Here is a 127,763-nt window from a genome sequence, read left to right as displayed (position 1 = left end):
AAGTCTGCTTCTCCCTCTCCCTCTGCCTGCCGCTCTGCCTACTTGTGCTCTGTCAGATGAATACAAAATCTTTAAAAAAGCACCTTTCTATTAATACAATTGGCACTTCGATAGAGTAATTAAAAAAAAAAAACGTTTTCAGACCCTATTTGGAGTGTCCTCAGAGTGGACTGGGAATTAAGTCTCCCTTTACAGTCCCCCGTGTTAGATACACACATGCACGTACACCCATTACCCACCGTATGTACCTGCCCGGCTCCAGATGATGCCTTTGGCCATTTCCAAAAGTGTAATTCATCGAAGAACGAGCATTCACTCCCACAGAGGACAACCTGAAGAATGTGCCAGAGGGATGTCGCCAAAACCAGCTTCCCCTTACAGACTTCTATTTTATTGTGAGGAAAGATACATTCTGCACAGATTCCCTCTCAGTTAAAACTGTGGGAGAAACACTCCAATCAGAGGCCTACTTTGCCAATAAAATATTGCAACTTTATTTAAAATAAAACACAAGTTGGCAAGCCTTGTGAGACAACAGGCAGACAGCATTCCCCTTTCAAGGGCCTCATTTATTTACATCAAGTTTAACACTGTTAGCAGTTCACAGTCAGACAACAGGGTGAGAGAATTAAATTAGAAAAACAAAACACCTGAAAATATATTACAAGAACAAATACCTGACAACACTGGTAGTGTGACCCATGCCTGATGTGTTTCCAGTGAAATCCCGTACTGTCTCCCTGTGTCCCCTCAGCGGTGCACAGTGCCAGGCCCTCCAGGCCTCACGCCCGTGCATCCACCACGCATACACCTGCGGAGCGTGACCTTTGGTATAAACGTTAAACGAGTTTTAAAGACTGAATCATAGGCTGTAGGACAAAGTTCTATCAACCACCATGAAACGTTCAAACTTCTTTTTGACAAGCGAGCATAAAACTGGGTTTCTCCACTGATAGTCATTTCAGAATCAGATTGCAAGAAGTAAAAGTGTGGGGTCTACCCAGGAGATGGGGGGTTCTGAGGATGCATACACAGCTCAGTCAGCCTGCTCGTGGCCAACACACCAAACCAGGGCACAGCTTCTCTTCACCACAGGGAAAGATCTGAGTAAGTGAGAAAGATCCTCTTTCACTGACTCCCCTCCTTTCTCAGCACAATGGTGTAGGTACAGAATGTGGACAGAACACAGACCCTCCATATAGATCTGAGAGATGAGGGTTTTCAAACATATGCCCTAAAGAACTCTAAGATGAGTACCTCATTGTCCTTTCTAGTTTCTGAATACTAATTTCTCTGAAGGACAATCACCCTAATCAAGGTGATTTCTCAAGATCTCAGAAAATTTCTCTCATAACGGAATCCCAAGAACAGTGGCCACAGTGAAAAACAGCTTGTCCAAATGGAGGCAGGCTGGCTTACCTGGCCTTCACCTACCAGAAACATCTCGGTCTCTTGGCAGGCCTGCCAACTCTCAACACATGGTATGGTACTTCTGAATTGTGCAGAACAGTATTTGGGATTCACCAGTGAGGATACTAAAGCCCTACAGGATCCTGCAATATCTTCTGAATCACGAATAAATTTATTAGGCATACCTGTGTTACTGTTGTGTTACAACCGATGAAAACTACCCTACATGTGAAAATTTTATTAACTAGAAGTCCCATTCTCCAATTGAAGTTTATGGTGCTTAATTACATGATTTGAAACTTCTATCCTGAGGCTCAGAAGCAAACCTAATAAGCAAGCTTCAATGAGACGAACTATTTCCTTTCTTTCTTGAAGCCCACTAGCATTGGACCACTCACCTCCACCATGTCTTAAAGAATTGACTAGAATGCTCCCAGACCTCAAGCCCTGCATGTAGAGCTCAGTAGCTTGGAGTGACACGCAGGACCCAGAAACTTGCTTCTCTGAGTAAAATGATGAACAAAGGATTTCACAGAACAGACACAGAGGGCACGAATTGGGTGTGGTCTAAGGACAAAGTGGAGCCTAAGCTTTCGACTTAAAGGAGACACCCTTTCCTTCAGATGGTCTGCAGGTTAGATCTGTTCACACGCCATCTGTGACCCCGGGCTGTTACCAGGGCCTTGCTACTGTGCTCACTATGTATACTTAACAGTGGGAAAGTTAAAGGATGTCATTTTTCTAAGAGACGTAAACAGTTTCAAATTCATAATTGAAAACAAGAGCAAAGAAGTGCAGCTGGAGGGAGGGAAGGGTCCAGTTAGAGCAGCCTTCCCCCAGCTCCCCAGGCGGGCTGGAAAAAAGTGCAGTCTGTCACATCAGCGTCCTGTATGGGGGGGAACATCTCAAGCAGGGACTCTCCCTGACTGGGGCACTGAGCCCCCACCACCCACCTAACCAGTTCTAGCTCACTAAGTGTGCACCACCAACCCAGCTTACAAGTCTCTCCTCCGCAAGTCGCACAAAGCCCATCTTTGAAGGCACAATCCTCAGAGTGTCTTCTACCACTCCAAGTCATCCTAGAATCAAGATGACCTGCCTAGGCCTCCTCACCCAGGGAGAAGCATGCACTCTTCCTACCCTGTCCTGCTCTTGGGATCTAGGATACGGAGTCGGAAATGGAGGAAATAGCGCCTTACACATGTGTTATCTTCAAGATGAACCCTTTCACCTCTGCTATGGCATGGGAAAGCAGCCCCAGAGCAGGAAAACCCCTCCTATTGGGACGCTGCAGTAAACGTCAAGCCAGACAGACTTGGAGGCTGTCTTAGTCACCTGCGTAGACACTCTGCACAGCCCGGAAATCCAGCCACACTTCCCGGCGATACAGGAGGGCAGGGAATGGCACTAAAGTTCTGGCGGTAACAGGGCAGGTAACAACAATCATCGTTACTCCAGGCGCTTGCCCAGAAAAGCAAGCCTTGCATTTGAATTTTTAAATTCTGAGAGTTGGAAAACTGGAACTCTATCCAAAAGAATTAACTATCCTGACTGTTGTTATGAGTGGGACAAGCTTTAGAACCAGCCCAGGCCTCTCCTCTCTGCCTGGCGAGGCTAATGGCCAGCAGTAATTTCCTGGGTTGTCGCACGGATGGGGCAGGCATCTGTGGGGCTGCCTTGGCCTGCCTCTGTCACGAGGGTAGAGGCTCCCTCCAGGCTGCCTTTCCCTCTCTCTTTCCTGCTCCCACACCCCCCAAACCAAAGCAGACATTTACAGAAGAACTGAGCTACTGGCTTGACAGAGATACAGACAGCTGGGGGTCTATTAATTCATAAGAAGAAACTTACATCCAGAGACCCATCTACATAAGAAAACTGGTCATAACAAATGCTTAGGGCACAGAGATGGACCCAAATCCAGATAGAACAAATTAATGCCAAGCAAGATGACGAAACCCCAAAGTTGTGATGAACGAAAACGTTGACAACCCTGTCAGCCCAATGTGAACTCCTGTGGAAGCATAGCCTGATAGTAACAATGACATCAACAACAAAAATTGGAAGGGAGAGGGCAGAATGCAGTGAAGCTAGAACTCAAAAGTGGCCACCAATGCAATTTACTCTGGGGTATTTTATAATCTAATAGGCAAATTGTGTTTAGCTATTCATTTTAGAAACACACACACGTGCGCGCGCAATGAACGTCAAGATCATTTCTAACTGGCAGGAAATCCTAGAAAACTAATTCCCAAAGTGCACTGGTTCTATGGCCATCTGATCCCACCCCTCCCCTCCCCTCCAAGAAATCCCAACAACACCACGCTGGACATCGGTTAAAAAAAGACACTGCCAACATCAACAGGTACGAGTCTGCACCCACCGTGTCAGGATGCTAACTGGCTGAACACGTAGCCTAAAAGGGGAACACGGAGGATAAAGGGCCTCAATTCTTCCTGAGTCAAGTTGCCCGGAAGAGCCTCTTTATTCTGGAGTACACATTACTACTTTTTAATGATTATAATTAAACCAGAAAGTTGGTCCGTAGTTTTCTGAAGTTATTCGGCTGAGCTACAATTTTAGCAAAACACTTACTATGCCTGCACATATTCATTTAGCGGTTTCATATTTACAAATGTGATAAGTCACAGGGGTGATTATTTATATATTTGCATTTTCCGGTCTCCCACAGGTAAAAGCGTATTAAGTCAATCAGCATCTAACCGACTGTTTGATCTTCTAAACAGACAGTAATAACACAACCTTATAGTTAAATTATATTTGATACTTTTCTCAAAGTGCTTTCATATACATTACCTCATAGTCATTAAAATGATATGGATAAAGTTGTTTTGTTTTTAAGAAAAAGGAATGTAGGACTAGGTTTTTTAAAACTCGAGTTAGTATTTCTTTATTACAAAGTGCAGACTACTGCTGTGTTGCTGGGGTCTGTCCAAAAGAATGCCCCCCCCGCCCCACTTTTCTAAGTTACTGAGCTCTACTGCATGCCTGCTCCACCGTGTTGCCATTACTCAGCATGCAAGCCCCTTACGGCCAGAGCATGCCAGGAGCGTGTGCTTTAGAAAGCGTGCAGCACTGTGCAGACTGATTGTCTATCCGAGCCACCTGTTTTTTTTTTTGCAGTGTCTCACAAGGCAGCAGGAAAGGTGGAAAGACCCCACAACCAGAAAGTCATGAGACCTGAACCCTATAGCCTTGGCTCTGCCACCAATTAACCGAGATAATGGGCAAGTAACTTCACCATCCTCTCCTCCAACTTCTGAAGCTATGAAGGAAAGGGATGGGGTCCTGATAGTGTTCAGACAGTGCTGGGTATCTAAAACACCTGGAGGGATTCTCGGCTGAGACCTCACCCCACTGGGAAGTCTAAGCTGGGGTGAGCCAATGCATCAGACTGTTTTTTTTAAATTCCAGGGATTTTGTTGCCCATCCCCGGCAAAGACCCACTAGACTAAGTGGTAGTAACAGCAGGAGCAGTGACCATTTATGGAGTGCTCATCATGTGCCAGGCACTCAAGCTAAGTAGCTTACATACGTTATCTCATTTAATCCTTACAACAACCCTGAGGTAGTTACTATTATTATCCCTGTTTTCCAACGTGGAAACTAAGGCTCAGGAAGGTTAAATGACTTGCCTTCTGGACTGGCTTCAGAGTCTCAACTCTTAATCACTATCTATACTGTATCCTTTAAAACTCAAAAGCTCCAGGACTTTAAATAAACACAGGCTGCACCTTAGCTAAGTCAGCATGTTTTATTAACTGGGTACGATTTTACTAGCCAATTTTCAACTGAATTGTAAGAAAATTCTAACTTAAACCCCAAAAATGCAACTGGCGAAGGATCTCTACTCTAATGATATCAATGAATAGGGGTTCATCTGGAAAAACACTGAATGAATTTCTTAGGGCCAATCTTTTTTAAGGCTATATCTCTGAAAATCACAATGGAAGGCTGTAGGAAAATATACACACTTTAATTTTACACAAAGCCTTTTAAGAAAATACTTCATGTGGAACACAATCAAGATGTATTCCACACAAAACACTGCGTTTTAAGGTAAGAAATCTAAGCTGAAATCATACTGTCTGTACGTGAAAGGACTCAAGCGGTACCAGCCCCAAGGTATGCATATATATCAACCACTTTAGAGAGTTGTCAACACCTTGTAGAAGGCCTCTTGCTCCTGGCTTTGCTTTTAAACTAGACTATGTTTTTAGTTTTGAGAAGCAGTTTTCTCTACTTTGAGTTCAAACTTCTGAATTTACATAAGGTTATTTTAAAAATCTGGTCCTTTTCAATTAGAAAAAGGAGCAGTCAAGTGATACTTTTCTAGTAAGTTGACAGTGCTTCTTTCACCTGACCCCTGGAGTCCCACGCAGTTCAAGCATCACGTGGATGGGCTGTGCTACAATCGTTCATGCTGCTCTTGACAGTGTTGAGAAAAAGCAATTCATTTCATGAACTTCTTGAGCACCTACTGTAGGCAAGACAGAGCCAGGTGCTGCCCCTGAGTAAGACACAGTCCCCGCCCTCAAGACTGTTCCGCGATGAGAAAACCAGGGAGCTTACACACACTCAGTAGTGTTCCTCCAAGGCTTATTTTCAGAGCTCTCAAGGAAAGATCCCCTGCTTAAAAAAAAAAAAACAAATCCCCTAAAAAACACAATTATAATTAACCCCTCAACTTGCATCCCACAATGACAGATAAACTTAAAAAGCAGCATAATATTCTAAAGTTTTAGCTTTCCCTGTCCCACCCTTAAAAGGCTAATGGCTAAAACGATTTCAAGTTCATGGAAATGACTGCTGAAGGGGAGTGGCAGAGAGGAAGGTGGGAGGACCGTGGGCCTCCATCCATGTTGAAGGGAACTCTGCCTTCTCGTCCAACCACCACAGGAAGCCCGGCCGGATCGCTAGCCACCTGTGCTGCACCTGACCGTGACCTACGGACGCGGCTCACCCGTGCCCTGTCAGCGAGGCCCGGGACTTTCTCTCCCTTCTCCCCCTGGCTCCTGGCCTGGGCCTCCTTTGGTGCAGTCACAGTAAGATTTTCTTTCTAATGAAAAGTAAATTTCCTCCTTGGTCAAAGATGACACACTGTACAAAACATAGTTTTTCCTCCTTCGTATTCTAGCCCTGTTAGCATCATCTCAGCAGTTCAACATTTCCATTATCTGCTACTGAGCGGAGAATGGAAATCTCTCAACGTAACGACACTGCACTGAAGTGGCTCTCAAAGGGACAGCTATACACTTATCTGCAAAAGACCCCTGAGAAGATGTAGCGTTACCTTCATTTAACAGATTAAGAGATGGGGCTGTGGCTTGACAGGGGATCGATGACAGAGCCAGGAAGAAAACTCACAGGCCATCAGTGTTCACTTCCTAGCTTCCTAAGTTAATATTCCTTTGGGAGGAAAAAAGTAGTGTATTTATTCTTTTGTATCAGGTTCTCCTTGGGTAGGGTGGGGGGTGGTGGTCGTAAAGCTTTAAAAAGAGAATGAAGTATTAATTAAAATTAGACCTGATATCAAGAATATGAGTAGTATCTAACCGATTAGGTTCAGTTCCATATGATCCTAATTAGTTTCCATAATAATAACTGAATAGGAAAGGAAAAGGCCCATTTTTCAAAGGCAAAACATATTTGGGGGTTAAGTCATTAGGTTTCTAGGATTTAATCAGTGTTTCCTGGAAATGACCTGCCCCTTCAATTATGCATTCTTCTAAGAGAGGTGAAATGACAAAATAAATATCAAAGAGTATTCCCAATAGGATATTTACAGACAAACCCAACAATGAGGGGGAGGGGGATATGCGAAAGGAGAAAAGCATATGAGAGTAATTTGGGGTGATTCATTTGAAATCCACAGAGACTAAGAGAATGTTTCTCCTTGCTCTCTAACTAGCCTGGGTCTAAGGTGATAAGGGAGGAGAAAGGTACAGAGAAATGGCCACTGGGACCGAGTCAGCTTCTCGAAAACTCTCAGTCACAGACCTCTGGACCTGACCACTGGATTCCAAGAAACCTCCCTCCCTGGTAGTTTAGCTGATAAAGAAATACAGAGCTGCTCAATTCCTTGGCCAGTATGTCGGTATGCAGGGGCACCGTATCAGAAAAGGATTCCTGAGAGAACCTGTACATGACCACTATTTTCGAAACCAACGCTGGTCAATGCCCTGAATACTGCCAGAGATAGAGGAGGACAGCTTGCCCAGCAAAGAGCAGAGAGGAACCACTAAGGAAACCCCTATGCCTATGATTTCTAGACGGGCACCAGCAAGCAGAAAGCCAATCCTGGTCCACTAGGAAATAATCTACGAGACTGGGAGAAATGACTTTTGCTCATCAGTGGAGAAGATGTGAGGAGGAGGTTTCAATCTCCCTGACGACTTCCTGCACCAATTAGCACACCCATGGGAAAGAGGACAGGAGCCCACCCTAGCAATCTGATCTGCAGTTCTTACTGCAGCGGGGAGCCCTGTGGAAATAGCTGCGTTCAACAGCCTCAAAGGAAAGGTCCCTCGGTACATTCCCAGCTTTCCCCTCTTCTGTCCCACCTGATTCATTCGGCGAGGGGGCGCGTCATCACCGATCGTAACCCCTGGAGCCCCAAGCCAACCCTGCAGTGTGTGGTGCGGAATGAGCGCCACTGCCAGTTCCCGGGCGGGTGCAGGCCTGCGGCCTTGCCGAGAGCAGCCCCGTGTCCCCAGCGCACAGCATTCCGGGTAGGCGCGGGCTGGACTGGGTTCTTCGTGGCCTGACATACACACGCTCCCTGATGTTCCGGTGCGCCTTCCAATCCTGTCCGCGACTGCTCCGCCCCCATCTCATTTCCCTGTCCTACGTGTTTTTGCTTTTTGTTGTTTTTGAGATGAACCTGTAAACGTGAGAGCTCAGAGATCTGAGGTACTTCACATAAACACACTCAAGTATCAGTCTTTCATTTTTTGAAAACAGCAACACAGGAAAACAAGCCCCTCTCCCTCTCCCCTCAGAGCTGTGGGCGTCTGCCCACGAGGCTCACAGTGGCTACCTCTGCACCACGTCGCTGATCTCCTGTACACATGACAGTAAGTTATTAAGGACAGGGTTGGCCCCGGGCCCCCCGGCCGCCGCTGAAGACACCTGCAGCTCCTGCAGGCTGAGCTCCAGTTTGCTCACAGCCTCTCGGAAGGCAAATTTGTTGCGCGTCTGAGGGATGCAGTCCACGTAGCCTGAGCAGTAGTCGAGGAGCTGGTGGCCAGTGTCCACCAGCTGGCTGTTGGGCACAGGCTCCGTGATGGCACTGGACAGTAGGTCAGCACATTCCAGCAGGGCCTCTTTGCTGATTTTGTCTGCTGAGATTTTCTCAGCCGCCTGTCTGGTTTTTCTCAGAGCCACTTTAGTACCTGCTGTGCCGTTAGCCATTTTGGCTGGCGAGATGGAAGATGTGGGGAGAGGCACTTGAGGGGGAGGCATCACTGGCCTCCCGGCTTTCCCACCACCAGGCACTGCCCCCGGAACAGCCTTTTTCCCTCCTTCCTGTGTTTCTGGCATGGGCTGTCCTGCAGTTGGGGCGGTCGGCTCTTCCGTGGGGTCTGCGCACATGGACGGATGCTGCAGTAGTCTCATCACTGGGGGGGGGGGTGGGGCACACTTTGGTTTTACCCGTCGGGGTCGGTCCTTGTCTCCAGAGGATGTGACCTGATGCTCAGATAAGAGTTTGAATTTATTGCCCTGAGAGTCTGTGCCAATGAGCTGCACGTCAGCTGGAGTGTGCTTCAGAGTGGGTGAGATAAGGACTGGCACTTTGTGGTTGTGAGTGGTTGGGAGGGCTGCTGCAGCCTTGGCCGGAGAAGACCAGCCCGTCTGCTCGCCGTCCTCTGGGACTCCAGCCATGCCGAGTCGCGCCCCACCATTCCTCTCCTTGCTCTTTGGGGCGGCTGCCACTCCAGCCACCCCCGCCCCTGGAGAGTCCTTCTCTGTAATGGCTGGATCCCCAGAGGGGGTTCTGAGAGGAAGAGCCGTGGCTCCTCTGGGCAAAAGTTTGGCTTTTGGTCTCTCCCTACTTGGAGCAGCACCTTCCTCTGATTTTTTTGGAAGCATGTCATTGGCCCTGTCCACATTCTCTTCTGGCTGAGAAGAGGTGGACACTGTCCTTTCCAGCTGGAGTTTGGACCTCTGGCAGTTCCTGGGAAGGGTCATTGCCATCCTATCCTGCTCTGGAAGCCCTGAGGACATGGAAGATGTAGAGTTTGACCTTGGAAAAGGCTTGGAAGTGTCATCACTGGCTGTGGGTTTCCCCGCTCGTAAGCCCAGTGTCTTTTTGATTAAGCGTGGTGTAAAGAAGCCTGTGATGCCAGACCACCCGCCCCCAGCAGTGCCGCTGCCCCCGCCCCCACCGCCATCGTCATTACAGAGGTTCCTCTGTGCAAAGCTCCCCCCAAAGCACTTGGGTGGCACCAGATTCGCCTCTTGCTGGGCAGGAGTGAAAGAGAACCCATCAGCATGCTGTAGAGAAGCAACAGATGAGAAGTTACCCGTGAGTTCGTATTTCTTGTGGGGCTGATTCTCCATTTCTCGGAAGGAGCTGCTGCGTTTGGGGGGTGTGGGAGCATTTCTCTTTTTCATGAAGGAGCTGAAGAAGCCTCCCTTCCTATCCCTGGTGAAGCATGTCTCTTTGGCATCTTCCAAGAGGCTGCTGGGTGACTTGTCTCTTTGTTTTCGAGGCAATGCTGGGGACCCACTCGGGGCCTGTGCACCTCTAAGGAACCCTGATGAGAAACGGCCAATCAGTAATGTGAAAGACAAACAGTGACTCCGTTACACTTGAGTAACTAAGGCTTCACTGTAAGAGTTTTGTCAGGATCTCTTAAATGTCAGGTATCAGCAGGACTCAGAGAAAACTAATAAATGCGTTATCATTTCCCACCGATGAGTTCCAAATACAACATGGGATATAAATGCGAAGAAACCACCCGCTGGTTTTCACCTCGGCATCTGTCTTTTCTCTAAAAACCACAGCGCACCCTGGCCTCCTCTATCAGGCTCAATGAAGCAGTTTCTGCCAGAACTGTAAAGACGCTAAGCGTCTGGGATTCGGGAGTTGAGGAAAGAGCGCGGGAGGCCGAGCCATGGGCCGGGCGGGGAGATCGGGCCTACCGCCGGCACCGCGGGCCGGCCACAAGAGCCGGAGCTGTTGCAAGGCCAGCCGGCCCCTCCTCAGGGAAGACGGAGAGCAGAGTGGAGATCGAGCATCGTACCCCAAGGTTCTTGGAATGAGACGGTTGCATTCTACCCGCCTAGCGACCCATACCTGGTGCTGAACTAGAAGCAGAATTTTCTGTGGCGTCCTGTGCCCCTTCGATATTCTCCTTGTTGTCCCCCTGCTTCTTGAGCGTCCGCGTCTTGGAAGGAAGTACAGGCAGTCGGGGCAGGTAGGAGACAACAGATGAGGCGGCGGCAGCTCGCCCAAGCTCCTCAGCTACCTCTGTGAGGAAGAGAGGGGGCTGATCAAACCAGCGTCACGACATAGAAAAGGTTTTCTTTTCAGAAAAGATACAAAACTGAGAAAAAAAACTGGAGAAAAGAGCACCAAAATATGTAATGGAATCAGAGTACGGACTCTTTTATGTCTGGCTTCTTTGGCTCAACACCGTGACTGCAGACCCATCCGCGCTGTTGCACGCGGCAGGGGCTTTCATGCGTACTGTTCAAACGTGTGAATCTCCCAAAATCAGGCCGTTCCTCTTTTGATGGATATTTACGTCATTTCTGGTTTGGGGCTACTGTGAATATGCCGCTAGGAACACCCGGCTACGTGTCCTTTGCTTCAGAATCGTACATATGTCTGCGGGTACATACCAAGAAGCAGGACCGGTGGGTTACAGGGTGCACATAATTCAGCTTCGCTGAGTCCTGCCAAACTGTCTCCCAAAACGGCTGTATCAATCTATACTCCCACTAGCACTGTATACAAGTTCTGGTTACTCTGCATGCTTGCCAGAGTTTGATATTCTGAGGTTTTGGGGTTCGATTTTAATTTTAGCCATTCTGGTGCTAGGATATAGTGACACCTCATTGTTCTATTCTGGACTTCTCTGATGAGGAGTAATGTTAAGAAGCATGGTTTCATAGGCTTTCATATCATTTGGCTAGCCTTGTTTACTGAGGGCTTGTTCAGAGGCTGAACAAAGCCGACAGATTTCTGGAGTTACTTTTATTTTTAGGTTGCACCTTACACCAAGAAGGAGGATGGATACACTTCATTTCATTTCATGCAAATGAAGCAAATGAGGCTTCTGAAAAAGTGTTCACCCTTTTGAACATGGCTATGTGTTTTGTGGCTTCTACTGGGGCAAAGGCATGCTTTGCTATTCATTCCTGAACAAAAATGAAGCAAGTGAGATCAATTAAATTGTGATATATTGTGATTTTTTTATATTTTTGGGCAACTATTTTAAAAATTGACTCCCGCACAAGAATGGGTACATGGCATATAACCCAAGCCAGGCAGCGAGACTCCTTTCCTTCGCTGCTATATACAGCAGCTGGGAGACAGACGTCAGCTATGAAGATACGACCTCAAGGATGCTAGCAACTGTGCCCCATGTCTCTTTGAAGATTCCGAGGATGAGATCAACGTAGAGGCAAAAGTAAAGTGATACTGGGTGGAAGTGGCTGTGGAAGGAGGAAGTCCCGAAGCTACGTGAGTCTGTGGCTTCTACTGACTCTGAACCACACCAGGGTCTGGTTATGAGCCAATAAATCCTCCTTCTATTGCTTTAGAAAGCTTGAGTTAGGTTTCTTCCACTCACAACTAACCAATAAATACATCTTTTTAAGGTAGGAACTGTGTCTTATCTCTGTGTCTTCAGTAAAGTGCTTGCCACAGATTAAATGCTTAATAAAATATGGGTTAAATAATCTTAAATTTCTTGTTTAGCAATTTTAAATTGCAATTACCTTTGAAAATTGGTAATGGTTGATTTTCTAAAAGGATAGAACATTTTCAAGAGAAAGAGAAAATTTAACTAAGGATTCAACAGAAGTTAAAAGTTGACACAGAAGCACCAAAGAAATGGAGCCTGTGACTCCTACCACTTGAACGCCACATGAAGTAAAGCACAATGAGGAAAGAAGAGGGCCGTGAGGGGCAGCTGCTCAATCTGGCCCAAAGGGTGATGTGCACAAGTTTCAGCAAAGGACTAAGAAGAAAACACTTTTCATTCAACTTCAGTGTTGTACTTTTCCCTTTCTTCTTATCAGAAATGATAAATCGCTAACGGAAGACAACAAAATTCAACTTGCCTGATTTCCTCTTCTTATATTTTAAAACCTGAACTTAAGGCGTAAGCTCTATGTTCAATTATGAAGGAAAGAAAAAATTTGAAAAATATGTGCGAAACTCTGGAGCTGTACTGAAGAATCCAATCAGCACACATAACTAAGAATTCTGTTTTCAGCTCTCTAGGAACAGGCTGTCTATATAACAAGCGTACTGACTTGAGCATGTAACTGCAGAGGCGCTGTGTACTGACGTCAGAAGCTGCTGCAGGCACCCATACGCCGATTTTTCAGATACGAAAAGGGCTCTCACTGTTCAAAGCTTAACATGCTCATTTTTAAACTATTTCCATGTGAATATATTTTAGAATATCATTTTAAATATTCAATTGTGTGAATGTAATAATTAGCATCCCACTGGATTTTTAAATTGTTCATTTTTCAATATTAAAAACTACATGCTGATGTAACATCCTTGTAGCTAAATCTTTATTCATAGCCTTAATTATTTCCTTAAGATCTATTTCCAGAAATGAAATTTCTGGATATTGCTTTTATGATTTGAGTTTGCTACTGTCTTTGTAGATATGGTTGAGGGGGGTGGAATATTCTTCATACTCATTTTTTCTTCCCTTCCATATATGGTTAAGTGTTGGTGCTTTAAGAACTACTAAACTTCTTCTCTTTATGAAGAGACTGAATTCCTACTTAAAATACAATTTCAATGTTAGAAATAAGCTTGAGACATAGAGACACATTTAAAAATAGCAAAAGAAAAAAAAAAAAAAAAAAAAGGCAAAACAAGAATAATAAAGGCCAAGAATTAATTCAGTCCCCTGAAATGGAGTCCCAAACTAGAGGAGCCTATCATTTTCGAAATGTTATTACCACCCCTACCATCACCCAGACCCGGCCACCACCAGTAAACTGCCAGATTCCCACCTTCAGAAATGCTGGAGTCATGGAACATGGTTTCAAAAGCCTGATGTGTTTCAGCAAAAGAAGGCCTGTCGGCAGGGCTCCACTTCCAGCCTATGTAACAAAGAAGGAAATACTGAAAACTCCTTTCAGAAATTAAATATCCAGTGGCACACCTGTGAGTGAGGCTACTGAGGCAGAGGTCCAGCATGTTCACAATGAGAGTGAGGCGGCTGCTTCTCAGTTCCAGACTCAGGTGTAATAAACCCACTTCCTAGGGCTGGTCCTTCTATTCTTTCTACTACAGGGATAAAGACGGGTAGGGAGATGGTTTATAAAATGGAAAGTTGTTTTCTACTGGAAAAATGAAAGAAGTGAGACCTATCTTCAAACTCATTCTAACCTTATAATCAGCTGTCCATGTTCAGAAATATAACGGGATATCAGAAAGGAGGAACTTAAGAGTTCACTTTGACAAAAACAGGAGAATAGGGAAAATAAAAAGACATATGCGTAAACACAATGCAATTTAATAATTCCCTACTCACCTTCCAGCTTTCTCATCTGTAAGAAGTCAGATGCTTATGTTTATTCATGAGAGGTTACTTTCAGGTATTCTCCAGTCTTTGGCAATCATTTTTATCTGGTTGAAAGCAGCCTTCCCCTACCCAAACTCTAAACCCATTTTTTTTTTTTTTAAGATTTTATTTATTTGACAGCGAGAGAGGGAACACAAGCAGGGTGAGTGGAAGAGGGAGAAGCAGGCTTCCCGCCGAGCAGAGAGCCTGATGTGGGGCTCGATCCCAGGACCCTGGGACCATGACCTGAGCCGAAGGCAGACGCTTAACGACTGAGCCACCCAGGTGTCCCTAAACCCAATTTCTTCTTATCCTTATTATGCAAGTGGTTTGGGGAAATTTAGTCAATTCATGGGCCATGGACAACTGTTGTTAGGATTCCAATTAAACTTGATGGTTTATCATATATGCCAACTGGTTGATCAATGACCAACCTCTTTTTTAAGATTTTATTTATTTATTTGAGAGAGAGAGAGCCGGGGGGAGGGGGCAGAGGCAGAGGGAAAAGCAAACTCCCCGCTGAGCTCAAAGCCCAATGTGGGGCTCAATCCCAGGGCCCTGAGATCATGACCTGAGCTGAAGGCAGACGCTTAACTGACTGAGCCACCGAGGAGGCGCCCCTGACCAACACTTTATACGTCAGGGGGTTGGATTAAATCTGACACTGAGAGGAAAACAGTTTATTTCGTTAATCATCCTGAATCACTGACTTAACCCTTCAAAATTAAAATACAAAAGAAAACACTCACATGCTCTCATAAGTTCATAAACCTTAGGGGGGCATCCTTCAGGTTGTTCCATTCGATATCCTTTTTCCAGTAGATCATACACCTGAGACAGGTCAATACCTGGATACGGTGACATTCCATATGTAGCAATTTCCCACAACAGTACCCCGAAAGCTGCAAAAGCGATTAAAAAAAAAAAGCTGAATGTTTCTTCTCTGATTTGTTATCTATTTTATACTATTAGGTAACTTCTCTTCAAATTTTGGATAACATTCACACTGTTACATTAGTATACTCTTCTTTTTTTTAAAGATTTTCTTTTTTTTTTTTTTTATTTATTTGAGAGAGAGAATGAGAGAGAGAGAGAGGGCATGAGAGGGGGGAGGGTCAGAGGGAGAAGCAGACTCCCTGCCAAGCAGGGAGCCCGACGCGGGACTCGATCCCGGGACTCCAGGATCATGACCTGAGCCGAAGGCAGTTGCTGAACCAACTGAGCCACCCAGGAGCCCTAGTATACTCTTCTAATTCTTATAGCATTCTAGTTCTTACAGCTGAACTTGTCCTTCTAAGATACCTGCCACAAAATGCTTCAGGTATAACCTCCAGGCTGTTTTCTAGAAGTTTCCCTTTTTTTTTTTTTTTTTTTTTTACAGATTTTATTTGACAGAGAGAGACACAGCGAGAGAGGGAACACAGGCAGAGGGGGTGGGAGAGAGAGAAGCAGTCTTCCCACTGAGCAAGGAGCCTGATGTGGGGCACGATCCCAGTACCCTGGGATCATGACCTGAGCCGAAGGCAGACGCTTAACGACTGAGCCACCCAGGCACCCCAAATTTCCCAATTTTTTAAAAAAGATTTTTTATTTGAGAGAAAGAGCACGCATGAGCACACAGCGTGTGAGTGGGGATGGGAGGGGCAGGAGAGGGAGAGAGAATCCCAAGCAGACTCCCCACTAAGTGCAAGAAGGGCTCGATCCCACGTCACCAAGACACCAAGATCACAGCCCAAGCCAAAACCAAAAGTCCGATGCTCAACCAACTGAGCTACACAGGTGCCCCATAAATTTCCCAATTTTTATTTAGATCTCTTTTACTGTAGTGAGGGAGAATAAATTAGGACCATAAAAAGTCTGGGATGGAACCAAACTACTCTTAGAACAATCTATGATCTATTTAATGAGTTCCAGTTTTTAGATCAGCTAATATTAAAGGAGTAAAATAGAAAGGGACTCCTTTAAAATCAGGAAAAAAAAAAATCACACTAGTAAAGAAAATTTGCTTGATCTTGTCACACATTATTTCTGAGTTTTGAGATTTCTGGTAAAAAGTGGCTTAGCATCTTACAACTATTTCTGCTGGCCTACAAACCCAAATTTCTAGACCTGTTCAGTCCATGAGCCTCTGCTAAATCAGACTGCTTTCCAGGGCAACCAGAACAAGATGAGTTAGTTACAAGGACAAACTCCAGGTACAATTCCATCATGCCTTCCTTGAAAAGAAGAGGCTACTCTGTGTCACAGTACTCAGGAAATGAGCTATGGAAAACAGGGAGCTTCACAGAGAGAGGATCAGTAAAATTCCAATGCAATCCAAGATCTAGACTGTGAGCTTCTTGAAAGCAGAGACTTGTTTTTTGGCGGTTTTTTTTTCCACTTTCTTCTTTACATTTTTTCTAGGCTAAGTGTCTAACACAACGCCTGGCAGATAATAGGTATTTAATAAATTCTTGCTGAACGATGAAGGATGGGGGTCAAGGCAGAGTTTACTGATTACATAAATGAGAAGCTCTAAAGAATTAAGAACATTGGGCGCCTGGGTGGCTCAGTTGGTTAAGCAACTGCCTTCGGCTCAGGTCATGATCCTGGAGACCCGGGATCGAGTCCCGCATCAGGCTCCCTGCTCAGCAGGGAGTCTGCTTCTCCCTCTGACCCTCCCCCCTCTCATGTGCTCTTTCTCTCTCATTCTCTCTCTCAAATAAATAAATAAAATCTTAAAAAAAAAAATAAAAAAAATAAAAATTAAATTAAAAAAATAAAATAAAATCTGTTCTTATAAAAAAAAAAAAAAAAAAAGAATTAAGAACATTAAAAACATAAAATGACAGACACAGAAGTCCCTTCCGACCTTACCCCAGACGTCAGATTTAATTGAGAAGGTATTGTAGGCAAGACTCTCTGGTGCTGTCCATTTAATAGGAAATTTGGCTCCAGCATGAGCAGTATAGGTGTCTCCAGTCATCAGTCTACTCAAACCAAAGTCAGCCACTTTTACCACATGGTTTTCTCCCACTAGGCAGTTACGGGCTGCAAGATCTCTGTGGAGAAGAGAACCCTAATGTGATTCCATTCAGATGGTGAGGAAAATGGCCATGAACACTCTCTTCTTGGCTCTTTGTGCTACAAGCGGAGTTGAGAAGCGCACGCTGGCAGACACAGTATCTGATGACAGCTGCTAACGTGGCAGAAAGCCACTGACCACAGACCACTTGTAGGGGCATCATCAAGAGGCAATTCTCTGATACTCGAACAAAGCAGACTTCAGAAAATGGCTTCCTATTTACGAGTACACTGAGAGAGGTGTCAGAGGTGAGGAGAAGATGCTTTTCTACAAGGCTTTAAGTTCTTTACCAAGACAGAAAACTATTTTTAAAATTAAGCCATTAGAGCAAAAACCTCTTTGAAATGGTCCTGGGCAAAATAAAGAGCATTCTGTTTTGAGAATTAGCAAAGGCCCATTAATACTTTAACCAAAATACAGTAGGTTTATAAGCTGGAAATCACATTATAGTGGGCAAGCCCTATGAAAGAGAAAATTGCTTTTCTGAGGCATCTGGAAATTTCTGGGAAGGTTCTCACATTCTTTTCTTTATTTGCACCTCAAGCAAGGTAGCTTCATGGTTAGTCACAGGCAATAGTCAGGCTTTACACACCTATGGATGAAATTCTTCTTCTCTAGATACTCCATTGCAGAAGAGATCTGAGTGGCCATGTACAGCAGGACAACTGCAGTCACCTCTTCTCGACTGCATTCTCGGAGATAATCAAGCAAGTTGCCATACGGCATGTACTCAGTCACAATGTAAAATGGTGGCTCCAAAGTACACACACCTGAGAGTTGAAGAATAGAGCTTGTTTTATTAGTATATTTCCAAAAATTCCCAACTACTTCAGCAAGAACAAGAGACACATTTTAAAGTCTAGCTCAGCAGTAATCTTTTCCCTTCTCACCATCACATTCTCCTAAAATAACACAGCAAAGTTAAGATGAAGGTGGTTGATAAGGGAGTCTTGGCTTCCACTACATCATTCTTTGGAAATCCACATGCATCTGAGTATTTGCCTGTTTGGGCAAAAGCATTAATTCCATAAGGGGTCAAGAAGACCAAAATGTCTTGAGTTCTGTATATGCCTGTGATTCCCATCCTCACCTGCACACTAACAATATTTATCCAAAACTAACAGCAATTGTGTGTATGTTGAAGAGCATGTGAGTGCAGCCCGTATCATGCTTTGTAAAAAGATTGTTTCCATAGTCAAGGGTTTCACTGATACACGGCAGACTCCTTGTAAAGAATCAACAAGAAACTATTTCCTTTGGGACAATTTGGCTCAAGGTGAACACCCAAAGAAACTGGCCCTCCTTTCAAAAGGGCCGAGAGTTCAGTCACTAGTTTCTTTGTGACCTGAACAGGCGAGGAGCCATTCTACACAGGCTACCACCTGCTGCTTTGCAAGGTAAACCAATGGGTGTGGCCACAATTTGTAACCTGCTTCTTTTCTACAGTTCTTTATGTCTCTTTATTTTGTAAAAATATTTTGTGACAATGTTTGGTTTGGTATCATTTTGAGTGATTCTAAACTTTGAATCTGGGGCAATTACCACAAACTGGGCAGTTATATATATTATAATCAATGCAGGCCATTGTTTCCTGGGCAATTTTTATTAAAATCTTTTGAATTAATTTATGTATGTATGTAATCCCTACACCAAACATGGGGCTCGAATTCATGACCCCAAGATCAAGAGTCAGATGCTCTACTGACTGAGCCAGCCAGGGACCCCGTTCCTGGGCAATTTTATAAACAGAGAGCCTGCTGATTAAAATGACAATCCTTTACTGAAGCAACCATTTATTGCGCCTGGAGCTTCCACCATGGTGATTCAAAAGCAGCATTTGGAAATAACGGGGATGGGAGACAAGGACCTTCGAGGAAACCTATGGTTCAGGCAAGCTTCCTCACCTAGTAGTTGGACCAGATTAGGATGCTTGATTTCCTTCATCACTGCAGCTTCCTTCAGGAACTCTTCCACCTCCATGGTATCTTCCTGGAAGGGGGAAAAATAAGAGAAAAACAAAAAACAAAACAGAAGAGGGACAAACCCCCATTTTAATCATTTGAGTCAACTCACAATCCTAAAACTACAGCTTTAAAAGGAGATATCTTTTGAATATTTTAGCAGGTTACTTAAAGAAATTTTATCAGAACCTAATAATATGCTCCAGAGACATCCAATTAAGAAAGAAAAGTATCCCCAAATCTATCCAACATTTGAAACTGGAGTGAAAATTACCAGGGCAAGCAAAATTCAGCCACCACATCCCATCACAACTGAGACCTGGGAGACCTGGATGGATAACTCAGTGCTCTGATAGTTTACTTCCCTAGATAGCTCAGCCTTCAAGAGGAGACAGAAGAGTTAGCTGTTTACATATCTGTCTTCCTGACAAATTCCTTAAGGAGCAACACATGTTTACAGAGCCATGCATATTGTCTCAGACTCAAAATATGCTTAATAAATGTTTGCTGACCAGAACTGATTACACTCATAGCCAAAGAGCAGCCCTTACACACGATACGCCAGAGCTACAGAGGTATATGGGAGATCTTCAGAGACTGGAATGAGTGACAACACTGTAATTGGACTCTAGGTTGCTTAAAGAAGACAACGGCATCAGGAAGAAGATTTCCATGACTATTAGGAACATGAGAAGTGATCTAATCTCAGAGAGATGGGGGAGCACAAGGCAGAGAGCGCAAGGACAGAAGAGAGAGCCCGTGATCCTTGAGCACTGCATGAACAACGCTATCCAGCAGGGGTCATTCTCAGGAAGCAAAACAGCTTGTTTTGCATTTATAACTTAGAATCTGCTCCTAACCTTCCACTAAGCCTCCAGAGACCGGCCTTCCCCGCAGGGGGTCTCCCGGCGCCGCGGTGAGTAATCTGCCCCCGCACTGTCAGCCGTGGCACGAAGGTTAATCATCAATCTGCCGATGTGCTTGGCACCGGTGGGTGGAAAGCATTCCAAAGTTAAAGAAGGGCACACTCCTATTTCCAAGTGATTCAGCACAAAATAAAAAAAAAAGACTGGAGACTGTAATTCTCAGCAACCCACCTTCAATGTCTTCACAGCAACCGTAAGGCTGTATTTCTTCCAGACGCCAACATAAACTTCTCCATACTGCCCCCCGCCAAGTTTGTGCTTCATGGTAATATCCGTTCGTTCCATTTCCCACTTGTCATGGATGGGGGACACACCATAGACTGTGGGCTTATTGCACTTGGGCGCTGGGTAGTGTAACGTCGTCACCAGCCCATCGGCCACCGTGGAGTGATGGTGCACAAGTTCGGCCAGGGTGCTAAAGCGGCTCTCAGCAGTGACGTACACCTGGTGAGGCAGGTGGGAGGAAAGCTAAAGCAACTTGAAAAGAGGTCAGAAAACCGTTTTCAAAGCCCATTAATTTCACTGGTCTGAAGATACGAAGACAGGAGGTCACCTTACAGAGGTAAATGAAAGAAGTAAATGATGATGGGAAGGGGAAACACAGAATTTAAGTTTAACCTCTTTACACCACTCTTCCTGGGTTTCCTAAAGAAGCTCGGGGCGGGGGGGGGGGGGGGCACGCTTCCAAGCTATCTTCTGGATCATCAAGATCCACCCAAGATCATGGGTCTTCAAATATTTTGAAGCAACAAGACTGTGAAACCCAAATCCGTAAGACAGAGGCAGAGATGCTGATTTAAGTAGGGAAGGGGAGAGACCTGGCCTCTTCTGAAAGGCCATGAAATACCAACTCAGAATCTTGTACAGAACATAACTCGAGAACCACTGGTTTCCATTTTTTTTGGTAGAAAGAGTATTTAAGGATCTTACAATTTTTACTTGATTAGGATGTGCTTTTGAGTAGCTAGGCTATTAAAAAAAGAGCCACAGTTTTATATCCGGGTTGTTAACAAAACAGTAATTTGTGACAAGTAATTAAAGTATAAAAGATGAGCAGTCTTTGAACCCTATCTCTCAAGGGAGCTAGCTTACTGTTTTTTAAAAAAGAAACTTGTGTTGTATACAGAAGAACACATAATACATGCAGAATTGATGATTTTTACAAGGTGAGCTCACCCACATAAACCTCTCCCACACCAAGAATTATAACACTACCAGCACCCTCCCAGCTAAGCTATTCACTCCTTCAAAGATAACCACTCTCTGGACTTCTAACACCTTACATTAGCTTTGCCTGCTTCTGAACTTACACAAATGGAATCATACTATGCATTGTTGTGCCTGCCTTTCTTTCATTCCACTTTTCTTTATTGTGATGTAATTCACATACGATAATATCCACCATTTTTAAGTATACAATTCAGTGGCTTTAATACATTCACAAAGTTGTCCAACCATCACCACTATGTAAGTCCAGAACACTTCCCATCAGCCTACAAAGAAACCCCATACCATCAGCAGCCATTCACATTCCCCTCACGCCCAACCCCTGACAATCACTAACTCCTTTCACTCAGCTTTACATGTGTGAGACTCACCTACGAATGGGTCAACACGCTTTTCTGCAGAGGGCCAGAGAGTAAATATTTTAGGCTTGTGGCCATAGTGCCTCTGTCATAACTACTTAAAGCTGCTGTAAGAATGAAGAAGCAGCCATAGACAATACGTAAACAAGCAGGTGTGGCTGTGTTCCAATAAAATTTTACTTACAAAAGCAGGCAACTGGGCGGGCCATAGATTTTTGTCAGAGTGTATACAGCAGGACTACTTTCATTTTTTTGTTGTATGAGATTCTATTTTATGAATACACAATTTATTTTTTTTTTTTTAAGATTTTATTTATTCATTTGAGACACAGAGATACAGAGAGAGAGAGAGAGCATGAGAAGGGAGAGAGGCAGAGGGAGAGGGAGAAGCAGGATCCCTGCTGAGCCAGGAGCCCGATGTGGGGCTCGATCCCAGGACCCTGGGATCATGACTTGAGCCGAAGGCAGACGCTTAACCATCTGAGCCACCCAGGCGCCCTGAATACACAATTTATTAATTCATTCTGTTGTTAGACAATTAAGTGCTTCTAATTTGGGACTATTACAAATAATGCGACTACGAACATTATGTACATGTCTTCTGTACACATATGCACTCATTTCTGTTGGGTATGTAACCAGGGGTAGAGCTGCTAGGTCCCTCCTACATTATCACTTATCTGATTCTATGTGGTTTCATCAGGAGACAATATGTCTGTAGGGTGATGCAAAAGAGAAACAATAATTATTTCCTACTTTGTAGCAGCCATTATGTTTTAAGGAAATTATTCCATTTAATCCTCATGACGATCCAATAAATTGGGATGAGAAATTGAGGCTTAGAGTAAGGTCACAAAGTTGACAAATATCAATGGTGGAGGTACCCAGCAAACCAGGTCTGCTTGCTCTTGGCAAAGCCTGTGCTTTCCCCTACTATGCATATCACACAGACCGAAAGAACAGAACAAATGACTCAATGTAAATTTACTGTTCAATAAAACGGACATAAACCTATGCTTCACAGTTTATAAAGTAAAACAGCTCCATTCTAACACAACCACTCTACAATGGTTGGTCTTTCCAACATGTACACTGCTAAATGGCTGATTAATCTATTTATAGTAACATACATTACACATCAATCCCAGTCTCAGAAGCCCAAATGCTTACTCTGTGAACTTTCTGGTAGAGATTATTATAATTTTCAAAGATCCAAGGCTTAATTTGTCAATTCTCTACAACATATTGGATGTACCTATATATATCTGTATACTGATGACAATTAGAACTGCTAACTTATACAGCAGTTACCTTCATCACCTTCAAATCTACCTCATCATTAAACTATTAATGCAATACTGTTTTTAATTCCCATTACCATATTCTTTTGGAAAGAGTAAGCTTTCACATGCCAAATGGCCCAAATTCACATCAGTGATTATTTTATTTCATGTCTGACAGAAAAACCATATTCTTTAGTCATTCTGAGTATTTTTTCTAAAGAAGAGCCAGTGCACACCTACAGGCGGTGCTGGCCAGTCTTACCTTGCCATCTGTGGTGGTATTGATCCTGTAGTGATACACACGCCCCTCATACCTGAGCGAGATCGACAGCTGCCCGGGGCTGCTCTCGCTTTCTCGCACCAGGAAACTGCCATTGATTAGACTGCTGAGTAGGTACTCTGCTGCACTGCGTGACACAGGTCCATGGTACCAGGAATGTTTCTCCAAGCTGTTCACTGGGGTGATGTAGTTGCTTGGCACCCAACCTTGTCCATTCTTGGAGCGAACTTCACTCCACTCACCATTCTGGTTATAACCAAGGACTCGCAGCTTTTCACCTGGCCAGGAAGTCATCAGAGTCTTAAGAGAAGATGTTAGGGCTTTACCTCAAGCAGCAGCAGTCTATTGTCAAACTCAGAACCCAGTGAAAAATCAATCACAAACTCTTATGGCAACATTTTTTTTAAAAAACAATGAAAACAAACTTGGCTGTTCATCATATCCTGATTGATCACTTTAGCCTGTAGCTTAAACAGAAGCAGCCTAGTTAGAAATAACCTTCTGGCATTTACTAATGGTTTTTACACCAACTAAAAAAATGTCTTTAGGAAACTCCATGTGTGGTATAGTACGGTGGCATACAAAGATAGAAAGGTTATGAACCCATAAATACAAAGACAATGATGGTTGCCAGAGGGGAGGGGGTGGGGCAATGGGCAAAATGGGTTAAGGGGAGTAGGAGATACAGGCTTAAATCCCTTTAGAGAATGAATAAATCACCAAGATAAAAGGTACAGCAGCATAGGGAATATAGTTGATGGTATTATAACAGCATTGTGTGGTGACAGATGGTAGCTACACTTGAAGTGAGCACAGCATAATGTATAGAGTAAATCACTATGTTGTATACCTGGGAGTAATGTAATATTGTGTGTCGACTATACTTCAGTTAAAAAAAAAAGACAGAAAGGTTATTCTGGAAAATGACACAGTCTCACCCCTCAAAAAAAATTCATTTTTTCTCATAACAGTTTGTCAAGGAATATATCTTATATATGGTTCAATGTTAATAACAATCAAGGTTTAGGGATAAGAAATATGAAATACAAAGTTACTTCTAAATTTCAGTTGGCACCGAGTCCAAAAAACCATTTATGTAAAAAACAAAAAAATAAACAAGAAAACAAAACAAAATAGAAGCACAGACCATGCTTTCAGAAAGAAAACTGCCTAGGGGGCAGGCAAGTAGAACTCCCAAAGCACATTCCAGGACTCAAGTTTTAACAGTTATAGTTTCCCAACTTCCCTCCCATTCCCCATGAATATGAGTCAGTCCTATTCATTCCTCTAAAATTAGTATGTGGGAAGGGAAGCTGACACTGAAGCTGGAACCCAAGACAAGTTACTCAGAAGGTCTTTGCTTGCTATCAACGTCAATGTCCTTGATCTCTCTGTTAAAGTTGTGAACACCAACTTTAAACTCCCTAATATACATTTTGCCCCTAAACTTGCAACTCAGACAAAACAGGAAAGGATAAGAGATATCATTAGTAACAACTAATAACCTAAAGAAACGCTATAAGGCCTTAGGCCCTTATCTCTGAGAGATGCACGCCTTCCTACAGAGTTCACACCTACTTCTCAGTGTCAGCAGAAGAAAACCAAACCAATTAAAAGCACATGGCCCACTAGTTATCAGGCAAAGGCCACTGAGGAAAAGCTCAAAATCATTATTCTGGCAGTCATCAAACTTTTCCACCAACCCACAGAAATGTTTACCAGTGGGAGCTGATAAAGTTACCCTATATCTCACATTGACACCTGGATGTGAGACATTCAATGACAAAAACCTAGGAGTATGTACTCATAAAATACAAGTATGTACAGATGGATAGATAGGTGTGTGTGTGGTGTAGTTGCGGAAATGCACCAGTGCACAGATAAATACTCCCCAGACATATCTGCAGGAAAACAAAACAAAAAACTCAGTGCTACTAGAAAAGCTAAGTAAAACTTGTTCCTCTGTAGCTTTTCTCTATTGTACCACAAGAACTAGAAAAAATAGACATCAAGTATATCATTGTTGCTTCCTTACAAATAATTGGTAATGGCAGGTCATCATAAGTAGGATACAGTCAAAAACCCCAGGTTTTTGTTTGTTTTCCTCCCTTTGGAAGTTAGGAGGAGAATCTCCTACTCTGGAAGTTGTGAGTACCATGGAAATTGACAAGGGTATGACTAATGGGATGTACTGACAAAGAAATGTTGGGAGAACTCTGTTTTGTAATTCAAGCAAAAAAAACAATCTCAAAGAAGGAACTAAAATAAGTATCGTTATTTTTCAAATATATTTTCTTGTCCTTTAAAATAATAAAATAGCTTTAGCATGACATCATTTTTTTTTTTAAGATTTTATTTATTTGAGAGAGAGTGAGAGAGAGCATGAGAGTGGAGAGGGTCAGAGGGAGAAGCAGACTCCCCGCTGAGCAGGGAGCCCGATGTGGGACTCGATCCCGGGACTCCGGGATCATGACCTGAGCCGAAGGCAGTCGCTTAACCAACTGAGCCACCCAGGCGCCCGCATGACATCATTTTGTATCAATAAGAACCTGATAGAAAAATCTGACATTTCATGGGGTTTAAGACAAATCACTGTTCGCCATGAGAGAACAAGAATCCCAGCCCTTGAGCTGCACACTAGCAGTTGCCATAACTGGTAACTAAGGTATCAACAGACTGTCTTTATCAATGTTTCCTTGGTGACGGAGCTATCTTGGAAAATGGTGACATGAAAAGCGTATCTAGGAAAGAATGTACTGAGTCACTGCTTCACAAACTTCTCCACTGAAGTATTGATAAAGGTAAAAGAGTGTGTTGTAGCCCAAAGAGACTACTGCACAGTATAAAATTCTCTGAAATCCTGTTTTATCCTAATACTTTGTGTAAAATTTTCCCTCAATGCATAAACCTCACACACCTACAAATACTACCACGATCCCCCCCTGCAAAACCACCCAAAGTCTTCAAGTAACTTGACACTAGGAGATCACACACATTACTTTTTCTACGCCTTTGACACCTCCTGGCATAGGTTTATGTATGTGCCTCACACCCACTATGGAACACATCTCTACCCCAGTTTGAGTTACAGGTTTCTGCTCTTGATTAATGTGGCTGGATTTAAAAAATAGATGCATATAAAAATTTTATAAAAGGGTAACATTCCCTGAATGGAGGCCTATCTTAATTTGGTATATTCACTCCCATTTAATACCTCATTCTGAACCTTACAAAAAAAAAAAAAAAAAGGCGTATGTTTGACAAATTATCATTTAAATTACAATTTCACTTAAGTTAAAAATTATCCTGAAATAGGAGGAGGCTTTCATAGGTTCAAAAGAACAAGCTTAGGCAGATTAGCAATCCAATTCAAGGACACAATGAGAATGTCCCATGCTGCTTTCTTCCATTTTTTTTTTTTAAAGTAATCTCTACACCCAATGAGGGGCTCAAACTCATGACCCCAAGATCAAGAGTCTCACACACTACCGACTGAGCCAGCCAGGACCCTTTCTCATAAAAGTTCCACATTTTCTTTGTTCAAAAAACTAATAACGGATGATTTTACTTGGTCATGTTCTTAGTCCTCCCTTTTATAAGAATTTTCTACTGAAATAAACTACTACTCTCTTGAGAGCATTAGTACAATAGAAACCCTTCCTATGACTCCTTTCACTAACCCATTTAAACAGAGATGAGAGATCTGTCTCAGCCAATGCTACTCAAAGCAGGTCCACAATAAGACACGACATTGCGCCAGAATATGAAATCACTGGACTACTTTCTTCTTGTTGAAAGTCTTGCTCCAAAAAAAAAAAAACGTCAGCTGAACTAAATAGTAAGTACTATGCTTAGTGAGGTAGTCAGTTTACATATGGGGAACAAGTACTTAATCTTAACAATGAGGACCGGTAACGAACTGTTCTCAGACAGGCAGTCAGCTCAGGGACAACACTGAGTAGCACCCGGCTCTGGCAACATGACTCATCTTAGCCACAGCTCCATGAGAAAAGATGTACAGTAAACCTTACTGTCACATAAGACGAATGCTGGCATATTACAGAGAGTACTGGATCCTGAGAATGAGAAAAGTTTGTGTATATACCGTGTGGTGCTTTTTCTAAAGTACTTTATCTCCTCTTACCCTTAATAAGCCCTATAAAGGAGACAAACTAACAGTATCCCATACACAGGTTTTTTAAAAAACAAAAACAAAACAAAACCAAGATAATGAACCCCAAAGTATTTGGGCCCAAATCACCTAATTTTAGTCAGAGACAGAATCTAGAACAGACCCCTTTATTTCTGAAGCACTAATGAAAACTGAAAAGTGAAGCTCACCTTTAGTGATGCTGAGTGTGTTATCACCACTGGCTACAAAATCGTAAAGTGCAACAAAGAGATTAGGGTCGCTCTCAGTGGCTCCAAGTAAGTTCTCCTTGGAGCTCCACCTGATGGCTTCGTTCAGTGCCTGGGGTTCAACATCACAACCAAAGGGGCGGTGCAAGGCTTCTGAAAGACATAAAGAGAGAAAGGAATTCACGGTACGTTCAACAGTTAAAAATTCACTTGAATTCAGTACGTACATAGTATTCTAGCTGCTGGCATGTATACACCGACGGCTCCAGAGTGGAGAAGAACTGTATAATATGGAGCCATGAAGAATGAGCAAACGGCACTGTCTCCTAAGCTTCAGAGAAGTTTACTTGTTGAAAATGTAACAAGACAGAGAAGAGAGCACAAAATGAGCATTTAGCCGTGATTTATATGTACTCATCAAAATCAGAAATAGAAAAAGCAGTTTTCTCAAAATGGAAAAAAAAACCTCAAAAAATGGCAATTCGTTTTATAAAACATATAGGCTATTTTGTGGTGGTGGTGGTTTTAAGTTCTGTTTTATAAGTCCTCCCAAACTACCCTTCTTCCCTCTCTCCACATAAAACAAACTGTGGAAAAGATAACAGAGACTTTAAGAAATATGTATATATTGCATAAATCCAGATCCTCCACTTACATATAGAAAAATTATAGAAACAGGGCTTCCAGAAAAAACAAAAATACTAAAATTATCTGTTAAACAACAGAAAAATGTTTTGGCTTTATACAAATATTCTTGGCACTCCAAAATACCTTTGTATTACTATGCACTGTCTAGAATGTAACAGCTTCCAACTGTTGTTTTAAAAAGTTTTTACCTTATTTTCTTTTCCTAGGTGGTACATTTTTGTAAGTATCTTGAGAACTTAATTGAAGGCTCTAGAAAATATCACCAACAATAGCCATTTGAGTATCTACCATGTGTAAGGGTTGAAGCCTTGTAAGACCTGGTTTTTTCCTCAAGGCTTTATGGGTTCCTAAATTTAGTCACACTACACAAAATAGGTGACCCCTATAAACATCACCTGCTTCTTGCAGTCCAGGTCACTTACACAAAAAATACACTGTGTCTTCAGTAGTGATTTGCTTGATCACAGAAACTGTTTATAGCGGCTGTCTGCCACTCTCCAACTACCTATTGTGACATAACAACACTTTTCTAGCATCTCTCTCTCTCCTCCCTCCCCACTCATTCTTAATTTAAAATTGACTATTATATCTGAAGGAGAAAAACCCTTGAATCTGTGGTTTTATTTCTTTTCAACCCCACCCCCTCCTCTCCATCTCTACTGCCAATGCCTCAGATCCGATCCCCACCATCTCTCACCTGGACTACTGCCTCCAGTCTTGTCTCCCTCAAAGCCATCCTCCACACAGCTGGCAAAGTGATCTATTTAAAACAAAAATTTGACGAGGTCACTCTTCTTAAGATTCTTTAATAGTTCACCATCAAGCTAAAATCTCTTTAATGGCCTTCACGTCTTTTCTAATCAGGTCTCTCTACCTACTTCTCCTGCTTACATTTCCCCCCTCCAAACTTCAAATTCTAAACTTTAACATACACCATGCTTCCTGCTTTTTTGTGCCTTTGTTCACATAGTCCTGGCTACATAGGATGTGATCTCATCCCACCCTTCTTTTGACTGGCTCACTTCTCCTCATTTTATAATACTCAGCTCCAACGTACCCTCCCTTAGGAAGCCTCACATCCTCCCTACTACCTGTATACACTTGCTGCATTTGGACCCTCTATCTTTATCTTTACAATATCCTCAACTGATGTTTATTTCCCAAACTTTACAATATACTCCTTAGCATGAGAACTGTATCTTTTTTCTAGCAAGAGTTACACACTATGTGTTCAGTAACTGTTGACTGAATGACCAAATTATACAAAAATATAAGTGATGGGAAATAGTGAGATGTATTTTAATCTTAAAACAGCATTAACCAATGTTTTAAAAATGGCTTCATAACAGTCTACAGAAATTCCTGCAGTAGGTTGGATTGTAATTTTCCTAATAGTTTTAGAGTTCACTTCATCACATTCCTTCCTCCTCTTAAAAGGAATGTATCTTTATAATTTCAGAGCTAATTTTGTTTCCCATTAAGAATATTATGACAGGAGCGCCTGGGTGGCTCAGTCGGTTAAGCGGCTGCCTTCGGCTCAGGTCATGATCCCAGGGTCCTGGGATCGAGCCCTACGTCGGGCTCCTTCCTCAGTGGGGAGCCTGCTTCTCCCTCTCCCTCTGCTTGCCACTCCACCTGCTTGTGCTCTCCCTCTATCTCTATCAAATAAATAAATAAAATTTTAAAATATATATATATATTATGACAAATCTGAAGGTATGCCCAGATGCCCTGAAAAGTTAATATGAATCAGATGTATTGCTCCTTGTTTAAATGCAGTTACAAGGAATGGAAACAGCTGTATTATGTACTAAGATAACCAATTAGGATTACCAAACAAAACACCATATTCTATGATACACCCTTCAAACAAGTCACATGTACTAATGTTTCTCTTTATGCTTGAGAAAGTATCCACTCAGAATTTCCATGGGGCTACAAAATGCCAATCCTTTATTAAAATGAAAAGAACTGCCAAAAAAGTATAGAGAATATTTTCATACTTATTAGATTCTATGCTGAGTATCACATGATCCTCACTAATGTTTCTTGCCAATGATGGTGTTAACATTATAATGTTTGATAACATTATAATGTTTGATAACAGTTCAAGTACATGTTCTTCTTTTTGGACAGAAGTCCCCCTTGTTTGAGATTATAAGAGGAACAAAAATCAAAGGTAACAAGAATTCCTGTACTATCAATGATGAAGTTAGAAACAATAATTAAGCAGATACTGAAACTAACTCTTAAATCCTAGCAGGCCAAAACCAGCAAATGCCATACAATTATACCTTACTTTGTGAAACCCAATATATAAACACTTAAGGTTTACAAAACTAATAATTTTAGTGAACATCTACTATACGTCATTCTGAGCTTCAGAATATAAAGATTATAAATCACCAATAACACTATTTGGACTTAGAAAAAAACACTCTCCGTTCTTTCCCCAAATCTGCTTCTCCCCCAGAATTTCCCATCTCAGAGGCAATTTCTTCTTATCAGCTGCTCAGGCCAAAAACCTTGAAGTTTGAATACAAACTTCTAGCTATAAGATGAGTAAGTTCTGGGCAACTAACATATAGCACAGTGATTATAGTTAATAATACTGTATTATCTACTTGAAAGTTGCTAAGAGAATAGATACTAAATGTTCTCACCACAAAAAAAGAAATAATTATGTGATGTGATACAGGTATTAGCTAATGCTGTGGTGGTAATCACTATGCAATATGCAACTATCAAACTGACACACTGTACACCTTAAACTTACAAAATTAATATGTCAATCAGATCAATAAAACTGGGGGGGAGGGGAACACAAAAGGAAAAACCTTGGAATCACTCAGGACTCCTTTTTTGCATCCAATCCATAAGGAAACCCTCTTGGCACTGCCTTCAAAAACACACCCAGAATCTATCTGCTTCTCACTCCCTCTACTACCACTACTACCCTGTTACCACCATCATCTCTCTCCTGGGTTTTACCACACTCCTGATTTCCACACTTCGAGCCTTGTTCTCTATTCTCAACACTCCAGCCAGTTTTTAAAGCATAAGTCAGATTGTGTTACTCCTCCACGGCAAACTCTGGTTCCCTACCTTAGAGTAAAGAGCAAAAGCCTTATGAGAGCCTGCGAGGCTCTTCACAGCTTGTCTTGCCCATACCTGCCTATACTCCCTCCCCCGGTTTACCTCATTCTGGACACTGGCCTCCCTGCTATTAATTGAACAAGGCAGGCACCCTCCTGCCTCAGGACTTTTGTACTGGCTATTTCTTCTGTCTAAAGAATTCCTCCCCCAAGACATTCACTTCACTCAAATGTGACCCTCTTAGTACAGCATTCTCTGACTCTCCTATTTTAAATTGGGGCTATTCCTGACAACACTCCCACCTCCCGCCATGTCTCCTTCCCTATGTTCTCTCCATAGCTCTTATTACCACAAACGATATAATTTACATATTATATTTATGTATACTATCTAACTTCCCCCCAACTAGAATATCAATTTTATGAGGACAAGGATTTTTACCTGCTTTGTTCACTGATAAATTCCAAGCACTCAGAATAGTGCATGTATATAAGAGTCTCTCAAAAAGCAATGAATCATGTGTACTGTTATACTCACATGCTGTACCGCTATGAGAGGACAGAATAGAAAACAAAACTCTGGATCAAAAAAGGTTTCAGAGAAGAGAAGGCATTTAAATTAGATGAGCAGGAATTGTGCACTGATGACAGAGTGACAGGCTGTTAACGTGCAAGGACATGTCTACGACATGCGATTCATCTGTACTGGAGACAAGCTCCATCAGCTCAAGGGAGGTTTGCTAAAGGCAAGTTCAGCTTCTTAAAAACCACGTTATTTGAAAAAAGGCAAAGAGCACAATTTGATGTAAACTTAAAAAGATGTATATAGGCCAAACAATACTGTACATTTCTCAAATATACAAAATAACAAATACAGGATAAAAGCAATTTTTGAGGCCAAAGTACTAAAAGAACCATGACTTGGAAAACAATCCTTTTTATTCCCCACTCCCTGTCTTCCCATTCCTGCTTCTATGATCTTTTTGGTCAAGTCAACGATCTTATTTCCTTCCTTTCTTCTTTCTTCCCACTCATGCTTTTGTTCTCAGAGAACTAAGGGTCAATTTCCTGTACAATCCGTCTGCACAGGATATCCACTTAAACACCATCCTATCCTCTAGCACCAAACAAAAGGGAAAATGTTTCAAAGACAAAAAACAGCATAACATTTTCCTGAGGCCAAGACTGAACATGTATTAAATCATAAAGAATTGAAGAACTAAATGCAGAAGAACAGGCTAAGGAATAAAGGCAAAAAAAAAAAAAAAAGCCTATAGGAAGGAGTAAATGTCACAGTGTTATCCAGTGGGTCTAATCTATGCCACTTTCCTCATCAGCTTAAAACAGACACAGCTGGATGATTCAAATGTACTGTACCCGCACAAATTCAAGTTGTGAAGGCTGGGAATGGGTTTTTATGAACAATGTGAAGTGACTACTATATATTCGGTGCCTTAGTGGGTTAGTCTTTCATTAAACGCTGTTACTGAGGTAGATCATGGACTTAAGATGAGACAACAGAAGACTTGATTTTCACTTATGTAACACAGGACCCAGGTAACAGAAATATGACTATTAATTAAAGGCAATTTTATTACTTTTCTTCTGATAGACTTGCAAAAGACAATAAAAATAAGGCAAAACATAGAAATAGCAGTTTGTACAAAGTATATTATCAGGATTAAACAAGTTAAAATCCTGAATAAGACTCAGACTCAAATCCAGAGATAATTCCTAAATTTAATGTTTAATTTTATTAAAAAACACTGTCACCAATTAGTCATTCAATAACTTTTATCATTTTAATTAGAAATTTGTCAGGTAAGTAACTGAATAAATAAAAAAATTTTTCAGTTGAGGCATTCATTTCCAAGCATTTTACAAATCCTTATCTTGCCCGAATTCTACTTTATCTGATTGCTTATTCTCTAAGAAACTACTACTTTTTAATACCACTTTTAAAAACTATGTAAAGTGGTTGGATAAATCATTCAACAGTTCTCAGTATAGCTTAAGTTCTTCATATCAAGCCATATATATCTTAACACCACAAAATATTACCTATTATTCACTTGTTCTTTCTTTCAGTAAGTTCTTACTGAGATCTTACTATGAAATACCAGAAACAAAGCACATAAAACTTCACTGACCAACAATGAGGACAGTAATGGAGAGAATTTTTCTGAAATCTCCATTCACGCTTGACTGCTGTGATTATCTACCCTCCCCCAACCTATCACCTCCAAACCATACCTGTCAAGTTGGGTACAGCAGTGTCTGAGGCCTCACTACTACACAGGCAGCAAAGCGACGACGTGTCCTGATCTCTGCCATAACTATTAGGCGGAAGCAGGACTGTTCCAAGGACCATTCCTCTGCCCAGAAGCACAAAAGTTAAACTGTTCTATGTAGAGAAGTCTTAGAATTCCACTCCCTGACAAGCAATGCCACATGCATGTGGCGTTTACTCATGTACTCAGTGGCCACAGGGAACCAATAGGAGGGTAAGCATTTACAAGTCCCCAAGTGGGTGGAGAGTAACCTAAAGGAAAATGTCTAGTAATCAGCAAAGACTGAGTCAGAACAGGGTTATTCAGAAGAACTTCTGGGAATGTTTTGAAAAAATAAGTAAAATAAAAAGCAACACACGTAAGAGTCACAAATAATAAAGTATGTAGGGATCAGTCAGTACATATTGATGGGATTTTGTTCCTAAATGGATGATGAAGTAAGCCTGTAGAGAAAAGTTTCCCTGGAGAAAACCTGTTTACAATAAAACACCAAATACACTTTTAAAAAGAGGAAACGCCCTAAGGAGACTCATCTTTTGCATCACTTAAATTAGCTCAAGTAACCACAAATCCAAAGTCAAAGAAATAGTTACAATTTGATTCATGAGCACAGAAGCCAGGAAATAACTGCCTTCACTAACGTTTTGGCTCTACAGCTTAATACAGTTAAAAATATGGCATGAAAAAAAATACGGCATGATTGCGACAACATGGATTGACCTAGAGGGTATTATGCTAAGTGAAATTAGTCAGACTGAGAAAGACAAATACCATATGATTTCCCTTAAATGTGAAATCTAAAAAACAAAACAAACGAATAAACAAACAAAAAGCAAAAACAGACCTATACAGAGAACCGATGGCTGTGGGGGGGGGGTGCGGTGGGTAGGGATGATGGGCAACACAAGTTTCCAGTTATGCAATAAATAAGTCACAGGGATGAAAGGTACAGTGTAGGGAATACAGTCAATGTCACTGTGCTAGCACTGTGTGGTGACAGATAACTACACTTGTGGGGGGCACAGCATAGCATATAAACTTGTTCAATCACTATGTATACACCTGTAACTAATGCAACATTGTGTCAATTAGACTTCAATTTAAAAAATAAAATTTTAGGGGTGCAGCTGGCTCAGCTAGAAGAGCATGTGACTTTTTTTTTTTTTTTTTTAGATTTATTTATCCATTAGAGAGAGAGAGCATGAGCAGGAGGGGCAGAGGGAATCTCAAGCAGACTCCTTGCCAAGGGCGGAGCTGGACACAGGGCTTTATCTCACGACCCTGACTGACATCAAGGTCCCTGAGCTGAAAACAAAAGTCTGACGCTTAACCGACTGCACCACCCAGGTGCCCCAAAAGAGTGTGCAACTCTTGATTTCAGGTGGTGAGTTTGAGCCCACATTGGGTGTAGAGATTACTTAAATAAACTTAAGATTAAAATAAAAATAAATTTTTAAAAATAAATAAAAACATGGTATGACAGTGTTGAAAACTTCTGAATGTTAAAACTTTTAAAAGCAAATCTTTACTAATACATAGGAACAAAGTTAAATAAAATGTAAAAATCTGAAGATGAGAGTACCTTATTGAGAATTAAACTAATAAAATCTGCAAATAATACACTAAGTTATTTAGTGGTATTATCTACCAAAATAACACAAGAATGTTTCTAACTGGGTGCCTGGGTGGCTCAGTCAGTTAAGCATCTGCCTTCAGCTCAAGTCATGATCCCAGGATTCTGGGATCAAGTCCCACATCCGGCTCCCTGCTCAGCCAGGAGTCTGCTTCTCCTTCTCCCTCTGCCTCTCGCCCCTGCTCGTGTTCACTCTCTCTGTCTCTCTCAAATAAATAAAATCTTTAAAAAAATACTTCTGGGGCGCCTGGGTGGCTCAGTTGGTTGGGCGACTGCCTTCGGCTCAGGTCATGATCCTGGGGTCCCGGGATCGAGTCCCGCATCGGGCTCCCTGCTCGGCGAGGAGCCTGCTTCTCCCTCTGACCCTCCCCCCTCTCATGTACTCTCTCTCATTCTCGTGCTCTCAAATAAATAAATCTTTAAAAAAAAAAATACTTCTAACTGTCCAGCTAAGAACACTCATTGATCAATATTTAATAAGCACCTACTATTACCAGCCACTGTGCTACGTTTCAGGTCCATAAAGGAAACAGGATAAAATTATAATATACCAGGACTGAAACAGCCTTCGGTAAAGTTGAAACAAAATTATAACGTAACCTTAGAGAAAAAGAATGCCTCTGACGTAGGTAATTATTAATAGCTTAAAAAAAACAAAGCTCATACTTTCAATGAAATTAACCTTTTATAAAGCCAGTACTGTTAACATCATGGGAAAAGCAAGAGTTAAATGACTAATGGTTACCTCAATTAATGACTCAGTGTTTCAAATACCAGGTTGAATTTCTCCTTCCCTAGATAATCTTTAAAAATATAACGGAAAGGAGCTCCATAATCCATATTCTATACATACCTATATTCCATACCATATAATTTACTAGTCAGTAAATCTGCTCTTCAAATTACCAATTAATAGTTACAAATCAGAAAACTATAAAAATTAAGACACTACAAAAGTATAATATTATAGAAAATAAATATTTTTGTGATTCTATGCTGCTTATAACAATCTAAACCATCTAATAGCTTTTAAACACTTTAAAGAATAAAATGAAAAAGAATGCAGGTAGGGGGCGCCTGGGTGGCTCAGTTGGTTAAGCGACTACCTTCGGCTCAGGTCATGATCCTGGAGTCCCAGGATCATGTCCCGCATCGGCTCCTTGCTCAGCGGACAGTCCGCTTCTCCCTCTGACCCTCCCCCCTCTCGTGCTCTCTCTCAAATAAAATCTTAAAAGAAAAAAAATGCACGTAAAACTGATCACCGAAAATTGGTATGTTTGAAACCTAAGAAGATTGAACTCAACACTATTAGAAATACACATTTTTTAAATTGTTTTCAGTTTATAAAAGTGACACGTGTTCATTATAGAAAATTTGGAAACTATAAATAAAAAGACAACACATCACCCACTTCTACAACCCCATTTGTTATATTATTAAAATAACATTGATACCTTTGCATTTAGCCCTTTTAATCTGCATAATGTTTCATTCATTCAGCCAATATTTCTTGAGTGTCTAGTATGTGCAAAAAGCTCTTCACTAGGCAGGAAATATGAGGTGCTAGGCAAGAAATAAAGTCCATAAGAGATGAAGATAACGGGTTAGGGAGGAATTTCACTACTTTAAAGAAGGTGAGGGGCGCCTGGGTGGCTCAGTCAGTTAAGGGTCTGCCTTTAGCTCAGGTCATGATCCCCAGGGTCCTGGGATCAAGCCCCTTGTCAGGCTCCCTGCTCTTGCTTCTCCTTCTGCCCCTCTCCCTTTGCCCCTCCCCTGCTCATTTTCTCTCTCTCTCTCAAATAAACAAAATCAAGAAGAAAGAAAGAAGGAAAAAGAAGATGGTGACACTTAAGCAAATGCCAAAAGCAAAAGAAGAATCTAAGCAGGGATAATGTAGCAAGTGCAAAAATCTGAAAGCAGGAAAGAACTTACTTGCCATGCAGAGGAAAATGCAAAGTGTGGCTGTAACTGAGAAAGTCAGAAGAGAAGCATGAAAAGAAGTTAGTAAGACCATCCTGACGGTCAGACCAAGCCCATAAAAATTTAGGATTCTTTTCCATGTACAATGGAAACCCATGAACAGTTTTAAGGATGGAGATCATATGTTTCAACTCCCATTTTGTAAAAGACCACTCTGGTTACAGGGTGAAAAAAAAATGGATTAGATAAGAAACAAAATTAGAAACAGGGAGATATGCAGCAGTTCAGGAATGGGTTCAGGTTGGCTTCGGAAAGAATGGTGTCATGAAGACAAAAGTCGAAGAACTTAAAAATCCGGTTTACAGATGGAATTGACAGAGCTTGCAGATTACTTGGATATAAAATAAGAAGAGACAGGGTAAAAATAAAGAATGGCTGCCAAGCTGCAGGCTTGAGTGAATGGGCAGACGGCCATGTAGTTCACTCAAAAGCAACAGCAGTATAAATCAGAAGTTCCACTGTAGACAAGTAAATGTGAGGGAGATAATTAAACACCTTGATATATAAATCTGTAGCTCAGAGAAGATCCTGGGCTGCAGACATCAGCATATAGACGGTATCTAAAACCATGCATCTGGATGAGATTACTTAGGGAGACTAGAGTTAGATGAAAGTGCAGGATCATGCTTATTGAATTAAATGGAATTCTACAGATTTCTCGTCTGAAACCATGGAGGCTAGAAAGAAGTGAAAAAACATTAAGTGCTTAGAGAAAAAACTGTCAACCCAAAATTCTATGTCCACAGAAAATATCCTTCAGAAATGAAGATGAAATAAAGACATCCTCCGTTAAGGGAAGAACTTGTTGCCAGTAGACCTGCTCTAAAAGAATTCAATTCAGACATAATGGAAATTTTACCAGTAGGAAATTTTGGAACATTAGGAATAAAAGAAATAATGATGGTAAACAACAGACTATTGAGTTCTTAATATATGATAGTTGAAAGCATACAGTGTAACGCCATCTGTAGGGACTTCTCAATGCATGTAGATATAATATATGACAACTATGTAACACAGGGAAAAGAAGAATCTGTAAGAGGGCAAGGTTCCCATATTTCACCTGAGGTGGCAAAATACTGAATCTAAGTAGTGTGAAAAGTTTAATATGTATATTGAAATCCCTACAGCAACCACAGGAAAACCTATACAAAGAAATACAGCCAGGGGCACCTGGGTGGCTCAGTCAGTTAAGCGTCTGACTTTAGCTCGGGTCATGATCCTGGGGTCCTGGGATCGAGCCCCGCATCGGGCTCCCTGCTAGGAGGGGAGTCTGTTTGTCCCTCTCCCCCAGCTCATGCTCTCTCTCTCTCCCTTAAATAAAGAAATACAATCTTTAAAAAAAGAAAAAAAAAAAAGAAATATAGCCAGAAACAACAGATAAGTGACTATGAATATTAAAAAGACATGTTAATAATCCAAGGGAAAGCAGGAAAGGGAAAGAGAAGAAATAACAGAAAAATAATATGGTAGACCTAAATCCAAGCATATCAATGGTTAACATTAAATGAAAATGACCTAAATATAATTATAAGCTAGTTTGTCATAATAGATATGTATGATCCAACTATAGGCTATCTAAAAGAAACTCACTTCAAATATAACCATAGAAGTAGGTTAAAAATAAAAGGATGAAAACTTATGTCCACAGAAAAACCTGTGTATGAACCTTCATAGCATTATTAATAATAGCCAAAAGTGGAAACAACTGAAATGTCCCATCAATTAATAAGTGAATAAATAAAACAGCTCAGCAATAAAAAGGAAGTACTAAAACATGTTATAACATAGATGAACCTTGAAAACATGCCAAATGAAAGAAGCCAGTCAAAATGAACACATGTTGGTGTGATTCCATTTAGATGAAAGGTCTAGAATTGGTAAATCCATAGAGACAAAGTAGATTAGTGGTAGCCTAGGGTCAGGATGTGAGGAGGAATATGGAATGATTGCTAATGGCTATGGGGTTTCTTTTTGGGGTGATGAAATATAAGAGTAGACTGTACTGATGGTTGAAGAACTTTAAATACACTAAAACCACTGAATCATACACTTTAAATGGGTGAATTTTATATGTGGATTTAAACATTAGCATTAAAAAACATTATGCTATGTGAAAAAGGCCAGATTTAAAGTCTACATATTGCATGATTCCATTCATATGAAATACTCAAAGAGCATGTATATAGAGACAGAAAGCAAATTAGTGGTTACCTAGGACTGGGGTAGGAATGCCAACTGACTATAAAATAGTACAAGGAACCTTTTGGGTGATAGAAATGCTTTAAAACTGGATTGTGGTAAGGGTTACACAACTATGTACATTTTTAAAAAATTATGTATCTTTTAAAACTTAAGTTTTAGGAAATATAAATCATAGCTCAATAAAGCTACTTTTCTTAAAGCACAAAAGGTAAAAAACAAAAAGCAAAATCAGACTTTTGTTCTCTGAAAGATATTGTTAAGAATCAAATGATAAGCCATAGACAGGAGAAAATATCTGCAAGTTATATGTCTGACAAAGGATATAGATCCAGAATATATCAAGAACTCTCAAACTCAACAGTATGAAAACAAACCACTCAATTAAAAAATGGATAAAAATTCTGTTCAACAAAGATAATACAGGAATGACAAATAAGATGCTCAACATCAGCAACCATTAAAGAAATGCAAAATAAAACCACAATGAGATACCATTACACATGTATTAGAGTGACTAACTTAAAGACAGTAAGAATACCAAGTGGTAACTACAGATGCAAGCCAACTAGAACTCTCATAAATTGCTGGGGGAAATGCCAAATTGTAAAGCCACTCTAGAAAGCAATCTGGCAATTTCTTGTAAAACATCACTTATATGACCCAGCTATACCACTCCTAAGTATTTGTCCCGGAGAAATGAAAACTTACATTCAAACAAAAACCTGTATATAAATACTTATGGCAGCTCTATTCCTAACCACCCCAAACTGGAAATAATCTACATGTCCTTTAATGGATGGATGAACAAACTGTAATAAGTCCATACAATGGAATACCACTCAGCAATAAAAAAGGAATGAACTACTGATACACACAACAACCAGAATGGATCTCAAAGGCATTATGCCGAGCTTCCCAAAGACGCTGGTATTGAAAGCATACATTCTGGGGCGCCTGGGTGGCTCAGTCATTTAAGCGTCTGCCTTTGGCTCAGGTCATGGTCCCAGGGTCCCAGGATCAAGCCCCGCATTGGGCTCCCTGCTCGGCAGGAAGTCTGTTTCTCCCTCTCCCACTCCCCCTGCTTGTGTTCTCTCTCTCACTGTACCTCTCTCTGTCAAATAAATAAATAAATAAAACTTTAAAAAAAGAAAGAAAGCATACATTCTCCAAAAGACAAAACCACCGTGGTTGCCAGGGGTCAGGAGTAGGGAAAGTGTAACTACAAAGTGAGCCAATGGACATCTGGGGAAAATGATATGGCTATTCTGTTTCTGGAGAGTGGTGGTGGTTATACGTATCTATGCATGGGCTAAAATTCACAGAACTTTACATGCCCCAAAAGAGTTGATTTTACTACATGTTAGTTACAAAAATTTTTTTGAAGTTCAGGATCCAGTACTAAGCCCTAAAGAACAGTCACAGTTAGAGAGCAAACAGAAAGAGAAGTCAGCAAAGGAGACTAAGAACAGTCAGCAAGGAAGGAAGAGAAAACACCAAAGGCTGAAAAGGGGGACTGTATGCGGAAGGAGGGAAGGATCAACAGGGTTAACTACCGCTGACATGTTAATAAATGAGTACATAAAAGTATTCATTGCTTTTGTAAGCTATATATCAAAAATTTCCCCATATTCTTATAAATCTTCAAAAGTCTTCTTTTTAATGGTTATATATATTTCATCTTGCAGAGGTACCACAATTTCCAATAACACTTACATGTACCTAGTTACAAGTCACCTAATAATACCTATATGCACTTCATACCCCCAATTTTTCTGATTAACATGACCTCATTAGAACAAATTTTCTAGTCAAAGGAAATTTCAACACTGAGTGGATACATATTTCCAAACCACTTTCCAAAAAGTTTTACCATTTTACACTCACAACGGTGTATAAATCTTCATTTCACCAAGGTGTTTATATATCTTTTTTTTTTTATTTTAAAGGCAAACAGTAACTTGTTAAATTCACAATTCACTTCCCATTTCTTTTGCTAACTACACAGCAACTTATTCCTTATTTCTCATTTCTTTTGCTGTTTATGTTTCCTATTCTGCAAGCTGTTAGAGGCACAAGCAGTAAATCAAAATAAACAAATGGGAAATATACAAAATATAACTTCTAGTAGCACTCTTACCTCTAGAAATGACAAAGAAAAAATTCTGATTCTTCCCTATGTAGGCCCTCAATTTCAAACACCTCACAATTGGAGCTATCATTTTTATAACAGCATGTATTCTTCGAATGGATAGCCACACCAGATGAACTATCCCCCAACAGCCCACCTATCCCTTTTCCTATCAGCATCAGACAGACAGCAGTACAGAGTCCAGCGCACAGACAGGTACTTCTAAGACAGGGGTCTTTCAAGTAGTATTTTGGGATGAATGGTAGACCTTAAAACATGTTCAATTCCATTATTATTGAGATGAAGAAAACAAAGCTAGTGTCAGAACCAGATGATCTCTAGGGTGGCAGCTGCCACAGACCTGCCTGCTATTAACCCTCGCCCCTCAGCCTCCCAACACAGCAGCTGACTAGAATTCTAAGAAAGCACAGCACCAATTCCATGTCATGCCACTTCACTTCACTCTTAGTTTTCATCTCCTTACCTTTCCTTTTATGAACCCAAGGCTTTAGGAACAAAAATTGGCTTCTCATTACAAAAACCAATCCCTAATGTTTTTTTGTATGTTTTTCTTAATCCAAGAGCTCAGGCCCTCTATTAAGTAGCCCTGGGCTCTGCCATTCAAAAAGTGAGGTGTCAACTTGGTTATTTACAATATCTGAGCATAAAATCTTCATTCGTAAAACAGGAAAAAAATGGTTAAGTACTTTTACAGAGTCCTTAAGTGAGATTAAACGCATGTAAAATGCTTAGGGGAAAACCTGATACCATAACTTAAAACTTTAGTTCGTTCTGTAGTCTAAAAGGGGTGCGTTCCTGCCTGGAAAAGACATCTATTAAAAGATAAGAATAAATGTGTTGGGTTTGAGTTAGATGATCTGTGTAGCTAATAAGAAGTCAAAGGTACAGAAAAAAAGCAACTCTAAACTTTTGCAAAAGTAACCCTCTTAAGGTCAGTTAGTAATAGTATAGATGATCTCCCTAGCTCCCATATACTCTCAGTTTTGAGTATATCACAAAAAGTCACAAAAACCAAAACGCTATTTTAGAGGTACAGGTCTGTGATTCATCAGTAGACCGGTACCTCTGAAACAAATAATATATTATATGTTAAAAAAAAAAAAAAGAAGAAGAAGAAGAAGAAGAAGATAGTAGGAAGGGAAAAATGAAGGGGGGGGAATCTGAGGGGGAGACAAACCATGAGAGACTATGGACTCTGAGAAACAAACTGAGGGTTCTAGAGGGGAGGCGGGTGGGAGGATGGGTTAGCCTGGTGATGGGTATTAAAGAGGGCACGTATTGAATGGAGCACTGGGTGTTATACACAAACAATGAATCATGGAACACTACATCAAAAACTAATGATGTAATGTATGGTGATTAACATAACATAATACAATTTAAAAAAAATAAAAAAGTAAGAGCAAATAAAAGTAAACAAAACAAAACCGCTATTTTAATCAGGACCATGCTTACCCTCCTCCTTTGTGTATTCAAATTCTGTATTATCAGGACACCTGGGTGGCTCAGTCGATTAAACATCTGCCTTTGGCTCAGGTCATGATCCCAGGACCCTGGGATCCAGTCCCGCATTGGGATCCCTGCTCAGCGGGGAGTCTGCTTCTCCTTCTCCCTCTGCCCCTCCACCCCACTCACGCTTTCACTCACTCTGTCTCAAATAAATAAATAAAATCTTAAAAAAAAAAATTCTGGGGCGCCTGGGTGGCTCAGTTGGTTAAGCGACTGCCTTCGGCTCAGGTCATGATCCTGGAGTCCTGGGATCGAGTCCCGCATCGGGCTCCCTGCTCGGCGGGGAGTCTGCTTCTCCCTCTAACCCTTCCCCCTCTTGTGCTCTCTCTCTCTCACTCTCTCTCTCCCTAATAAATAAATTTTTAAAAAATCTTTAAAAAAAAAAAAAAAATTCTGCGGGGCGCCTGGGTGGCTCAGTCAGTTAGGCGTCTGCCTTCAGCTCAGGTCATGATCCCAGGGTCCTGGGATTGAGCCCCGCATCAGGCTCCCTGCTCAGCCGGGAGCCTGCTTCTCCCTCTCCCTCTGCCCCCCGCCCCCGCTTGTGATCTCTTTCCGTGTCAAATAAATAAATAAAATCTTAAAAAAAAAAATTCTGTATTATCTTTCAAAGTGTAGCTCAAGTTCCTAGATTCTCCCTGAACCTGACCTCTCTGACCATTTCTGATTAAATAATCTCTGCCTTTGCCTAGAACAGCAACTGTCATACTATATTGGGACATCGTCTATAGTGTATTTGCTATTATTTATTACTTTCTTTTTTGAGTGTCTTTTTTTCTCCAATAAGATTAAGTTTCTACAGGTACAGAACCATTGTGTTTCTCTGTCCAATGAAACCCAGCAAAGTGTTTTACTAATAAATAATGACTGGTAAAAAGGATGAACTCATTTAAAAAATTCAGTTCCAAAAATAAATAAAACCTATTAACAGCATCTTTTCCCTTTCTCTACACTAGCGTTTCTCAAACTTTTTCATTACCACTAGTCTAAGGGCTAAAATTACATTTAACTAAATAATGTAACTTAATTCAATTTCTCCCTAACAAGAGAAAGTAAAAACTAAAAGGATAAGATTTTGTAGGGTAGCACTGAGCTTTGGAGGGTCAGAAACCACTTTAAATACCTAAGTTATTATCACCCCTGTTGAGAATGCATGCTCTATACTTAATCAAATCCTCCAAACACTTGAAGGTCCAAATATGACTCATTTGTTCTTGTTAGAGTAGGAGCTTTCTCTAATTACAAAACCAAAGATGTCAACATACTTTGGACTCAAAAGTTTTCTGTTACAGAGAAAGGAAGAGCACATTTTTCTAAGCAGGGAGTAAGATCATAAACACACACACACACCATAAACAAAGGCAGAGAAGAAAAAGCATTGAGTATTGTAAGTTTTACAAGACCAGACCAAGACATGTGGGAACCGGGGTAGGCTAATAATTAATACATCTTCAAAACAACACTCCTTAAATATGTGTTCAACATTTACTCAGCAAGAAGCCTGAAGTTTGCACTAAGGGAGAAGGGAAAACAGAAACGAAGACGTAGTCCTGAATAATTCATCTCTGGCCCTAAACTCAGGAGTCCTGACTCAGCAAAAGACCCTGCAGCTAACCAGAATTACCCACCTCAGCAGGCACTTTCCCATGCCCTTTGGTGGTCTCAGGCTCTAGCCCAAACAGCTTATGAAATATTCCTCAACACCACAGATAATATTCTTTACGAGAGGATTTTTAGAAAACAACTTCTTCTCCCTGTTACACTTCCAGTGAACCTTTAGAAATCAACACTCTGGAGAGGAGCCCAGCTGGCCCATTCCTTAATCCAGCTCAGTGATTTTGCTGCATGAGAAATTTAGCCTGATTAGAAGAGAAACCTGGAAATGTATGTGTGTCTTAGTCAAGTAATGTGAGATATTTGTGGGCCAAATGACAGACAACCTTAACATCCAGAAAAAAGAATTCACACTATATTGGGATATAACAGGTAATCATTGTAGATCTGTTAGAAGTAGTAACACATTGATTGTGCTATTTAGAGAAGACTGCTCTAGGACACCTGGGTGGTTCAGTCAGTTAAGTTCTGATTCTTGATCTCAGGGTCGTGAGTTCAAGCCCTACATTGGACTCCATGCTGGGCATGGAGCCTACTTGGGGGGCGGGGGAGGAAAATTTGGGGCACCTAGGTGGCTCAGTCAGTTAAGTGTCCAACTCTTGGTTTCAGCTCAGGTCATGATCTCATGGGATTGAACCCGGTGTCAGGCTCCGGGCTCAGTGTGGAGTCTGCCTGAAGATTTTCTCTTTCTGCCCCTTCCCGCACATGCGTGCTATCTGTCTCTCTCTCCCCCTCTCTCTTAAATAAATAAATAAATAAAATCTTTTTTTAAAAATAAAGAAGACTGGTCTATAATGCTCCTGATGGACCCCCTGCATTTACAGAAACTAACAAAGTTTGCTGCAGAAAACTAAGCAAGGATAATGAGGGCCTGTTCATGGAATAGACAATGACAAATTCAAGAACTCTTTTGTAGAAGGGAGCTGATAATTATCTAGTAATAGAGGATATAGGAAAGGAAACTAATAAATCTAACTCTGGTTTGGAGCAAAATGAATATAAAGTAACATCCAGATTTCAAAGCCAGAGTTATAAGACTAGAGTGTAAATGAGGTATATCCACTGAGGACATTACTTTAGGAGTTGTCAACATGGTTCAACATTTTATACAAAAGGCAAAGGAAGGGCGCCTGGGTGGCTCAGTTGGCTGAGCGACTGCCTTCGGCTCAGGTCATGGTCCTGGAGTCCCGCATCGGGCTCCCTGCTCGGCGGGGAGTCTGCTTCTCCCTCTGACCCTCTTCCCTCTCGTGCTGTCTCTCATTCTCTCTCAAATAAATAAAATCTTTAAAAAAAAAAAAAAAAGGCAAAGGAAAGTAGTAGTATTCCATCAAGACATTTTTTATCAACTAAAAAAGTGGCAATAATCACAAGGTTTTGTATTCAGTTGCCAAAATACTCTTTAATCCAAAATCATTTATTTCTGGATGGTACCAGATAACAAAAACTTGTATCTTCATTTCTCTTTCCTTCTTCCATGCATCCTCCCTAGGTGAAATCATTCATATCCATTACTATTAATCATAAACTCTAGGCTATTAGCTCCTGTATTAGTTTCCTACGGTTGCTATTAACAAATCACCAAATTGTTTGACTTAAAACAACAGAAATGCATTCTCTCATAATTCTGGAGGCCAGAAGTCAGAAACCGGTATCACTGGGACAAAATGGTATTGACAAAGCCTCGGCCCCCTTTAGAGGCTCTAGGGGAGAATCCATCATTTGCCTCTTCTAGTTTCCAGTTGCTACCAGAATCCCTTGGTTTGTGGCTACATCACTCCAATCTTCAAGATTAGCATCTTCAGATCTCTCTGCTCCAGCTTCATATCTTCTCCTCTGTTTGTGAAGTCTCCCTCTGTCTCCCTCTTATAGGGATACTGACTGCATTTACGGCTCGCTTAGATAACACAAGATAATCTCTCCATCTATAAGGACATCTCCCCTCCCCACTTTTTTTGCCATGTAACATTTACAGGTTCCAGGGATTAGGGCATGGATAGCTTTTGAGGGGGCACTTTTCAGCCTACCATAGCTCCCAAATCCCACCAACCCCAAATCACTCTCCTGGCCAGCTGACTCCTATAGCCTATGGGTAAGTATACTTAGACATCCTAAAAGAACCAAAAACCCATTTTGTTCCTACTTCTGTTTTCATTTCTTTTTCAGTTTAGCATGTGTGCATGCGTGTGTGTTCTTATTGTTGTTAATGGCATACCCATTCACCCAGGTATCTAATCCAGAAACTTCATTATCATTCTAGAATCCTCTTTCTTCCCTAATTCCCTCTAACACTATTATCCTACAGATTCCAGCTCCTAAATCTCTCTCAAATCCCTTACCACTGTCCACATTTATGCCCTCTTTATTTCCTTGCCTGAGCTGCTACAAATTCATCCACCTGATCTTCCGGACTTTAGTTTCATTCTGCTCCAATCTAATATCCACATTGCCTCTAAAATGGTGTTTTGAAAGGGCAAGACCATCTAGAGTTATGTTCCTAATTAAAACCTTTAAGGGTTTGGGGGACTCCGGGGGAGGGGGAGCCGCGCAGTCGGCTGAGCATCTGACTCTTGGTTTCAGCTCAGGTGGTGATCTCAAGAGTCCTAGGATTGAGCCCCGTGTCAGGCTCCACGGCGGAGTCTACTTGGGTTTCTTTCTCTCCTCCTCTGCCCCTCTTCACCCACGCTCATGTGTGTGCGCTCTCTCTCCAATAAATAAATCTTAAAAAAAAACAAAAAACAAAAAAAACACCTTTAAGGGTTTGGGCTCTCTATTGAAGAGTTAAATTCCAAATGTCTCAGCATGGTATGAGAAAGATCTGCCATGATCTGGCACTTAGCCTCTCCTGCCTCTCCTCACCAGTCTTATATCTTCTGTTCAACCACTTACAAACTCTACCAACAGTTCTCTGAACATGTCAATCTGTTCAATCTTTGTTGTTGCTAATTCTCTCCTCCTACAATATTCCTTTCCAGTTACCTAGTGAACTCATTTAACACAATTCATATTTCTTCTGTTCAATGTTCTCAAAAGTATTTTCCCTCTCCCCTAAAATAAAGTTTATAACTCTACACTGCATCACAATCACACCAATTTTTGTTATTAGTAGTTATTTGTGGGGAGGAAATATTGCACAATACAGAAAAATACAAAGTACTATTATTTGCAATCTACGACTCCAGCCTCACCCCATGTAAGGGCAGGGATTATGTCTTATCCGTATCTATTTTCCTAGAACATGTATTCAATAAATATTTGTTGACACATTTTTTCTTAATTACAGAAACAATACTTGTCCATTTTTTAGAAACTAAAAGACACAGTAATGAAGACAATTAAAAGCAGTCATGATCCCATCACCCAGAAATAATTACTGATAATGTTCATATATTTTAATCCAGCCTTTTCCTTATCTTGTTCCTAAAGATGTTCCCTAATATATAGTCTTACAGCAATTTTAGCCTTAAGGCTAAAATTAAAACATAACCTACCAATTCCTGTAACTTAAGATTTGGAAACTTGGCAATAGAAGGAATTTAGTCCATAGATTTGTTTGGGATATGTGCAAATTTGATTTATTTCATTTAGATTTCTGTTCTAGATATTCAGATCCCTAAGATCCTAGATCTGTAGAAGTGATATGGTTTTAAGGAATTTCATAGCAAACTTCATCACTAGGTAGTTAGTTTTTATACATTTATAAAACAAACAACTTTTATTTTCAAGGATGAACAAAATTTAAAATAAAACACAAGATGTGATCCATTCCTGAAGAGTTTACCCATTTTGTGGCCAAAATACCAACTGCCCAAAAGTATAAACAGTCCTTACATGTTGTCAAAATCAAACTACAAAGTTTTCAAAGTGTTCAGAGATTTATTCTAAGGAGCTTATAATTTTATTTTTAAATGGCATGCTTAATTATGTACTGGTCTTTATGAAAGAGAAGTTGAAGGCTCTTCTCTCCCTTCCCAGATCTTCATTTCCTCACAAAGTTGAATCAGAAGCTTGGCTTTCAACACAACCCTCAAGGTAATGGAGGACTTGTTGTAATTTATTATATTCAAGACACTGAGTAAGCCACATTTTCCCCATCTCTTGTGTTTTCCTCTTTTTCTTATTAGAAGGTATAGTCTTTTCATGCAGCTAGAGGTAAGATCTATAATTTGATCCCACCTAATTGTATTTCTTCATTGGGGTCCAAAGCCAAAACTCCTGCTAACAAAGTGTTATCCTGCCTTGCTTAGTTCCACCTGCAGATCTCATTTTTGAAAGAGGATCCTGTATGAAGGGAGTAATATAATGTGGGACTTAGGAATTCCTGTGTTCTAAGAGCACCTCTTAGAACATCTACCTAACAGCACCCACTTCTCATTATTATCATTTACCCTCTGTTTGAAGGTATAGTTGTCTTTTTTTTTTTTTTTAAGATTTTTTATTTATTCATTTGAGACAGAGATACAGAGAGAGAGAGAGAGCATGAGCAGGGGGAGAGCAGAGGGATAAGGAGAAGCAGGCTCCCTGCTGAACCAGGAGCCCGATGTGGGGCTTGATCCCAGGACCTTGGGATCATGACCTGAACCGAAGGCAGACGCTTAACCATCTGAGCCACACAGGCGCCCCGAAGGTATAATTGTCTTGAGATAATATTAGGATATGCATTTGGGAAAGAGTCACCTAGCCACAGTCAGATCAGACTCTTTAAACAGATAAACGTTTGCATTTAACAATATGATCACTAATTTTCCTCTGTATTAATCACTGTATCTTGCACAGAGTAGGCCCTCAAGGATTTTTAAATTAATGTTCACAAATTTCTACCAGCATGAAATTTTCATGCAAACTAAAAATGACTCAAAGCAATTCTAGCCCTCTACAGTAGGACTGTGACAGTTACCATTTATGGAGCACATACATAGAAGGCACTTTACACACTTTAATTGATGTATTATAATTTATAATACCATTACATACAGTAGCTCTGAAAGACAGGCATTATCACCACCAACACACAAATGCTCAGAAATGTTAGGTAACTTATTCAAGTTCCAAGAGTTGGTGAAGCCAGTATACAAAACCCTCACTCTTGTCTAATTCCAAAGCCCATGCTCCTTTCACAATTTCAGGATACCTCTCTCTTTCAATAGAGAGTGATACTAAAACCGGAAAAAGTCCTTTTACCTTCTAGAGAAGAATTTCAGAACAGCCAGACTCCCCAAATGAAATGACTGATTCCTCTGTCCATCTGTAAGAATGACATTTAAGAATCAAACCTGAGGGGTGCCTGGGTGGCTCAGTCATTAAGCGTCTGCCTTCGGTTCAGGTCATGATCCCAGGGTCCTGGGATCGAGTCCCACATCAGGCTCCCTGCTCGGCGGGAGGCCTGCTTCTCCCTCTCCCACTCCCCCTGCTTGTGTTCCTGCTCTCTCTCTATGTCAAATAAATAAATAAAATCTTTAAAAAAAAAAAAAGAATCAAACCTGAGAGACTAATTAGAATGATAAACACGTGCTTACCAACTAGTCCATTCCATCACAGAAAACTGAAAATCTCTGCCATTTATTCCCGGCAGAATAATCACAAATTTTTCCAGAATTAATGCACGATGACTCAGGGAAGAGTTCTAAATATTTGTATGGGTCATGCCAGAATCCAGAATGCATGCAAAAATATAACCTCTTCTCTAATTAACTGGACAACTTTCATCTCTTCTTTGAACAATCTTATTTAGACCAAAATGGAACAGATGGTATCTTTTCTTTTGATTTGTCCTCGAAGAAAGGAAGAGCTGAACAAAAGTCTTCCCTTAATGTATGGCTCATCTCACAAACATCACAACCAAAAAGTAATGTATATGTGGGTATTCATTAGGAAATAATTCTTATTGTTCTTAAGGTCCTCTAACCTTATCTTTTAGAACACCTGTCACTGCCCTGCAGATAACTTAGTAACATAACAATCCTTTCAAGTAATGCTCAAAAAAAAAAAAAAAAAAAATCAAAAAAGCTGCTTTTTCCTGTTTCAGATCCATGGAGCTAGTTTTCTAATTATCTTTGAAGAGGCATGTCTATGTGCATATACTACATACTTGGGTCCTGGCTGCAAGCTTTTTCCTGCTGAACTCAGATATTTTCCATGGCATTAACTAAGAGAAACAAAGACCTTATTCATGACCCTTATTTCAGCAGCTACTAGCTGTCCAAAGCAATAGAATCCTCCCTGCAGCATGAGTGTTAGAGGTAAGAAGGAAAAAAACCATAGTTCAAATTACAAAATTCTTTTGGGTTTAGTGCTCATATTAATATATACATTTTGGGGCACCTGGGTGGCTCAGATGGTTAAGCGTCTGCCTTCGGCTCAGGTCATGATCCCAGGGTCCTGGGATCGAGTCCCGCATCGGGCTTCCTGCTCCTTGGGAGCCTGCTTCTCCCTCTGCCTCTCTCTCTCTGTCTCTCATGAATAAATAAATAAAATCTTTAAAAAAAAAAAAAAAAAAATATTTAAAAAAAAAAAAAAAAAAAAATATATATATACATTTTGTTCAAATAATCTATAAAAATCATGCTCAGGATTCAATCCCTATGATTTCACTGCAAAACTCTGTATCTCCAGCTTAAAACAAGACTATCATTGAAATTACAAAATTACTGAAAAATTTTAATGATATACCTTTGTTAATAAAGCTCTCTATTAAAGTTATTTTTATTTGGACATCTGTCAGGATCAAACTGTGAGTCCCTAGTATGCTAAGTACTACATGAATACTATGTATTCACATGACTGTGTACTATAACTCACAGTAAAGTTGACTATTATCACTGGCTTAATTTATGATGCAAGCTAGAAAACCCCAGGGCAGCAGAAAAGTATGCATTAACACTACTACAACTACCAATAATGTCTTCCCAGACCACTAGTCCAAATATCAGGTGAGAGCCACAGAGCATTTAAAAAAGAAAATGAATACTTTAGAGGTATCTAAAGATAAAAATACAGAATCCTTAAGAGCATGAGCCAGGGAAGTTTCTTCACCAAGATAGATGGGCCCAGGTCAAGAAAGGAGTGGCTTTGTGTATTTCAACTATCCCAAAGGTACAACTATTTTCAATTTTCCTTTTCACTTTTGCTAGATTTCCACTGATTCTATCCTGATGACAGAAGGATAAAATATTGTGCTCAGTAACATCTGTAGGACAGACGAAGAAAGAACATAAATCAGACATCAAAATTCCTCCTAGATGGTGGGCAAGACTGTGAGGAAAAGGAATAAGGGACAGAAAATAATAAGAGGCAGGGGGGGGGAAAAAAAGCAATGTTATACTAACCCCATAGGAACAAAACTTGAAGTTTGGACTTTTTAGATTTATTTATTTATTTGAGAGAGAGAGAGCGTGCAAGCCCAAGCAGGGGGAGCGGCAGGCAGAAGGAGAAGCAGGCTCCCCACTGAGCAGGGAGCCTGACATGGGGCTCCATCCCAGGACTCTGGGATCATGACCTGAGCCGAAGTCAGACGCTTAATCGACTGAGCCACCCAGGCACTCAAAGTCTGGACTTTTGAGCACCATACCATCTAGTAGAGAATAGAAGACAGAGAAAGAAAATTAAAATCTAACTGTTGCTGAGTACTTGCTTATATAAGCCAGGGAATTTACCTATATTATCACTAATTCTCATCTTAACACTGATATAAAGAGACTATTATCCTGTTTCTCAGATGAACAGCCATGTGCTATAAGGCAGGGAGACAATTTTGTGAAATTTTTAAAAGATTTTTTATTTATTTATTGAGTGTGTGCACAAGTGGGGGGACAGGCAAAGGGAGAGGGAGAGAGAGTCTCAAGCAAAGCTTGATCTCACGATCCTGAGATCATGATCTGAGCCAAAATCAAGAGTCGGGAAAAAAAAAGGGGGGGGGGCAGTCAGACGCTTAACCAACTGAGCCACCCAGATGCCCCTACAGAGACAATTTCGGAGTAAGATTTGAAATTCTGCCTCTAGCACTTATGAGCCTTGAAACTATGGGTAATTAATAAATAAAAATAAAGCCATCCTATTATCAGCAAGGCACAACGGAACCATAATAGTCTTGCAAAAGCATATGTGCCTTATTAAATATTCTCCTATGCCAAAGATAACTTGCCCTCGGCTACCAAAGCCAGAATGTTTTTTTGTTTTGTTTTGTTTTTTTAAAGATTTTATTTATTTATTTGAGACAGAGAGAAAGAGAGAGAGAGAGCACATGAGAGGGGGGAGGGTCAGAGGCAGAAGCAGGCTCCCTGCCGAGCAGGGAGCCCGATGCGGGACTCGATCCAGGGACTCCAGGATCATGACCTGAGCCGAAGGCAGTCGCTTAACCAACTGAGCCACCCAGGCGCCCCAAAGCCAGAATGTTTTAAAGGTCCCCGTAATTGCCTGATTAATTTGGCTTTCTGTACTTATGTAGTGAAATTGACCTCTGACCTATGGCTAGAAATGGGTGAGTAAAATAAGGCCTCTTCCATGATGGGGGCAAAGAGGGTAGAGAAGGACTTCAAGAAACGATAAAGCCAGACAAAGATATCACAAGAAAACAAACAAAAAAGAACAGACCAATATCCCTTACAAACATAGATGCAAAAATCCTCAATAAATTACTAGCAAACCAAATCCAGGAGTATATTAAAAGGACTATTCACCGTACCATGTGGGATATATCCCAGGAATGCAAGGTTGGTTAAACACACAAAAATCAATGTAATACACCAAGTTAATAAAATAAAGGGGGAAAAGCATATGATTATCTCAATATAACTCCTTGTTATGTGAAAAAAAAATTTAAAACATGCATTCTTGATTTAGATATGTAATTTCTGGGTTTTTCTTTTTAAGATGTTTAAAAGTTATGCTTTGCAGAACTCTTCCTAGTTGTGTTTAACAAAAATATATAATAATATCATCTCTCAATTATTGAGTATCTAACACATGTGAAGTGTTAGGTACATGAAATTTGATTTAATTACAACCACCCTGCAAGGCAGCTGTTATAGGAGTATGAACAGGCAGAACACAGGTAAGAACATAAACTCTGGAGCCAGATTCCCTTCCTTTTTCACAAGGTAATGCATGGTAAAATTTAGTCAGAGTACATGAAGATTATCACATCTTGCTGGCGAAGGAGTGGTCAGTAGTCCTAGAAAAGACTGTGGCTCAAATATACTGATGGTTGTTTCATAAATTATCAGTAACAGATGCTTATAATGGAATTTCTGGCTCAGGTGATATCTTGATTTTTCTGACCATAAATTTGAGAGATTACTCTGTTTTAGAAAGAACTAAAAAATACAGTGTGAACTGTGCATATCCCTTCAAAATGTGCTGTTTCCGGTTGTTTTTGTAAGGGATTATCATTACCTTGCAGCCTTCCTGAAAATCTGATTAAAAGCTATAAGTAGATATACTTTTTTATACTTGGCTAACATAGAATAAAACAGAATTATATTAATCTCTCAAATAACCTGGATTGATGTAATGTGTTTAAATGCAGGCTTCTCTGAAGTTGCTTGTATTGATACAAAATCATTTCTTTTTTTTTTTAATTTTTTTTTTTTAAGATTTTATTTATTTATTTGCGAGAGAGACAATGAGAGACAGAGAGCATGAGAGGGAGGAGGGTCAGAGGGAGAAGCAGACTCCCCGCCGAGCAGGGAGCCCGATGCAGGACTCGATCCTGGGACCCCAGGATCATGACCTGAGCCGAAGGCAGTCGCTTAACCAACTGAGCCACCCAGGTGCCCCACAAAATCATTTCTTATATAAGTACTCTACCTTCTGCACTGCTCCTATATATCAAAACAATTCTTAAACAAAATGAGGCTTTGAAAAATGTATCAGTATATATCTAAATATCGTATTAGTATGTATCTAATTGGTACATATCTGATTATCAAATTCTCCTAATAATCCTATCAGGTAAAGAACTTAACCAAGATTATACAGATTTGCTCCAATTTCCTTCATCTTCCCTATATGTTATATTTTATGATGAAAATTCATCTTTGAAAGATAATACTGAGACACAGGTCTTTTTAAAATACTTAGATATGGGGCACTTTAGTGGCTCAGTCGGGTAAGTGTCCAACTCTTAATTTTGGCTCTGGTCATGATCTCAGGGCCGGGTGGGGTTCCACGCCCACCTTAGAGCATGAATTCTCTCTCTCCCTCTCCCCACCTCTGCACTTCCTCTCTCTCAAAAAAATTAAAATTAAAAAATAAAGTACTTAAATATATTCTTTTTTTTAAAGATTGTATTTATTTATTTGAGAGAGAGAGAGAGAAAGCATGAGCCAGGGGGAGGGGCAGAGGGAGAGGGAGAAGCAGACTTCCCACTGAGCAGGGAGCCCAAGGCAGGGCTAGATCCCAGGGCCCCGGGATCACGACCTGAGCCGAACAAAGATGTCCAGCTGACTGAGCCACCCAGGCGCCCCTTAAATATATTCTTAATAAAAAATATTATGTACCTTATATGACAATTTACAATTTTTTTCAATGTAATCATTTAATCCAGGGTTTCTCAACCATGACACCACTGACATTTGGGCCAGATAGTTCTTTGTTTTGTAAAATGTTTAGCAGCATCCCTGGCCTCTACCCACTAAACATCAGTAGCCCACTATCACCACTTGTGACAACCAAAAACGTCTCCAAAGGTTATCTAAAGTCTCTTGGAGGGCAAGTTGAGAACTACTGATTTTATCTTTACAACAATCCTATGATATACAAAGCTTTGACAAAAGTAATAACTGAGTGGTATACAAACCCAAGTTTTCAGACTCTGAATCCAGGGCTCCCTCTTCTACAACACACCTTCTTCCCCTTATATGCCCCCAACTCATAAGCCACAGTAAACATGTGATAGTGTGACATTCCATACAAACATGTGCAAGTGAAATAAACTCATAAAACACTTTTTACTACAGGTGATGCACTCATGGTCTCTTTCCCTTCCCTCTCTACCTTCTCAACTGCTGGTGGCTTCCCACTGAATTGATTTCACAACCTGCAATTGGAAAACTACTATCCCAGGCAATAAAATGAGCCAATCTGTTGTATTAGTGTTCTAATTGTTTCAACAAGATTTTCAACATTAAGAGATAGTACAATAAGGTGCTCTAGTTAATCCAAGTCACATCTAGATGATCTGAATCTTCTCTTCTCAGATTTTGTTGCTCTGCCAACAAAACCCCAAACTGAATGATTCCCTAGAGTGAGTTCTGCAACTTAAGCATACACAAGAATCACCTGAAGGACCTGTTGGAAAACGCAGATTATAGGGCATCATTCTGAGTTTCTGACTTGGTTGGCCTAGGGTGGGACCTGAGAATACGCATTTCCAATCTCACCCAGAACTGATATTGAGACTAATGGTCTATGAATCAAACTTTCAAACCATTGCCCAGAACTTTCTTAGAAATGGGGATAAGGAGGGCGCCTGGGTGGCTCAGTTGGTTAAGCGACTGCCTTCGACTCGGGTCATGATCCTGGAGTCCCTGGATCGAGTCCCGCATCGGGCTCCCTGCTCGGCAGGGAGTCTGCTTCTCCCTCTGACCCTCCCCCCTCTCATGTGCTCTCTCTCATTCTCTCTCTCTCAAATAAATAAATAAAATCTTTAAAAAAAAAAAAAAAGAAATGGGGATAAGGAGATGGATGAAATAGATGAAGGGGATTAAGAGTACACTTATCGTGATGAGCACTAAGTAATGTACAGAACTGTTGAAATCACTAGGTTGTACACCTGAAACTAAAATTATACTAGAATTTAAAAAAAAAGAAATGGGGACAAGGAGTCATAAACAGAGAATATTTTAAAAAGAGGAAGATTATGATAATCTATATAACCCATCCCAAATTAAGAGTTAATATATTTGTTAAAGATTTATTTATTTTAGAGAGAGAGAGCAGGGGGAGGGCCAAAAGGAGAGGGAAAGAGAGAATCTTAACAAGGTTCAATCTCATAACCCTGACATCATGACCTGAGCCAAAACCAAGAGTTGGATGCTTAACCAACTGAGCCATCCAGGTGTCCCATTTTTAAATGCTTATTTCAAGACTTAAAACTAAATGAATTATGTGTGTGTGTGTGTGTGTGTCGTTGATAAATAATGAATAGTTATCATGTGCCACACTATTTGGGATAACATGCTAAGTCAGTATTTCCCAAAGTGTGTTCCATAAAAGTAGGTTAAGTAGATGTCACAGGCCAAGTATTCCCATTGTTAATAAGATTGGAAAATGCTAAATAAAAGCAGTTCTACAACAACAAAAAGTCTAACTTATTAGAGCCAGTAATATACTCATGTTCATAGTAGCCCTCCAAAAAGCAGCTACATCATGTAGCCTACCTCAGATTTCTTTTCACTGAGCATTTCAAATGACCAGTATTCCAGGGAATGCACTCTAAGATACAAATTAAAGGGGGAAAAGAAAGGCTTAGATACAGCTATTTGTCAAGCACTTCATGTACATCAATTAAAATTTTCTAATTTTCATATAATCCTGTCAGATAAATAATTTGTCCCATATCACAAGGTGATTTACAGAGTAACCCACATTTATTTATTTAAAAATTTTTTTAAAGATTTTATTTATTTATTTGACAGATAGAGACATAGAGAGAGTGGGGAACACAAGCAGAGGGAGTGGGAGAGGGAGAAGCAGGCTTCCCCCTGAGCAGGGAGCCCGATGCGGGGCTCGATCCCAGGACCCTGGAACCATGACCTGAACCGAAGGCAGGCGGCTCAACGACTGAGCCACCCAGGCGCCCCCAGAGTAACCCACATTTAAAACCCAGCTGCTGGTCTATCTCCGAATTCCTGTGATATTGTCTTTTAGTATGAAAACAAGAAAAGTGATGGGAACAAGAAACACTACTTACTGAGAATATACAAAGGCCAAACAAAAATGGGTGAAGACACTAGGAAAACACACACATACACACATACCCCCCCAAAAACACCAGGTATAACTACCAAAGAGGTTATATGAATGGCAACTAGGCATATGAGATGGTGCTGGGCGGCAGCCATTAAGGAAATGCAACTTAAAACCACCAACTACCACCACATGCCTGTTCGAATGGCTAATATAAAAAACACTGACAATATCAAGCGCTGACGAGGATGCTGACCAACTGGATCTCTCATACTTTGCTAGGGAGAACATAAAATGATATAGCCACTCTGGAAAAGTTTGGCAGTTTCTCATAAAGTAAAACATACACTTACCACATGACCCGCAATCCCACTGGTCAGTGGGTACTTCACCCCAGAGAAATGAAAACTTCTATTCACAAAAACCTGTACAGAAATGTTTATGGCAGAGCTATTTATCACTGCCCTAAACTGCAAACAACCTAAATGTCCTTCAATAGATGAGTGGTACATACACACAAGGGAACACAAGCAGCAATAAAAAAGGAATGAACTACTGACATGCACAGCAACTTGGGTGAGTCTCAGAGATCCTGTGCTGAGTTTCCAATAGACACCAGTCTCAAGAAGTTACATGCTGCATGGTTCTTTTTTAAGTGACATTCTGGAAAAGACAAAACTACAGTGATAGAGAACAGATCAGCGGTTGCCAGGAATGACGAGGTGGGAGAAGACAAGACTACAGAGGGAATGCACAACAAAGTTTTAAGGGATGATGTAATTGCTCTGCTGACTGTGGGGTTAAATGAATCTACAGGGGTTAAAACTCAATAGAACTGTACAAACAAAAAAGACAATTTTACTGTATGATAATTTTAAAAGTAGAGAAAAAAGGCAAAAAAGTTGAAGCACATTTCACACCAGTTACAAGAAAAAAATCAAAACCATGTCATAAACATCACATGCACAAAACACTAAAATTTAGCAATACCTACAGATGAGAATTTGTGGCTTAAGAATTTAAAATTTCCATACTTATTTTTAGATATAAATACCCTTCTGTTCAGAATTGTGACAGAAGTTTAGAGGAAAGATCCTTCCTAAACACATGAAATTTGTGGAATTTAACATTCCAACATCTTTGCATCTTAGCAGAGACACATCATTGCCTATGTTGTTATGGCAAAAGATAATGAAATATCTAAGGGATGAAAGGAATGTGCCAATCCTCTTTGCCTCGTGGAATTCCCAAAGTCAATGTAGCTGGCACCTGGTATAATGACTTCAATGCTAGCTCAGAGCTGACATTCCTAGGGAAGGACTCACAAATAAACCTAGATCATTCCTAAAGATCTACAATACAATCCTCTGTAATCCAAGTAGTCAGCTGTTTGAGACTATGGAAGTATGTGACAACTGCTTTTACACACACACACACACACACACTTTTCTGTGCATGGAATGTTTATGAATGTGTCTGTATACCCAGAAAGAAACAAAATAACTCAACCCACAGGAAATACTGAAATGCCTAACTCTAAATAATACATTGGTGATTACTGAAATATTTATTGAACATCCACTTTGAACCAAGCACTATTAACAAGCACCAGGAATATATCAGTAAAAGGGAAAGATGAAATCTGGCTCTCACATATCACCTCTAGTTTAAAGACAAGTCTTCTATATCAACCATCTGAAGCAGGTAAAGTGAATGAGGATTAAGACATTCCAAGTAAAGTGTGATTAATGATAATAAGCTGCATAGTATATTCTATAAACTGGGGAAAGGAAAAAAAAAAGTGTGGCCCAAGGTTTTTTTTGGGTGGGTGGAGGGGGTGTGTGCATGAAATGAAGTGCTAAGAAAATTAAAGTAGGAGATGGGGTGCCTGGGTGGCTCAGGCGTTAAGCGTCTGCCTTCGGCTCAGGTCATGATCCCAGGGTTCTGGGATCGAGCCCCCATCAGGTTCCTTGCTCGGCAAGGAGCCTGCTTCTCCCTCTCCCATTCCCCCTACTTGTGTTCCCTCTCTAGCTGTCTCTCTCTCTGTCAAATAAATAAAATCTTTAAAAAAAAAAAAAAAAAAAGAAAGAAAATTAAAGTAGGAGAGGTAAGCAAGGACCAGATCTTGGGAGAATCTTGACTGCCACACCAAGAAGTTCAGATTTATTTTGTTGGCAATTAGAAGCCATTAAAGAACAGTAACAATTTCAAGAGTTTTTCTTTCAGACAAACAGGTACTTTGAATTTTCTGGATTATGGAGGAAAGGAAAAATAGTTAAACCAAGGAAATAAAAAACACACAATACACACTACGTCAGAGATAATAGTGTTTCTCTACTTCAATAAAATAATATATTCACTTATTAACTCTTTTCTCAAGGAATTCAAACAAAGAACATCCTAAACATTGTTAACTTCACTGTTTCATAAAACTAAAGACTGTTGAGATGTAGTGAAAAGAAGGTGCACATGCACCCCTATGTTCATAGCAGCAATGTCCACAACAGCCAAACTGTGGAAGGAGCCAAGATGTCCCTCAACAGATGAATGGATACAGAAGATGTGGTTCATATATACAATGGAATAATACTCAGCCATCAGAAAGGATGAATACCCACCATTTGCATCGACATGGATGGAACTGGAGATTATGCTAAGTGAAATAAATCAAGCTGAGAAAGACAATTATCATACGGTTTCACTCATATGTGGAACATAAGGAATAGCGTGGAGGACCACAGGGGAAGAGAGGGAAAACTGAATGAGAAGAAATGACACAGAGAGGGAGACAAACCATGAGAGATTCTGGACTCCGGGAACCAAACTGAGGGTTACAGAATGGAGGGGGGTGGGGGAATGAGGTAACCAGGGGGGATGGGTATTAAGGAGGACACATGTTGTGGGCACCTGGGTGGCTCAGTTGGTTGAGCGACTGCCTTCGGCTCAGGTCATGATCCTGGAGTCCCTGGATCGAGTCCCGCATCGGGCTCCCTGCTCGGCAGGGAGTCTGCTTCTCCCTCTGACCCTCCCAACCCTCCCCCCTCTCATGTGCTCTCTCTCTCAGTCTCTCTCTCTCAAATAAATAAAATCTTTAAAAAAAAAAAAAAAGGAGGACACATGTTGTGATGAGCACCGGGTGTTGTTCACAACTAATGAATCATTGAACACTACATCAAAAACTAATGATGTACTATATGTTTGGCTAACTGAACATAATAAAAAAAAATTAAAGACTGATGACATATATTAATTGAAAAATTGCCCTTGTTCTAACATTCAAATCATATGTGAGAAAATGTGACTAAAGTACTCCTTGGCTGAAAACAGTTCAAATTAATTCTCTGTGGCTTAACACTATCTCTTCCCAGCCCTAATTCCACTCCCTTAGTTTAGGCCATCTTCATTCCTCACCTAACTTCCTGCAATGGTCTAATAACTGGTCTCTCAGACTCTGGTCTTCTCTAACAACATTCTAATGTGCATAAACATTCTAATGTGCATAAAAGATGATTCTTTTTTTTTCCTTGAGCACAAGAAAGTCTGATCACATCACTACTCTGTTTAAAACATTTCAGTGACGTCCCTACTGCATTCAAGTTGAAGTCTAATCTCATTCACCTGGCATAAAAGGCTCTTTTGCAGTGACCAAGGCCTTACTCTCCTGCCCATTTTCTTTTTGATAAACACCTAGCCTCTCACCCTATGCTTTGGACATACTCAACTCTCTAGTTTCCCAAACTCTCTCTTATTTTGGCAAATACTATTCCCTCAGCCCCAAATATTTTCTGCCCATTGTCCCCACTGCCACTTTGCATAGCTAACTCCTACTGCTTCAGATCTCAAACGGGTGTCTCATTCTAGTAAACAGTATCCAGACACAAGAAAAAACATCTCTTTAAAAGATGCACAGGGCGCCTGGGTGGCTCAGTTGGTTAAGCGACTGCCTTCGGCTCAGGTCATGATCCTGGAGTCCCGGGATCGAGTCCTGCATCGGACTCCCTGCTCAGCAGGGAGTCTGCTTCTCCCTCTGACTCTCTCCCCTCTCATGCTATCATTATCTCTCTCAATTAAAAAAAAAAAAAATCTTTAAAAAAAAAAAAAAAAGATGCACAAAATAAGTTTGATTATTTTTCCCAATTTTTCAGTTCCTCACTGTTATAGAATTATACATGCATATCTTTGGCCAAAAGACTCTGAAGTTCCTACCACTGGAATGGGCAAAGCGTATTTCCCTTCCCCACTGATGTTGGGTTTGGTCATGTGACCTTCTCCGCCCAACAGTGTGGGCAGTATGCCAATTTTGAACTGGGGCTTTACCAGGCCTCATATGTGTTTGTTTCTCACCCTTCTTGTGCTCCCGCTATCTCCAGAAGATGAGTCTCTAGTGAGACATGCAGAGCCGACCTGTGGGCATGGCGCCAAATCTAGCTGAACCTAGGCAAGCTCAACTGGGATCAACCAAATCCCAGCTGACCCAGAGACTCATGAGGAAAAAAAAGAAATGCTGTTTTAAGCTACTGAGATTCAGATTATTTATTACATAGCATTTTTGCAGCAATGGCTGATATAATGCATTTCCAATAAAATTTTACTTTTAATTATCAAAATATATTCTTATATTGTCTTGATAATGTACTAATAGGTTAAAACCCTAAATCAATCATAAAAATGTTAAACAGAGATACTGAAAAGAAAACTCTAACTTCAATTTATTTACCCATCTTAGGTGCAGAGAATTATGATATTTGGGTAGTCAAAACACAATAGGATAAACTTCTATGAGGGAAGTGGAATAGAAATACAAATCCAAAGAAAAACAGGAATAACTTACAACTTTCAGCTGTTAAAAAAGAGCCTGTTCGTGTACTTCGTAAAATGGATTATGGTAATGATGAGCCACCACGGTATTTAGATTCCTAGATACATTTTTTTTTTTTTAAAGATTTTGTTTAGGGGCGCCTGGGTGGCTCAGTTGGTTAAGCGACTGCCTTCAGCTCAGGTCATGATCCTGGAGTCCCAGGATTGAGTCCCGCATCAGGCTCCCTGCTCGGCAGGGAGTCTGCTTCTCCCTCTGACCCTCCCCCCTCTCATGCTCTCTCTATCTCATTCTCTCTCAAATGAATAAATAAAATCTTTAAAAAAAAAAAAATTTTTATTTATTTATTTGACACAGAGAGAGAGAGAGTGAGCACAAGCAGGGGGAGTGGCAGGCAGAGGCAGAGGGAGAAGCAGTCTCCCCACAGAGAAGGGGGAGCCCGATGTGGAACTCGATCCCAGGACTCTGGGATCATGACCTGAGCCGAAGGCAGTCGCTTAACCAACTGAGCCACTCAGGCACCCCCTAGATACATTTTTTAAACGATGTCTTATTTTAGGGACGCCTGGGTGGCTCAGTCGTTAAGCGTCTGTCTTCGGCTCAGGTCATGATCCCAGGGTCCTGGGATTGAGCCCCGCATCGGGCTCCCTGCTCAGCAGGAAGCCTGCTTCTCCCTCTCCCACTCCCCCTGCATGTGTTCCCTCTCTCGCTGTGTCTCTGTCAAATAAATAAAACCTTAAAAATAAATAAATAAAAATGATGTCTTATTTTAAAATGTCATTATTTGTAACACCAAAAAATACACAATTTGCAATTTTTAAACATGATGAAAACTGTTTTTGTTATCACCCAAAATGTGCAAGAAAGCAGACAGCCACTTTTTCTCTCGGTGTACCATTCTATGAATGTCATGTTAAGCAATACCTGTTTGTATAAGATACAGAACAATTATCCCCCTGATGCTGTCCCTTCACAGTCACATCCTCTTCTCACCTAGATCTTTTAGAAGTTCTTTTAGGAAATATGTGAACAAAAAAGTTTGAAGAACACTGCTATATGACACTAACTAGCATGATTTACTAGCCCAGTTATGAAGGCTTCAAAATTTTAGCCAAATTCAAGTTCATTCAGTAATATTAATAATGCCCAAAATATCCAATAAGCAATAGTAAAATCTACTCTATGGGCCAAATAATATATCCAAGTTAGTCAATCTTGAGTTAGTTAATATACTTACTGACTCATAGTCCACTGCAATCAAGACTTAAAGTTTCTCCACAATACTCACAGAGGATGATACAGACTATTTTCATGTGGAAACTAGTCTTATTTTTAAATAGATCTGCTTGGTTATATTGGACTGTGTTAAAAGACCTCCAAGTTAGAATCTTCTTACATTTCTGCTTGCCTTAATTTTACAGGAAGTTGAGTGGCGCCTGGGTGGCTCAGTCGGTTAAGCATTTGCCTTCGGCTCAGGTCATGATCTTGAGGTCCTGGGATCAAGCCCTGCATCAGGCTCAGTGGAGAGCCTGCTTCTCTCCCTCCCTCTGCTGCTCCCCCTGCTTCTGCTCTCTTTGTGTCAAATAAATAAATCTTAAAAAAAAATTGTCCAGAAAGTTGAGACTTAGATAAATATCACTTCTAAAGAGCAATTCCAAATGAAAATCAAAGAAGTATAATACAAACAAGAATAAACCCTTTTGCACACAAAAGGGTTTCAACCTGTCTTTCTCAAAACACCAAGCATACTACCACTAGGAGAGACATCAAAAGTCAAAGCCAAGCAGGAGCGCCTGCATGACTCAGCTGAGTAAGAATCGGACTCTTGGGGCGCCTGGGTGGCTCAGTTGGTTAAGCAACTGCCTTTGGCTCAGGTCATGATCCCGGAGTCCTGGGATCGAGTCCCACATCGGGCTCCCGGCTCAGCAGGGAGGCTGCTTCTCCCTCTGACCCTATCCCCTCTCATGCTGTTTCTCTCTCTCCGTCAAATAAATAAATAAAATCTAAAAAAAAAAAAAAAAGAATCGGACTCTTGATTTTGGCTCAGGTCAAGATCCCACAGTCGTGTCATGAGGCTGAGCCTTGAGCCTTGGGTTCCCCTCTCAGCAGAGTCTGCTTGAAATTCTCGCTCTCCCTGCCCCTCCCTCTAGGTGCACGCATGCACGCGCACACTCTCTCTCGCTCAAAATAAAATCTTTTAAACAAAAAAGTTAAAACCAAAGGAATTCAAACAATTATGAAAACTATAAGCAGGTAAGGTCAAATATAGGACATAACCTAAAGTGGTTCTTTTTTAATTATTTGAGAATATTATTTTAATTCTAACACACACACACACACAAAAAGACTGGTAATAAAGATGGATTTAGTCATTAAGACCAAACATTAAAGGGGTGCCTGGGTGGCTCAGTCATTAAGTGTCTGCCTTCGGCTCGGGTCATGATCCCTGGGTCCTGGGATCGAGCCGCACATCGGGGTCCCTGTTTGGCGGGAAGCCTACTTCTCTCTCTCCCACTCTCCCTGCTTATGTTCCCTCTCTCGCTGTATTTCTCTCTGTCAAATAAATAAAATCTTTTTTTAAAATAAATAATAAAAATTAAAAAAGAAATTAAAAAAAGACCAAACATTAAAAATTACCTTTTTCTAAAAAACAAAAAAACACAGTATAAACCCCAACACTGTTGTACTTGAGAATAACAAAGAATTAAATGGAAAGTAGGGACTTAATAATCCCTATTAATACAAACAGAAATGCTCATTCAGTCAAAAAATTCTGAACTGACTTTGCTCAAGAGACTATAGTTCTGATATACTATGATTGGTGACTGGCTCTATGTCTACTGACCATATTGATAATTTTACTTTTTTTTTTTAATTTTATTTATTTGAGAGAGAGCGCGCACAAGCAGGGGGAGCGGCAGGCAGAGAGAGAGGGAGAAGCAGGCTCCCCACTGAGCAGGGAGCCCAACACAGGGCTCAATCCCAGGACCCTGGGACCATGACCTGAGCCGAAGGCAGACGCTTAACGACTGAGCCGCCCAGGCGCCCCAATTTTACTAACTTAATTATATACCACATTTTGGACCCCACTTACAATAGGGTTCTACGGTTACTTAGATACTGTGGGAGATGAAAGATATGGGCACTACACTCAAGAAGCTTCACGTCTGAGAGATTTGGTTAGAATAAGTTCATTTTACACTTACGAAATAAAGTACAACATGTACTTAATTATAAAATAGAAATACAATTCCATAAGGAGCTCCACAAAACTTCAAAGAATGGGTTTTCATGTTCATGTTTTTATACGCCCAGAAAAGTCCTGAATAATTTATGTTCTCATTTCTAAAAAAAGAATAAAATCATCAAACCTAAGTACCACTGATCACAAATGTCCCTTACTGCTTGCTACGTTATTTCCCCAAGAAAAAAATCCCAGCAGAAACCACAAATACTTTTCTCCTCACTAAAATTGATCACAGAGTTAGAATTCAAAAGAATTCATGACAGGGGCGCCTGGGTGGCTCAGTCGTTAAGCGTCTGCCTTCGGCTCAGGTCATGATCCCGGGGTCCTGGGATCGAGCCCTGCATCGGGCTCCCTGCTCGGCGGGAAGCCTGCTTCTTCCTCTCCCACTCCCCCTGCCTGTGTTCCCTCTCTCGCTGTGTCTCTCTCTGTCAAATAAATAAATAAAATCTTTAAAAAAAATTAAAAAAAAGAATTCATGACAAAGTGAAAAAACAAATTAATGTACCTCAAAATAAATAATAGGTAATCATTTTCAAATGGCAGACTAGAATTAAAAGTTGGTGTATGCTACACTTCAAGGTAAGGTAACTCCTTAATTTATCCTAGAGAAGATGGTAACGTAGAAGGCCTTGACAGGTAGGTACCCTCCTTTCCTGACCTCTCTTCCTATCTTCCAAGAACTTAACCCTTTGAGATACTCTTACTACTCTGTATACACACATACATGAATGCACATACAGACTGCCCCAAGTCAGTCTTTTTCTATCTATAGAGCTGAAGTTATTTTGTTTGTTTTTCCATTTAAGTAGGCTCCAATGCGGGCCTTGAACTCATGACCTTGAGATCAAGACCTGAGCTGAGATCAAGAATCAGATGCTCAACAGACTGAACCACTGAGGCGCTCCTATTTATCTTTGATTGAAGGGTAGTAATAGGAGTAAGAGAGTGGATTCTACTACTTATTTTAATAAAGATCTAAAGGTGTTTACTCCTCCAAGCAAGGTCTCCAGAACAATTGTGCTCTAGAGCCTTAGAATTTAAAGATAATCTATGAAATTTAAAGATAATTTCACAAGTAACATTTACATAGAATAATGATACTGAATCCCTCCCCCCCCCCCAACCTCCCCAGCCTCCCCACACCGCCAGCCACTATAGTAATATTTATATCTTAATAGGTTAGGCAGTTAGGGGTGCCTGGGTGGCTCAGTCTTTAAGCATCTGCCTTTGGCTCAGGTCATGATCTCAGAGTCCTGGGATTGAGCCCTGCATCGGGCTCCCTGCTCCACGGGAAGCCTGCTTCTCCCTCTCCCACTCCCCCTGCTTGTGTTCCCTCTCTTGCTGTCTCCCTCTCTGTCAAATAAATAAAAATTTAAAAATCTTTAAAAAATAGGTTAGGCAGTCAAAAATAAAAGAAATGTCCCCAAAGAAAGAATTTTAATCATTAACAAGTAGGCAGAGAGACACTGCTGGTGGGTTCCTTAAATCATGCCATTAAGCTTATTCTATCCTTACTAGGAATATATATGGGCTAGCTCTGTTTTAACAAGCAAATCTCCACTAAAGATACTAAATTAATAGGGTCAGACAAATGTCCTCCCAGAATATTATGAGAAAACTTGTAGTATAAAATATGGATATAACACGCCCCATCTGGACATTAGAAGAAAAGTTTCAGTTTAAGAAAAATTTCCATATGCTTTCTTCCAAAACCATTAAAGAAATATTTTGGAAGCATGTTCTAGGAAATGGCTGATAGAATAATGAACAACAAATTTTAAAGCTACAAAAGGCTTTAATGGCTTTTTAAAGATTTTCTATTTATTTTTGCGAGAGAACACGAACAGGGGGAGGGGCAGAGGGAGAAGCGGCCTCCCTGCTAAAGCAGGGAACCTGATGTGGGCTCTGCAGGCTCGATCCCAGGGTCCTGGGAACATGACCTGAGCCGAAGGCAGACACTTAACTGACTGAGCCACCCAGGCGCCCCGCAAAAGGCTTTAATGGTTTTTGAGATCTAATAACCCCTTCCTTTGTGCAAAAGGAAAAATGAAGGCAGAGAACCTACAGATCAGAGATTTGAGATACATATTGATTCTGTTAGATATATTAAATAATTATATCAATTATTAAATATATCACTGTGACAAATAGGTCTTATCTGGATAGTAATTCAAATAAACTGAAAGAATGACATTTGAACACTGACTGAATATGGGACTATATACAAGGAAAACAAATAAGTGTTTTTTTAAAAGTATAAATTACAATGACGCCCTGTCAAAAAAAACCCTGAAGCATGATACTGTTATTTGCAAGAAAAAAATTTTCAAATGTACTGACAAACCAGCATTTTTTTTTACAGTTTCCCCTTTTTATTGTGTTTGTGTTCATATCAAATTTTATGTGAAGAAAAAAAATTCTCATTTTTTTATATGCTGGACCTATGTATAATGACCTAAAAGCAGCTGCAGAGCCTCCCTCCTTCACCCCATCAGGTTCTCTTCCTTGGTTTCCCTCTGACGTTCCGCCCCCCTCCCCTGCATGTCCTGGCAACATATGATGCCCCTTTCTCCTACGTCCTCACCTTAGATCAGGAATAAGAAGCTTACCCTAGGGCGCCTGGGTGGCTCATTCGGGTAAGTGTCTGACTTCGGCTCAGGTCATGATCCCAGGGTCCTGGGATCGAGTCCTGCATCGGGCTCCCTGCTCAACGGGGAGTCTGCTCCTCCCTCTGCCTCTGCCCTCCCCCCTGCTCGTGCTCTCTCTCTCACGCTCTCTCAAATAAATAAGCTTAAAAAAAAAAAAAAAGCTTACCCTACAGCTGTACTTACAGACAGATGAAATGCAAAGCCTTTCTAGTTACTATAGTTCCTCTTTGATATTGCCCACTGAAATTTCCACATCTATATGTACCCTTTAAAATTAGTCTGAAATACTTTAATATATATATATACATATATATATAGAAGAATATTACTTCATTCAGTCCACAGTGTAGTCTTTAAACCTTCTACAATTTCATACCCCCCAACTTTTCTACTGATTCTAAGCAAAAAAGAGAAAGAAGGCTTATATAAAAGAGAGGGGTGCCTGGGTGGCTCAGTCGTTAGGCGTCTGCCTTCGGCTCAGGTCATGATCCCAGGGTCCTAGGATCGAGCCCCACATCGGGCTCCCTGCTCGGTGGGAAGCCTGCTTCTCCCTCTCCCACTCCCCCTGCTTGTGTTCCCTCTCTGTGTCTCTGTCAGATAAATAAATAAAATCTTAAAAAATATATATATATATATATATAAAAGAGAGACTATCCCCTGTCATCCTCTTAGTGTCTTTACCTTTTGTTACTCCCTGTGAAATTTCTTAGAGCACTTTTTATCTCAGGAAGAGGAGAAAAGATAGGAGATGGATTGTTTTGTTTTGGTTTTGTTTTTGGCACAGATTGGCAAAGTAGGAAACTCACATGGCCAGAGCAGCAAGAAAGCTAAGGATGCCAAAGCCAGAGACAGAAAATAAAGAAAGACGGGATGTTAGTCCAGGCTGAAAGATGTTCAGCTAACTCCTTTACCCTATTCCCTGGACCCAGTGAATTGGCCTTCTGTCCCCTGTCCAACTCAGAAAAGAAAAGCCATCACCAGTCCCTTGGAACTGAGAGAGACCAGACTTCTCCTAAGACTGTTTCACAATAGTAGAAGCTTAATAAATATTTGATGACGTATTTAGAATATTAGAACAGACAAGTGTGAAGCTACCTAAAAGAAAGAAATTAGCTATTTGAAGAGTGGGGTAAGAAGGGGAGGAACTACTCTCCTTAAATGGATGTCTTTAAGGAATAAACATCTAGCTCTTAATTTTAGTCTCCTAGCAGACAGATATCCTAGGAAGTTTTACTACTGTCTGGCATGCCACTGTCTTGTAAGTCCAGTAAATGGGAATGTGAGCTCATGCCCTAGGCAGTAACACATAAACGCTGATGAAAGGGAATGATGAAGCAAATTAATACAGGAGATCACAGGCTAGACAAATTCCTATCACAGTCTCTACGATCAAAAGAAGTTATAACAAATTAATCAAAACCAATTATCACTCCTTTATAATCATATGCATTAAAAGAATTTTTAAAGTTCTAAGAGTATTCCACTTGGCAGATAAAGGAAAGTATCTGGGAGAGTCAAATGCTTTTCAAGAAAACAAAAGTAATAAGGCTGTTATTAACAGCAGCTGGTTTTAATTTTTAGTGTTGTTACATTTTCCTCTCCTAAGAAAAATACAAGCAGGTGAGCATTTTTTAGAAGTAAAACTGATTTTGAGGATTCAAGCTTAGGAGTCAGTATGCCAACAGAAAAAAATAAGCTAATTTCACACCCTAGCCCAGGGGAAAAGATGGACTAGTAAGGAGGCTTCTGTTCAAGAAGAAAAGGATTAAAAACACGGTAAGGAGTAAAAACTAATCAAACAAACAAAAACATTTTAAGACGACTGAGCCCTGGTTGCAAGCTGGGCTGCTACACTAAGCATCTTGATTATTCCAAAGATGCCCTGAGATCCAACCCAACCCTTCTGGCTCCTGCCAGAGAAGCACAGTTAACAGCCAAGTCAAGTTCCAAGAATAGTCATGACATACCATCCCCTTCTAACTACAGTTATCCTCAGGGAGACTGTCGGTCTTGGGAAGTAGACTGTCCTGGGACTAAAGGCACAATTCACTGAAACCCAAATAAACAGAATAAGAAATCTTAAATTTAATAGCAATTAATTCATTTAATAGCAATTACTTCATGTAATTTATTGGGGGTGGCAAGAATAAGCTAAAACTATTACCTCTTGGGGTGCCTGGGTGGCTCAGTCCTTAAGTGTTTGCCTTCGGCTCAGGTCATGATCCCAGGGTCCTGGGATCTAGCCCCACATCAGGCTCCCTGCTCAGTGGGAAGCCTGCTTCTCCCTCTCCCCCCCCCCCCCCCCGCTTGTGTTCCCTCTCTCGCTGTGTCTCTGTCAAATAAGTAAATCTTTGAAGAAAAAAAAAAAGTTCTTTTCTGTAACCCATTAGGACCTACTGGGGCATTGTGGCCTTTCTAATAGGATGCCTGTAACACAAGATCCTAGACTTCTGGTCTCCCTACTCAATGTACCTATAATATATTCTGGTATGTAATTCAGGTGCTATGAAAATATACTTACTTATATGTCGTCATCATATAATTACACAGAATGGAATAGTTTTGGCAATGAAAGGTTCAAGTTCCAACATGCCAAAATTCTACTGAAAGCAACAACTGTACTACCAAGCTTATACTGACTTAAGTTCTTGCTCATATGTCAACTAAATATACTTCTATTTCAAAATTTCCATTTTTTATTATGAGAACTACTCTTCTTTCAGGTTTTAAATTTGCAGTTATCCTTGATTCCATTTCGCCTTTATTTCAAGTTTTCTTAAGCATCTAGAGATAATTATCTTTATGCAAATGGTGCTACACTCTTAAAAATAACTTTATAGGGGCGCCTGGGTGGCTCAACTGGTTAAGCGACTGACTTCAGCTCAGGTCATGATCCCAGGGTCCTGGGATCAAGCCCCGCATCGGGCTCCCTGCTCGGCAGGAAGCCTGCTTCTCCCTCTCCCACTCCCCCTGCTTGTGTTCCCTCTCACGCTCTGTCAATTAAATAAAATCTTTAAAAAAAAACCTTTTAATTAAATATTTTATTATACTATTCTAATTATGTAACATCTCTAATATATGTATTTACACATATAAATTATATAGCATAATTACATATAAATTATATATAAATACATATTTATATATATATCACTAATGTAGAATAGTGGATAGCAAAACTTTTTGTGACATAAATTGGGCAAATAATAAATTTTCACCCTAATTATGGTTTTTATACCCATAGAGTGCAAATTAATAAAAGTTTATGATATTTCAATGTAGATGTACCTAAAAAAGCCTTCAATAAACTAACATTTGTAAATTGGCTCGTACATAACAGAATAAAAATTTAAAAGTAGGGGCACCTGGGTGCCTCACTCGTTAAGCATCTGCCTTCGGCTCAGGTCATGATCCCAGGGTCCTGGGATCGAGCCCTCCATCGGGCTCCCTGCTCCGCGGGAAGCCTGCTTCTCCCTCTCCGACCCCATCCCCCCGCTTGTGTTCCCTCTCTCACTGTGTCTCTGTCAAATAAATAAATAAAATCTTTTTAAAAAATAAAAAATAAAAATAAATAAATAAAAATTTAAAAGTATTTGGAGATTTGAATACACTTGTATCACCAGGCATTTAAAGGTTCTGCCTCCCACTATACAAATTGCTTGTTAAAAAAAGGGGAGAGGACCAAAGAACTTGCAAATCATGGCAATTCCTTGTAGTATCACAGAATTGCAGAGATAGGAGACACTTTTTTGATTATCTAATTCAAGCTCCAGTTTTAACAATGAGATAACAGAAATACAAAGATAGGTTAAGAGACACATCCAAGGTATACATAACTAGTTAAAGATGTTGTAGGTCGAATTCCCTCTTAAGAGTCCCAGGACAGGGTGCCTGGGTGGCTCAGATGGTTAAGCGTCTGCCATCAGCTCAGGTCATGATCCCAGGGTCCTGGGATCGAGTCCCGCATCGGGATCCCTGCTTAGCGGAGAACCTGCTTCTCCCTCTGCCTCTCTCTCTCTTATGAATAAATAAATAAAATCTTAAAAAAAAAAAAAAGAGTCCCAGGGCATGGCAGGTAGGTACGTAAAATGGTACAGTCCTTGTGGAAAAGTTTCGTGGTTTCTCAAAAAACTAAACACAGAATTATCAAATGATCCAACAATTCCACTCCCAGGTATATACTCAAAAGAACGCAGAATAGGGATTCAAACAGAAGCTTACATGCTAATGTTCACTGCAGCACTATTCCCAACAGTCAAAAAGTGGAAACCACCAAAGTATCCACCAAGAAATGAATAAACAAACTGCTGTATATACATAAAATAGAATATTATTCAGCCATGAAGAGGAATGAAGTTCTGGGGCACCTGACTGGCTCAGTCAGAAGAGCACGTGATGCTTGATTCTCAGGGTTTTGAGTGGAGCACCACACTGGGTATAGAGAGTACTTAAAATAAAACTTTAGGGACGCCTGGGTGGCTCAGTCGGTTATGCGTCTGTCTTTGGCTCAGGTCACGATCCTGGGGTCCTGGGCTTGAGCCCGGCGTCAGGCTCCCTGCTCAGCGGGGAGTCTGCTTGTCCCTACTCTCTTGCTCTCTCTCTCTGTCAAATAAATAAAACCTTAAAAAAAAATAAAACTTTAAATTAAAAAAAAAAGAACAAAGTTCTGGTACACACTGTAACAGTGAACCCTGAAAACTGTGCCAGTGAAATAAACTAAATACATTTATGTGAAATATCTAGAATAGGCAAATTCTTAGACACAGAAAGTAGACTGGAGGTTCCCAGGGACTACAAGGAGAGAGGAATGGGGAGACATTTTGTTTGGGTTGTTTGAAAAGGTTTGTAAATCGATAGTGGTGATGGTTGCATTACATTGTGAATGTATTTAATGCCACTGAATTGCACACTTAAAAATGATTAAAATGGTGAATTTTATGTTATATATATTTTTTAAACAATAAAAAATGTTTTAAAAGAGTAAATCCCATAAAAGCTTACCTGCTATAGGCAGGTAGCTCTGGCAGAGAAAAGTGGGCCTACACCAGGGAAAAAAGTTATTAGAAATGTCTTCAATACCACATGCTAATTTTAATTTTAAAAAATTATTTAAATACATCTAAATAAATTTGGGATTTCACACAATTGCTGTTTATATAACAAATCTCTATCGTACTTAGCTTCATGCCAAAAAAATCCAAGACATATTTAGTATGCCTACAGTTTCTTTGATTATTATTTCACCTAAATGATTTCACACTAAAATTAGGAACAGAGAGAGTAAAACTTACGGTAAAATGATTAAGATTCTGGACTCTAAAAAGGAAAAACATCTACAAGAAAGCCTTCTCATATAAACAAATAATGAGTCACCTGCTAAGTCGTTAATTCTAAGGAATACACAAATGACACAACTTTTGACATCAAGAGTAAGAAAGAAAAGGGCCACCTGGGTGGCTCAGTTGGTTAAGTGCCCAACTCTTGGTTTCAGTTCAGGTCATGATCTCAGGGTCATGAGATCGAGCCCTACCTCAGGCTCTGTGCTCAGCGCAGAGTCTGCTAAGATTCTCTCTCCCTCTCCCACTCCCCCCCACCAACTTGCACTCTCACTTTCTCTGTCTCTCTCTAAAATAATAAATCTTTAAAATAAAGAGTGTAAGAAAGAAAAGCAATAGTGATAAAAGAGAGTGGAAAATAGGAAACAGAAATGCATTAACAGTAGTTACATCTTAAGCAGGAACAATTTAACAAGTCACCAATTTAAAATGCACAAAGAGGGGGCGCCTGGGTGGCTCAGATGGTTAAGTGTCTGCCTTCGGCTCAGGTCATGATCCCAGGGTCCTGGGATCAAGCCCCACATCGGGCTCCCTGCTCAGCGGGAAGCCTGCTTCTCCCTCTCCCACTCCCCCTGCTTGTGTTCCCTCTCTCACTGTGTCTCTGTCAAAAAATAAATAAAATCTTTAAAATAAAATAAAATAAAATGCGCAAACTCACTTCATCAAAATAAAAAGCTTTTGCAGGGCAAAGGAAACAGTGAACAAAACCAAAGACAACCGACAGAATGGAAGAAGATATTTGCAAATGACGTATCAGATAAAAGGCTAGTAACTAAAATCTATAAAGAACTTACCAAACTCAACACCCAAAGAACAAAGAATCCAATCAAGAAATGGGCAGAAGACATGAACAGACATTTTTGCAAAGAAGACATCCAAATGGCCAACAGACACATGAAAAAGTGCACGTCACTCGGCATCAGGGAAATACAAATCAAAACCACAATGAGATACCACCTCACACCAGTCAGAATGGCTAAAATTAACAAGTCAGGAAAAGGGGAACCCTCTTACACTGCTGATGGGAATGCAAGCTGGTGCAGCCACTCTGGAAAACAGTATGGACGTTCCTCAAGATGTTAAAAATAGAGCTACCCTACGACCCAGCAATTGCACTACTGGGTATTTACCCCAAAGATACAAATGTAGTGATCCGAAGGGGCACCTGCACCCCAATGTTTATAGCAGCAATGTCCACAATAGCCAAACTATGAAAAAAGCCCAGATGTCCATCGACAGATGAATGGATAAAGATGATGTGCCATACACACAGACACACGCACGCACGCACAAATGGAATACTATGCAGCCACCAAAAAAAAAAAAACCTGCCATTTGCAACGACATGGATAGAATTAGAGGGTATTATGCTAAACGAACTAAGTCAATCAGAGAAAGACAATTATCATATGATCTCACTGATATACAGAATTTAAGAAACAAGGCAGAGGAGCATAGGGGAAGAGAGGAAAAAATAAAACAAGACAAAACCAGGCAGGGAGACAAATAGTAAGAGACTCTTAATCTTAGGAAACAAACTGAGGGTTGCTGGAGGGGTGGCTGGGTGATGGACATTGGGAGGGTATGTGTTGTGGTGAGCGTGGTATGTTGTGTAAGACTGATGAATCACAGACCTGTACCCCTGAAACAAATAATACATTATATGTTAATAAAAAAAGATGAAAAAATATATTTAAAAAATAAATAAAAAATAAAATATGCAAACCCAAATGTACTGATCTAGAAGGGTAAAGCTTATATAATCTTGTCCAGCTTCTTAAAGCGCTCAGATAATTCCTCTACAGGAAATGAAGTGTGAAATTCTAATTTTCCTACCCAACATCCCAATCCCACAATAAGATTGTACTAATTATGATGTATGATATATACTCATTAAAATATTTATTATTTCACAAGTGTCCATGTAATTTTCACTTAGGAAAGCAAAGAAATGAAATAAAAAGGGCAGGAATACTGAATATATAACATTACATAATGTAAACATCAGGAAACAAGAGCAACAGCTAACTTAAAGGCTTTTAATAATAGAAGATGCCTATGAAGAATAGGCCAAGAGCTATGGGGTACTAAGGTAAGTAACACATGGTCCCTGGCCCTCAAGCATCTCATATACTAGTAAGAGAAACAAAGAAGTCCATCAGCTATCATATACAGAGATGTGGCCTGAATGTCTTGATATCGTAGAGCAAGAGTGCTTACTAGTACAGACAAAAGCAGAGAAGGCCTCTTGATACAGGATTCTTGGCCTGAGTCTTAAAGAGTTAGCCATGGAATAAAAGTTAGCATGTAAAAGAGTACAACTTCAAGATACAGAGATAGATAGATAGACACACAGACAGGGATAGAGAGGGAGAGACAGATATTCATTCTCTCCAGAAATATTTCTGGACTATCTATGTGCCAGGCACAGACCATACTGAGGGAACAGCATGTATTATAGTACGGCTGGAAGCTAGAGAGCATGTATGAGACGATGCAGGTACCAGATCATGAAAGCCTTGGATGATGCTCTGCTAGTAGTTTAGATGTCATCCTTAGGATGGTAAGAAATGAAAGCTCTTGGGCGCCTGGGTGGCTCAGTTGGTTGAACGACTGCCTTCGGCTCAGGTCATGATCCTGGAGTCCCTGGATCGAGTCCCGCATCGGGCTCCCTGCTCGGCGGGGAGTCTGCTTCTCCCTCTGACCCTCCCCCCTCTCATGTGCTCTCTCTCATTCTCTCTCTCTCAAATAAATAAATAAAATCTTTAAAAAAAAAAAAAAAAGAAATGAAAGCTCTTAAGGAACAGATCAGAGCTGTATCACTCAGACTCAGGTTTTCTTATACATTCTCTCCAAGGAGCTGGCACGAAGGCTCCAGAGCAAAGGAAGAAAGGAGCAGAAACAAGCCCCATTTCACAGATATTGTAGGAGGGAGCATCAGCTGCCAAGGTTTACCACTTCTCTACCCTCCTGTGCTGTCATGAGACTCCATTCTAGTGAGGTAAAAGGTTTTAGTACCAGTAGAAGGAAGGAGATAGAAGAGTGGTAACAGCTAGGAAAGGGGAGTTCGTTCCTCTGGCCAAAGTGCGTTTAAGGATCAGCCACAGGAAACTACGCCTATTTTAAATAGAGTATTATATGAACAAAATATATATAATCTAAAGTATATTAAAACATTATCTGAGAAGATATTGAGTTTGATGTCATGTGTATTTTACTATAATTAAAACAACTTTTAAAAAAAATCTGAAATTTAGGCATCCTATTTTTATACTCTGGCAAACATTAAAAATGGTAAATATAAGTTCATATTATATTTAATTACAATTCCTTCATTCTTCCTTCCCATTTAAAGAACTCTTCAAAGTCTACCCCCAAACACAAAGCTAAATGATTAAAAAACACAAAGAAAAAGCATAATTGGGCGCGTGGGTAGCTCAGATGGTTAAGCGTCTGCCTTCGGCTCAGGTCATGATCCCAGGGTCCTGGGATCAAGTCCCGCATCGGGCTCCCTACTCAGCGGGGAGCCTGCTTCTCCCTCTGCCTCTGTCTCTTATGAATAAACAAATAGAATCTTAAAAAAAGAAAAAGCATAATTACAATCTTACTGGGGAAGAGAAGACAATCAGATCCCAAATGGATGTTATCCAATAGCCAACTATCCTTTCCAAGAGATCTGCAATAATGCAAATTGCCACCATAAAGAATGCACATGGATTTGGGCAGACGCATTTGACAGCACAGCTGTCTGTCCAGGCATGCTGCTGAAAGAATAGTACATTCCTACTTGTCCTGTCCCCCACCCACCTTAAGTCTCCTTACAAAAGGGAGTTTAAACAAAACTGTCATATTTAAGCCTTCAATGTATGGGTGTGTGTGTGTGTGTGTGTTTTCAGTAAGATCAGTTAGATAATAACAGAAGCAATGAACCCTTTAACATCACTCTTACCCCAAAGTTACTCTGAAGATTTCTGAACAAAATAATTCTGTTCATGTACATTTATTAAAAGTCCTGATTTGAGGTTGCCCTACAGTTTCAAAGGGAAAGTAATAAGTCACTAACTTTCAGAAAATTGATACAGTATGGTAGAGGAGTGCATATTGAGAATCAGAGTAATAGACTATGAGTCCGACCTAGCTTTGCGACCTTGGGGCAACTGTCCAACCTCTCTGAGCTTCAGTTTTTTCATCTATAAAACATGAATAATGATGCTTACACTATTTACATCATAGAGTTGCTTGAAGATCAAAGAACTAAATGTAACCCTACCTTAGCCACACACTGCAATGCACCCTTCTCAACAATTTCAATTTCATGCAACCACTTTTGAATACATCTTCTATCCTACTAGCTCATTCCTTCTTGTACATGAACTCCTGCCATCATTTGATCCCAGCAGAACCTCAAATCTACTGACCCAACTATCTTTTCACTCTCCCTCGCCCCCCGGAAGTACTCTCTTCTCTCCTTACCCAAATTCCATGATGCATCATTATGATCATTCGCTCCTCTCTCACTTGGGACATACTCACTTTGCAAAACCACAATGCTGCTTAAATTCAATTCTCTGTTCTCCTACTACTAAAGGAGCAAAAAAAAGCACACAAACAAGCTGACTGGCCTCACTTTTAATTCATGACCTTTAACCTCAACTGAGCCCCGAGTTCTGCCTGGTAATCATAATCTATTTCCCTAGCCCATTCACTCTCCCACTTTTCTAAACACTTACATGCTCTCTCCTCTCTTCTCAAACTTCTAATATCCTCTTCCATGCCCTTTCTCACTCTCAGCTGCTGACTTGCTTAGAAAATTAAAGCAGTCAGAAGAGGATTTCCAGGAATTATCATTGCGTCTACCCACAGTATCAGCATCTATCTACATCCATATGCTCTGCCTTCCTTCTTGTTATGATAAATGAACTACTATCTATTCTTTTCTCTATCTAATCCCCTCCCTCCTGTACAAGCTCCAATCCCTACCACCAGCTCAGCAATTCTCCTCCTCTTCTGTATCATCAGCTTCTTTCCTTCCCTTCTCCCACTACCACATCACTTCCATGAGCAGACGAAATATGTATGAAAATGCTCTAACTCCTATCACAAAAACTGTATGAGCAGTGGAACTAAAAAGAGACAATGCAAAATGAAAACAGGCCTCTGGATCCCCACATCTCTGAGCAGGAAACAGGCTTAAAAAAAAAAAAAATAACTCCATTGCAAACATAGGCTTCCTTTATGGAAGACTCAAGAGGACTGAACAAAGGAAGCTTGGAAGGGCTACATAACTTTTACAAGGTCATACAACTAAATAAGCGGTAGAATTGGGATATGAACTCAGAAAGTCTACATTCCCCCCAGCTCCCAGGCTTTAACTCACTTTATTTTTCTTATATAAAACTATGTGTTGGCCACAGCTGGATACTCTGGTGTAGGTCTTTACCAGACGGTCAGTAAATCACTGATAAGGAAACTTGGTGAACACAGTCTCTTTCCAGAGGTCAGGGGAAGGGGGGGTTTGAGACAGCTGTAGGTCTTGGAAATGGCATCCAAAGTGGCCTTGGCAAAGTTGCCCAGGGTGACAGTGCAGCCCCTGGCCAAGGTGTAGCAGTTTCCACACCGGCCATCATCAGGAGCTTCTTGGGCACAGGAGGCAAGGATGAGGCGCACCAGCACAGAGCCACAGAGGCTGGTCACCTTGTGAGGGACAGTGTGGGACTTGCTGATCTTGTTCCCCTAGTAGTTTCACAGCAGAGGGACAATGGAGAGCTTGGCCAGGAGGATGGCTCCATGGATGGCAGTGGCTACCTCCTTGGAGCGCTTAACACCCAGACCGACACGTCCACTGTACTCTCCGATGGCAACAAATGCCTAGAACCTGGTCCGCAGGGCAGCATGGGTCTGTTTTCGCACAGGCATCATCCTCAAAATCTCATCCTTGAGGGACGCGCCCAGGAAAGACTCCCCAATGGGCTGGGAGAAGAGATCTCCAGGGACGTGATTTTCATGTCCTTGACCAGGTGGCCCAGATTGGTGACCGGGATCCACTCCCTGACCTCAGCTTGGCCTCGGCTGCCCCGCCACCCACAGCCAAGACTCCGCCCTGGATGCTGCTACCTCGGCCTCCCACTGCAGCCCCCCACACCCACCCCAGGTCTCTGGGCTCCCCCACAGCACCAGCATCATCCGCAGTTTGGTGTTTTCTAGGAGAAGAAAAAGTCTACATTCTTAACACACATTATCTCATTAAACCTTTACAATGCTGTGACATAGTGATAGTATTATTCCCATTTTACAAACGGGGGAACTGACTTAGCTAGATTCAAGGATTTAATACACATCCACAAAAATATATATATATATGTTTAACAACTACACTATATTCAGAATTGAGGTAAAACTTACAAAACAAAAAGATACACAGGATATATATTACATTTACAGTCCTCTTAAGTATGCTTTTACAAGAAAATTTACTGCATCAAAATTTATTGATTCTCAACAGCTTCATTACCTCAAAGCTTTGGAAACTAAATATTTTATTGGGAATTAATAAAATTTGTTTCTACAAATCTGTAAAAACATGGCTTGCTAAATAATCATATCAACAAGATTTTAAGGATAAAGTTACTTAAAATTTAATAGTTGTAAAAATATAAAAGAAAGTTGTAATACTTTCTCTATTTTAAACTATTAAGCAAATTAAAATAGTACCAAAAACATCCTTAGCTGTATGTTAAAATCAAGTATCCCAAAGACTTTTACCAGCAAAACCATAATGATCTACTTAGTTATTTGTACCTCCAAAAAAAAAAAAGCAATGAATACCCTAAAATATTCCATAAATCAGATATCCTATAAAGCCAAACTGGTCCTTCTTACTAAAATTAGTAAAGTTCAGGGGCGCCTGGGTGGCACAGTTGGTTAAGCTTCTGCCTTCTGCTCAGGTCCTGATCCCAGGGTCCTGGGATCGAGCCATGCATCATGCAACATCATGCATTATCAGGCTCCTTGCTCAGCGGGGAGCCTACTTCTCCCTCTGCTCTTCCCCCTAACCATGTGCACTCGTGCTTTCTTTCTCAAATAAATAAAAGCTTTAAAAAATAAATAAAAATAAAATCAGTAAGGTTCTAGAAGCTTTTAACAGAAATTTCCACTTATACTTTGCACACTTAATTCTTCTAAATAAATTTAACTATGCAAAATACTAATTCAGATCAAAATATATAAGGAAGCAATAAACAATTCTAAAGCTGGTAATTAAGACTGAAAGTTTAGATAATGTATTCTACAAATTACAGGTCAATTTCCGCTTGGAGGAGGATAATCACAAGACTGTTACCTTCTTAGCAATTTAACAACAACAACAAAATTCCTGTCTTTGTTAACATACAACTGAAATGGTCAGAAAACTGTAACTCAAAACAAACATAAGGCAAAACATTGTGGAAGAGCACTGAACTGGACGTCAGAAGACCTAAATTCTAATCTTTCCTCCATCATAACTGGATATGAAAATTTACCACTGTGTGTCTACTTCTCCAACCTGTAAAACTAAGGGGCAGGGGTAAGAGATCACTCTAAGGTTATTTTCAGCTCAAAACTCTTATGATTCCATGAACCAAACAGAGGTATATATTTTGTTTTCATATTTTAGGAACTCCAGACAAGCAGAGCAAATTAAAAGAAATCAAGAGTAATATCAATATTATCAAGAGTAATATTATCAATAGCTTTAGTATTCATTCTCAGAGTTCTTTTCATATGTTAAGTCATTTTAACACACTCTCTAAACTTGACTGCATCCAGCAATTCCTTATTTAAAAGTTTTCCTAAACTCTCAATATGCTAGGCTTTCCCTTTAACTTTCATTTTCTATTCCTCTTCTCCTTCAACACTATTATATTTAAGTATGCTTCAGAGTGACCATTTTACTTATCTACTTCCTATACCTTTACCATGCCTGGGTTTTATGCCTCCCTTATCCATGATTTCTTTTTTCTTTTTAAGAAAGAGCACGCATAGGGGCGCCTGGGTGGCTCAGTCGTTAAGCGTCTGCCTTCGGCTCAGGTCATGATCTCAGGGTCCTGGGATCGAGCCCTGCATTGGGCTCACTGCTCAGCGGGAAGCCTGCTTCTCCCTCTCCCACTCCCCCTGCTTGTGTTCCCTCTCTCGCTGTGTCTCTCTGTCAAATAAATAAATAAAATCTTTAAAAAAAAAAAAAAAAAAAGAGTGCGCGTGTACACATGCAAGGGGATGAGGGAGGAGCAAACGAGAGGGTGAGAGCAAATCCCAAGCAGGCTCCACACCGAGTGAGGAGGTGGGGCTCAAGATCAGGACCCTGAGATCACGACCTGAGCCCAGATCATGACCTGAGCCACGACATGAGCCAAGATCCGAGATCAAGAGTCAACTGAGCCACCCAGGCGCCCCATTTCTTATTCAAAGTGCCTCTGTTTAAAAAAAAAAAAAAGTGCCGGGCGCCTGGGTGGCTCAGTTGGTTAAGCGACTGCCTTCAGCTCAGGTCATGATCCCAGGGTCCTGGGATCGAGTCCCACATCAGGCTCCCGGCTCAGCAGGAAGCCTGCTTCTCCCTCTCCCACTCCCCCGCTTGTGTTCCTGCTCTCGCTGTCTCTGTCTCTGTCAAATAAATAAATAAAATCTTTAAAAAAAAAAAAAAAAGTGCCTCTGTTGACCCAGTTAGATATTAAGAATTCTGAGATCCTCAAATTTCAGATTTATATCCTATGATGCAACTCCTTTCCACACTATCAGACATAGCACATTTGCTAGCAAATTCAGACATATTATTCAGTCATTCAAAAGTTTAAATTTTACATGTTGACATTTTTATATTCCATTTGTTTTCATCACTAGCAACCTGCTTGCTTAAAGTCTAAAAATTCTGACCTTTAGATATTTTTTAGCATATTGATACATGCTGGATAAACCAAAGCAGTTTCAAATTTGAAATGTCACCTAGTAAAAGTAGAGAGGAAAAAATAGCACCCAATATTTAATTTGTCAAAACTCTGCCACTCAGCCTTTTTTGGAAGGCCTAAGGAAAAAAAAAATATTGCATGCTATAAAATAACTATAAAAGGTAATGAAGATTCTTTTGGGAATCTTACCACATTTCTTCAAGATCCAAGTGATACTTAGGGGATCTATACAAATTTAAATGACTACAGAGTTTAATCATAATTCCTAAAGTAACCATTTAAAAATGTAAATACTTATTATGAATTCACTTTTACTTCATACCCCTTTCTTCAATGGTAGAAGTCAAATCCCAGAGAGAAATGACACCTAACTAGATTTAATAAAACCCACTGTATCTAGTACAGTGCTACATATTCTATGGCTATTTCAGACTCATAATGTATCTCTCTGCTTTCATCCTCGTCCCCAAGAGTGTATTCTCCACAAAGCAGTCAGATGGAATCTTTTAAATATAATCCCTTGGCCCAAGATTCCCATCCTACTCAGAATAAAGTCCTAATTCCTTATGATGGTATGCAAGCCTTCTATAAACTGGCCCTCAGCAGTCTCCCTCATCCCACATGAAACTTTTACCTTCTTTCTCCTTCTACAGATTATCTCCCAGCATTCTCCCACCAGGTCAGTCCTCTCTAGCCAGTCCTCCTCTACGACTCCAGGATACCTCTGCCTTGAAAATGTTCTCCAAAACTTTGTCCTTGATGGTCCTCTCCCTGGAATACTTTTCTCCTGAAAGCCCTAAGTTCATTCGTTCAGATCATTCAATTCTCTGCTGAAATGTCACCCTACCAGCCAGAGGCTTTCTCTGAATCCTATCATAAACAGCACCTCACCTATGGTCTGTTCTTTTACCCAGCTTTATTTTTCTCCTAGAACTCATCACCACATGAAGTAGTAAATAAATGAATGTTCAGTGCCTGTCTCTACCCACTACAATGTAATCTCCACAAAGGCAGGGAGTTTCATTTGTTCACTAACATATTCCCAGTGCCAAGAAAGTTCCTGGTAGGTGCTTAATAAATGAAAATCTGAAATGCCTGACTCTAGAAGCCATGCTGTCAACTTTAATTATTCATGCATACTAAAGAAGCCCTTTAAATAAAAATATTAAAAGTGTTATTTAAACTGGGAATGTTGCTTGCCTCTAAGGAAGAGAACCAGGTAGCTGAAGGTAGAGAGATGTAGGGTAATTAAATGTATATCTCTTAAATCTTGAACTGTATTAATGTGTTAACACTATATTAATGTGCTAACTTCATTAACTCTATCAATGTGTTAACTTAAATCTTGTACTGTACTAATGTGTTCTTTTTCTTAATATTAATAAAATTTTAAAATTTAATAGTAATATTGTTGTTTGACTTATGTAAACGCTCCAGTTCAATCCTACATTTCCAAAATACGGAACACTACTGGCAAAAATACTACATTCTTTATGTTGTTCTAGAATGTTTTAATATGATTCTTTGGGAATTTCTCAGAGCACAAGAAGTTATACATTCCTTCTTTAATGCTCCCTTAGTCTTATATTAACTAGCAATCACCTTGCCACTAGGAAATTGTTAGGTACATTCACTAGTTCACTAGTAAAACAGGCAAACAGTAAATATGATAATGCCTTTACTAATTATAGGGTTGTGTGCCAAAGATATTGTTATCAGAAACTTTGTCAGTAAAGACAGCAATAACAAAGACTATTCCAGGACAGGCTCTAGTATATCAGGAACGTAAAGTCCGAGCTCTGGTAATGGGACTGGGTGGAAAGAGTGATGGAAAAGGAGACGTGGAAGCAGCTATTGTCACTTCCCATTATCCCTTATCATCACAGCTAATCCACTAGTTAGCCAGAAAGTCCCTCCCAGTTCTCTTGAAAACAGTGCTCCTCTCAACAAGACATGAAGGACACACGAAGAAGGTTACTTTCAAAAGAAGAAACCCAGCATGATAGTAATAAACTCCTTCAAGGACCAACACTAGACCTAATGGTCTTCCAAGTACTTTCTACTTGTATTATATCACAAAGGATGAGAATTATAAAACCAACTTGGAAAGAATAAGCACTGATTTCTGCCAGCTATAAGGTAATAGACAACTGCACTTCTTCATTTTCATTTTCAAATTCAGATAGTACTGCATACTTTTCCAACTCTTGTATATTAAGATATTAGGTATTACATGGTAGTATGACAAGCATAATCTTTCTGTATTTAATCACTTTAACTATATATACCTATCCCCCACTTAAATAATCTCTATTATTAAAAAAAAAAAACAAAAACACAAGACTTCTCCCCCTGAAATTATTAAGAAACAGTCTACGTAGTATTATATGAAAGATGAAACCATTAATTACTCCCTAAACTGAAATTAGAGAAAAAAGTTTGACAATGGATTGGAATCTGTCATATAAAAACTAAGTTCAGGGGCGCCTGGGTGGCTCAGTCATTAAGCGTCTGCCTTCGGCTCAGGTCATGATCTCAGGGTCCTGGGATCGAGCCCCGCATCGGGCTCCCTGCTTCTCCCTCTCCCACTCCCCCTGCTTGTGTTCCCTCTCTCGCTGTGTCTCTGTCAAATAAATAAAATCTTTTAAAAAAAAAACAAAAACTAAGTTCAACTATACTTTAAATAAATAAATAAAATTAAGTTTGGACCTAAACAAAAGCACCATAAATGGCCTTTTGTTTCCTTTAAGAGAAAAAAAAAAAACACATTTTATTGCAAACAAAAAATATAAAAACAAAAGAGCAACTGTAATACTCTGGACATTCTGCCTTTCCTCTATAGCCAAAATATATAACAAAACACGAACGAGTCACAGTTCAATGTACTGATTAGTCACTGTATACAACAGGGAGCTTACTAACCAGACTCCATAGTTCTAGAACCAGTTATGAGAAATGGCTCGTGGGACTATTCTGGCTCTCACTGTACCACAGGTATGTACAGCTGGCATCAAGGTGCTGCCACCAGATCCAGAAGCACAACCAAAAAGCCTCATTATCCCAACATTCTCTAGCTCTTTCCCCATTTTGCTAGGGAAACAGATAAAACAAAAAAATATGGTATCAGAAAGTCAATATAATCCTTCCACCCAACACTGTTATTTCTTTTTTTTTTTAAGATTTTATTTATTTATTTGAGAGAGAGAGAATGAGAGACAGACAGCAAGAGAGGGAAGAGGGTCAGAGGGAGAAGCAGACCCCCCGCTGAGCAGGGAGCCCGACGTGGGACTCGATCCCGGGACTCCAGGATCATGACCTGAGCTGAAGGCAGTCGCTCAACCAACTGAGCCACCCAGGCGCCCCCAACACTGTTATTTCTATAATACCCTCTAAAGTTATCACCCAAACTCTAATTAAAACAAATGGACTGAATAATTCCTTCATTGCCTTTTTCAATGGACAATAAATATACTGGTTCTTATCCCAGCCTGCCTTTCCATTTTCTGAATCATGCTGTCATGATGGCACATGATTTCACCCATTTGTTGTATTTATAAATAGTAGAAATCAGGTAAATTGAGATATTAAATCAGACAAGTCACTTAACCTCAACATAATTTGTGTGCAGACACAGAGAAATCATGCACATGCTATGTAGAAAACTCGTACAATCATATAATAGACAAAATTTTAAAAATGAATGTAGAAAAAATAGAGAATAAATGTTTTGGTTAACTGAAGTACTTTCTGAAACATTTAGTATGATAAACTTTTCTTAATTCAAGAGACTAAATTTTTTTGAGAGTAATTTCTTGAAACTTTGCTATTTTAAAAACAGAACTCAATATTTTATACATTTTTCTTGAGAGCATTAAGTAATTGCTTTGTGTCAAATTACCAGAAAGAAATCAAGATAATATTAAACTCTTTTGAATACCTTTAATAGCAGCACGAATGATCCCGTGTTATGTGTACCTAAGGTCGTATTTCATATTTCTAAGTTAAATGTTTAAAAGAACATACATGATACAATGGAGAAATTTTAACAAATAAACCAAATATCAGCTTTTCTGCCTTTCCAAGGAAAAGCACAACTTAGAAAATAAATGAGAACCTTTACTTTCCTGTACTAAGAAATAAAAATAAGTTTTTCTAAAGTGCTCAAAGAAGTAAGTTTAAGGCACTACCATCAGAAAAACTGGCCAACGAATCACATTGAATTTCCACACTTTAAAAATGCAGCAAATCCCATGATCTCATTTATATGTGGAGTCTAAAATAGTCAAACTCAGAAACAAGAGTAGAATGATGGTTGTGCTGGGGAGAGGAAGGGAATGAGGAGATGCTGGTCAAAGGGTACAAAGTTTCAGTTATGCGAAATTCATAAATTCTAGAGAACTATTGTCCAGCATGGTGACTACAGTTAATAATAATGTGTTGTATACTTGAAATTTGCTGAGAGTAGATCTTAAAGAGTTCTCACCATACCAAAAAATGAAAAGAAATGTTGATTAGCTTGTGTTCACTTCACAATATATACGTTTATCAAAACATCATGTTGTATTGTCAGCATACATCAAAATATAAACCTACAACTTGATATTTTTATTTTACTTATTTGAGAGAGAAAGAGAGAGAGCGCGCACGCACACGAGTGGGGGGGGGGGGGCAGAGTAAGAGGGACAAGCAGATTCCCTGCTGAGCAGGGAGCCTGAGGGCTCCATCCTAGGATCATGACCTGAGCTGAAGGCAGACACTTAACCGACTGAGCCACCCAGGCACCCACAACTTGATGTTCTAATCATATGTATACAATTCCTATTTGTCAATTATACCTTTAAAAAGCTGGAAAAATATTGCAAATTCTTCCACAGGTGACTATTATTGTCAAATTAATAGCCCAAACCAGACCTAAAAGTCTTTTTTTTTTTCCATGTAAGCAAATAGGAAAGTAATAATTTTATTATGCAGGAGATAATTTTTTTTATTCTTATGTTAATCCCCATACATTACATCATTAGCTTTAGATGAAGTGTTCCATGATTCATTGTGCATAACACCCAGTGCTCCATGCAGAATGTGCCCTCCTCAATACCCACCACCAGGCTAACCCATCCTCCCACCCCCCTCCCCTCTAGAACCCTGTTTGTTTTTCAGAGTCCATCGTCTCTCATGGTTCGTCTACCCCTCCAATTTCCCCCGCTTCATTCTTCCCCTGCAGGAGATAATTTTAAAACTATGTATAGTGGCAACTGGATTTTCTTTCTAAGTCCTGGAGTATCCCCTAGTGGACCGGTAAGGAACAGGTTTTTTTGCTAAGTTGAACTTTGTTAAGTCTCTGATCATAATAAATTCATTAACAAAACTAACCCCAAAAGTATATATTTTTCCAATTTTCTATAATAATTTCCTAATAATATAATTTAAAACAAAGGAAATTATTTTAGAAATTACTCATACCACCTCACTGATCTAAATGTCAACAATGAAATTATGAATATTAAGTAGAGTGCTTCCTAAAAAGCCAGAGATCACCAGAAATGAATTTAAGAAACTATGAAAGGAGTTTGAAAATGATTCTTTTATATACTATATAATTTCTGAAAACGTGGAATTTGAAGAACTAAAAAATAATTTTTACAGCATCAACAACCTATACACAAAGAAAAACAAAACAATGACTATGTCATGCTTTTGCAAGCAATCAAGCAAAATCTACTGAAGAATACAAAGTATACAAAATCTTTTCAATCATACTTGAACACACTGAAAGCAGTGCTAACTGGCTTCTTCCATCCACACGGTCTTTACACATTCTGTTCCCCCTAAGACACTCTTCCCCACTCTGATCCATGGACCTAATTAATAGCTACCCACCCTTCAAATTTCAACTAAATCAACATTAACCTCCCTGACTAGATACAATTCTACTATTATTGCTTCTCATAGCATTATGTACCTCAATTTTTACTGATTTATTTAAGTAATGTCTGCTTGTTTTGTTACAGGATTATTTAGAGAGTTCTATTATCTTACAAGGCTGTTGTGACAATTAAGTGATACCTCTGTAAACCACCTTTTAACAATGCCAGCCATCATTTAAACACTATTAGTACTGGCCCCATTAAACTTGCCGAAGATAAAATGTGCTTCTGTCATCTAAGATTATTCCTTAGAGTTTTATTCTGTCATTAAAAACCACTTTATTGGGGCGCCTGGGTGGCTCAGTGATTAAGCATCTGCCTTCAGCTCAGGTCGTGATCCCGGGGTCCTGGGATCGAGCCCCACATCGGGTTCCTGTCACGGGAAGCCTGCTTCTGCCTCTCCCATTCCCCCTGCTTGTATTCCCTCTCTCACTGTGTCTCTGTCAAATAAAATCTTTAAAAAAAAAAAAAAAAAACAGGGGCGCCTGGGTGGCTCAGTTGGTTAAGCGACTGCCTTCGGCTCAGGTCATGATCCTGGAGTCCCGGGATCGAGTCCCGCATCGGGCTCCCTGCTCGGCAGGGAGTCTGCTTCTCCCTCTAACCTTCCTCCCTCTCATGCTCTCTGTCTCTCATTCTCTCTCTCAAATAAATAAATAAAATCTTTTAAAAAAAATTAAAAAATTAAAAAACCACTTTATTGGGGCCCCTGGGTGGCTCAGTCAGTTAAGCGTCTGCCTTCGGCTTAGGTCATGATATCAGGGTCCTGGGATCAAGTCCCGCATCAGGCTCCCTGCTCAGCAGAGACACTGCTTCTCCCTCTGCCTGCCACTCCCCTTACTTGTGCGCTCTCTCTCTTTGGCAAATAAATAAAATCTTAAAAAAAAAAAACACTTTATTATCAGCATTGACACAGTACTGGAGTTCTTCTAGTTCATTCCTTGTCAAATTCTTTGATATCCCTCCCTTCAAGAGGTAGAGCTTGATTTCCTACCCTATGAGTAGAATTAAGGACTAGCTTCTAACAAAAAGAATAAGATGGAAGTAAATTTGTGTGACTTAGGGACTAGGTTATAAAATGTACTGTGGCATTCTGTTCACTCTCTCTAGGATTACTTGCTCTGGTAGAAGCCAGTTGCCATATGGTGAGGCCACTCAAACAGTCCTGCAGAGGGATCCATGAGGCAAAGAACTGAGGCCTCCCACTGGCAGCCATGTGAGTGAGCCATCCTGCAAACAGATCTTACATCTCTAGACAAGCCGTCAGATGACTACAGCTGGCAGATTCACTGGAACCTCACAAGACACCCTTAGCCACAACCACTGAGATAAGAAACCTCCAGATTTCAGACACCAAGAAATCATTTGAGATCACAAATACTTGGGGGTAATTGGTTACTCAGCAACAAGTGCATTGTGTTTAATAGGTTTAAAGAAAAAAGAAGATAATAATAGTAAATGAAACAACAGACACTACTGAAAAAAGACCAACAACTCAACAACAACAAAATAAATCTAATTCAAAAACGGGCAAAGGACTTGAATATCCATTGCTCCAAAGAAGATGTACAAATGGCCAACAAGCACATACAGAGACGCTCAATATCACTAGTCGTCAGGGAAATGCAAATCAAAGCTACAATGAAATACCACCTCTCACGCACCAGAAAGGCTACTATCAAAAAAAATGGAAAATAAGTGATAATGAGGATGTGGTAAAATTGGAACCCTTGTGCACTATCAGTGGGAATGTAAAATGGTGCAGCCACTTTAGAAAACAGTATGGCAGGGACACCTGGGTGGCTGAGTCGGTTAAGTGTCTGCCTTCAGCTCCAGTCATGATCCCAGAGTCTTGGGATCATGTTCTGCATCGGGCTCCTTGCTCAGCAAGGAGCCTGCTTCTCCCTCTCCCTGCCACTCCCCTTGCTTGTGCTCTCACACTTTCTCTGGCTCTCACTCGCTCTGGCAAATAAATAAATAAAATCTTTAAAAAAAAAAAGAAAAGAGTATGGCAGTTCCTCAAAAGATTAAAACAGAATTACCATATGATCCAGCAATTCCACTCTGGATATATACCCCAAAGAAATTAAAGCAGGGCTCAAAGAGACATTTGTATACCTTATGTTCACAGCAGCATTATTCACAATAGTCAAAACATGGAAGTAACCCAAATGGTCCACTGACAGATGAATAAATAAAATGTAATACACACCTACAATGAAATATCATTCAGTCTTAAAAAGGAAATTTTAACACATGCTACAACATGGAGGAATCTTGAGGACATCATGTTAAATGAAATAAGCCAATCACAAAGGGACTAATATTGTATAATTCCACTTTATGGCCACTATCTTTCTAAACACTGATTCTAAAAATTCTTATAAGGTAATATGCCCATAAATTAATCCAAATTGTCCATTACCTAGAAGAAATCATGGTAAGAGAACAGAGGTTAGATGTGTTTAGTCAGTTATTAAAACGTGCTAACACACAGCTGTCAACTAATTCGTGACAACCTCACCATAAAGTTATGGAAAACAAAGTTTCTGTGCCTCCCACCCCCTTCTTTATTTTGTGTTTATGATATTCTTAGTTTTTTTTCCAAGCTTTTAATTCCAGTTAGTTAACATAATACAGCGTTATATTAGTTTCAGGTGTACAATACAGTAATTTAACAGTTCCATACATCACCCTGTGCTCATCACCCAAAATTCTTAGTTCTTAAAATATTCATAGCTCTTAAAATAAACCAGGAATAGTTCCATTGGGCAATTTTAGAGATAAATTTAAAATTCCATTTTCTAAAACGTAATGTTCTAAATTAAACTTCTAAAGGTCTAAAACTTCCTCTTCTTTACTCACTAACCTTGCTACACAACCTCACATCAAAACAAAAAAAAGAGAAACACCAACTTTGCCTTCTCTTTTTCCTGTTTAAACTTCTCCAATCTCTCCACATCTTGGAAGAGCGGAAAAAGAATACTAACAATGTTTCAGTCATTTTGTGCAAGACATAATGGCAGAAGCTTTACATACATTATCTTATTTCTCAAATCGCCCTATACAGCAGGTATTATCCTCATTTTATAACAAGGAAATAAAATAAGTTCAAACACAGTTAAACCAGAATTCTAACCCAAATCTGCCTAGTTCCAAAACCTTGTACTTCTACATCATAGTGCTTTCTTGAGTCACATTTGTGTCATTTTCAGTTCTCCTTGCATAGTTCTATGAATTACAGAAACTTAGCAGAGAACCTGACACCAAGATCCAGTTTCACAAAAACAGAACCATAGAAGTTTCCCAGTCACAAATTAAGAACTTTTTTCCCTCTCCTACAGACCCCAAACTTATTTTTAGTATCATTTGTTCTATTACCCTATTTAGACACATCTGAAACCAAAAAATGTCATCTACCTATTGGAGACTTCTGTGTCTAGAGGCTTTATCTGAGCATAGTGACTCCAGTTATAAATTTACCTCATCTACTGTTGTGTTGCGGGGGGGGGTGGGGTCCCATTCCACCTCCAGCTTTTGATGATTCACTAGGCAGACTCAGAGGACTCACCACATTATCAAAGCAAAAGGAAACAAAGCAAATCAGCAAAAAGAAAAGGCAGATGGGGCCAAGTATAGAAAAAACCAAACACAAATTTCCAAGAGTCTTTTCCCAGGGGAGTCATACCAGATACACTTAACTCCTCCAGAAATGAAGTATAACATGTGTAAAATACTGTCTACAGGGTAAGCTCATTAGCAATTCAGCAAGGTTTTTCCTGGGGGCTGGTCAGGTAGGCACTCTCTGCCTACCATGTACCAAAATTCTAGACTCCTAGAGGGAAAGCAGGTGTTTCACATAAACCACACTTTTTGTACAAAGAGTTTAGGCACAGTGAGTCGCTCTTCGCAGTTCTGGGAATGGTGGGAACCCTCTTAAAATCCAAGTCCCAAACATCAGCAAAGAGCCAACCTTGTGGGGTGCCTGGGTAGCTTGGTCACTTAAGCATCTGCCTTCAGCTCAAGTCATGATCTCAGGATCCTGGGATTGAGCCCCACATCGGGCTCCTTGCTCAGCAGGGAGTCTGCTTCTCCCTCTACCCCCCGCCCCCACTCATGCTCTCTCTCAAATAAAATCTTAAAAGAAAAAAAAAAGAGCCAACTTTATTGTAAGCAGGCTATTCTAAGGAAATCAGTCTCAAGTCCGCTATGTTAACTCTTTTCTGCACAACTGAGATGTTCCTTTTAGAAATAACATTTTGTGGGATGCCTGGGTGGCTCAGACAGTTAAGCATCTGCCTTCAGCTCAGGTCATGATCCCAGGGTCCTGGGATTGAGCCCCACATCGGGCTCCCTGCTCAGCCGGGAGCCTGCTTCTCCCTCTGCCTGCTTCTCCCTCTGCCTGCTCTGCCTGCCACTCTCCCTGATTGTGCTGGCGCTCTCTCTCTGACAAATAAAATTTTTTTAAAAAAGAACATTTTGGGGCGCCTGGGTGGCTCAGTTGTTAAGCGTCTGCCTTTGGCTCAGGTCATGATCCCAGGGTCCTGGGATCGAGCCCCGCATCGGGCTCTCTGCTCAGCAGGAAGCCTGCTTCTCCCTCTCCCACTCCCCCTGCTTGTGTTCCCTCTCTCGCTGTCTCTGTCAATTAAATAAATAAATAAAATCTTTAAAAATAAATAAATAAAGGAACACTTGTTTTGTTTTTGGTGATCTGTTTTTTTCTATACAAAACGGGTCCCCATTTCCTGTCATTTTAACTAAGATGTCCTTTTCTGAGGTTTATATGTTTTTTCTGACTTATCAGCTACTTATGCCCAAGTTCTAAAACTCTTTTACAAAGCCACACAACATGGTATGATTAAATTCTATATCCTTAAGAAGAATACCTGTGAGGAAAAAAATCCTTTTAAGATTTAAAGACATTAAAAAATTAATCTTAGCACACTGGAATATATACATCATTTGATGCAACTTAATACATATTACTGATCATCTATACTGTAACAGAATCAGTAATTGTTAATGTTCTTAAAAAATTTTTTTTAAGTAGGCCTCAGTCCCAGGAGATTTCTACATATTACCAGTTAATATGTATATTTACAAATTAGCTGTTAACATTGTGGGAGTGATATTCTTTTATAAATCGCCACCTAAAAACTAGACGGTAAACCCACGCTTCCTTCTTCTTAAAAGAAATTAAACAACTCATGACATTTAAAAGGAATAGAATATAACCCTGCTGTCCTCCTCCACATTTTATTTTCAAAAGAGTTAATGCCTCAGACTAAGTCTGTTCTGTTCAAAGGAATATATAAAAAATTATAATCATAGGAATATTTTACTCCAGCTTAAAAAAAGGAAGGGATTTTAAATATATGTATACAAGTTTGTACTTAAGTTTTTGGTTGTATCAGCAAATTGAACAATGCTGGACTGTAAGTGATTTAGTGATTGATCTATACCCTGCGATAATTGATGAAATGTCTTCTACTTGTTTCCCTATAATCTCTTCCATTAACATACATCCTGTCCTTAAATAAACTTAAAATGAGCTCAGCAGAATGAAGAATACAGAAGCCTCCAAGAAACTTAATGAGGAAACAGGAATAACAATAAAAATTGTAGGGGCGCCTGGGTGGCTCAGTCGTTAAGCGTCTGCCTTCGGCTCAGGTCATGATCTCAGGGTCCTGGGATCGAGCCCCACATCGGGCTCCCTGCTCGGTGGGAAGCCTGCTTCTCCCTCTCCCACTCCCCCTGCTTGTGTTCCCTCTCTCGCTGTCTCTCTCTCTCTGTCAAATAAATAAATAAATAAATCTTTTTTAAAAACCAAAAACACAATAAAAATTGTAAGGCAAAAGTATGGATATTAAATAGTGTGAGAAGTAAATACAGAAGTCCTAGAAAGAGGCCCCAAAAAACCCTTTCTCCTTTAAGATTTATAAGGTTCAAAAATACAGCTGACCCATGAACGACATGGAATTGAACTGCCTGGGTGCACTTATACACGGATTCTTTTCAATAAATACAGTACAGTACTATAAATGAATTTTCCTTAGGACTTTAATTTTGTTAATATAGTTGACACACAATGTTACATTTGTTTCAGGTGTACAACAGTGATTTAACAACTCTATACATTATGCTGCGCTCACCACAAATATAGCTACCACCCGTCACCACGCACTGACCATATTCTCTACATTGTGCCTTTTCCTCCAGTGACTTATTCCATAACGGGGAGCCTGCACCTCCCACTCCCGTTCACCCATTTTGTCCATCCTCCCATTTCCCCTACACTCTGACAACCATCAGTTTATTCTCTGTATTTATAGGTCTGATTCTGCTTTTTGTTTATTAATTTCTTTTGGTTTTTAGATTCCACATTGAGTGAAATCATATTTATCTTTCTCAGTCTGACTTATTTCACTTAGCATAATACCCTCTAGGTCCATCCATGTTATCACAAATGGCAAGATATTATCCTTTTTAATGGCTGCATAATATTCCATTATGTACATACACATCTTCCTTACCCATTCATCTATTATGGACATTTAGACTGCTTCCATTCTTGGCTATTTCTTAACATTTTATTTTCTCTAGTTTATTTTATTGTAAGTATACAGTATATGTGTAACATACAAAATATGTATTAATTGACTGTTTATGTTATTAGTGAGGCTTCTAGTCAACAGTAAGCTATTAGTAGTTAAGCTTTTGGGAAGTCAAAGTTATACATGAGTTTTTAACTGCAGGGGAATTGGTACCCTTAACCCCCATACTGTTCAAGGATCAAGTGTAAAGTGAAAAAACTAACAAAAAAGTGCATGTATGTTTTGTACACATTTTGGTTAACAATACAAATTACATGCATAAAGAGGGTTTCAGAGGATACATATCAAAATTTAATGACTGTTGTCTCTAAATAAGAAGGTGGGTTTGGGGGCGCCTGGGTGGCTCAGTTGGTTAAGCGACTGCCCTCGGCTCAGGTCATGATCCTGGAGTCCCGGGATCGAGTCCCGCATCGGGCTCCCTGCTCGGCGAGGAGTCTGCTTCTCTCTCTGACCCTCCCCCCTCTCATGTACTCTCTCTCATTCTCGCTCTCTCAAATAAATAAATAAAATCTTTAAAAAAAAAAAAAAAAGAAGGTGGGTTTGGGGGTTTGTTTTTACTTTTTTTATGTTCTTTTATTCCTGTAATGAAATATATGCTTTTGTAATAAGAAAAAATTATTTTCCTTTCCCTTTAAAGAAATAAAGAGTAGTGGGCGCCTGGGTGGCTCAGTTGTTTAAGCGACTGCCTTCGGCTCAGGTCATGATCCTGGAGTCCCTGGATCGAGTCCCGCATCGGGCTCCCTGCTCGGCAGGGAGCCTGCTTCTCCCTCTGACCCTCCCCCCTCTCATGTGCTCTCTCTCTCTCATTCTCTCTGTCTCAAATAAATAAATAAAATCTTTAAATAAAAAAAAAAAAAAGAAATAAAGAGTAGTAAGTTAGCTTTTTTCCCTTTTTTCTAATTTAAAATATGAAGCAAGGGATTTATAATTTTTTTTAAAGAGTTTATTTGAGAGAAAGAGAGCACGTGTGCAAGTGGTGGGGAGGAGAAGGGGAGGGAGAGGGAAAGGTAAAGAATCCCAAGCAGACTCTGAACTGAGCGTAGAGCCCAACACGGGGTTTGATCCCAAGAGACCATGACCTGAGCCGAAACCAAGAGTTGAACACTTAACCAACTGAGCCACCCAGGCGCCCCACAAGGATTTATATTTAATAAACATGTTATACTTGGATAAATAATAATATAAAACACAAACATATTACACTTGGTCATTCTGCTGGCTTTGTAAGCTGTCCCTTAAAACTCAGTCAAATCTAAAACTAAATGCTCCAGGAAAGATCGTCAAGTGAGAAAACGGTTAATATGCACCATCACCCTCCCTGTTAGTACCGACTGCCCTCTCACTGAGGTCCTCAAGGTAACTTTCTTAAATCATTCTTTATTTCACTTCTATTATTTTCCCAAAGATCATCTTCAAAGTAAACAGTTTTCTGTTTGTTGCAAGTAACAAAAAACATCTATATTGTTTTTAGAAAGTTATACACAAAAGCCCATGCATTAAAAGAAGCATCTTGGTATACTAGAAAGCACAGGGTGTTAGTCTTACATTACATTCCAGCTCAGGTTGTGCCACTTATTATACACTATTTAATTTAGTATGAATAGGAAATAAGAGGATCGTTTTGTGGTAGGTTGTGTTAACATTTCTCTTTAAACAATATATACTCACTGTGAAAAAGAAATTCAAATAATATAGACATATGTAGAGTTAAAAGTGGAAGTTCCCTTTACATCTCCACTCCCACCACCCACCAAGGAGCGTAAGAAAATACTAGTAAGATGTTCTAACAGACCAGCTAATTGACCTATCACATGCACTCTCTTGCAAATAAATAAAATCTTAAAAAAAAAAAAAGGTACCAAAACTAAAGCAGTGTGATACTGGCACATAATTAGACAGGCAAATCATCAGAACATAAAATTCAAAAGTAGAATTGAATGTGCACATGATTTTAGTATACAAAAATGTGAATAAAAGTTTATTCAGGGCGCCTGGGGGGCTCAGTCACTTAAGCATCTGCCTTCGACTCAGGTCTGCTTCTCCCTCTGCCTGCCGCTCCCCCTGCTTGTGCTCTCTGTCAAATAAAAAAAAAAAATCTCAAAAAAAAAAAAAAAAAAAGATGGGCGCCTGGGTCGCTTAGTTGGTTAAGCGACTGCCTTCGGCTCAGGTCATGATCCCGGGGTCCTGGGATCGAGCCCCACATCAGGCTCCCCCTGCTCTGCGGGGAGCCTGCTTCTCCCTCTCCCTCTGCCTGCCACTCCCCCTACTGTGCTCTCTCTCTGTCATATAAATACAATCTTAAAAAAAAAAAAAAAGATAGTTTATTCAATAAGTAGTTATTATGAAATACCCATATCCTTTCTTGTCAGCAAGTCCAATTCAAGGCATTTATCCTATAGCTACACTAACATGTTTGAAATAAAACATAAGGTTTTTCACTGCAGCACTGTATGAAAACAACCTAGATATATAATTCATCCCTACAATGAAATGTTATCCACTCATTTAAAATTTTTTTAAAAAGCAAGTTCTTTATTTACTAACATGAAGAATCTCCAAGATAAATTAAGTGAAAAAAAGCAAGGTGCAAAACAGGGCATATGATGTTTCCACTGGTCTTAAAAAAAAAAAAAAAAAAGGACTGGGGAGATACACAGGCATACACATACATATATATCTCTGGAAGTATACACAAGACACTGGTGAACGGATTGCCAAAATTTGAGTGGCCAGAGGAAAGGAAGTGGCAGAAACACTTCTGTACCATATGAATTTTAAACCATGTAAAGGTACTAACCATTCGACAGACAAATGATTTAAATTTTAAAAGAGAAAGACTGAGCCATTTAGCAGCAAGGATTAATGCCAGAAGAATATATTGGGAGTTTCCATGATAAAGAGAAGCTCAACAGCCATTACACTCCATATACAAGCTAAAACCAAGAAAGCCAGCTGGAAGAAAAGGAAAACTGAACAGATGTACACAGCAAAAAAGATGCCAAAACCTTGCAGCCTCTGAAAGAGAAAGATGGAGTATGCAGTCTTAATTTCTAATTGCTTACCAGCTCCAGTTTCCGTGAGGCCCAGCGGCACGATGATCCCTATCTATGGCGTGTCATCATCTCCAGTGTACCCACATACAACACTCTCTCCTACCACCTTCTGGAGTTAGTGCCACTGCTTCACCATTCCTTTTCTCCTTACTGCCCCTAACTCGCTTTCCTACCTATATGAATGAGAAAATACTTCAGCATGATTTCCAAGTGCCTTTTGTAGAGAGGAAAGATTATGATTTACCTAAGTGCTGGAAACAACTAATCACAATGCTGATAACTGTATCAAAAGAGAATAAAACTACACATTATGCTCACCTATATATCCAGAAGCACTGAAATCTGGTAACCAAACATAGGCACAGAACAAGCCTAAGGACAATATACTACCCTGTATTAAGGTTTCAACATTATCATAATTGTTATTTAAATGCATTTAGAACTTTTAAAACTTAAGTATATTAACCAATAAAAATATTAGCCATTTTTTAAGTTGCTTTTCTATCACTTTTTTCTATCGCTTTTTTGCTTTTTTATCATTTTTTGATCACTTTTATCATTCACCACGCACTTATTAATTTTAGTAATAATAATTTTCACAACTCTGTAAAGTAGGTACTATTAGCATGACTATCTTACAGATTAAAAAACACACAGAAAGTAAGTAACTGGTCCAGAAATTCAATTCCCAAGGTCTCTCAGGGTTCTAAATTTGTCATACCTATGTCAAGATACAGAGTCACAAATTAATCTAGGCTTTAAGCCACATAGTCTAATACCAGAATCCTTGCTGTTAACAGCATGCTTAAAAATGGTTGCAGCTCTGACTGATGTTTACAATCGAAAGCACTCAACTAGGGAACCCAAATGCTTCAAGAATTCCAAGTGTAGGGCGCCTGGGTGGCTCAGTTGGTTAAGCGACTGCCTTCGGCTCAGGTCGTGATCCCAGGGTCCTGGGATCGAGTCCCACATCGGGCTCCCGGCTCAGCAGGAAGCCTGCTTCTCCCTCTCCCACTCCCCCTGCTTGTGTTCCTGCTCTCGCTGTCTCTGTCTCTGTCAAATAAATAAATAAAATCTTTAAAAAAAAAAGAATTCCAAGTGTAAAAAATCTGTCTACATCAAGATCAGAGAGCAAACACAAAGTCATTCTTAGATCAGTAATCTCTTAAATATATTTTTTAAAGAAATATTTTCCTGCTAATAGTAATTATCTAGCTTTCTTTTATATTTCTTTCAAATTCAAATCTAATATATTTTTAAAGATTTTATTTATTTATTTGACAGAGAGAGAGAGAGAGAGAGACAGCGAGAGAGGGAACACAAGCAAGAGGAGTGGGAGAGGGAGAAGAGGCTTCCCGCCAAGCAGGGGGCCCAACGTGGGGCTCGATCCCAGGACCCTGGGATTATGACCTGAGCCAAAGGCAGTCGCTTAACCAACTAAGCCACCCAGGCGCCCATCTTTTTTTTTTTTTTTGAGATTTTATTTATTTGACAGAGAGCATTATGACCTGAGCTGAAGGCAGATGCTTAACGACTGAGCTACCCAGGTGCCCCTCAAATTCAATTCTAAAATATACCTGAGGAAGGCATAAAAATAACACATGAAGGTTAGTCTTAAAATGAACAAAACAGTAATATTTACTAATCCTTATTAAAGTGAATTATACATGTTATATTCTCTTTTTCCTTTTATTACATTATCATGAAAGCTCTAAGAAGACAGTGGAGCATCACTATAGGATATCTTCCCGTAAGGGCAAGAGAGAATTGGGAAACCCACAAAACTTAAGCCAACTTCTGCTTCCTACTAGCTCTGTGGTCTTAAAGGAGACTTAATCTAACTCAACTAAACATCTTCATTTTCACCCTAGCTAAAACTACAAAGTATGTATAGCTCTCAGGCTTTTTTTTTCATGCATTGTATTTTTTTTACTAAGTAGTTTTTTAATTTTAATTCCAATATAGCTAACATACAGTGTTATATTAGTTTCAGGGGTACAATACAGTGATTCTACAGTTGTATACATTACTCAGTGCCCATCATGATGGTTGACTCTTTAATTCTCATTACCTATTTCACCCATCCCCCACCTACCTCCCTTCTGGTAACCATCAGTTTGTTCTCTATAGTTAAGAGTTGGCTTCTTGGTTTGTCCTTTTTTCCCCCCTTTGTTCATTTGTTTTCTTAAATTCCACATATGTGTGAAGCAGATGATATTTGTCTTTCTCTGACTGACTTATTTCGCTTAGCATAATGCTCTCTAGCTCTATCCATGTTGTTGCAAATGGCAAGATTTCATTCCTTTTTATGGCTGAATAATATTCCTCTCTCTCTGTGTGTGTGTGTGTGTGTGTGTGTGTGTGTGATACACACACACATCTTCTTTATCCATTCATCAGTCAATGGACACTTGGGCTGCTTCCATAGTTTGGCTATTGTAGATAATGCTGCAATAAACATACGGGTGCATTACAGGTACATGTATCCCTCTGAAGTAGTGTTTTTGTATTCTTTGGGTAAATAGTGCAATTACTAGATTGTAGGGTAATTCTATTTCTAACTTTGAGGAAGCTCCATACTGTGTTCCACAGTGGCTGCACCAGTTTGCATTCTCACCAACAGTACATGAGGGTTTTTCTACACATCCTTGCCAATACTTGTTGTTTCTTGTGTTTTTTATTTTAGCCATTCTGACGGGTGTGAGGTGGAATCTCACTGTAGTTTTGAATTGCATTTCCCTGATGATTAGTGATGTTGAGCATCTTTTCATGTGTCTGCTGGTCATTATTATGTCTTTTTTTAGATTTTTTTTTTTAATTTATTCATGAGAGAGAGAGAGAGAGAGAGGCAGAGGGAGAAGCAGACTTCCCGCAGAGCGGGGAGCCCGATGCGGGACTCGATCCCAGGACTCCGGGACCATGACCTGAGCCAAAGGCAGACACTTAACCATCTGAGCCACCCAGGCGCCCATTATTATGTCTTCTTTAGAGAAATGTCTGTTCATGTCTTCTGCCCATGTTTAATTAGATTGTTTTCTCCCAGGGTTGTTTTGAGGATTAAATGAGATGGTAGAATAAAGTGGCACACAAGCACCCAATTCTCTCCCAATGCTACTACGCTAGTATGAAAGCATAATGTTAAAAGCATAACTTTTCAAGTTACGCCCTGCCTTATTTTGAGACCCATTTTTATTATTTATTGGATTAAGATTAAATGAGATTCTCGCAGCAGTTTGGCACATAAATGCTAAGTGCCAATTATTATATAAATAATACTACCAAAAGCAAAAAATAGGTTTCAACAAAAGGTAACTAGAAACTAAACCTAGAAAAATAAGACTAAATCTTTCTGTGCTCTACTGCTAAGCTATGTGTCCACAATCAACTTGTTTCATCTCCTGAAGCATTAGTTTACCCATCTGTAAATCAAGTGTTTTAGAATACAGGATTTCTAAGGTCTCTCCCAGTTCTAAATTTTCATACCTATGTCTGTTTGGCTACCAAAACCATACATTTTATATTAAAACAATCAATGCCCTGGGGCACCTGGGTGGCTCAGCTGGTTAAGCATTGGACTCTTGATTTTGGCTCAGGTCATGATCTCAGGGTCGTGAGATCAAGCCCCACGTTGGCTCCGCTCTCAGTGGGGAGTCAGCTTGAGATTCTCTCTCTCCCTCTGCCCTTCCCCACCATGTATGCACTCACGCACACTCTCTCTCAAATTTAAAAAAAAAAAAAAGCCAACACCCTCACACATATACACACACTTTGAGGGAAAAGAAAAATCAGCAAGAGATTGAGAAATTAGAGATTCAGAGAAATGGTCAATAATGGCAAGCTCTACAACTCCAGCTGAAGTTTTATTTTAAAGATTTATTTATTTGGAGGGGCATGCAAGCACTCATGTGGTGGGGAAGGGACGGGGGAGAAGGAGAGACTCTCAAGCAGACTTCCCGCTGAGCAAGGAGCTGATGTAGGACTCAATTTCCTGACCCTGAGATCATGACCTGGGCTGAAATCAAGAGCTGGGACACTTAACAGACTGAGCCACCCAGGTGCCCCTCCAGTTGAAGATTTTAAGTTTATTTATTTAGAATCTCTACACCCTGGGGTGCCTGCGTGGCTCAGATGGTTAAGCATCTGCCTTCGGATCAGGTCATGATCCCAGAGTCCTGGGGTCAAGCCCTACATCAGGCTCCCTGCTCAGCAGGGAATCTGCTTCTACCTCTCCCTCTGCCTCTCCCCCTGCTTGTGCTCTGTCTCAAATGAATAAAATCTTTTTTTAAAAAAAAGGGAACACAAGCAGGGGGAGCAGGAGAAGGAGAAGCAGGCTTCCCACTGTGCCGGGAGCCCAACTTGAGGCTTGATCCCAGGATCCCGGAACCATGACCCGAGCCAAAGGCAGACGCCCAACGACTGAGCCACCCAGGCGCCCCAATAAATAAAATCTTTAAAAAAAAATCTCTACAGGGCATCTGGGTGGCTCAGTTGGTTAAGCGACTGCCTTCGGCTCAGGTCATGATTCTGAAGTCCCGGGATCGAGTCCCACATCTGGCTCCCTGCTCAGCGGGGGGTCTGCTTCTCCCTCTGACCCTTCCCCTCTCATGCTCTCTGTCTCCCATTCTCTCTCTCAGATCAATAAATAAAATCTTTAAAAAAAATAAAAATTAGGGTGCCTGGGTGGCTCAGTTGGTTAAGCGACTGCCTTCGGCTCAGGTCATGATCCTGGAGTCCCGGGATCGAGTCCCGCATCAGGCTACCTGCTCAGCAGGGAGTCTGCTTCTCCCTCTCCCGCTCCCCCCTCTTGTGCTCTTTCTCTCTCTCACTCTCTCTCTCAAATAAATAAATAAAAATCTTTAAAAAAAAAAATTAAAATTAAAAAAAATTTTAAAAAATCTCTACACCCATGGGCGCCTGGGTGGCTCAGTTGGTTAAGCGACTGCTTTCGGCTCAGGTCATGATCCTGGAGTCCCGGGATCGAGTCCCACATCGGGCTCTCTGCTCGGCAGGGAGCCTGCTTCTCCCTCTGACCCTCCCCCCTCTCATGTGCTCTCTCTCTCTCATTCTCTCTGTCTCAAATAAATAAATAAAATTTAAAAAAAAAAAAAATCTCTACACCCAAGGCGAGGCTCGAACTCATGACCCTGAGATCAAGAGTCACATGCTCTACTGACTGAGCCAGCCAGGATGCCCCCCGGGGAAAAAAAAAAATTTTTTTAAATAGGCTCCACGCCCAGCTTGGAGCCCAACGCATGCCTTGAATTCACAACCCTGAGAGCAAGACCTGAGCTGAAATCGAGAGCTGGACACTTAATTGACTGAGCCACCCAGGCGCCCCTTAAAAGTGATTCCTAAAAATAATGAAAAAGTGCTAAATTTATAGTTGCTACAAAAAACCTGAAAATACTTACCAGATGTTTTGAGTACCTACCTAGCTCACAAAGACTCTCCTGAAAAGTCCTTCTCACACATGGTATGCCCACAGCAGCCAAACATATTCTAGGTCAGTAGTTTTCCACCAGGGGTAATTTTACCCCCAGGAGGATACTGGCAGTATCTACAGACATTTTTTGGTCGTCATAATTAGAAGGTGAGTGTTACTGACATTTAGTTATTAGGGGCCAGAGATGCTGCTAAACATTCTACAATGCACAGGACAGTCCCCACCACCACCACAACAAAATCCAGCCCAAAATGTCAATATTATGGAGACTGAGAAACCCTATTATAGGTGATCTGACCAATCACAATGACTGTCCTGGGAGTTTGGAAATGAGACTAAGAAATGAAAGTTTATTATAAACCATCCTCTTGATCAAAGAGATTTTAAAAAGTTGTAAAGTGTGATATGAATTGAATGTCTAAGAGGGAAGAATAAAGTGAGTAACCAAAACAAAGAAACTAAATATTGCCTGAGTTTCTAGCAGCCTTTCACTTCCTGTTTCTGGACCAGCCTAGCTGCATTCCTGTCTTGAACCTCCACTGTCCCCATATAAATTTTCTATAGATTACATAATCTGGAGTTGGTCTCTATTACTTCTAACCAAGAGTCCTACTCTCACACATATCACCCACAGAAAACCGCCAAGGCAGAAGACTCGACTACAGTAGAGTATATAATAGTTTAACATATTAAATCAAAAAATTAATAAGTAAATCAAATAAATTTGGTGAAATTTTATAATAATGAAAACCAATGGTGAGATACAGAAAAAAGATCAATGAATACTAATCTATAAATATATAGATATCAGAGGAAATAGATTAGACTAGTAATGTGATAACCAGAAAAAGTTAAAACTTTCTAAACTAGCAAGACAACCAAAATCCAAAGATACAGGTGGTACACTATGTAAAGATTCAGAAATAATCCTTTAAGACAGACTTCTCAAAGATCTACCTATCAAGTTCTTAAGCTTTAAGAAGAAGAATTTTATACAACTCAATAGCACAAAAATTTTATTAAAAAATGGGCAGAAGAGGGGCACCTGGGTGGCTCAGTCCTTAAGCGTCTGCCTTCGGCTCAGGTCGTGATCCCAGGGCCCTGGGATCGAGCCCCGCATCGGGTTCCCTGCTCAGCGGGAAGCCTGCTTCTCCCTCTCCCACTCCCTCTCCTTGTGTTCCCTCTCTCGCTGTGTCTCTCTCTGTCAAATAAATAAAATCTTTAAAAAAAATTGGGCGCCTGGGTGGCTCAGTTGGTTAGGCGACTGCCTTCGGCTCAGGTCATGATCCTGGAGTCCCGGGATCGAGTCCCATATCGGGCTCCTTGCTCAGCAGGGGGTCTGCTTCTCCCTCTGACCCTCCCCCCTCTCATGTGCTCTCTCTCTCTCATTCTCTCTCTCAAATAAATAAAATCTTTAAAAAAAAAAAAAAATCTTTAAAAAAAATAAAATAAAAATGGGCAGAGGAAATGAACATTTTTCCAAAGACACACAGAGCCAACAATGATATGAAAAGGTGCTGAAAAATCACTAATCAAGAAAATGCAAATCAAAATCATAATATCACCTCACAACTGTTAGAATAGCTATAACCAAAAAGATAAGATAACCAGCGTTACCACCCTTGTGCATTGTTGGTGGGAATGTAAACTGGTATAGCCACTATGGAAAATAGTATAGAGGTTCCTCAAAAAAATTAAAAAACAGAACTACCATATGATCCAGCAATCCCACTTCTAAGTTTGTATCCAAAAAAATTACACTTGCAATTACAACAAAAATTATAAAATGTCCACAAATAAGCCTAACAAGAAATACCCACAAACAGTAACTGAAAGCTCTTTTTTACTTAAAGACTTTTTTTACTTAAAGGCAAAGCGATACCATTCTTGGAATTAAGTACACAATGATGCAACAATGTCAATTTGCCTGCAAATTAACCAATAATTCAATAGAATTACTATCAAAATCCCATCGAGATTTCTAAATCTTATTCTAATCCTAGTGATCTTTGAAGGACATAATAACATCCAAATAAATTCTGAAAAAGAACACAATAATGGGGAGCTACCCAGATAAACATATATGCTTTAAACTTATAATCAAATTATTATAATTAAAGTAATATGTAAAACAATGTGTAGGAAGATGAATGGAATCATGGAGGTAATTTTTCAAAGAACTGTGTACATTTGAGAATTTGATATATGAGAAATATGGCTCTTCAAAGCAGTGGGAATTGATGAACTATTCACTTGTTAGTATTAGTACAATGCAAAAATATTAAGTTGGTTCCAACCAACCATCAGTGAATGAATGAATGAATGAATGAATGAATATTTCACATAGTTTCAAGTTGGTGATGCAAGGGGAAAAAATACCAGAAGAGAAAAACAGGAGATCTTTGATAATCTTGTAAACAAATATTCATCAACTTAAAAAAATGGTTAATATCTAAACAAAATGGTTATTATATGTATCTAAAGCATGCAACACTATAAAGCTGTTGAAAAGAATGAGAGAGAGACACATACTGGCACAGAAAGATCTTCCCGATACATTAAATACAAAAAACAAATCTGGGAGAAAAAAATTCATATAGTACAATGCTATTTATGAATAAGCAAGAGAACTATTAATATGTACACTTATATACATGTAAATATATACTAAGTTCTGGGAAAATACACATCAAACCATGAACAGCAGTTACCTCTAACAAGGGAATATAGGAGAATGGGTGGGAATATCAAAGAGGACTTTCATGTCTTGGTTATATGCTTCTGTATTGATCTGGTCTTTTTATACTGAGATACCTCTTCATAGGTTTATATACAATTAAAAAATACAATTTCAAAACAAGAAGAAAGCTACCTAACAAAACCTTCATATATCAGCCTTTCTTTCCTATAAGAAACAGGTGAGTGAGGGGGGCCTGGGTGGCTCTGTGGGTTAAGCATTCAACTCTTGGTTTTAGCTCAGGTCATGATCTCAAGGTCATGAGATCAAGCCGTATACTGGGCTCTGTGCTCAGCATGGAGTCTGCTTGTCCCTTTCCCTTTGCTCCTCCCCTAGCTTGCACTTTCTCTCTCTCAAATACATAAATAAAATCTAAAAAAAAAAAAAAAAAAGGGGGACTCCTGGGTGGCTCAGTCAAGCATCTGTCTTCTACTCAGGTCATGATCCTGGGGTCCTGGGATGGAGTCCCACATCAGCACTGGGCTCCTTGCTCAGCGGGGAGTCTGCTTCTCCATCTGACTGCCACTCCCCCTGCTTGGGTGCTCACACTCTCTCTCTTTGACAAATAAATAAAATCTTTAAAAAAAAAAAATGAAAGAAAGAAACAGATGGGTGATACCAATTGTGCCTGTTAGTATTGCTAGTTTTAGGAAATGTTTTCTTAGTAATTATCTAGAACCACAAAATGCTAAGTGGCAATCTTTAGTCCTACTCAATATTGTTATTTTAATTTGCTGGAATTAGCATAGAGAGAGAGGAACTTGTTAACAGACTGTACGCATACATACCGTATAATATGAAGCCACAGATATTTTCTTTGACCTTGACCACATCAAGTGAAAGGTTTCTAAAACCTCCCGCTCCTTGGAAAGCAAGCCAGGGAATATAAATTGCCTGGGCCTGCGGATCTTTGTGTTCTGCTGGATCAGAAACCCGGCCTGGCAGAGCTCACTGTGGAGAAGCCAGCAGCAGTACCACTGCCCCAGGCTCAGCACACTGACAGCGTGAAGCAAAGGGGCAGGGGGAGAGCTTGACAGATTCTTATGTTTTTAGCAACCAAAATGAAATGTGGCATAGTATTAGATTTAATGTGTATCAACCTATGTATTTGAGTCAAAGTTTAAGCAAAAACAATACTGAGAAATTTTTCTAACTAGTGTAATAATCACAAATTTACATACTGAAATTATGCACTCAACCCAAAACGGCAAGATCAGTAACCAAGGGTTATTGCATACAATATCACACTTCCACACATTCAGACACACAAACCAGTTTTGTAATGTTCACCAACACCTATTTAAGCAGCATCATTCTCTTGGACAGCAGTTCTAAATCACACCTGAAAAATTCTCTCAGAGGCATTCAAATAGGCAATTACTGGGGATGCCTGGGCGGCTCAGTCAGTTAAGCATCTGCCATCGGCTCAGGTCATGATCTTGGGGTCCTGGTATCGAGTCCTGCATCAAGCTCCCTGCTTCTCCCTCTGCCCCCCCACTCGTTCTCTCTCAAATAAATAAAATCTTAAAAAAAAAAAATTCTAAAAAGCCAAGAGAGTTGTAATCTATAAGGAGAAAGTATAAGATTATATAAATATATAAGACATATATTTATATATTAATATAAATTCTGTTAAATTATATAAAATATAAAATTTTAAGGGGCACGTGGGTGGCTCAGTCGGTTAAGCGTCTGCCTTCGGCTCAGGTCATGATCCCGGGGTCCTGGGATCGAGCCCCGCATCGGGCTCCCTGCTCAGCGGGAAGCCTGCTTCTCCCTCTCCCACTCCCCCTGCTTGTGTTCCCTCTCTCGCTGTGTCTCTGTCAAATAAATAAATAAAATCTTAAAAAAAAAAAAACTAAAACTCACAGATATATATGTACATGGACACATCCTCCAAAAGGCCCAATATATACCAAAAATATAGAATTACAAATAGGTATCCTAAATTCTTTGGTCTCTAATCTCTTTCAGTTGGCAAGTAGGGGTTTATGGGTTTAAATGAAAAACCAGATAGTACGTACTTAGAGCATGCCTGGCACACAGCACTCAATAGATGGCAATTCTTTCTTCACCACTTCTTCGAAGAACTGAGGCCCACCCTAAATCTGTCAGCAGAACCCTGTGTCCTACCTCCCTTTTCCCTGACACTCTAGATTCTTTCAAAAGTGCGTCTCTCAACAGACCTCCAAACATGAACTTTCAGAGATTAAAAAAAGTTGAGGCCAAAGCCAAAAGACATCTCTTCCTGCCACCAAAAGATGGTGTAAGACAGTGGACGCTTGCATGTGGACACACTCGACTTGGAACAAATGGACTTTCGAACCAGTTTTAAGTAGAACAGAGTCAATACATTAGGTTTTCTGACACAAATGACAATCTCTGAATAACCTTGATCCATTACTTTTCTTAATTTCACATTACTCAAAGTGTTCTCACAGTTCCCAAACTGTGGCCCCCAAAAAGCAGCATCAGCAATACCTGGAAATTTGTCAGAAATGCAAATTCTTAAATCCCACCTCAGAGCTGAATCAGAACCGCTGGGGATGGGACCCAGCAATTTGTGTTTTAACAAACTCCCCGCACTAAAGTTTGAGAACTATTCTATATAATCTGGTGAAGAATCTACAGTGAAACTCCAAATTTACCTATTCCAAAAGAAATCTGTTAACATTGATAAGGTTAACATTATCAAGTATTCTGAAATCTCCTATGTGTAGTATATGACAAAAAGCGTATTTGACTCACAAAATCAATACAAAAGTCCTACTAAAACATGCTTTTAGAAAGAAATTTTATAATGAGAGGTAAAAATACAGGGAGGCACAAAAAGGTCTCAAAGGATATCTAGATGAAGGAAATTATATTATGAAGTCATTAAATACTGGGGCGCCTGGGTGGCTCAGTCGTTAAGCGTCTGCCTTCCGCTCAGCTTGTGATCCCAGGGTCCTGGGATCAAGCCCCGCATCGGGCTCCCTGCTCCACGGGAAGCCTGCTTCTCCCTCTCCCACTACCCCCGCTTGCGTACCTGCTCTCGCTGTCTCTCTGTCAAATAAATAAATAAAATCTTAAAAAAAAAAAAATGAAGTCATTAAATATTAACCAGAAAACAAATGTGCCAGCTTAGAATGAGGTCTCTACCTAAACATTACATTTGCATTAGCCTATGCTTCTGGTTCACCTTCTCTGAAGAAAAAACATTCCTATGAAAAGAGTGAGTGAAAAAGAACCATGACCTACGCGTCCTCTGACTGACACCCAGCCCCTAAGACAAATCATTCTAAGAGGATAACATTTAAAACACTAATTCAGGGGCGCCTCGGTGGCTCAATCGTTAAGTGCCTGCCTTCGGCTCAGGTCGTGGTCCCAGGGTCCTGGGATCGAGCCCCGCATCAGGCTCCCTCTCCGCAGGAAGCCTGCTTCTTCCTCTCCCACTCCCCCTGCTTGTGTTCCCTCTCTCACTGTGTCGCTCTCTGTCAAATAAATAAAATCTTAAAAAAAAAAAAAAAAAAAACACTAACTCAAAAATATATGTGCACCCCTATGTTTACTGCAGCATTATTTACAATAGCCAAGATATGGAAGCAGCCCAAGTGTCCAACCATAGATGAATAGATAAATATGTGGTGTACACACACACACACACACAAAATAGAGTATTAGTTAGCCACAAAAAAAGATGAGATCTTGCCATCTGCAACATGGATGGACCTGGAGGGTATTATGCTAGGTGAAATAGGTTAGAGAAAAACAAATACCATATGATTTCACTTACATGTGGAATCTAAAAAACAAACGAATGAACAAAAAGCAGAATCAGACCTATAAACAGAGAACTGACGGTTGCCAGAGCAGAGGGAAGAGGGGGGAGGGATGAGCAAAATGGGTGAAGGGGTGTGGGAGATACAGGCTTCCAGTTATAGAGTAAGTCACAGGAATAAAAAGCACAGTATGGGGAGTATATTCACTGGTCCTGTCATAGTGCTGTATGGTGACAGATGGTAGTTACACTTGCAGTGAGCATAGCATAATGTATAAAATTGTTGAATCTCTATGTTGTACACCTGAAACTAATGTAACACTGTGTATCAACTATAATTCAAATTGGAAGAAAAGAAAAAAGAGGGTAATATTTACTTTCAGAGAAAGTAAGGTCTAATGTGATTTCAGGTCCCCAAAATCCCTACCTTTTTGATGCTTTCTGAAAGTTCTTTAATAATCAAGGGTCACTTGAGAGGAAAAAAGACTTAGAGAAAATAGAGACTTAAAATGTAAGTGGTAAGACAATTCTACCCTTTAGCATGCCCTCAAGATGACAAGAGCAGTGTTTTAGTTTACAAAACATGTTCACATACAACTGACATAATCTCTACAACCATCTCAAGATAAATAACAACACTGCTACTTACTGAGTACTTGGTACATAATTTTATGAGGCTGGGAGCTGTAAACTCTTTACTAACGTCTGACAGAAGACAAGATTTGAATCCAATTCTACTTCTAAAAGCCATGTTCTCTAAATCTCTACACTAGAGCAAAATTTGGAGGCAAAGGCATGAGTTTCAGGTCCATAATTTAACAGCTATGTGACCTCAGGAAGTCATTTAATTCCTTTAACTCCTCATCATCTATAAAACAGGAAGATCAATACCTACCTATTTCAGAGTAGTTTTTTTAAAGATTTTTTTTTTCTTTTTATTTATTTATTTGAGAGAGAGAATGAGATAGAGCATGAGAGGGGGTTGGGTCAGAGGGAGAAGCAGACTCCCTGCCGAGCAGAGAGCCCGATGCGGGACTCGATCCCGGGACTCCAGGATCATGACCTGAGCCGAAGGCAGTCGCCTAACCAACTGAGCCACCCAGGCGTCCCTATTTCAGAGTAGTTTTAAAGATCAAATGAGATAAAGAACATAAAATGTCTTCATAAACTCTAAAAATACATACACAAATATAATTATCATCATCATTCCTGATTTTGATAAAGAATGAACAGGAGGAAAAAAAAAACAGTGAAAGAGGGTTGCAGGGGGAAAGATCCTTTTGTTTGGCTTTGCTTTCTTTTTAAGCATGCTAATGACCTTTAAGAAGGATTTTCAGACTTCATTATTTACCTGGGACCTTACTGTCAATTGGGCTGTGAAAACAGACTCTGTATTATTTTGTTGCTTTGCTGTAAGTATAGACACAGTTATGCATCTGTAACTTCTGCAGATTTGGAGGTTAATAAAAATGTAACAGCTTATTTCTTTTTAAAAGTTTAGCTTCTCATAAGAATCAGTGACCATGGCGCACCTGGGTGGCTCAGTCTATTTAGTGTCTGCCTTCGGCTCGGGTCATGATCCCAGGGTCCTGGGATCAAGCCCCACATCGGGCTCCCTGCTCAGTGGGGAGTCTGCTTCTCCCTCTGACTCTCACCCCCCACTTGTGCTTTCTCTCTCACTCTCTCTCTCAAATAAGTAAATAAATAAATAATATCTTAAAAAAAAAGAATCATGAAGTATATCAGTCCACTTAAAATGATGAGTTTGATTTAAGGGAAATTATTCAAAATTTCACAATTTAAGGTTAATTTTTAATAGTATTTTCAGCAAATGAAAGAAGTTGAAGTGAAATCACTCAACTGTTGCAAGGTCTGTCAGATATTAAAAAACAATTAAGTATCCAACCCTAGATTACTAGTCACAAAACATCAATTCACCAAAACGTTCAATAGTTGAGTTCAGAAGTCATACAACACTCACCCCTTTCGTACCAAAGCGAGCCCTATTATTTTTACTCCTTCTAAATTATTTTCATAAAAATCACTTTTGACAAGGCAAATTATTACAACATACCCATATATTAACAATAAAAAATACCATTTCTTTCTACAGAAGAAAAATCATGGGCTCTGATAAGCCATTTCTAAAACGTCTGTACATTTTTACTGATTACAAACAATATCTGATCTACATTTAAACCTACATGTAAGCTCAAAAGCCTGCCAGACCTAATAATTTCATATATGAAATTACATGCTAATACCTCAATACTGAAACTCAAGACAGATATTTGTACACTACTTCCAGGATTCAGACTTTTTATGTAAATGTCAAATGACAGGTTCAGGAGCTTTTGAATCTGATTCATTTATTTATTCAATTCAGAATCTGCCATGGTTTTTTTTTTTTTTTTTTTAAAGATTTTATTTGAGAGAGCGTGAGCAAGAGAGAGAGAGAGAGAAATCACAGGAGCAGGGGCAGAGGGCAGAGCAGGGAGCCAGACTCCCAGGACCCTGGGATCATGACTTGAGCCGAAGGCAGACACTTACCCGACTGAGCCATCCAGGCGCCCCCTACCACGTTTTTCTAAGCAGTTCTCAACTAGGAGCAATTTTGCTAAATGTCCCCTGGGGTGGGGGCAATGTCTGGAAACATTTCTGGTTGTCACAACTGGAGGCGAGGGTTGCCAGAAAGGGGTGCTACTGGCATCTAGTGAGTAGACGCCAGGATGCTGCTAAACATCCTACAAAGCACAGGATAGCCCCCCCCAACAAGGAACCATCCACCCCAAAATGTCAATACCGCCAAGGCTGAGAAACTCTATCTATAGAAAAGTTGATAAACACTGTGGGGCACCTGGGCAGCTCAGCCGGTTAAGCATCTGCCTTTGGGGAAAAAAAAAAAAAGCATCTGCCTTCCGCTCAGGTCATGATCCTGGAGTCCCAGGAAGAGCCCCACAAACAGGCTCTCTGCTCAGCTGGGCGTCCGCTTCTCCCTTTGCCCCTCATGCTGCTTGTGCTCCTGCAAGTGCTCTTTCTCGCTCTCTCAAATAAAATAAAATCTTAAAAATAAATAAACTAAGTCGCAAAAATTTTAAAAAAAGAAAGTTTATAAGCACTCATCTGTCTAGAAACAGTACTCACTTCATCTTTGTTTCCTCTATTATTTGCTAATGACAGTCTTTTCATACCAGACTTCAACAAACTTACCCTAGTCCCATCCTTTCGATCAGCTTCTAACTTCCAAACTTGTTGACAGAATAATCATTATCTCAGCCAATTTCAAAACCTCATAGTCTTTGACTCACCCCTATTTTTATAATAGTAGTGGTAGTAATAGCAGCAGCTAACACATATTAGCTCTTACTATGTGTCAGGCAGTAAGTGCCGTATGTATATTAACTTATTTAATCTAGGTACTATTATTATTGGTGCTCTTATCCCTATTTTACCAATGGAGTCCAAGGCATAAAAAGGTTAAATAACTTGCCCAGGGTCACACAAATAAGCAGCTGAGCCAGGTTTCAAATCCAGGCAGAATGGCCCCAGAGTTCATGCCCTTAATAAATATTCCAAAGTGATCTCTCTTCTTTCATCCTCTATACTGAATCATGAAGCCCTTTAAGTTCTACAAGGACTCTTGTTATGTCCACAGCAACATTCCCGAAGCCCAGCTACATAACAGGTACTCAAAAATCTTGTTTATTGAATGAATGAACTATCCCTCAAACTTACCCCTACTATTTCCTTTGCCTCCACTTAAGGCCAGTCTTGGAGCATTCACACCTGGGTCTGTTGATACATCCTATGAATTAGCCAATCATGTAAACTGACAGAAGCTCCTCTGCCACATTTTCCATCACCCAGGCCCAATCAAACATACCCAAAGCTTTCTTGCGACCGCTTCAATTAGAATCATAAAATCCTAGAGTCAGAGGCTACCTTAGGGATCCTCCAAGCCAATATTTTGCGGATAAAGAAACCCAAAGATGGCAAGTAACTAAATTACGCAGGCAGGTGGAGCCAGGACCAGAACTTGATTCTTGCAATTTTTTGCTCTAGGATTTACTCCTGGAGGACTTGCTTCACTCCTGACAGATGTCTCACTATCCCACCAACAAATCATGTTAATTCCCACTGTTTACGCTCAAGTTGTCTCTCCTGCCCAGCCTGCCCTCTTTTCCTCGTTTCATAGATCCAAATCCTATCCACCCTTCAAAATTTCTTCCTATTCCATTCTTCATGACATTCCTCCTTCTCTGAAAAGTTTAAATCTTCAGTAAGATGCTGGAGGAAGAGAATCACTGTTGCCTATTGGGCCAAGTTTAATGCATACAAACACTTCCCACAAAGCTAGGCTACTTGGATGATCTTCCTTGAAAGCATGTCATCCATTCTTTCCTCCAGTGTTTTAGAAAGTGATTTTAATAAAGACTAACTCATACATAGCGCCTTCATAAAATGTTCATATATCTGGAAGAGAACCTCACTCACATCTTTTAACAGTAGACATGTAACACCTGAATGGCCCCAAATCACTTATATCTTCTCCATTTAGAAACAACTCAGCATATTCACAAAGTCCAAACCCAGAGCTCTCTGATACAACTCAGCTAGCAGCCACAGTTCCTTGAGTTCATCTCTTTCTTTGCATACTACCATCTATCATTACTTCCTCCAAAACTCCCATTTCTAACAAACAGTTCACACTTCTTTTTCTTCCTCCTCTTCCCTACATTGTGCAATATAAACACCCTGTCTCTTTTATCCTTTATTATTAGTGAAACTCCAGTTTGCTACCACTCATCCAACCTCAACTATCCAGCCTTTATATAAGTCATATCTATCTCTTCAGCCTAAGGTCTTATAGTATCCCAACCCCATAAAGGTCAATTTTGTTTTTCCCCCTTCTCTCCTCTTCCTTCCTCTAGAAAAGTGGTCTCAAAAGTGGTGTGGGTACAGCTCAGAGGAAGCGAAAAGGATCCACTGGGCTGCAGGAAAAAAAAATATATTAGAACTCTCATTATACTTATTTTTTCATCTCATCCCTTCTTAAATTCTATTTCTGTGTGCATTTATAAGTTACATAACATATTGGTACAGCAGAACAAGTACATATATAATTAACAGATAACGAATTCTTGGAGTATGTGCTCTTTTACTGATAAGAGGATATGATCAAAAGAGCTCGGAGACAACCATTCTAAAAATACCTTGATAATGAAGCCAAAGTAATAGGTTCCAAACTATACAGAAGATTTATGTACATATGCACACACTGTAGGAAGAAAACTCTTGTTCATGTCCAAAGTCCTAACCATGCCCACCAACCTCTAACCCCTGCCAGCTTCTCAGAACTGCGTCCTACTCAAAAGAGGAGAACACAGGAGTCTGGCAATGCCTTTCATTTCCAGTTGGGGGGCATGGTTAGGACTTTGGAAATCTCAAAAGCTCTGAGATACTACCCTTATCTTTGCCATGTTAGAGTATTTCAAGTCAATGCTCACTATTCTGACACTGCTCATAGTCTGAGTTATACTTGTATATACTTTACACGCCACTAGCTTCTGAGATTCAGTTCCTATTTCCAAATCCCTCGAGGCACAACCCGTTCCCTTAGCTAACGACCGATACACTAACACCTAGTGGATTGAGCTCACACCTCCCAGCATCCTTGCCTCCCCTGGGGATACTACCCACCGTCTTCCCCAAGCCACACAGTCTGTCCCAGGGTAGAGGACAGTCCATCCACCGTCCCTAAAACCACTTCTCTTTCCTTCTCCGCCCCCGGGAGCTGCCAGCCAGGCTGGAGACGGGAGGGGGGAGGGGTGTGACTCGCCTCCCGTGACTGGCCCAGATGGCAGCGGATTCCGCCCCCACTCTCAGGCACCCCGCCACCCCTGGACCCCTTAGAGCTGCCTGTCTCCTTCCCACCCCGCCCCAATCCCACCCCCGGCCTCCCCCACGCCCTCACGCCAGCTCCCAGACATACTCACCATGCTGGGTGAAGACATTGAAGCCGGCCTCTGTGGTGCGCCCCGCCAGGTCCCGCCTGCGGCCGGAGGGCCTGGCTGCACTGCTGACCCGGATCCCGCGAGGTTGAGGCTGCTGAAGCCCCGGAGCCTCCCCTACGCGGCCCACCTGCTGCCCCATCCCTGCGCTCGCGTACTCCCGCGCCCCCGCCGACCCCAGGTCACATTCCTCCTCGGCTCCGGCCTCAGGCTCCCGGCGCTGCTCCGGCCTCTCCTTCCCAGTACAGGCCCCGGCCCCGAGCGGTCGGGCCGCCGGCTGCTCCGCGGACTCCTCAAAGCAGCCGCCGCGCTGCTTCTCAGCAACTCACAGATTCTCCTTCTCCCTCCTCCTCCCGCGGTTCCGCGCCCCCAACGCCGCCGCCGCCGCCGCCGCCATCTTTAAACCACCGAGCGCTGGGAGAGCGTGGGACAGAGCGTCTCCCGCCCCCCACCCGACCAGTCCCCTCCGCTACTCGGAGGGAGGGCTTCCCGGCGGCCCCGCCCCGGCCAGGCCCCACCCCGCCCGCGCCGCCCCTGCCTCCTCCCCGGGTGGGTCCCCCCAGTGCCCACCTCTTTGGCGCATCCACCGCTCCTTCAGGTCTTTCGGTCCCTGTGTGCCTTCGCGCCACCTGGGCCTCCCAGGTCTGACTTGTCTTAGCCGACCCCTCCCAGCTTCGGCGCTACATGCTACCGCCTTTTGGAGTTGGACGGTCTAAAGCCTTCCCTGTCCCACCTCCACCTGTCAAATCAGTCAGTTGCGCTGAGCGCCCCAGGTGCCCAGTTGAGACAGGAAAGCACAAGTCATTTGCTACTTGCCGTCCAAGTGAGGATCCCTGAAAAGCCCAGGAGAATCCCTTCTAACACCATTGTCAGCAGCGGGCCTAGATTCTAAGATTATACAAAATTTACATGAAGGTAGTAAAAAGGTACATTATTATTGTATTGTAATTTTTTGAAATTATATCATGATGTTAAATTGCACTTGCCTCCATTGTCTGTACTCTGCGGTCTCATTGGATAAGCAGTTATGGCCCCATTCCTCATATTATATTACCATGAATTCCTCTTGAACTCCTTTACCGTCTAACCACATCTGTTTCTGTTACCATTACAATGCTTGACAGTAAAGCTAATCTTTGCACTGGTGTGCTTTATATACCGTGCTCGGGGTCAGGTCTCCTTTTGATGACAAAGGGGAAAAAGAAAATTTCTCTTTGACCCTGTTTCTGAGTAAGAACTTACTCATCATTAATTTATATTGTCTAAAGAGAGTGACTCAAACAGCAGTTTTTTATACATGCACACACATACATATGTACAAATATTCATTAATCATTGCCCCATTGCACATTCTTGCATCTTAATACTGACCCAGTTTTTTTTTTAATTCTCAAGGAACTTGATAACTGTCCTCTTTCTATTCCTTTCACTCCCTTATTTCCCTGATAAAAAGTATCAGTTACTACAGGTACCACACTGAAAATTTGCTTAAAATTAAAGCAGACAGGATGGGAGACATTGCAAAGAAGCAACAAAACATCCACTGGGAAGATAGGTTCAGGGGGGAAAGGTGGATGCAGCTCTCCTTTACACATCTTTCATAGAACCAGAGTGACCTTAGATGAACCATTCACTGACATTGATACTACTATCAGAGCGTTACAGAATTATTCCATTGCCATCCAGGGTGTAACCAGTAATAACTGAAAGTCTCCCCCCCCAAAAAAGGGAACAGAAACACTATGCTTTAGCACTAGATAGAATATGAATTTTCCATTTAGATCAAAGTTTTCCTGTGTTTAAAATATTTTTTTCCTTTTAATTCCCAAAGTGTTTGCAACTACTGGGGAAAAAATCATTTACAAGGGACAAAGGTTAATATAGAGCTAGAATTTGGTTTGTTGTTTGGTTTTTATTATCTGAGAGAATATTAATTTGAGGATAATAGTCTGGCTTCTCTGCTAATTCACCCATGGCACATAGTAGATGGGTACAGGACAGTAGTTAAGGGCAGGGACTCTGAAGCCAGACTGAGTTCAAAACTCGGCTCTGATACTTATTAGGTATTTGCTCTTGGCAAATACTTAACCTTTTGTGTGTCAGTTCCTCATCCATGAAGTGATGGTGATAACAATAATACCTACCTGATAGGGCTGTTGTTAGAATTAAATTGGTTAACATAAAGCACTTAAAACAGTATTTGGCATTTAATGAGTGTCATAGAAGTATTAATACAAAAAAATTAATGTTTTCAGAAGTCCATCAGATTTTCCAAGCCTAATTTTTTCAAGTGGTAAGACTTAGACTATGGAACAAATGCTACAATATTTATTCAGGGAAGCCACTGTCCCCCACTTGCCACCAGCTAACAACAAAAACACCAATCAACCAATTAAAACATGTATGATCAAATATCACTTTATTAAAAAACTAATGATATAATGTATGGTGATTAACATAACATAATAAAATAAATAAAGAGTGCACTTAAAAAAACAAATATCACTTTATTAGTCATTCCTACGTGATTATGCACATGTGGACTATTATATAATACCTTTGTTTTGCATATGAAGATTCCTCTACCATTGATTCTTAAGATCCTATCTAGACTAAAGCAAATATCCTATAAGTGGAGACTTAGGATATATGCATTATCTTGCAGATATTTCCCATTCTTTCATTTTCAAAGTGAAATGGGAACTTTAAGAATGGGGGATGGTGATAGACTAGGGAGAAACCTATTTCATTAGGCATGGGAAATTATTTCATCTCAATATAACCAAGGCATAGTGACTTACCTGAGGATTACATTTAAACATTTAAAACAATTACAACATTTAAACAATCCCAAGTAGTACCATCTCAAAGTGAACTGAGGGCAGCTGTGAGCTCCAGGCAGGGGCAGAAACCAGGTGGGAAAAAGTAGCAGGGATGGTGCACAGTAGCCCAGGGACAACCTCAGCCAACCGATAGCCAGGGGCTGGCATAAAAGATCAGACAGACACATCACCAACATTAACAAGGCACATTGAAGATATAGATGCTTATCATCTTTACCTTCCCTGTAGTAGGAGCAATACCACTATTTCCAGAAGCAAGGGACTTGTGAGCAACACTTCACTGAACCCTTTCTTTACCAGTCTGCGTTTCTAGGCTATTGCCACATTCTTACATTGTCTTTCATATCTACTTCTTTCTCTACCTCTGTATGAACACAGTGTTCATTTAGATTCAGGTCATCTCTGCTGGATTCTCCTGCTGTATAAGCCTTTCCTTCCTAGCTTCCTCACCTTTAGTACCAAGCAACCCACTAAAACAAAAATATTTCTTCCTCTCATCTCTTTGACGACTGTGTTTCCCCTCCCCTTCATTATATACAATGTCCAAATTTTTCACCTGCTTCAAAATTATTTTCCAGGACACCCTGGAATATAATTGCTTAATGTGTGTCATCTCTTGTTCCTCAAACCCCCACCCCTCCTATGGCAGGCATGTGTGTTCACCCATTTAGCCTATTTCATGATGTCTTCTGTCTTAGCTATGACTTTTGAAATAATCATATTCTCTGCAATATGGCTCCCAACTGACTCCTCATACAGTACTCAGAATTCTACTCAAATCCTTCCTCCTTTATAAGAGAATCCCAGACTCATCCACAGATACTTAATGGTTTCCCTAGATTCTACTGGTCCAGACCTAAAACAATCACAGCTGGTAACAATTCTCTGCCTTAACATTCAATTACCTTCCTCTAAGGTAATTGGAGGGGCCTGGGGGGGGTGTTGCAATCTCCACTGATCCCTGTCTTTACCAGTCTACATTTCCAGGCTGGTAAATGTACTTAATTTTGGTATGTGGCTCAGCATCACAGGGTTGGAAAGAACCTTAGAGGTCACCTAGGCTAATCTGGAATTCCCTCGACAATAACTCCAGTGAGGGAACTCATTTATTTTGAGGAGTTGTTGTTGTTGTTGTTGTTAGAGAGAAAGACAGGGACACCTGGGTGGTTCAGTCGGTTGGGTGTCTGCCTTGGGCTCAGGTCCTGATCTCAGGGTCCTGGGGCTGAGCCCAGTGGGCGTTCAGCTCCCTGCTCAGTGGGGAGCCTGCTTCTCCCTCTCCCTGCCCCCCACTCATGCTTTCTCTCTATCTCAAATGAATAAATAAAATCTTTAAAAATAAAATAGAGAGAGCACGAGCGGGGGGGGGGGGGGGGGAGGAGGAACAGGGGAGGGAGAAGCAGCCTCCCAGCTGAATAGGGAGCCAGATGCCTGTTGGGCTCAGTCCCGGGACGCTGAGATCATGACCCGAGCCCAAGGCAGACACTCAGCCGACTGGCCACCCAGGTGCCCTTAAGGAGTTCTAACTGCTAAAAAGTTCATCCTAAAGATAAACTGACACATGCCTCCTTGAAACTTCTACCTGTTTCACCCTGGTCCTAGTTCTACCCAGTAGCTAAACAAAACAAATCTAACCTTTCTTCTACACAACTGCCCTTCAAATATTTGAGAACTGTCACGATTCCCCAAATCTTTTCTTTTACTACTTGTATACATGTATATGCTTGTATAGTTTTCTTTATCTTTGTTTATATTATCCACGCGGGCTAAAAATATTTATGTAGATAAATTGGTAGAAAAAAATGTCATTTTATATGTAGCCTTTTTCCTTTTTTCCCCCAGCTTTATTGAGATAAAATTGACATACAACATGTGGTTTAAGTTGTACAACGTGGTAATTTGACACACATATTTTGCAAAATGATTACCACCATAGCTTTAGTTAACACCTCCACCACATCATATAATAACCATTTTGTTTTTGTGGTGAGAACATTTAAGATCTACTCTTTTAGCAACTTTCAAGTATATAGTACAGTATTATTAGGTATAATCACCATGCTGTACATTAGATCCCCAGAGCTTATCCCCAAATTAGATGTTTGTATCCTTTGGCCAACATCTCTCCATTTCCCCCCACCCCAAACGCTGCTAAGCACCATTCTAGTTTCTGTTTCTATGAGTTTGGCTTTTTTATTTTTATTTTATTATTTTTTAAAGATTTTATTTTTAAGTAATCTCTGTACCCAACATGGAGCTCGAACTCACAACCCCTAAATCAAAGACTGAGCCAGTGAGTGCCCTGAGTTTGACTTTTTTAGATTCCACATTTAAGTGACACACAGTATTTGTCCTTGTCTGTCTGACTTACTTCACTTAGCATAATGCCCTCAAGGTTGCAATTTATGTCATTGCAAATGACAGGATCTTATTCTTTCTCATGGCTGAATGATATTCCCGTGTGTGTGTGTGTGTGTGTGTGTGTGTGTATCACATCTTTTTTATCCATTCCTTTTAAGCCGTTTGTGCATGCAGTACTTTAGATTTGTTTATGTGTGGTTTGTCTCTGCATTGTTCTTATATTAAATCTTTAAGGGCCTACACAGTGCCAAATACAGTTCCATTTATAGATCGACACTTTAAAAGTTTTTTTGGATGACAATGAGGAGGGGGAGGATTCTTATCTGACTGGGATAGAGTAAGTCATTCTCTTTGAAAGAGTTGGATTAAATGACCTCTTGGTTTTTGGGGGTTTTTAGCCCCAAGGGTCTATGATTCAATGTTTCTTTGATTAAAAAACTTTATAAATTATTAAAGAGACTCAAACAATTAGCAAAGTGCTATATGAAATGTTACAAGTAGCAGTAATAACATCTATTCATTGTAAATTAATGAATTAGTACTCACTCCTTTTCTATGGTAACAATGAATAGCTGACTAAACAATCCATTTGACATGTAGCCCATCAGTAACTGTAGTGTAGTGGAATTGGTTTAGAACGTATGTGTCACTATACACATTGTTTCAATTGGGTCCTTGATCCCAGGACCCTGAGATCATGACCTGAGCCGAAGGCAGACCCTCAACTGCTCAATACACAAACACGTTGTTTCTGTTTTTTTAAGATTTTATTTATTTGAAAGAGAGAGAGACAGAGATAGCAACAGAGATAGCAACAGAGAGTACAAGGGAGAAGGAGAAGCAGCTCCCCGCTGAGCTGGGAGCCCGATGCGGGGCTCGGTCCCAAAACCCTGGGATCATGACCTAAGCCAAAGGCAGACGCATAACCAACTGAGCCACACAGGCGCCCCTACATATATGTCGTTTCAGTTGCATAACAAACCACCCCCAAACCTAGGGCTTAGAACAACAGTGATTTATTACTCCTTGCAATTCTATAGACTGCTGGACAGTTCTGCCGAAGGCACCTCGGCTCACTCATGTGACAGCACTCGGAGGAAGGGTCAGCTGAGCTGGAATGTTCACCTTGGCCTCATTCACATATCCGGCAGTTGGTGCCCTGTCAGTTAAAGTGTCTTGGTTCTCCTCCATCTGGCCTCTTATGGGCTGAACTGTGCCCTCCCCCAAATTCACAGGTTGAAGTTTATGACTCTACTTGAAGATAGGATTTTAAAGAGGTGATTAAGTTAAAATGAGGTCATTAGGGTGGACCCTATTCCGATATGACTGGTGTCCTTATACGAAGAGGAAGTTTGGACACAACCCGCACAGGGAAAGACCACGTGAAGACATGAGGAGAACATGGCTATCTACAAACCAAGGAGAGGTCTTGGAAGAAGCCAACCTTACCGAAACCTTAATCTCATCTTTCCAGCCTCCTGAACTTTGACAAAATTAATGTCTGTTGTTTAACTCGCCCGGTCTGAGGCACTTTGTTATGGCAACACTAGCAAACTGAGATAAACAATCTAACCTTAGAAAGTAAGAGGTGTATTGGTTTGCTAGGGCTACAGTAATAACATACCACAGCCACGGTGACTTACGCAACAAAAATTCATTTTCTCACAGTTCGGCAGGGTGGAACTCCGACGCCACAGTGTCAGCAGGGTTGATTCTGAAGGCTATGAGAAAAAATCTGTTCTCTGCCTGTCTCCTGGCTTCTGGTGGCTTGCTGGTTATCTCTGGTATGGAGAAGCAGCATCCCACCTCTGCCTGCACCTTCACATGCTTGCTGTTCTTTCTGCCTTTGTCTACGTCGAAATGTCCACCCTTTTAAAGGACATCGGTCCTATTGGATAAGGGCCTATCCTAATGACCTGATTTTAACCTGACTGCCTCCCTACAGACTCTATCTCCAAATAAATTCACACCGTGAGGTACTGGGAGTGAAGACTTCAACATACGAACTTTGGGAAAAAATACTCAACCCATAACACGGAGCTTCCTCATAGCATGGTGGTTGGTCTCAGGATTCTAAGACAGCATGAGTAGAAGCTGCAAAAGCTCTTGAGGCTTAGGCTCCAAGACTCTCACAACACCATTTCCACCCATTCCATTAATCAAAGTAAGTCACAAAGCCAGCCCAGACTTAAAGAATGGGTAAAGAGGGCGCCTGGGTGGCTCAGTTGGTTAAGCGACTGCCTTCGGCTCAGGTCATGATCCTGGAGTCCCGGGATCGAGTCCCGCGTCGGGCTCCCTGCTCAGCAGGGAGTCTGCTTCTCCCTCTGACCCTCCCAACCCTCCCCCCTCTCATGCTCTCTCTCTGTCTCTCTCTCTCAAATAAATAAATAAAAAATCTTTAAAAAAAAAAAGAATGGGTAAAGAGACCCCATGCCTTAATAGGAAGATTAGCAAAATATTATAGCCATGTTTTCAATCTTCCATGGGGTCTTATCCTTTTTTATAATTAACTATGTAACCTTAGGCTAATCATAAAAGCATAGATTCTTAGAATCAGAAGGGAGCAAGGCCAATTTTATTCCCACTAACACATACATTTCCTCTGCCCCTTTCTTATTCCCAGGCTCCCCTTCTCTGTCCATACTATGGGCTATTCCTGCATGAACTCATCAAGCCTCTGTGCCTCAGCTTATGCCGTTACCTCTGCCTTGAAAGTCAATTACCCCTTCCTTTATTTCCATCTTTTTATTGAAGCATAATCTTTATATAGGAAAGTGCACACGCATGCGTACTACTTGATGAATTTCACAAACAAAACACATCTGTGTCATCAGCATCCAAATGCAAAAGCATAACATTAACAGCACCCCAGAAGCACTCTCATGTCCTCTCACAGTCTTTACCCATACCCTCCCCACTCCAAAATGTAACAACTCTTCTGACTTTAATAGGCTATGTTAATTTTTTCATGTTTTTGTACTTTATACAATGGAATCATACAATATGTAATCTTTTGTGTCTGACATCTTTTACCCAAAAAAATGTGTGTGTGATTCATTTCTATTTTTGTTTATACTTGTAGGTTATTTATTTTTTAAGTAAGCTCTAGGCCTAATGTGGAGCTTGAATCCATGACCCCAAGATCAAGAGCCAGACAGGCACCCCATGTACTTGTAGGTTCTTTTTCATTGCCGTATAGTATTCCACTGTATGAGGATATGTTATACCTTATTTATCCATTCTACTACTGATGAACATTAGTGTCGTTTTCATTTGGGGCTATTATAAATACTGCTATTATTAATTTCCTAGTACATGTCTTCTGGTGACCATAGATAAGCATTTTGTTAGATATTTACCTAGAACTTAGAACTAAGTTAGAACTAGATACTAATATTCCAAAGTGCTTTTACCAATTTATACCCCCACAAATAGTGTGAAAGAGTTTTAGTTGCTCCAGATTATTGCTAACCTCCATCCTTTAAGATTTTAATCCATTTTACACTTCTTTTGCTGCCTAACTCCTATTTGTTTTTTTTAAGACTCAGCTTAGGAGTCACCCTCTCTAAGAAGCCTGACATGCTGGATTAGAAGGAATCACCCTTATCTGTACCCTAGTTGTTTGTTTCTTTGTTTTAAGACTTTATTTACTTGAGAGAGAAAGAGAGAGAGAGTGAGCAGAAGCAGGGGGAAGGGCAGAGGGAGAAGGAGAAGCAGACTCCCCACTGAGCAGGGAACCCGATGTGGGGCTCGATCCCAAGACCCTGAGATCATGACCTGAGCCAAAGGCAGACGCTTAACTGACTGAGCCACCCAGGTGCCCCTCTGTACCCTAGTTTTTAGAAGCTATCTGTTTAGAGTTGTTGAGGTTAGTGTGAAGAATGACAAACTGGCCCATATATAATCTGGAACACATCTTTGGTGAACAATTTAGCAGAATCTATTATTATGTACACTCAGTATATATACATAGTATATCAATCCATATATTCTTTTATCTAGTAATTCCTACAAATTACGTTTATATGTACACAAAGATACATGTTCAAATATGGTCACAGTATTGTTTGTTTTTAGTTTTTTTTAAGATTTTATTTATTTATTTGACAGAGAGAGACAGCGAGAGCAGGAACACAAGCAGGGGGAGTGGGAGAGGGAGAAGCAGGCTTCCCGCCGAGCAGGGAGCCCAATGCAGGGCTCGATCCCAGGACCCTGGGATCATGACCTAAGCTGAAGGCAGACGCTTAACGACTGAGCCACCCAGGCGCCCCCACAATATTGTTTATAATAGTGGAGAAATTGAAAGTGACTTTCTACCAATATGTAAATAGTTAATGTAATGCTAAGCCCTGGTTTTTTTTTGTTCTTTTTTTTTTAAAGGAGGTTAAAATAGGTATATATGTAAGGGCTTAGGAAGCTCTAAAGTATATTAAAAAAAAAAAAAAACCACAAGTCAGAGAACAATATGAAAGCCTCCGCGGGCAGGATATTAGGGAACAGTTCCCAGAAGAAGGGGCGTAGTGTTGATAACCAGGCCTGCTACCATCTTGTTTGGACGAACTTCAGCATCTGCTACTACATTTATGCCTCCTTCTGAAAACATCTTTTTCAGTTTCTTTACCTATAATATGAGGTTAATAATAACCTCTATCTTCAAGAGTTGGATGAGGAGTTAATATATGTGAAGCTCCTAGAACAGCCACAGGAGATTGGTCTAGGGATGGTCAGCTGACCCAAGCTTGACCGATTACAATCCTTCCCCAAAATTTTGGCATTGAAATTGAGAGGCCAGACGCTCTTCTAGAACCTGGACCATGAGATGTAAAGAACAAAATATTTTGGCAGCCATGTTTCCCCTATTTGGAGTAGAGAAGAAGAGGGAACTGGCATGCAGGGAGAAAACCAAGCATTTATCTTTATAATCTATTTTTTTCTTCAACCAGCTTAAGCTAACTTTCTGTCATAAACCTAACCAATACAATCAATGCAAATGCTCTGCTACAACCATGTTTATTTAATGCAAATTACTTATACACAATTGGTAAATTGGAGAACAATTTCAGTAAAGCAAATAAGCTGTGCAACGTCATTTGGACCTTTCCCAGCGTGTTAATGTTTTGAAGTGATCAGTAATAACCTTCCTCACAATTAAAGAGAAAGCCTTAGCAATAAATGAAGACTTAAAAAAAAAAAAAGAGCTGAAAATCCCGCAGTCCTTTATTGTAAATATAAGTGCCTTCCTTTATAAGTGCTTTCCTTTAGTGGGCAAATGACTAGTTTATTGGCTTCAGGAACTGCTATATTTTCCACTGAGCTACTGAGAAAAGCTCCAAGTGCTGATGAAGGAGCTGCAAAGACATTTTCACATGTTTTCCTTGCGGATGCCTTGCCAGGACTTCCTTAGCTTCCTTGCTTCCTCTCCAGCTTCCTAACTATATCTCCTGAGACTGCTTTCTGCAAAAGAAGCAAGCTGAATTTATTTCTCAATGTTCCCTCTGCTAAAATGTAGTTCCCTTTCCAGGATGCCTGGCTAATTCCTACTTAGCTCTTAGCCCCAGTCTTCCCTTGGGAGGACTTCCCAACCCCTGGTCTAGGTTAGATTACCTCACTTTCACACCGCTGTGTGCTTCCATAGCAACTTCTTATCCCCTACCAAACATCCTGCATTATTGTAATGACTTGTTTATTATCTGTCTTCCTAATCAGATTCTAAGCTCTACGAGGGCAAGAAGAGAGTCAGTCTCATTCACCAGTCTCATTCGCTAGCAACTAGTACAGTGCCTGGTATACACAAAATGCTCATTAAATATTTATTAAATAAAATAGAACATTAGAAATCCCTATTTTCTATATATTCTACAAATAATTTTTCGAATATATTTCTCTTTTTTTAAAAAAGATTTTATTCTTAAGTAATCTCTACACCCAACATAGGGCTTGAACTTACAAGCCCAAGATCAAGAGTCGCATGCCCTACCGACTGAGCCAGCCGGGTGCCCCCTCAAATATATTTCTTTTGAAAAGTTAAGTAGAAATCTGTCAGAGTAATAAATTTTCATTTTAGGAGATTTGGAAAATATGGAAAATTATAAAGAAGAATGACAATGTTGTCTACAATCTCACCATTCAGATATAAATATTTTTGGTGGTTTTCCTTTCAGTTTTTTTCCTTTGTGCCTATATACATGTGCATTTAAGTTTTTGTTATTTTTTTAATATTTTTAAAATTTATTTGACAGAGAGAGAGACAGCGAGAGAGAGAACACAAGCAGGGGGGAGTGGGAGAGGGAGAAGCAGGCTCCCCGCCAGACTCAATCAATTGCTTATTTCGACACTCAAATTTCCCAGATTTGGAAATG

The 127,763-nt window shown here is 40.4% G+C and overlaps 1 protein-coding gene and 1 pseudogene across 7 annotated transcripts; both read right to left on the bottom strand.

Annotated features, from left to right (window-relative positions):
• Positions 1-8,202: 8,202 nt before the first annotated feature.
• Positions 8,203-116,345, bottom strand: ABL2 (ABL proto-oncogene 2, non-receptor tyrosine kinase). Of its 7 annotated transcripts, none has more exons than XM_044915935.1 (13): positions 116,189-116,345; positions 29,000-29,062; positions 27,637-27,807; positions 23,278-23,573; positions 20,318-20,590; positions 19,164-19,248; positions 17,852-18,029; positions 17,052-17,236; positions 14,945-15,097; positions 13,642-13,731; positions 10,730-10,903; positions 9,954-10,187; positions 8,203-9,644 (listed from the first exon to the last, which is right to left on the bottom strand). In XM_044915935.1, the coding sequence occupies exons 1-13, from the start codon at positions 116,343-116,345 to the stop codon at positions 8,464-8,466; spliced, it is 3,240 nt and encodes a 1,079-aa protein (XP_044771870.1). In that variant the 3' UTR covers positions 8,203-8,463. The 7 variants fall into 7 exon arrangements, with proteins under 7 accessions (XP_044771870.1, XP_044771871.1, XP_021538473.1 ...); XM_044915936.1 differs by lacking the exon at positions 116,189-116,345 and adding an exon at positions 33,651-33,768; XM_021682798.2 differs by having other exon boundaries at positions 8,203-10,187.
• Positions 79,094-85,254, bottom strand: LOC110574165 (annotated as a pseudogene).
• Positions 116,346-127,763: the final 11,418 nt, after the last annotated feature.

The sequence above is a fragment of the Neomonachus schauinslandi genome, chromosome 6 (assembly GCF_002201575.2).
Source record: "Neomonachus schauinslandi chromosome 6, ASM220157v2, whole genome shotgun sequence".
Classification (NCBI taxonomy): Eukaryota; Metazoa; Chordata; class Mammalia; order Carnivora; family Phocidae; genus Neomonachus; species Neomonachus schauinslandi.
Note: the sequence above shows the minus strand (reverse complement) of the source record. Positions and strands in the feature narration are given on the sequence as shown.

What these genes read in the sequence shown, in the direction of transcription:
- ABL2 (XM_021682798.2), bottom strand. Translation starts at nt 116,345, where the DNA reads ATGGGGCAGCAGGTGGGCCGCGTAGGGGAGGCTCCGGGGCTTCAGCAG. An exon ending in CAATGTCTTCACCCAGCATG is followed by an intron (nt 29,063 to 116,188) that starts GTGAGTATGTCT and finishes TGTTTTAAATAG; the next exon opens with ATCACTTTGCCAGCTGTGTG. An exon ending in ATACCACCACAGATGGCAAG is followed by an intron (nt 20,591 to 23,277) that starts GTAAGACTGGCC and finishes CTGCCTCACCAG; the next exon opens with GTGTACGTCACTGCTGAGAG.